General features: G+C 38.3%; 2 protein-coding genes across 2 annotated transcripts; one reads left to right on the plus strand and one right to left on the minus strand.

The window, feature by feature from the left end:
* Positions 1–1319: 1319 nt before the first annotated feature.
* On the plus strand, positions 1320–69977 carry LOC128657184 (sialidase-4-like). The gene is made up of 4 exons (XM_053711433.1): positions 1320–1520; positions 50156–50411; positions 68887–69307; positions 69521–69977. The coding sequence occupies exons 1-4, from the start codon at positions 1320–1322 to the stop codon at positions 69975–69977; spliced, it is 1335 nt and encodes a 444-aa protein (XP_053567408.1).
* Positions 68646–113099, minus strand: TM4SF19 (transmembrane 4 L six family member 19). Its single transcript, XM_053708969.1, has 6 exons — positions 112923–113099; positions 111002–111079; positions 99685–99869; positions 93648–93837; positions 79835–79884; positions 68646–69395 (listed from the first exon to the last, which is right to left on the minus strand). Exons 1-5 carry the CDS (start codon positions 113097–113099, stop codon positions 79864–79866), a joined length of 651 nt encoding a protein of 216 aa, XP_053564944.1. The 3' UTR covers positions 68646–69395; positions 79835–79863.
* Positions 113100–144179: the final 31080 nt, after the last annotated feature.

The raw sequence follows: 144179 nt of genomic DNA on the forward strand, positions 1-144179 counted from the left end.
AGAGCTTTATAAACCGGCGTTAGCCCAGAAAGCTCTTAACTACTGACTTTTTTCTGCGGCTGGAGTTTTGTCGTTAGATTTCTAATGCTCACTTCAGCCACGACTCTAAATACCGGCGTTAGAAAGATCCCATTGAAAAGATAGGATACGCAATTGACGTAAGGGGATCTGCGGTATGGAAAAGTCGCGGCTGGAAAGTGAGCGTTAGACCCTTTCCTGACTGACTCCAAATACCAGAGGGCGGTAAAAACCAGCGTTAGGAGCCTCTAACGCTGGTTTTCACGGCTACCGCCCAACTCTAAATCTAGGGGATAGCTTTTATGTTGACCTTTGGGATATAGCAATATCCTAGATAAATATAAGTTTTTAATAAATTCTAACATAATGATCAATCAACTGGCAAGCACATTGCTGGATCACATTGAATAGTGTAAAAAAACTGTATATTTAAAGCCTTTCCCACCTGTAGAAAAGTATTTCCAGCATTTGAGTAAAAGTTTTAACCACATGAATGAATTAAAGGGACAGTCTAAGCTTCAAATATCCTCCTGCACCCTCTCTATATCATGCAGCAGTAGCAGTAAAAAAGCTATTTTAAAATGACTATTGTTTCTGGTCACTGAAATGGCTGCCAAGCTCTGCCCACTGATGACATCATGATCTCCTGAATAACATTGACAGTCTGTTGAATACAATTAGAGAGTCTTTAGTAATAAGTGAAGCCTTTAATGCAGTCCAGACCGTGATGTCATCAGTGGGCAGAGCTTGGCAGCCATTTCAAAGTGACCAGAAACAATATTTATTTTAAAATAACTTTTACTGTTACTGCTGCATGATATAGAGAGGGTGCAGGAGCATATTTGCTTAATATAAAGAAATACTTTTAGATGACTAAGTTGTAAAGTTTCCCTTTATGTTTTTTCTCCCGCATTTGTTTGTTTTTTCATTAAAGGGGTAGCTTGTTTAGCAATTTTGGATGAATTGCAGCGAATATGGACAAATTTGTCTTTTGTTTTTGTTTTTTTTAACATTCGTCTTAATCCAAATGCATGTCTGATACACAAAAACAGACAACCATGCGCCAACAAGAAAAAAGACTCAACGCATGAGAAAATAAAGCTTATAATGCTCCTGCCGTAGACTAAAAATTAGTAAATCAAGAAAAATGTTTTTTTTTTAATAGCTTCCCATCCAGTGTACATAAATACATGTGATTGATTTAGGAGACATTACAGTGAAGGTTGGATTTATTGTAGGGGCATAGTTATTCAGGAATTTACATATCATTTACATATCACCTCTTCAATATTCAGGTTGTTATGGGGTCCCGCCATGTTCCTGCTCGCACAGTGTTGTTTGAGAGAGAGAAGAATGGAGTTACATACCGAGTGCCTGCTCTACTTTACATTCCACGCTGGTCCATCATGTTGGCGTTTGCTGAGGAGAGGCTAAGCGCAGATGACGCTCATGCTAACCTGCTTGTGTTACGCCGTGGAACATTCTACCGCAACTATGTGGAGGTCAGAATAAGAAACATAAGAGATAAATCACTAGGGATGGGCGAATGTGTAAATTTTTGAATTTCGAATGTAGAACGAATGTTATTACCGAAATTCGAATTCTAAATCCGAATGTCGATAAGAACAAATATTCTTAAAAATTCGAAAATCGAATGTTATTTACAGTTTTCGAATGTCACTTTCGAATTCGAATGTTTATAATTATATCGAATGTCCACATTTGAAATTTCGAATTTAACATTCTATTTAACAAATACTATTTAGAAGTTCAATGGTTCATGTGGTAGGGCGGGAATCTAGTAAATTGATACATAATAGATACAAATATATCATTTCGAATGTTTCCATATAGAATATTGCATAATTTGAATATTACATTTAAAGAAAGCATTAGAAATACTATTACAAACATAGAAATTCGAATTTTTCGAAATCGAATATAAATTCGAATTTTTCTAATTCGAATATTACATTTAAAGAAAAAGCATTAGAAATACTATTACAATCTAAATTAAAAAAAATTTGAATTCGAATACACGTATTGCATAATTTGAATATTACATTTAAAGAAAAAGCATTAGAAATACTATTACAATCTAAATTCGAATTTTTCGAATTCGAATATTGCATAATTCGAATATTACATTTAAAGATAAAGCATTAGAAATACTATTACAATCTAAATTCGAATTTTTCAAAAAGAATGTTTTCGAATGTAATCGTAAAATTCGAAACCGAACATTCGAAAATCGAATGTTAGAATGTTATGTAAACATTCGAAATTCGATTCGAACGAACGAATGTGTTAAAATTCGTGCCGTTTTTCGAATGTTGCGAAACATTTGCCCATCCCTATAAATCACTGAAATTATGTGACTATTTAAAGAATGTGGAGATATGTTATAATCAATGCTACACTACAGAAAGTGTAAAGATTGGCATTTAGCAGCTTCATTCAATGTACAGATGTACAAGCTCACAAAATGATCTCAAAATACAATTAATTCATCAGTCCTATATAGAAATATTGGGCCAGATTACAAGTGGAGCACAAAATTGCGCTTTCACAATATTTGTGCTCTACTCGTAATGCCAGCACACACAAATGTGCACTGGTATTTGAAGTTAAGCACGATGTGAATACGACCTCGCTTTCACATTACATGGAAGCTTTGCACTCACAAGAGTGCGCTTCCATAGGCTCCAATGGGAGCCTCGTTCTTATGACGATAGTCATGGCAGAGAACCTAGTGCAGCGAAGGGGGTAAGTCGTGCCGAAAAGTTTAAATAGATGGGACTATACAGGAAGTGCAGAATTATTAGGCAAGTTGTATTTTTGAGGATTAATTTTATTATTGAACAACAACCATGTTCTCAATGAACCCAAAAAACTCATTAATATCAAAGCTGAATAGTTTTGGAAGTAGTTTTTAGTTTGTTTTTAGTTATAGCTATTTTAGGGGGATATCTGTGTGTGCAGGTGACTATTACTGTGCATAATTATTAGGCAACTTAACAAAAAACAAATATATACCCATTTCAATTATTTATTTTTACCAGTGAAACCAATATAACATCTCAACATTCACAAATATACATTTCTGACATTCAAAAACAAAACAAAAACAAATCAGTGACCAATATAGCCACCTTTCTTTGCAAGGACACTCAAAAGCCTGCCATCCATGGATTCTGTCAGTATTTTGATCTGTTCACCATCAACATTGCGTGCAGCAGCAACCACAGCCTCCCAGACACTGTTCAGAGAGGTGTACTGTTTTCCCTCCTTGTAAATCTCACATTTGATGATGGACCACAGGTTCTCAATGGGGTTCAGATCAGGTGAACAAGGAGGCCATGTCATTAGATTTTCTTCTTTTATACCGTTTCTTGCCAGCCACGCTGTGGAGTACTTGGACGCGTGTGATGGAGCATTGTCCTGCATGAAAATCATGTTTTTCTTGAAGGATGCAGACTTCTTCCTGTACCACTGCTTGAAGAAGGTGTCTTCCAGAAACTGGCAGTAGGACTGGGAGTTGAGCTTGACTCCATCCTCAACCCGAAAAGGCCCCACAAGCTCATCTTTGATGATACCAGCCCAAACCAGTACTCCACCTCCACCTTGCTGGCGTCTGAGTCGGACTGGAGCTCTCTGCCCTTTACCAATCCAGCCACGGGCCCATCCATCTGGCCCATCAAGACTCACTCTCATTTCATCAGTCCATAAAACCTTAGAAAAATCAGTCTTGAGATATTTCTTGGCCCAGTCTTGACGTTTCAGCTTGTGTGTCTTGTTCAGTGGTGGTCGTCTTTCAGCCTTTCTTACCTTGGCCATGTCTCTGAGTATTGCACACCTTGTGCTTTTGGGCACTCCAGTGATGTTGCAGCTCTGAAATATGGCCAAACTGGTGGCAAGTGGCATCTTGGCAGCTGCACGCTTGACTTTTCTCAGTTCATGGGCAGTTATTTTGCGCCTTGGTTTTTCCACACGCTTCTTGCGACCCTGTTGACTATTTTGAATGAAACGCTTGATTGTTCGATGATCACGCTTCAGAAGCTTTGCAATTTTAAGAGTGCTGCATCCCTCTGCAAGATATCTCACTATTTTTGACTTTTCTGAGCCTGTCAAGTCCTTCTTTTGACCCATTTTGCCAAAGGAAAGGAAGTTGCCTAATAATTATGCACACCTGATATAGGGTGTTGATGTCATTAGACCACACCCCTTCTCATTACAGAGATGCACATCACCTAATATGCTTAATTGGTAGTAGGCTTTCGAGCCTATACAGCTTGGAGTAAGACAACATGCATAAAGAGGATGATGTGGTCAAAATACTCATTTGCCTAATAATTCTGCACTCCCTGTATACATAAATATTTATGTGTTTATATGAGTATATACTCCAAAAAAACAAAATCTAGCTAGCGCTCCAACCAGGGAGCAAAGGATAAATATATAGAAGAACACAAATAGTTTATAGGAATGTTGATACACACATATATACCAAAAGATTCTTTAGAAATACATAAAATTTAATGAGCAAAAATAAAAATAAAAAGCGCTGCAAGAACAAAATAGGGACGTCTCCCTAGGTGTTAAGAATAAAATGCCTATTAAAAAGGAACCTTGAAAGTAATCCACTTGAAATCAGATGACAATTTGTTACCATAAGATGAAAGGAGGTGTTATCACGTGATCAGAGTTCTCTGATGCCTCATAGGCTAAAAAACTCAAATGCTATGGTGTTCCAATCCTGTCAGCCGTTACAAAGTATCCACAAAGCTTTCAGTGGACTTGTACTGTAACAAACTTAGTTATCATGGAAACAATGCGGTAGACTTTTGAGCAAATATACCTCATTTGAGCAAATATACCGCATTGTTTCCATGAGAACTAAGTTTGCTACAGTACAAGTCTGCTGAAAACTTTGCGGCTGACAGGATTGGAACACCATAGCACGTGAGTTTATTAGCCTATGAGGCATTGGAGAACTCCGATCACGGGATAACACCTCCTTTCATCTTATGGTAACAAATTGTCATCTGATTTCAAGTGGATTACTTTCAAGGTTCCTTTTTAATAGACATTTTATTTCTAGCACCTTGGGAGACGTCCCTATTTTGTTCTTACATCAGCGCTTTTTATTTTTATATTTTTATTTTTGTTCATTTAATTATATGTATTTCTAAAGAATCTTTTGGTATATACTTGTGTTTTAATATATTTGTGTATCAACATTCCCTTTAAACTATTTGTGTTCTTCCATATATTTATCCTTTGCTCTCTAGTTGGAGCGCTAGCTGGATTTGTTTTTTTGTAGTATATGATATTTTATATCTGCCTTAGAGGGGCAGATTTATAGCTTGGCTTTAAGGGATAATACATTTTTAGCACTCACTTACTCTTACCACATTATATGAGTATATACACATATTGAAAAAGTAAAACGCAGTCCAGGAGTAAAATGCAAAAAATTTATTTATTCCATAAAATGAATCTTGATCAAGTGTAGCAGTCGGTCTGACATGTTTCGGCTCACAATGTTATGCCATACTCATAGACCATATTTGATTGCTACCGGGTCAAAGGATTATATACACTCTTGTAGTCATGGAAATAATCAACAAAGCCAAAACATGTCAGACCGACTGCTACACTTGATCAAGATTCATTTTATGGAATAAATACGTTTTTTGAATTTTACTCCTGGACTGCGTTTTACTTTTTCAATATTTATCACAAGCATGAAGGAGCTTGCTTTCCTGCACACCGGGAGTATACTGTGACGATATCAGGAACCGGAAGTGAGGCTAACACAGACACAGTTCAGCACGGAAGAGCACAGGATTCCTAAGTGCTCTAACAAGGCTGCGGTCTAGGCGTTTCAATACAGGATCACAGGCACAGGGGATTTAGCAGTGAAGAACCACTGCGACACCAAGGATTCCGCTGGAGCAGAACAGACAAACGGAGCTGGTCTCTGCTATGCTACATAGTGAGTTAAAGTGGTAGATACACCACGACCTCTACTATTACACTATATGTGGCATATAGCCTGTAAGTGAGACTGTTGATCAATGTTTTTCCGTTATCTGTTTAAAATTGTGGCATAATTAGTCTGCTTTATCCCTATGCTTCCTTCCTGTACCATTTGCCAGACACGCTTCTTATATTTAATTGCCTTTGGACTAGGGTTGCACCGATACTGATACTAGTATCGGTATCGGTGCCGATACCAAGTATTTGCATGAGTACTTGAACTCATGCAAAAGGCACCGATACTTAAACCGATACCTCCAATTCCTACACATACGCAATCTTGTGGCATTTTTCACACTGGATGTTCCCATTTCATTTTAAGCTGGAGTGGAGACTTAACTAAAAAATTGTTCACTTCTGTTCTGCTAATGCAAATTGCTGTTATTTTTATTATTGTACGTTTGAGAGCAGTGCCCCAAAAGCTGCTACTATACAGCTGGAAGCCTACCTGGGAGAGATCTCTGTACCTCATTCAGACAAACCCCTGACGTACCGGGCAGTTAATAAACTGAGATTTAATGGCCCAAAAATATCTTTATGACCCATGCAGTAGTGTGAAAGTGAAAGACTGTTCAGCTTGGCGTCAAACGTCCTTACTGATAAAAGAAACAGACCTATAGCTTAACATGCAGAGATGCTTCTGTTCCTTAAAAAGAACTTGCCACTAACTTTTGAAAAATTACTCTAATTGCTAGATTGCCTGTTATACTGCTAGTTCTCATCTTGCACAACTATGCTCAAAACATACTGTACTCTGAGGAACATCCTTAGCCAGGGCTGGACTGGGAATAAAAAGCAGCCCTGGAAAAATATGAAGAACAGCCCTATTTTCTGTTGAGTCAGTAGAATGCAAATGCCCCATTTTTCTCAAAGGGGATTACTGGGATACTCCTTCCCCAATATTATTTTCAGAATTAAATTATATTACTTTGTATTAGGTACAGATGTCAGATTGATGAGTTATATAGGCACCCTACAACCCAATTGCATCCAGTAATCACCCCTTTAAATTGTAGCTTTCCAGCCCCAGCTGCTGCAGCTATTATTTATTGTAGTTATTAATATATGTTATTGTAATATTTTTATTTATAAACATGTTCTGTGAACTTTGTGACAACAAGCACATAAAACTGTTTTATTATTAAAACATGTCTTTTGAGATACAGTTCATAATTATAAAGAAGCGATCTTAAATCATTAGTCTGTATTGTGCTTGGTAAACTGTCATGCCATAAAAAAAAAGTATCGGTAATTGGTATCGGTGAGTATTTGAAAACAAGTATCGGTACTTGTACTCGGTCTTAGAAAAATGGTATCGGTGCAACCCTACTTTGGACTGTTACTAGTTCCTACTAACCTACTATCCGCGACCAACTCTTTTCAGCTACCTATTCAGCATATATGAGAAAATTTGCTTTATTTGTTATATACACATATTAACACATAAATATACAGTTATATGTATATAAGCATATACATATATATTCATAGTAATAACACAGACCCAATAGACCACAATGTAAAGGCACTTTTCAGTGCTGTCTTTTTTCTAACACTCCAGACCCTCTCACTTTAACCCTTTATTATTTTAAAAATTAAAGATGCTCATATTTATTATGTTAATAAAGAAACAATACACTGTATTTTGGGGGCAATTGGGGGACATATTTTAAATTTACCAGAGGTTTGACCATTATTTTAAAAAACTCAGGTCAAATTCTAGATTGTTTATTGTAACAATAGAAAGCTCATAATAGTATTACATTAAATTTTACTGTCATTTCTAAAAGAGACAAGTCAAGAGAGAAAGTGTTTATAGAGAATCTGAGCTATATGCTACAGAATCATTTATAGTAAAATCGTATCATTAAACCCCAAGATGGGAACAATTATAAAATACATTCCAAAGAAGAATCATTTGTAGACTGTGATATGGTAATATGATATGAACCGTTTAATAAAAAATGTTATCTAATTCTATTTAAAATAAAAAAAAAATTGAAGAATGGAAGCGTCTGTGCTGAATACAAATCTATTCTTGCTGTTACGTTTGAAATAATGTCCATCAATAGAGCTGTGGAGGATTTCTTTATCTTAAAGGTATTTTTTTTGCTCCTGGTTTAATTGGGGTAGGTCCGTGTCTTCTAAATACGAGGTTAAGTCAGTCGAGGGTCTCAGGCATTGTTCTGTATTTTTAATATCGTATAAGTCCTTATAATAGGCTTCAAATTGGTGCAGAATGCCTGATGTAGAGTGTACAGGTGTGTTGACCTTCGTTTTAATTGCGTGTATAAAGGTTTTAAGCTTTTTTAGTTTTAGGGACCTAGCCAAAAGTTTTCCTGCTCTGTGGCTTTCAAAGTGGAATTTTTGTTTAGTTCGGAATGCTAACAAATTATATTCTTGGAGTAGTAGGTCCTGCATTTCTTTCCTAGTATTGTGTAATTGGAGGTACAGTTGTTGATCTTTGGGATTTTGTTTATGTTTAAATTCTATGGTTGCTAAAGATTGGGATAGGGCTTAAAATTGTTTTCTGGCTGCTTTTTTAACTTGTGATTTCGTCTTGAAAAACTCCACCCTCATGAAGCACTTGTGTGCTTCCCATACCATGTATGGATCACTCTCTTCCAAAGAGATAAAAAGAAAGTACTCTGTTAGTGCCTTTTTAGCTTGTTCTATTGTAATAGGGAAGCCCAACAGGGCATCGTCTAGTTTCCATATATATGGGTGTAGTGGTGTGTTGGGCTATTTAAACTGTGCAATTATTGCTGAATGGTCAGACCAGCTCGTGTGTGAGATCCTTGACATTTGTATGAGTGCAAGACCATCTGCATTCATAAGTAAATAATCAAGTCTACTGTATGTATGATGTGGATTTGAAAAGAAGCTGTAATCTTTTTCTGCTTGGGTATATGAATCTCCATATACAGTGAGTGCAGAATTATTAGGCAAATGAGTATTTTGACCACATCATCCTCTTTATGCATCTTGTCTTACTCCAAGCTGTATAGGCTCGAAAGCCTACTACCAATTAAGCATATTAGGTGATGTGCATCTCTGTAATGAGAAGGGGTGTGGTCTAATGACATCAACACCCTATATCAGGTGTGCATAATTATTAGGCAACTTCCTTTCCTTTGGCAAAATGGGTCAAAAGAAGGACTTGACAGGCTCAGAAAAGTCAAAAATAGTGAGATATCTTGCAGAGGGATGCAGCACTCTTAAAATTGCAAAGCTTCTGAAGCGTGATCATCGAACAATCAAGCGTTTCATTCAAAATAGTCAACAGGGTCGCAAGAAGCGTGTAGAAAAACCAAGGCGCAAAATAACTGCCCATGAACTGAGAAAAGTCAAGCGTGCAGCTGCCAAGATGCCACTTGCCACCAGTTTGGCCATATTTCAGAGCTGCAACATCACTGGAGTGCCCAAAAGCACAAGGTGTGCAATACTCAGAGACATGGCCAAGGTAAGAAAGGCTGAAAGACGACCACCACTGAACAAGACACACAAGCTGAAACGTCAAGACTGGGCCAAGAAATATCTCAAGACTGATTTTTCTAAGGTTTTATGGACTGATGAAATGAGAGTGAGTCTTGATGGGCCAGATGGATGGGCCTGTGGCTGGATTGGTAAAGGGCAGAGAGCTCCAGTCCGACTCAGATGCCAGCAAGGTGGAGGTGGAGTACTGGTTTGGGCTACTATCATCAAAGATGAGCTTGTGGGGCCTTTTCGGGTTGAGGATGGAGTCAAGCTCAACTCCCATTCCTACTGCCAGTTTCTGGAAGACACCTTCTTCAAGCAGTGGTACAGGAAGAAGTCTGCATCCTTCAAGAAAAACATGATTTTCATGCAGGACAATGCTCCATCACACGCGTCCAAGTACTCCACAGCGTGGCTGGCAAGAAAGGGTATAAAAGAAGAAAATCTAATGACATGGCCTCCTTGTTCACCTGATCTGAACCCCATTGAGAACCTGTGGTCCATCATCAAATGTGAGATTTACAAGGAGGGAAAACAGTACACCTCTCTGAACAGTGTCTGGGAGGCTGTGGTTGCTGCTGCACGCAATGTTGATGGTGAACAGATCAAAACACTGACAGAATCCATGGATGGCAGGCTTTTGAGTGTCCTTGCAAAGAAAGGTGGCTATATTGGTCACTGATTTGTTTTTGTTTTGTTTTTGAATGTCAGAAATGTATATTTGTGAATGTTGAGATGTTATATTGGTTTCACTGGTAAAAATAAATAATTGAAATGGGTATATATTTGTTTTTTGTTAAGTTGCCTATTAATTATGCACAGTAATAGTCACCTGCACACACAGATATCCCCCTAAAATAGCTATAACTAAAAACAAACTAAAAACTACTTCCAAAACTATTCAGCTTTGATATTAATGAGTGTTTTGGGTTCATTGAGAACATGGTTGTTGTTCAATAATAAAATTAATCCTCAAAAATACAACTTGCCTAATAATTCTGCACTCCCTGTATTGTGTAGATTGCAATCCCTCATCATCTTCCTTAGGTATCTAATAGTTTTTTGGGGATGCTTGAGCTTGGATTAGATGAATCCATAAGAGGGTTCAATGGTAAGTTAAAATCACCCCTACTAGTAATATCCCCTTTGAGATATCCAGAATTCATTTAAATGTTTTTCTAAAAAACAGTAGTTGCTTATTATTTGGTGCATATATGTTAACTAATGTTGCCGGGATGCCATATAATAAACCAAACACTCCCAGATATCTTCCCTACTGGTCTCTGTTTGTTTGTATATGTTTGAATGGTACGTCTTTATGTAACAGAATGCTAACTCCGCATTTTTTCGATGCGGCCGAAGTATGTAAGTGCTGTGTATAGTTACTCTCCAGATATTTTGGTTCTTTTGACGTTAGGAAATGTGTTTCTTGCAAGAATAACATACCCCCTTTCCTTTTGAAGAGATCTAGCAGTGCCATGGCTCTTTTCTGAGGGGAGTTAAGGCCCTTTGCTTTTTGGGACATTAGGACAATGTTTCTACCTGTGCCATTTATGTGTTCTATAGGCCTATATAATGGTGTGAGAGTTCCTTGAGTGCCCATCCTGGATACATAATACATAAGCAGATTACAATAAAAAGAAGATAAACAACATCATGACATGCTTTTCGTAACATTCAGTAAAGATAGTAAAAAAATCTTGCTAAACCCAGTCTGAAAATACAAACTTTTTAACCTATCTAAACACAGTGGTATAAATTTTAAAGGTCTTAGTTTCATCTGTTATTAGCTGAAAAGAGAGGGTGAAAACCAGCTCCTAAACTAATCTTGGATGTGTGACGAATCGCCATTCCACCTTGAGTAGATCCACCCTACAGAGCATAGTCCAGATTTGGTGGAAATCTTACTGTTCATTGTTGCTTGCTGGTGAGGTAGATTGCCTGGAGGGTAATATTTTCCCCAGTCTGGATTTCACTTGCTGCCATCTATTAGATTCCATTTGAGTAGGTTTTTTTTTAGGTGGTTGTTGGGAGTCTTCTGAATCGGGCATCTTCGGAATCTCAATATCCAATGCTGAACAAAAGTTTCCAAATTCAGTTGTAGATCTGCATGATAGTTTCCTGTTCCCATGGAGAACTTATAAATGGAAAGGAAATCCCCACCTGTATAAAATTATTTTTTGGTGTAAGAGGGTTAATTCCCTTCTCCTTTGCAGTGTTCGTTGAGATAAATCCTGAAAGAATTGGAGCACCACACCCCTAAACTTCACAAGTTGATTTTTCCTTGAAAGGTTCAGAATTTATTCTCTCTCAGTAAATTCCTTAAACTTCATTATGATGTCCCTTGGAGGCGCTGTATCTGGGGGTCTTGGCCTCAATGCCCCATGGGATCTGACCCAAGGGATGTCTGTGGACGCTGTGGTGTTCCTTAAATGGGCAAACAGGGCTGGTAAGTATAAATAAAAACAGAGAAGCGCTCAACCTGGGAATGAACAATAGCATAATAGTTTGTTCTATGGCTAATTAACACCCAAGAAGCAGCCTCTTTTTGCTCAACATGTGCCTTTCACAGAGAAGAACTTTCCTGAAGCATATCAGTCTGATCCTGACTTAACAGTATAGTCCAGCCCCAAAATACCAGGAAATCCATCTCTGAACGAGAGAAACAGCAAAACCCCAGATGTACGTTTCGGCCTATTGTTGGCCTCATCAGTGAGGTGCAGCCATATCCACACTGAGCAACGGGTCCCCATCTGGATTCCCGCATCACACTTAGGGAGACTTCCCTAAGTGTCATAATTTGCATAAATAAAATAAATATTCTTTTTTGGCATAAGAGGGATGTCAAATGGGTTAATTCCCTTCTCCTTAGCAGTGTTCGTTGAGATAAATCCTGAAAGAATTGGAGCACCACACCCCTAAACTTCACAGGTTGTTTTTTCCGTGAAAGGTTCAGAATTTCTTCTCTCTCAGTAAATTTATTAAACTTCATTATGATGTCCCTTGGAGGCACTGTATCTGGGGGTCTTGGCCTCAATGCCCTATGGGCTCTGACCCAAAGGATGTCTGTGGATGCTGTGGTGTTCCTTAAATGGGCAAACAGGGCTGGTAAGTATGTTGGGATCTTGGGGAGCACAAATTCCGGTATACCTTGAATCTTGAGATTTTTCCTGTGACTCCTATTCTCGAGGTCTTCAATTTTGTCATATAATTCAGCCATCATGGTCGTGTGGTGCATTGTTGTATCTTGTATAGTGTCAATTTCCTCTTGCATGTTATCTTTATACTCCTCTAAAGATTCCACCGTATTGCTGATAGAATGGAGATCTTGTTTGATTTTAGGAATTTCCTCTCTTATGCAGGAGCGTATGATGTCGACTATGTCCATCTTGGACGCCAGTGAAGAGAGGAGCGTGTTAGGTACTGATGTGTTCGCAGTTTCATGGGAACTTTGATATGAAGTATCCCTTTGTCCTGGTGAATTATCATTTTCCCTTTCCACTCTGGCTTTTGAGCCTGATGGTGAAAAAAATTGTTCCACCGTGTTATCTTTTATGCCTGTTGCTTTAGTTGTTCTAGTGGATTTGGGCAGTCTTTTATTATTCATTTTATGTGTATATAGAAGGCTGTTGCTGCTGCTAGACTTTTCAATGAGTAATAAAGTCTCACTTAAACTTTTGCAGGGGCTTCTCTTTTTGATTTTTTTTATAACCAGATGTTTTTCCTTTCAGGAATTTCCTTGCGCCCTTTATTTACTGTATATCAGTGGTATCCTTGAGGAGTGAGGTATTGATCCACACAGGAATGTTGCGCTTGGTGTGCTAAGGCTTACGTGCGTTCCCTAGGGCAGGGTCCCACTTTTGAGGTGTAGGGGTAAATAATGTCTCTTCTGTAGTATATAACTCCCTGTTACAGTCCTCTTTAGTGTCTATAGTATTTATAAAATTCAGCGTGATGCGCTAATTATATAATATGGCGTTCAATTCGCCTTTCAGTTGATGGTATTCAGGCCTTGTGTATTGTGTGCTAAGTTTCATTACTTGAGCGCCTTATAAAAAGTTATCTAGTAGGAGAGATACAAAAATCGATTAACTCTGATATGTTGCTCTAAGTTATAATCACCGCTCCTTCATGGATCCTCTGCTCTCCCCCTCTGCTCCATGCGGTGCTTTGGCGTGCTGTGAATTTCGTGGTGCATCACACTCTATGCAATATACTTTAGCGTGTCTCTGCTATGGTTATAGTGGCCCTGGCCCCCGAAATTTGGGCTTGTTAGATGCCTACTGACTTTATCCTCCTTCCGGTCTGATCAGACTGTCTTGTGACAACAGTTTTGCGACTTTCTCAGGTAGAATAGTGGAGCTGGTGTTCAGAGCTCCGGTGTTATGCAGCCATCTTAGCTGCGGCCTGCTCCACCCCTCCTAATTACATCTTTTAAAACTTTTGGTACTTACTAACATTTGTTACAAGAATTATGATTTTGCCTAGTGAACAATATTATATACTGAGACAGAAATATATATGTCTAGGCAAAATATATATATATATATATATATATATATATATATATATATATATAAATAAGCTGGACCTTCACACTGAGAACAGGAAGGAGCTACATAGCAGCGATGCACTAATGAACCTAGTAGAAAACACCTGGTGAGCCAATTACAAATGGCATATGTGCATAACAACCAATCACCAGCAAGCTGCCATTAGTGCGTTGTGGCTCTTGAGTTTACCTAGGTGTGCTTTTCAACAATAGATATCAAAAAGCAAAGTAAATTTGGTAATAGAGTAAATTGAAAAGTCTCTTAAAATACCATGATATATCTGAAACATGAAAGTTTTGTTTTGACTTTTGTGCCCTTTTAATCCAAAAATAATAAAAGAAAGCTAAATCCAAGAAGAACAGGAGGAGATATAGTAAGGTAAGGTTTCCCAAAAAAAATGTGTTAGTTTCTACTGTACCAAGAAAGCAGGATGCAATATACTTAAACCTTTGGGCCTCGATCCGATATGCAGCGTTGCCTGCAAAAGCCAGCGACGCCAAATTTTGCGCTGGTTTGGTATCACATATACGGCGTAACATAGAAGTTACGCTCGTATATTTCTGCCTTCGGCTGTAGTTTTTTGGCCCATAGACAGGTATACCAAACCAGCGCAGTTTGGTATCCAATATACAGCGTAAGGACTTACGTGGTGAAAATTGAGAAATCCTACTCCATTTTCACCTCGCCACAAATTGCAGGCGTAGTAAGCCTTACGCTGTCTATTGGAGCCCCGTAACTCCCTAAACTAGCTGCAAAATAAAACCTAACACCTAACGCATGCGCAATGTCTATCTACCTGTCAACCGCGAACTGCTAAATAAAACCTAACACCTAACGCATGCGCAATGTCTATCTACCTGTCAACCGTGATCCCTCGTCGCATCCCTAATAAAGTGTTTAACCCCTAAACCACCGCTCCTGGACCCCGCCGCCACCTACATTATCTATATCACCCCCTAATCTGAGCCCCCTACACCGCCGCTAGCTACATTAAATGTTTTACCCCCTAATGTCAGCCCCCTACCCCGCCGCCATCTACATTAACTATGTTACCCCCTAATATGATCCCCCTACACCGCCGCCACCTATTTAAACCATATTAACCCCTAATGTGAGCCCCCTACACCGCCGCCACCTATATTAAATTATTAACCCCTAATCTAATCCCCCTATACAGCCACCACCTATATTAAATTATTAACCCCTAATCTAATCCCCCTATACCGCCACCACCTATATTAAATTAATTAACCCATAAAATACTAAAATATCCCTACCACTAAACCTAAGTCTAACCCTACAAATAGCAATGAAAAGGGCTTTTTGCATGGCATTACCCCAAAGTAAATAGCTCTATTGCCAGCCCTTAAAAGGGCTTTTTGCGGGGCTTTGCCCCAAAGTAATCAGCTCTTTTACCAGCCCTTAAAAGGGCTTTTTGTGGGGCATTGTCACAAAGTAATCAGCTCTTTTGCCTCTAATCTAAATCCCCCTACACCGCCGCCACCTATAATAAATGTATTACCCCCTAATCTAATCCCCCTACACCGCTGCCACCTATATTAACTATATTAACCCTAATTATATTAGGGTTAATATAGTTAATATAGTTATTATATTATATATATATTAACTATATTAACCCTAATTATTTTAGGGTTAATATAGTTAATATAGTTATTATATTATATATATATTAAGTATAATAACCCTATCTAACTCTAACACCCCTAACTAAATTCTTATTAAAATAAATCTAATTAATATTAATATTATTAATTAAAATATTTCTATTTAAATCTAAATACTTAGCTATAAAATAAACCCTAAGATAGCTACAATATAATTAATCATTAGTGATGTCGCAAACCTAAAAATTTGGGTTCGCGAACAGCGAACGCAAACTTCCCCAAAAGTTCGCGAACCCCCATTGACTTCAATGGGCAGGCAAATTTTTAAACCCACAGGGACTCTTTCTGGCAACAATAGTGATGGAAAAGTTGTTTCAAGGGGACTAACACCTGGACTGTGGCATGCCGGAGGGGGATCCATGGCAAAACTCCCATGGAAAATTACATAGTTGATGCAGAGTCTGGTTTTAAGCCATAAAGGGCATAAATCACCTAACATTCCTAAATTGTTTAGAATAACGTGCTTTAAAACATCAGGTATGATGTTGTATTGATCAGGTAGTGTCACTGGGGTGAGACTGTGCCCTGGCAGGCAGGCCCTGAAACGCACACTTGTGAAGGAAACTGACTGCTATTATTTAACACAGTCAAAAAAGTGTTGTTTTTTTTAAATCTACACTACTGTTACACCAGATATGAGTTGCACTGGGGTGACACTGTGCCCTAGCAGGCAGGCCCTGAAACGCACATGTGTGAAGGAAACTGACTGCTATTATTTAACACAGTCAAAAAAGTGTTTTTTTTTTAAATCTACACTACTGTTACACCAGATATGAGTTGCACTGGGGTGACACTGTGCCCTGGCAGGCAGGCCCTGAAACGCACACGTGTGAAGGAAAATGACTGCTATTATTTCACACAGTCAAAAAAGTGTTGTTGTTTTTTTAAATCTACACTACTGTTACACCAGATATGAGTTGCACTGGGGTGACACTGTGCCCTGGCAGGCAGGCTCTGAAATGCACATGTGTGAAGGAAACTGACTGCTATTATTTAACACAGTCAAAAAAGTTTTTTTTTTTTAAATCTACACTACTGTTACACCAGATATGAGTGGTGGCACTGGGCAAGTGGGCACAGTATACTCTGTGATCCTGACACAAAAAAGCAGACTGATGTTTCACAGTCCAAAAAGTTTTTTTTTTTTAAATGTACACTTACACTACTATTAACCCCTTAATGACCACAGCACTTTTCCATTTTCTGTCCGTTTGGGACCAAGGCTATTTTTACATTTTTGCGGTGTTTGTGTTTAGCTGTAATTTTCCTCTTACTCATTTACTGTACCCACATATATTATATACCGTTTTTCTCGCCATTAAATGGACTTTCCAAAGATACCATTATTTTCATCATATCTTATAATTTACTTTAAAAAAAATTATAAAATATGAGAATAAAATGGAAAAAAACACACTTTTTCTAACTTTGACCCCCAAAATCTGTTATACATCTGCAACCACCAAAAAACACCCATGCTAAATAGTTTCTAAATTTTGTCCTGAGTTTAGAAATACCCAATGTTTACACGTTCTTTGCTTTTTTTGTAAGTTATAGGGCCATAAATACAAGTAGCACTTTGCTATTTCCAAACCATTTTTTTTTCAAGATTAGCGCTAGTTACATTAGAACACTAATATCTTTCAGGAATCCCTGAATATCTATTGACATGTATATATTTTTTTTTAGTAAACATCCCAAAGTATTGATCTAGGCCAATTTTGGTATATTTCATGCCACCATTTCACCGCCAAATGCGATCAAATACAAAAAATCGTTCACTTTTTCACAAACTTTTGGTTTCTCACTGAAATTATTTACAAACAGCTTGTGCAATTATGGCATAAATGATTGTAAATTTTTCTTTGGGATCCCCTTTGTTCAGAAATAGCAGACATATATGGCTTTGGTGTTGCTTTTTGGTAATTAGAAGGATGCTAAATGCCACTGTGCACCACACGGGTATTATGCCCAGCAGTAAAGGGGTTAATTAGGGAGCATGTAGGGAGCTTTTTGGGGTAATTTTAGCTTTAGTGTAGTGTAGTAGACAACCCCAAGTAATGATCTAGGCCCATTTTGGTATATTTCATGCCACCATTTCACCGCTAATTGCGATCAAATTAAAAAAAAAGTTAAATTTTTCACAATTTTAGGTTTCTCACTGAAATCATTTACAAACAGCTTGTGCAATTATGGCACAAATTGTTGTAAATGCTTCTCTGGGATGCCCTTTGTTCAGAAATAGCAGACATATATGGCTTTGGCGTTGCTTTTTGGTACTTAGAAGGCCGCTAAATGCCGCTGCGCATCACACGTGTATTATAGCTAGCAGTGAAGGGGTTAATTAGGAAGTTTGTAGGGAGCTTGCAGGGTTAATTTTAGCTTTAGTGTAGAGATCAGCCTCCCACCTGACACATCAGACCCCCTGATCCCTCCCAAACAGCTCCCTTCCCTCCCCCACCCCACAATTGTCCCCGCCATCTTAAGTACTGGCAGCAACTCTGCCAGTACTAAAATAAAATATATATTTAGGCTTTTTGGGGGTTTTTTTAAGCATATTTACATATGCTGCTGTGTAGGAGCCCCCCTTAGCCCCCAACCTGGCTGATCCCCCACCAAACAGCTGTCTAACCCTCCCCCTCTGCCTTAATGGCCGCCATCTTGGGTACTGGCAGCTGTCTGCCAGTACCCAGTTTATAAAAAAAAAATAGTTGCTTTATTATTTATTATTATTATTATTATCCCCCATTTTCTGTAGTGTAGCTCCCCTACCCACCAAAGAACAAACCCCCACCCCCTCCTAGATACCTTTGACTGGGTTTGTTTTAAAAATAAAAAGCTTTACACAAACTTTTACCACAGTCTTTTCTGTAGTGTAGCGGTTCCCACCCGCTCCCGCCCCGTGCACGCGCCCGCCCGCCGCCCGACGTGTGCGCGCGCGCCTGTGCGCGCCCCCATTGCCCCCGCCCCCGATCCCGCCCCCCTCTACATTACCCGGCCCATCGATGGCCGCCCACCCGCCTCCCAAGTCAGCTCCCACCCACCAACGTTACCGGCCACCGATGTCCGTTGCAGAGAGGGCCACAGAGTGGCTCTCTCTGCACCGGATGGCCATTTAAGGTTATTGCAGGATGCCTCCATATCGAGGCATCACTGCAATAACCGGAAAGCAGCTGGAAGCGAGCAGGATCGCTTCCAGCTGCTTTCCACACCGAGGACGTGCAGGGTACGTTCTCAGGCATTAACTGCCTTTTTTCTGAGGACGTACCCTGCACGTCCTCGGTCGTTAAGGGGTTAAACAAGATATGAGTGATGGCACTGGGCAAGTGGGCACAGCATACGCTGTGAGCCTGGCACACACGCTGGCAGGCAGGCAACTGCAATTAGATTACACAAGCAGACTGATGTTTCACAGTCAAAAAAGTTTTTTTTTTTTTAAATTTACACTACTGTTACACCAGATGAGTGGTGGCACTGGGCAAGTGGGCACAGTATACGCTTTGAGCCTGGCACACACGCTGGCAGGCAGGCAACTGCAATTAGATTACACTAGCAGACTGATGTTTCACAGTCAAAAAAGTTTAGTTTTTTTTAAATTTACACTACTGTTACACCAGATATGAGTGGTGGCACTGGGCAAGTGGGCCTGGCACACACACTGGCAGGCAGGCAACTGTAATTAGATTACACTAGCAGACTGATGTTTCACAGTCAAAAAAGTTTTTTTTTTTAAATTTACACTACTGTTACACCAGATATGAGTGGTGGCACTGGGCAAGTGGGCACAGTATACGCTGTGAGCCTGGCACACACGCTGGCAGGCAGGCAACTGCAATTAGATTACACTAGCAGACTGATGTTTCACAGTCAAAAAAGTTTTTTTTTTTTTAAATTTACACTACTGTTACACCAGATATGAGTGGTGGCACTGGGCAAGTGGGCTTGGCACACACGCTGGCAGGCAGGCAACTGCAATTAGATTACACAAGCAGACTGATGTTTCACAGTCAAAAAGTTTTTTTTTTTTAAATTTACACTACTGTTACACCAGATATGAGTGGTGGCACTGGGCAAGTGGGCCTGGCACACACGCTGGCAGGCAGGCAACTTCAATTAGATTACACTAGCAGACTGATGTTTCACAGTCAAAAAAGTTTTTTTTTTTTTTATTTACACTACTGTTACACCAGATATGAGTGGTGGCACTGGGCAAGTGGGCCTGGCACACACACTGGCAGGCAGGCAACTGCAATTAGATTACACTAGCAGACTGATGTTTCACAGTCAAAAAAGTTTTTTTTTTATAATTTACACTACTGTTACACCAGATATGAGTGGTGGCACTGGGCAAGTGGCTTGGCAGGCAGGCAGGCAACTGCAATTAGATTACACAGGGGAAAAAAAAAGACTGATGTTCTGGCCCTAAAAAGGGCTTTTTGGGGTGCAGTCCTTACAGCAGAGATCAGATGAGTCCTTCAGGACTGTAGTGGACACTGAATACACTAGCCTAGCTATCAATTTCCCTATTAAATCAGCAGCAGCTACACTGTCCCTCCTCTCACTAAGAATGCAGCTTCCAAATGAATCTAAAATGGATGTTGTCCAGGAGGTGGGAGGGTCTGGGAGGGAGTGTCTGCTGCTGATTGGCTGTAATGTGTCAGTGTTAATTTCGTTGACTAAAACTAGACTAAAATGACTATAAAACTAAAGAAATTCTAATGACTAAAATACGACTAAAACTAAAATGACATTTTAGTCAAAAGACTATGACTAAAACTAAATCAAAATGACATTTTAGTCAAAAGACTATGACTAAAACTAAATCGAAATTCGCTGACAAAAACATTTTATGCAAGTTGTTATAATCAATCCATATCTAATTACTGCTCTTTTGTAAAATTTACGAAACTTCATTTTATTAAATTTTAAGATAAAGACATATTATATACCACAACAGTTAAATCTGTTAAATCTGTATTGCATGTTCAAACCTTAATACCATAAAAGAAAACAGGTTAATAAACCTTTACTCCAGGAGTTTATAATGAGTTTGGAAGTTCTAGAGCAGTGCTAATATTGTTGCCGAAACGTTTTTGAATCTGTGAACAATCAATTGATTCTTCCTATAGAAATAAGCATAACCCACAAGTATGGGTTTAAGTTATGCTGTGCCTGTGCTAGCTGCAGAAACTTTTTGTTGTGTGGAGTTTCTTGATACTTGTTTTAATTATTAACAGAGAACTGTTAAAGTTTTTATATTGGGTAATATGTTCAATACAGCCAATACAGTTTTTTTTTATATTTTAAAGTTGCACTTCTGTTTGTTTATGAAACTTGGTTTTATTTAATTTTAGGTTTAATAAAGATGTTATATATCACAACGGCTAAATCTGTGTCTGTATTGCATGTTTAAACCTTAATACCATAAATATTAACAGGTGTTATGTTTACTCCTGGAGTATGTAATCAGTTTGCAAATGATAGAGACATGCATTACACTTTAACTAAACCCCTTAGATTTTAGTTGACTAAAATCTACTGGAGATTTAGTCGACTAAAATGTATTGGAGATTCAGTCGACTAAAACTAGACTAAAACCAAAACAATTCAGATGACTAAAATATGACTAAAACTAAAATGGCATTTTAGTCAAAAGACTAAAACTAAGACTAAATTGAAAATTGCCGTCAAAATTAACACTGTAATGTGTCTTCTGACTGTGAGGTAAAGGGTCAAAGTTTACTCAATGATGAAGAATAAGGGGCGGTTCGAACATCGCATATGTTCGCCCGCTGCGGCAAACGCGAACATGCTATGTTCGCCGGGAACTATTCGCCGGTGAACTATTCATGACATCACTATTAATAATTACATTGTAGCTATTTTAGGGTTTATATTTATTTTACAGGTAACTTGGTATTTATTTTAACTAAACTAAAATACAATTAAATACACTAAACTAAATTACAAAAAAAAAAACACTAAATTACAAAAGATTACAAGAATTTTAAGCTAATTACACCTATTCTAAGCCCCCTAATAAAATAACAAAGCCTCCCAAAATAAAAAAAATTCCCTACCCTAATCTAAATTACAAAAGTTAACAGCTCTATTACCAGCCCTTAAAAGGGCTTTTTGCGGGGCATGCCCCAAAGTAATCAGCTCTTTTGCCTGTAAAAAAAAAAACACAATACCACCCCCCAACATTACAACCCACCACCCACATACCCCTACTCTAAACCAGCCCAAACCCCCTTAAAAAAACCTAACACTAAGCCCCAGAAGATCTCCCTACCTTGAGTCGTCTTCACCCAGCCGGGCCGAACTCTTCATCCAATCCGGGCGATGTCTTCATCCAAGTGGCAAAGAAGAAGTCTTCCATCTGGGCGATGTCTTCATCCAAGCGGCAAAGAAGAAGTCTTCCATCCCGGCGATGTCTTCATCCAAGCGGCAAAGAAGAGGTCCTCCATCGGGGAGAAGTTTTCCTCCAAGCGGCATCTTCAATCTTCTTTCTTCCGACCTCCGACGCGGAACATCCAGCTGGCCCAACGACTGAAAGAAGAATGAAGTTTCCTTTAAATGACTTCATCCAAGATGGCGTCCCTCGAATTCCGATTGGCTGATAGCATTCTATCAGCCAATCGGAATTAAGGTAAGAAAATCTGATTGGCTGATTCAATCAGCCAATCAGATTCAAGTTCAATCCGATTGGCTGATTCAATAAAAGAGCTGATTACTTTGGGGCAATGGCCTGCAAAAAGCCCTTTTAAGAGCAGGCAATAGAGTTGTTACTTTTGGGCAATGCCACGCAAAAGGCCCTTTTAAGGGCTGGTAATAGAGCTGATTACTTTAGGGGGATTAGACTAGGGGTTAATGTATTTAATATAGCTGGCGGCGGTGTAGGGGAATTAAATTAGGGGTTAATAATTTTAATATAGCTGGCGGCGGGGTAGGGGGATTAGATTAGGGGTTAATAATTTTAATATTGCTGGTGGCGGGGTAGGAGCTCACATTAGGGGGTAGGTAATGTAGGTGGTGGTGGTGTAAGGGGCTCCCATTAGGGGGTAGTTAATGTAGGTAGCGGCGGTGTAAGGGGCTCACATTAGGGGGTAGTTAATGTAGGTGGCGGCGGTGTAAGGGGCTCACATTAGGGGGTAGTTAATGTAGGTGGCGGTGGTGTAAGGGGCTCACATTAGGGGGTAGTTAATGTAGAGCGGCGGTTTAGGGGTTAATAACTTTATTAGGTGTGGCGGGGTCTGGGTGCGGCGGTTTAGGGGTTAATACATTTATTATTAGGAGAGTGAGGGGTATAGCGGATAGAGGGGTATATGTGTCGGGCTATGTTTGGGAGGCGTGTTAGACAGTACGGGAGATTTAATAACTTAGTCGTAAGTCACTGGCGTCTCCACAAATTTGTACTTACGCAGTTTCCTGGACATCGCTAGTTTATCCGACTTACGGCACTTTAGCAATTGCCGGCGGGGTATATTGGATAGCTCGAGTTGCGAGCTGAAACTACGGGTGGCGGGGGTTCCCTCGCTTGCGCCGCAAACTACGATGTATATCGGATCGCGCCCTTGGCTGCTAAGCCATTTCACACCTGGGTGCTAACTAAGCTGGTTTTGAGCTTTTTGTTGCAGTTCATGTTTAAACACTTTTAGAAGTAAAGTGTGTGTGAAAAAACTATATAAACTATATATTGTTTTTTTTTTATTCAGCAGACCTAGCATATTCCAAATATACATTATTATATGTGTATGTCTCAACAGGTTTTAAAAATAAAGCATAAACTATGAAAACATTTTATTTTTTTACTCCACACTCAATAAAAATTAGTTTGTAATTTTATTTTTCTAAACTCTATCATCAAAACCTGTGTTGCTAAATATTTGTAGTAGGTAACCTGTCTAAAATAAGCAGAAATTGAGAATATTTCACTGTGTTTTTCTACTGTTTTATTGCAGATGTGTCAATTTGATAGACCTTAACAAAAAGCATATTTAAATTGAATGTATTGTTGCCAGCAATTAAACAGCTTTAGCTGCCTGGGAAGTTAAGATATGACAACAACAGGGCCGGTGCAAGGATTTTTGTCTACACATGCGAATGTGTATTTTGACGCCCCCCCCCACCACTTTACCATAAAAAACCCAGACAATACCACCTACCTCCCTGCCCTCCTTCAGACCACCTCTGTGTGTGACAGTTCTACTAGCTATTTTTCCTTATACAAGGTAAAACCATGACAGATATTGCCACACAGATATTACAACTGCAGGAAGATGCACAATAGTTGGAAAGTGCAAAGCTGCGCCTGCCATGGTGTTTTACACTGTTGTGTGTGGGTTTTAATGGTATTCTGATCAGGTATTCATGCAGACTTGATCACAGACAGTACCATTTTAAATGAAAGGATACATTTGATTTCAGTTTCACTGCAACTAAACTGACATCAACAGCAATCTCGGATAATAAACCACAACAAACTCAGAAATTATGTATTATATGATCTATCAAAACCTGTAAAGAATCAATCTTTATAAAGAAAAGTCAGGGCAATTTAAGAGAATAAGCTGTATAGAGCAGCCAGGCTGTATATACCTTTTTACTATTTTTCCCCCCAGACATTTGAGTTAGAATGCCATAATGCCTTTAGGCACACTCTTTTCTTGATTATATAAGGTATCAACCTACTGACTGCAAAATAGAAGAGCAGCATTGTTACATTATAGGCTATAATACTCTCTAGCACCCAATGGGGTTAAAAAGTTGAATTTTCCAAGCAAGAAATGTAGTAATCTACAGGTGTTCAATAAATCTTCTAAACTTCATGTTACCTTATGCACTGATCTCCAGAGTCAGCGCTGAACTTTATCACAGATCACTTGTCTAGTTAGTTGAATGCAATACTGTATTTGAATTATAATTTATAGTACCCACTGTATTCTGCATATAAAACAGGATGGCACATCCTGTTGGTGCACTGGAGTGAAAAATAAATTTCTAACCTTCTAGTGCGACATTGTGTCTATTAGTTATTGTCATATTGTGTTCTGTACTGTAGTATTAAATATGAAATCCAAGCGTGACATTTCAACAACTTCATTACCTTAAAACACCATTTGTAAACAAGCTGATTACATTTGTTCAATCACAGGTGCTACCTGTGAAAGCGCACACAGGACCACCTGTACTGTCTAAAGCTACAAACCCTGCATTGCATAAGCATTAGGTAGTACTTCTGCAGAATCCAAGAGGTTAATAATACATGCATACACGTTATGGCAGCCTGAATCAATTTCACAGCTTTATCTGCAAGTCTGCAACTATCACCACACCAAGCAAAGCTCAAAAGTCTTAAGATTAATAACAAAGAGGAAAGAGCAGACATGCTGGGGATAGTAGAACTGGGCTTCCTCTAGTAATAACACACTCACTCGCATAGATTGTCTGCACTAGTTACAAACTTTATCAAGTCAAGTGCAGCCAGCAAATGATCTTCTATACAAATCACTCACTGATATGCATTGCCCGAAGCCCACTCCGGCCTCCTCAGAGACCCCCAGTCCCCACCATCCCTACCTCACTCGTCTCTAGTCTCACTCAGTCTGCAGGCTGGGCTGGGCCTGGCTGTCTCCGTTTTGGGCAGGCAGCAGCAATCACTCTTCACGTGGCTCTTATGGTGCAGAGGTGTGAGCCTCAGTCACTTTGAGTCAAGCAGCTCATCGTTTCCCTTCCCGCGCAATTTCTCCCTCCAGTCTCAGTCAAGTGAGTCATAGTGTCTGACTCTGAATCTGCTTAGGCAGCGTCAAGTGAGCTCCGCCTCCTCCACTCTCTGACATCACGCACGCGTGCTGTGGCCCTCCAATAGGCTATAAGCAATAATAGCCGGGCCAGCCCAGGGATAGGAAGTATACACTGTGTACTATTGCGCAGGGAGCCAGCCAGAGCCCCGGGCACGGGAATCGTTGATAAAAATTTAATTAAATTATTAACAAGTTAGTGTTACAACAGCAACATCAATCATTATTACATATCAATACATCCCTGTGTCTGCCCCCCCCCCCCCCACACTGTTATGATCTATGATCACGATTCAGGGCGGCAGATTTTCCTCGGCAGTCGGTACCACTCTCAGCGCCCCCCTGCTGGTGCGTATAAGGTGGCTGTCTATATTGCCTTATATAAAATGCCGGCCCTGGACAACAAAACTATGTATTTTTAGAAAATACACCCCAGCTGCATCAAATGAGGTCTTATTTGTATTTGTATCACATATCTGAAGTTTGCAACAAATAAGCGAATATCACACTTGTAAAAAAAAAACAAAGCAACATGTTCATTTATATCTTACACACTCCAAATATGTGCTAGTAATACATGTAGCCCCTCATTTGATGCACCAAGGGGTATACTTTCCAAAATTGTGTACCTTGTATGTACTGTATATTAAATTCCCAGGTGGCTACTGCTGTCTAATTGTAGACATCACCCCTTAATGTTTAAAGACAATTTTTAAATAAGATTTTCAAGGTAGCCATATCTGCTTTTAAACAGCTCTATCCATTTGTAGAAAGTACACCCCCTGATGCATCAAATGAGGAGCAATATGTACTTCTAGCATAAAGGTGGAGTGTGCAAATATTCATGGAATATGGTGCTTTGCTTAGAAAATATTTTTTTCTAAGCAAAGGTAAATAAGATTTTCAAGGTTGCCATATCTGCAGTTAAACAGCTCTAGCCACCTGGGAAGTTAAATTATGGTACATAAAGTACACATTTGTTGAAAGTACACCCCCTGACGCATTAAAATGAGGGGCTATATGTACTTCTAGCACAAACATGGAGTGCGCAAATATTCATGGAATATGGTGCTTTGCTTAGAAAATATTTTTTTCTAAGCAAAGTGACATGTTCATTTATGTCTTACGCACTCCAAATTTGTGCTAGCAATACATGCAGCCCCTGATTTGATGCGTCTAGGGATGTACTTTCCAAAAATGTGTACCTTGTATACTGTATCTTAAATTCACAGGTGGCTGCAGCTGTCTAATTATAGACATCACCTCTAAATGTTTAAAGACAATTTTTAAATAAGATTTTCAAGGTTGCCATATCTGCAATTAAATAGCTCTAGCCACCTGGGAAGTTAAATTATGGTACATAAAGTACCCATTTGTAGATAGAACACCCCCTGACACATCAAATGAGGGGCTATATGTACTTCTAGCACAAACATGGAGTGCGCAAATATTCATGGAAAATGGTGTTTTTTTAGATAATATTTTTGCTAAGCAAAGTGACATGATCATTTATGTCTTACGCACTCCAAATGTGTGCTAGCAATACATGCAGCCCCTCATTTGATGCGTTAAGGGGTGTACTTTCCCAAACTGTGTACCTTGTATACTGTATCTATAATTCCCAGGTGGTTACAGCTGTTAAACTGCAGACATGGCTACCTTGAAACACTTTAAACGTATAGGGGTTATAGCTGCAATTAAACAGTTTTATCTACCTCATTAATTGACTAACCTTATTCTAAATGATTTTATTTTATGTTTAAAAATATAACACTCTTTTACATTACCCACACAAGCATACTTACTGACCATACACACACCTTTGGTATCTTCATTCACTCACAGAAACACAACCCCTACCACTGGCCAGTCACACACCTTTCATATCTCCGTTAATACATACCTTTTGCTAGGGGCAACTCAATCACTGGGCTGGTCAGGCATAAGCCTCAATCAGGGCACTGGACTGGTCAGGCATAATCCTCAACCAGGGCACTGGGCTGGTCAGGCGTAAGTCTCTAACAGGGCACTGGGCTGGTCAGGCGTAAGCCTCAATCAGGGCAATGGGCTGGTCAGACGTAAGCCTCAACTAGGGCACTGGGCTGATCAGGCAAAAGTCTCAACCAGGTCACTGGGCTGGTCAAGCGAAAGCCTCAACCAGGGCCATGTATCTGCATTTCAGAATCTTGAGCCTCCTGGGGTTGTGAGGGTATGCAGCTAATATGTTTCCATAGTATGATAGATATGGAAGCATTCTGGCATGCATAGCCCTGATTTAGAGGGGCAGTCTGGACAGTAGTAATTGGTGTCTTTATGACTTCCATGCTGACTGCACACTCTATACCTTCTACTAGGGAAAGTTTTTTCTCAGTAGCTGGTATACACACAGGCCAAAAGACTGATCATAAAAATATTATTAGTTTTTCCTAAAAAGCATCCCTCTACCATTGGTAATTTGTAACCACATGATCTAAGTGATCATGGCATTACAAATATAATATCAGGAGCCATATTGGAAAAGGGAATTTTTTTTAAAATCAGAAATTTTTATTAAGGTATTTAGCATAACAATATGATTACTGTAATGATATACATAACATCTTTGATATGTAATAACCTATATATATACAACATAAGAGAAATCAATGTCACAAAATACAGACATCCTCATAGGTGATATATCTTGATCACATATAAATATCTAAAATATAACCATAGCCAAAACATTGGAAAACAAATTGTTAAGCTTATACATACAGGTCTTAATGTGCACAAACATCTTTGAAGAACCATTTTTTAACATATCCTAATTCTAGTACATCGTTCATATGTGCATTTCAATTCTTACATTGATACCTTAAGATTTTTAATTGTATTTATTATTGCTATAATACCTCTTTATTAGGGTTCTCTGGCTACTAGAATGATACTTTACACTATATATTTTAGAACACAAACCGATATTATGAGAGGTATGATTCTCAAGTATCTAGTCATCATTCTCACTTATTAATATGGTAAATTGTAGTCTAGCAACAATGTTAATCTGGGAGTAGAGTGTAAAGATGGTGGAGATAATTTTAAACTAAAGAGTACAAGAATGTGTTCATGGCATTCTGATGCAAAAGTGAGAATAGTGGATTGTTAACCAGCAAATGGTAATAGTAAAACACCAATGTGAGTAAGGCACCCTTATGAACTCGTCCTAGGAGGCCCATATAGTAAATTAGTGCTAAGAAGGATCTGTCTTAGTTTTATCATTGTGTCTATGTTACCCAGGACTCAACTACAGAAATATACCATAGCAGATCTGCTGATCCCCCCATCTAATATATGGTCCTAAAAGTATCAACAATAATATATTCCCCATTCTTCTCTCATATATATAAAACTGGTAAGGTGTATGTACCACTTATATAGCTCTTCAACCTGTACCCATCATAAGTTATTAAAGCCAGTTTACAAAAAAATTAAATTATAAGGGAGAGATGAGCTGTCTAATCTTATAGAGAGGTATGTATTGGGGCTAAATTCTTAAGAATAAGAATACATATATATTAGGTCACTATTCAATAATCCTCTAGGACTCTATGCTAGGGATTCTAGAGTATAGCTTTGTAGACCCCCAGTCTTGGCCGCAGGCAGATGGGCCCACATCCAGTGAAGTGGTCTCAATAATCACCACTTATTTTCTGAATACATTACAATTTAGGGATAGACCCTAAACTTAGTTGATGTAGGTTTTATTCCAATAGTTAACCCTAGAATAAACTCAATTCCCTGAGACTGTCGTCAATGAGTGGGAAAACCAGCTATATTAACGCTGACCTCTAGCTTAGGTGTAATACTCAGCCTTTCAAGAACTTTCTATGTTTGAGCTAACAATTGTCTGGAAGCTATACACAAAGCTTAGCATTATAAGTACCCCCCACCCGGTTCAGAGCTATACTTAACCATAGGAGTCATAAGCAAAATGATTCCTCTTAATTTGCCCTGTAAGTAGTATAGTAGGTGTAAACTATGGCCAAGCACAGCCATACTATGAACCTATCCGCTTGTATATAAAAACATTGGGTTAATATACTCAATTGTTAAACAAAAATATTCCAGGTCTATTAGAATATCTCACTAGGGTTTTGTGATATGTTAGACCACCTATTATGAGTCTGTAATGAGTCCAGATGATTGTGCGTACTGGAATGGTGAGATAGATCAAAAATATAACATCATCAGCCAACTAATGTACTGTGGGGGATTTATTCCATCTATCGAGTAATATTCACCTCTCCCAACCTAAAGATTTATAGATGTCTTCCACCCGGATCCCATGATAGAACTGTAGCAGTCAGTAAATTTTGCAGCCTCTGCCCACTGCCACCATCCCCCTTCATAAATGCAGGAGTGTGACCATTGTGCTGCGTCGTGCAATTAGGCCGTGTTGAAAGTCTAAATAGGAGTGGGTCAAGAGGGCTCTGCTTGCGTAGGTAATCTTGTTGTCTATTGGGGTTAAATTTTACTTGTACAACCTTGGCCGTAACTTGTAGGGACACTTCACTAGTGATGTGCAGTTCGGTTCTTTTGGGTGAACCGGTTCATTTCGGACGGTTCGATTAACTGAACCGGTTCATGAACCGATTCACCAGTTCACCTACTGAACAGGAGGTAGAGGCTCTACCTCATGTTCAGTAGGTGAACTGTAGAGCCGCAGATTCGTTTCCTGCAGTGCTAAGTGCTGTATGTAAATGACTCAGTGTACTGTAACTCTAATGAATCATTTAGATAACAGTACACTGATTCAAATATCAGGTCACACTCGCAGCGGTTCTCAACAGATCCCTGCAATTACATTAACCCATTCAGCATCCCATGTTTGTGTGTATATATATATATATATATATATATATATATATATATATATATATAATTTGTAGCTGTTGCTAAGTAAAAGTTAGCTTAGATATAGAGGAAGAACAACAAATTATATATATATATATATATATATATATATATTATATATATATATATACACAAACATGGGATGCTGAATGGGTTAATGTAAATGCAGGGGTCTGTTGAGAACCGCTGTGAGTGTGACCTTATATTTGAATCAGTGTACTGTTAGTTAACTCGTATGCAATGAATCTGTCTGTTAACAGTACACTGAGTCGTTTGCTAACAGTTCACTTCTTTTGAATCAGTGAACTGTTAACAGACTGATTCATTGCAGACGAGTTAGCTAACAGTACACTGATTCAACAACACTGGTAATATGATCCTAGAGTGAGATTCTGCTGTGTGATTCATTAAAGGAGGAGTTAGCAGAGCAGAACTCACTCTAGGATCGTATTACCAGAGTGCTGCTGATGACTCAGGAACTGAACTGTTTCAAACGAATCAGTTCAGTCTGATGTACTGATTCATTCAGTTCAGTGAAAAGATCCAGTTCAAATGAACGATTCGTTCATGAACCGGACATCACTACACTTCACCATTTTCCTGTTTGGGAGTATGAGGGATCCGTGGCTGCTGCAATAGAGACTTTCTTGCCTCCAATGTTGAGGTATGAGCTCCTCTCCTGGTCTCCAGTATGCCAAATTTCTCCTTGCCAATCCGGAGAGTTAGCGAGGTATCCTCTGTGTTATCGGTACGAGTAGCGTTTCTGATCTCTAATGTCAGGAGGGCCATGTGGGAGTCCACCCGTCTCCCAAGCTCAGCAATTAGTCCTCTAGATTAGTCGTCATGACAGTTATATGGAAATTGACTAGGTCACCTTACAGATACTTGAGTGCTGGTATTAGTAGACAAAAGTTGAGTGCTGATTATATTGGCAAGTTAATACTGCCTACCTCGATTACAAAAGTAACCGAGGGGGGTCAAAATGCGAGTAATGAAGTTGCGGCCTTCCTCCACAGCTAACTCAGTCAGAGTTTAATAAATGCAATCTTAGTAATAGAGGTATCTTACAGCCCTCTCCTCATGTAGTCATCCCCTCTCCCTCACACACAGTCCCCTCCTCACCCTCTCAGCTCCTTCATGCACACACAGCCCCCCTCCTCACCCTCTCAGCTCCTTCATGCACACACAGCCCCCCTCCTCACCCTCTCAGCTCCTTCAGACACACACAGTCCCCCTCCTCACCCTCTCCTTCACACATAGCCCTCTCCTCACCCAGTCATCCCCTCTCCCTCACACACAGCCCCCTCACTCTCTAAGCTCTCCCTCACACACACAGCCCCCTCACTCTCTTAGCTCTCCCTCACTCTCTAAGCACTCCCTCACACTCACAGCCCCCTCACTCTCTAAGCTTTCCATCACACACAGCCCCCTCACTCTCTAAGCTCTCCCTCACACACAGCCCCCTCACTCTCTAAGCTCTCCCTCACACACAGCCCCCTCACTCTCTAAGCTCTCCCTCACACACAGCCCCCTCACTCTCTTAGCGCTCCCTCACACACAGCCCCCTCACTCTCTTAGCTCTCCATCACACACAGCCCCCTCACTCTTAGCTCTTCTTCACACACATCCCTCTCACTCTCTTAGCTCTTCGTCACACACAGCCCCCTCACTCTCTAAGCTCTCCCTCACACACAGCCCCCTCACTTTTAGCTCTCCTTCACACACAGCCCCCTCACTCTCCAAGCTCTCCTTCACACACAGCCCCTTCACTTTTAGCTCTCCCTCACACACAGCCCCCTCACTCTCCAAGCTCTCCTTCACACACAGCCCCCTCACTCTCTTAGCTCTCCCTCACACACAGCCCCCTCACTCTTAGCTCTCCCTCACACACAGCCCCCTCACTCTCTTAGCTCTCCCTCAAACACAGCCCCCTCACTCTCTTAGCTCTCCCTCACTCTATAAGCACTCCCTCACACTCACAGCCCCCTCACTCTCTAAGTTTTCCGTCACACACAGCCCCTTCACTCTCTAAGCTCTCCCTCACACACAGCCCCCTCACTCTCTAAGCTCTCCCTCACACACAGCCCCCTCACTCTCTTAGCGCTCCCTCACACACAGCCCCCTCACTCTCTTAGCTCTCCATCACACACAGCCCCCTCACTCTTAGCTCTTCTTCACACACATCCCTCTCACTCTCTTAGCTCTTCGTCACACACAGCCCCCTCACTCTCTAAGCTCTCCCTCACACACAGCCCCCTCACTTTTAGCTCTCCTTCACACACAGCCCCCTCACTCTCCAAGCTCTCCTTCACACACAGCCCCCTCACTCTCTTAGCTCTCCCTCACACACAGCCCCCTCACTCTTAGCTCTCCCTCACACACAGCCCCCTCACTCTCTTAGCTCTCCCTCAAACACAGCCCCCTCACTCACTTAGCTCTCCCTCACACACTTAGCTCTCCCTCACACACAGCCCCCTCACTCTCTAAGCTCTCCCTCACACACACAGCCCCCTCACTCTCTAAGCTCTCCCTCACACACAGCCCTCTCACTCTCTTAGCTCTCCCTCACTCACAGCCCTCTCACTCTCTTAGCTCTCCCTCACATACAGCCCCCTCTCCACAACCTCTCAGCTCCTTCATGCACACACAGCCCCCTCCACACCCTTTCAGCTCCCCTCACCCTCAGCGCTGCCTGTATTCCTCCTTCTATTACAATTTATACAGCTTGATGCCCCTTCTGTATCTCGGGTCACACTTATTAGACAAGTTATAGAACTAGACAAGTGATTTCCACTCGGTGTGCCAGATGCTGCCTGTATGTGTCTGTAGTAGTCACAGCAGTAACAGTTACAGACCTCTAGTGTTACTTCCCCATACACTGTCAGTCAGATATGCGCTGTCACTACAGACACATACAGGCAGCATCTGGCACACTGATTGGAACAGCCAATAGAATACGAGCTCAAACCTATTGGCTGATTGGATCAGCCAATAGGATTGAACTTCAATCCTATTGGATGATTGCATTAGCCAATTGGATTTTTTCTACCTTAATTCCGATTGGCTGATAGAATTCTATCAGCCAATCGGAATCTAAGGGACGCCATCTTGGAGGACATCACTTAAAAGTACCTTCATTCAGTAAGAAGATGAAGAGGATGCTCCGCGTTGGATGTCTTGAAGATGGACCCGCTCCGCGCCGGATGGATGAAGATAGAAGATGCCGCTTGGATGAAGACTTCTCCCGGCTTCGTTGAGGACTTTGGCCCAGCTTGGATGAAAACTTCTCCCAGTAAGTCGATCTTCAGGGGGTTAGTGTTAGGTTTTTTTAAGGGTATATTGGGGGAGTTTTATTTTTAGGTTAGGGTTTGGGCTTGCGAAAGAGCTAACTGCCCTTTTAAGGGCAATGCCCATCCAAATGCAGGGCAATGGGGAACTTAGGTTTTTTTAGATAGTATTTTATTTGGGGGGTTGGTTGTGTGAGTGGTGGGTTTTACTGTTAGGGGGGTTGTTTGTATTTTTTTTCAGGTAAAAAAGCTGATTACTTTGGGGCAATGCCCCGCAAAAGGCTCTTTTAAGGGCTATTGGTAGTTTAGTTTAGGCTAGGTTTTTTATTTTATTTTGGGGGGGCTTTTTTATTTTGATAGGGCTATTAGATTAGGTGTAATTAGTTTAAAGATCTGTAATTTGTTTATTATTTTCTGTAATTTAGTGTTTGTTTGTTTTTCTACTTTAGCTAATTTAATTTAATTGATTTAATTGTTGTTAATCTTGTTAATTTACTTTAATTATAGTGTAGTGTTAAGTATTAGTGTAACTTAGGTTAGGTTTTATTTTACAGGTACTTTTGTATTTATTTTAGCTAGGTAGTTATTAAATAGTTAATAACTATTTAATAACTATTGCACCTAGTTAAAATAAATACAAACTTGCCTGTAAAATAAAAATAAACCCTAAGATAGCTACAATGTAACTATTGGTTATATTGTAGCTATCTTAGGGTTTATTTTATAGGTAAGTATTTAGTTTTAAATAGGAATAATGTAGTTAATGATAGTAATTTTCTTTATATTTATTTAAATTATATCTAAGTTAGGGGGTGTTAGGGTTAGGGTTAGACTAAGGTTTAGGGGTTAATACATTTAGTATAGTGGCGGCGACGTTGGGGGCGGCAGATTAGGGGTTAATAAATGTAGGTAGGTGGCGTCGATTTTAGGGATGGCAGATTAGGGGTTAATAATATCTAACTAATGTTTGCGAGGTGGGTGTGCAGCGGTTTAGGGGTTAATATGTTTATTATAGTGGCAGCGATGTTGGGGTGGCAGATTAGGGGTTCATAAGTGTAGGTAGGTTGCAGCGACATTGGGGGCGGCAGATTAGGGGTTAATAAATATAATGTAGGTGTCAGCGATGTTGGGGGCAGCAGATTAGGGGTTCATAAATATAATGTAGGTGGCGGCGTTGTCCGGAGCGGCAGATTAGGGGTTAAAAAATTTATTATAGTGTTTGCAAAGTGGGAGGGCCTCGGTTTAGGGGTTAATAGGTAGTTTATGGGTGTTAGTGTACTTTTTAGCACTTTAGTTATGAGTTTTATGTTACGGCGTTGTACCATAAAACTCTTAACTACTGACTTTAGAATGCTTTAGGGATCTTGATAGGGTAGGGTGTATCGCTCCCTTTTTGGCCTCCCAGGACAGACTCGTAATACCGGCGCTATGGAAGTCCCATAGAAAAAAGACTTTTCGAAGTTTACGTAAGTTATTTTGCGGTAAGGCCAAAGAAGTCTGCGGTGACCCTAAACCTTCAAGACTCGTAATAGCAGCGGGCGTAAAAAAGCAGCGTTAGGACCTCTTAACGCTGCTTTTTTACCATAATGCACAACTCGTAATCTAGCCGTTAGTACTGTGATATAAACGATACCCTGGACCACAAGTTGGAGCCAGGAATAATATAGTTGTTGTTGAATGAGCCAAGGAGAATACAAATAATGTGAATAGGAATTATGTGTAAAGTAGCCAAAGCTACTTGTAAAAGAGTGTTTGGGTTAACCCCATGTGATACAGTGAGACTGGAGTGTGTGTATTCCTAAATAACAAATAAATAAGTGTGTGAAATAGTGTGACTCAAATCAATATAGTATTCGATCAGTTATAAATAAAATGAACCAGATAAACAAGGCACCTGGCCTAGATAGCGATGTGTGCCGGAACACTAAATGTCCCTATGACTAAATTTCAAATAAGTGAGAGTCCCAATAAAAATCCAAATAGAAATCCAAATAAAAGGAAAGTCTAAATGATGGTTAATGATAATCCTGTTGAAATCACAAGCGCTTGGGATCCAGAAAAAAGGTACCTAAAATGGAAAAGGAAAAAACAATATACCAAATGCATATACAAAGTGGGTTCTATCAGTAATAGACTCATCCAAAACAAATATCCTAGATTGATATATAGCCTCACAAATTCTGCTATGGTATCGTCTACGCGTTTCAGCCCTATCAGAGGGCCTTTCTCAAGACATAGTGAGGCTAGTGTGATTAGTGTTTTTAAAGATAGAAGGTCAAATCAGCTTCTAAGCTACCTACCTCTATTGGCACCAAAAAAAATTCAAACTCTGCCGACCTCGCGGCTGCGTGTGACATCACTTCCGGTTACGTCAATATTGACGTCATATCCAGTTTTGTATCATTCAGGGTAGAGACTTCTCTATTACGGAGGAAGCCATTTTGTTTAAGGTCAAATATGATAATAGATGACAATACAGTAACCAATAGTTGGTGAAGGAAAATATTAAATATACGTGTATAAATTCTATCATAATTTATGGTAATAAATAATAGCCTTAGAGTTACTAATCTAGAGGCAGTATTATTAAAAAATGAAGAAAATGTAAAAAATAATAATAAAAAATATTTTATTATTAATAATAGATTAAAAAAAAATCACTTGTTAGTTGATTAAAAATCCGTCCAAATTAATTAAAAGAATTTTTTTTTTTTTTTTATTAAATATTTTTATTGAGGTTAAAGGCATAATTAGTTACAATTATCATACGTCAACAGTGACATTGATGAGGTTATATAGCGCATTCTACAGTACAACAGTCACATAAATTGTTCCCAAACCTCACATTTTCAATATACAAAGTAATTAAATATCCCATAATAATGTAACTAAACAGTAAACAGACAATTTCCCTTAGCAATTAGTAGTGTCCTCTCTTGGACCACCTATGAGGCATATGAAAATAATGGGAAAATTTAGGGATAACTCAAAGAGAAAGAGACCTCTCTTGGATCTCAAAAGGTGATCTTCTATAAATGTTTTCTAGTAACACCCTGTAGGATATGTTAGGTAACCAAGCAGGCATGGATAGTAATATAAGTAAATAAGTATACAGACGCTTCCAGGCTTGGTCACTGAATATGTAGGATAAGCAGCACTGTCATCACTATCTTGACAAATAGAAAAAGCAGTAGTGTTTCAACTAAGTAGGATAGGGTAGCTAGAGCTTCCTTATATATCAATTGCATGTGTACAATAAACAATAGTGTACTAAGTAGTTAAATAGATAGGCATTTTCATGACCACTGATTACATAGAGAAAATACGTAGTAATACTATAACTAAATTCAGTACACCCAGATTTTCATGTCTATGTAGCTGTACTCATGCAGCGAGTAGCTATTTCTTAGCTGGTTTAATCCATAATAGGTTTATTTGTTGTACGCAAGAGGCAAGCAGCTGTTATATATGTATAAATAAGTAAACCGGAATCAATATGTCTAATAGCTACATATGCAAAGCAGATATCTAGAGATCCCTGAAGATACACAGTTTATATAAAGAGTTAAGTAAAAAAGTATAAGAAACATTCATATTGCTCTAACGATCTATAAAGGGGGCAAACAACAATGATAAACCCTGCTATGACAATCTGAGTTAACAGTTCTGCAGAGATGAATACCTGATGCAAAATACTTTGGATAAGACTTTAACTGAAATCTCTAGTGCTGAATAGTGAAAGTGCTGTATACACTTAACATGGCTGTGTTCTGAAAAAATCCCGGAAGAAATCTGCAGACATTGTGTGTTACTAGGAGGAATGTGGGACTCCCCTATAACATATGACACATTACCGGTGACAAAGGCATCCATAAACTGTCCAAACTATGATAGTCCCCAAAGGCGCATAAACCCCTCTAGGTAAAACATTCACCCCCAGAAACGATTATAATATAGCGCAGCAAGTATTAACAACATATTTGGGGGATGTATTTACAGGGATAGCCTGGTATATAAGCTGTGTGCTATGCGGGGCCCAAAGTATATTGAAAGTTCATTGTCCTCAGCAAAATAGTTCTCCAAAGAGTGGCGGATAAAATGTCACTAAGCAGATTTATGGATCCATACCTGAATTGTCCACACATAATCTGCCACACGACTACAGCTTAAGGGTAAATTTAACCCACTCCGGTTTTACTCCGCTGGAAACAGCCTCTGCCCCTAAGATGCGGCTCCTCCCCAGGCAAATCTATCTCCTCTGATGAGGATCCATAGGCCCCAGCTGGATCCTCTGGAGGGGCAACAAAGGGCTGGAGGATAGTATCCGCAGGACTCAGATCCCAAGCGCTATGAGCAGGTACCTTTTTAGGCGAGTTCTGCAGGCTCATCTTTATGTCTTGGTTATTGCTGGCTTTCTGCTTCTGCGTTGGAATCAAGCTTGCAGCAGTCACCTCCTTGTGTCCGGAGCAATCTAACAAGATGGTTTTTCGCTTCGGGCTGGCCATATTCTCCCTTAGCCCGCCTAGCTGCGTGACCGTAGTGATTGGGACACTAGTTGAGAGGCCCTCACAAGAGCGCAAAGGCGGTAAGCTTTTGTCAGTCATCGTCACCAACGGAGTTTGAAGTTGGCTCTCAATACACTCGGCTTGTAGTTTCTGTGAAGCCCGCGGCTCTCCCATAGCCCTTACACAGGTATCTCTTAGAGAAGCATATTCCTCGGTGATGATTGCGCACAGCTCCTTGTAATGAGAATTGAGCATGGCTGCAACTTCCCGTATGATCCGCTTAGAGTCCAGCGCCATATTGGGAGGGTAATGTTTTAGAAATATATAGAGAATTCCCTTGTCTCTGAGGGCAGATGCAGTTTTGCTATCCGGAGTGATAACATAGGGTGCACTACCTTTATATGCAAGAAATGTCAGTGTCTTTGCACTGCGTACCCGGCTTACAAGATACCGGGGGGGGGTGTTGAGAGCCTTTACTGAGGTAACTGCCTTAGGCCCCAACGCTCCAGATCGATTTCCAAAGGTTATAATACCAAGAGTTTAGGATCATCCAGCTCAGGATGGACTGTAGAGTAATAATATCAAGGTGTAAACGTTAGATGATCTTCCTGGCCACTGATAAAAGGCAGATTATCTGTGAATCCCTTGGAGCAACCGATATTGCAACCATTCAAGGTGCTGCCCAGAGACACGCCCCCAATTAAAAGAATTTTAGGCTAAATATCATCTAGGATTTACAGTGGTACTAATTGATACATACTATTGTTAAAACGGGAATAATGAAATAAGAGTTCTCTTAGGCATTTCTACATATATATGTAAAGAGCACCAAAATTAACAAAAAGGACATCTTTGACAATAATTTAAAAATATATGATCATAAGAGATAAAAAATCAAAAAATCAATAAAAATACTCCTAAAATAAAATATATATCTAGATTTATAAATATCACAAGTGTCAAAAAATAAGTATCAAAAAGTAAATATCAAGGAATAAGAATATGATAAAATTACACTGGACCAATGAGATGAAGGTGTGGGACTGGACCTATAAAAGGATAGATATGATTGGGCGAGGTTTAAGATGAGATTTTAGTGTAAAACAGTAGGGATAGTATGATAATATATGCTCAACAATTAAAACTCTCTCAATAAACTGTTAGATTAAAATAGATATACTATCTCAAAATTAGCATTTAATCCTTTAGGATGAATGCAATCCAAGTTAAAAATCCATTTCGATTCGGTCCTAAGTAATATTTATTCCATGTATCCCCCTCTCCAGTCTTTAAATAATTTACTTATCCCCATATATTTAAAAATCTCAGCACTACCTCCATGTTTTTTTTAAAATATTTGTATATAGGCAGATCAGTTTTGTTCCCCTTAATATGCACAGGGAAAATGAGCTGGCACAAGATCCAAGAACAGATCAAAATTGGGTTGTCCAGTAATTTAATCCATGGGTACGGAACCCAGCACCAACACTGAAACTATTTGAAGTAATAGAGATGAAACCAAAGGAATTTACAATCTGAGTAATGTTACCCTCTGACCGGAAGAGAATAAAGTGCTAGGTTTAGGTCTGTCCTATGCACCATCTCGAGGGTTAGACAAATTCAAAACATACCTCAACACCAAAGAATTTGTGAGGAAGCTCACTTTAAAAAGGTATTTTTTTAAAAATCTCCAATAGAGAGAATTGGTACCTACACTATTGCCAACAGTGATAATTATGTACATACTGATTTGAAGCCCAAGTCTTGTTTCTATCCCACTAATTGCAAAGGACCAGCTATCGAAACTATGGTTTGTAATTATATCAAGAAATTGAATTAATTGAATCCCCAGAAAAAGGATCTCAGTAAAAAACAATTGGACACCATTACTAAATTACAACATAATAAGGAGATTGTCATCAAACCAACCGACAAAGGCGGTGAGATAGTGATTCTCAATAAAGACGACTACTCCCAGGAGTCCATGAGAATCCTAGGGGATAAAGAGACATATGAGCTGTTAAGAAAGAATCCCACAGATGAATATAAGAGATCACTTGACAGTATACTCACAGAGGCAAACAATATGGGTATCATTAACAATAAAGAATATAATTATTTTCCGAATAAACACCCTAAAATACCGGTGTTTTATTATTTACCAAAAATCCACAAGAGATTGGATAACCCTTTGGGGAGACCGATAATATTGGGTATAGGTTTTCTGACGAGTAACTTATCTGAATACATCGATAAGAACCTACAAACTCATGTAAGATCCCTACCGTCCTTTCTTAGGGATTCCACAGAAGTTTTAAATATTCTAAGGAATATGGAATGGAATGACAGGTATATTTTGATAACTAGTGATGTAACATTACTGTATACCTGTATTCCACATAAAGAAGGTCTCGATTCCGTAGAATATTATCTTAATAAAGACACAAACATGCCACAGGCACAGAAATTTTTCATACTGGATGGAATAGACTATATATTGAGACATAATTATTTTAAATGTGAGCACAAATTTTATCGTCAAATATGTGGAACAGCTATGGGGACCAGGTTTGCACCTAGCTATGCCAAACTATATATGGGTAGATGCGAATCCCTATTTTGGGACTCATGCCCAGCTAGCGTGGACCTGGTCCTCTATAAGAGGTATATTGATGATCTGCTTATGGTGTGGAAAGGCAGTCTTGAGGATCTGACACATACATTAGATGTTATGAACTTAAATGAATTTGAAGTTCACTCACCAGATCAGTAAGGATCATATTACCTTTTTGGATTTGGATATAAGGGGGATAAATTGGAAGATTGAGACGTCCACTTTTTTCAAGGAGGTAGACTGCAATAATTACATTCACCAGACCAGCTGTCATCATAATAAATGGATCTCAAATATCCCTAAGGGACAATTTATGAGGATAAAAAAAAACTGCTCAAGTAGTGATAAGTGGCAAGAACAATCTCAGATATTGAAGGAAAGATTCCTAGAGAGAGGTTACAATAGAACCCTCATAGATCGAACTATTAGTGAAATAAATGACATACAGAGAGACACTCTTTTGGCCTACAAATCCAAAAAACCTGTGGATAATGAAGTCAGCCTGAAAGTACCATTTATCACTCAATATAGTGAAAAGAGAAGGACTGTTGAAAATATAAAACGACATTGGCATCTCCTAAAAGATGATGATATTATAGGAGAACATTTGACTGAACTACCACAGTTCATTTATAAAAAAAGCCAGTAATTTAAAGTCTATTTTAGCTCCTAATGTCCCTAACAAAAATAAACCTACTAGCAGCCTGGGTGTGATGGGAAAGAAACTAGAGGGCTTCTTTCCATGCCATCAGTGTAAAGCAAATGAACATGGTAATAAGACAGGGACATTCAAGTCCAAAATCTCCAATGAGGTATTTAAGGTCAAGCAGACTATTAGATGTACTGATATATCTTTAGTCTATCTCATCGAATGCGGATGTGGTCTGCAGTATGTAGGACAGACCACAAGACAGCACAAAGAGAGAATTAGAGAGCACTTACTGCAGATTAAGGGGAACAAAACTGATCTGCATATATATAAACATTTTAAAGAAAAACATAGAGGTAGTGCTGAGAGTTTTGAATATATGGGGATAAGTAAATTATTTAAAGACTGGAGAGGGGGTGACATGGAACAAAGATTACTTAGGACCGAATCAAAATTGATTTTTAACTTGGATTGCATTCATCCTAAAGGATTAAATGCTAATTTTGAGATAGTACATCTATTTTAATCTATCTTACAGTTTATTGAGAGAGTTTTAATTGTTGAGCATGCATTATCATCCTACTGTTTTACACTAAAATCTTGTCTTAAACCTCACCCAATCATATATATGCTTTTATAGGTCCAGTCCCAGACCTTCATCTCATTGATCCAGTGTAATTTTACCATATTCTAATTCCTTGATATTTACTTTTTGATACTTATTTTTTGACACTTTTTTCTGATATTTATAAATCTAGATATTTCTTCTATTTTAGGAGTGTTTTTACTGATTTTGAATCTCTTATGATCATATATTTTTAAATTTTTGTCAAAGATGTCCTTTTTGTTTATTTTGGTGTTCTTTACATATATATGTAGAAATGCCTAAGAGAACTCTTATCTCATTATTCCCATTTTTACATTAGTATGTATCAATTAGTACCACTGTAAATCCTAGATGATATTTAGCCTAAAATTATTTTAATTAATTTGGACAGATTTTTAATCAACTAACAAGAGATTTTTTTTATCTATTATTAATAATAAAAGATTTTTTATTATTATTTTTTTACATTTTCTTCATTTTTTTAATAATACTGCCTCTAGATTAGTAACTATAAGGCTATTATTTATTACCATAAATTATGATGGAATTTATACACGTATATTTAATATTTTCCTTCACCAATTATTGGTTATTGTATTGTCATCTATTATCATATTTGACCTTAAACAATATGGCTTCCTCCATAATAGAGAAGTCTCTACCCTGAATGATACGAAATCGGATATGTAGTCAATATTGACGTAACCGGAAGTTATGTCACACGCAGCCGCAAGGTCGGACGAGTTTGAAAAAATGTTGGCACCAATAGAAGTAGGTAGCTTAGAAGCTGATTTGACCTATCTTTAAAAACACTAATCACACTAGCCTCACTATGTCTTGAGAAAGGCCCTCTGATAGGGCTGAAATACGTAGACGATACCGTAGCAATATTTGTGAGGCTATATATCAATCTAGGATATTTGTTTTGGGTGAGTCTATTACTGGTAGAACCCACTTTGTATATACATTTGGTATATTGTTTTTTTTCAATTCCATTTTAGGTATCTTTTTTTCCGGATCCCAAGAGCTTGTGATTTCAACAGGATTATCATTAACCATCATTTGGACTTTTCTTTTATTTGGATTTCTATTTGGATTTTTATTGGGACTCTCACTCATTTGAAATATAGTCATAGGGACATTTAGGCCTAGATTTGGAGTTTGGCGGTAGCCGTGAAAACCAGCGTTAGAGGCTCCTAACGCTGGTTTTAGGCTACCTCCGGTATTTGGAGTCACTCAAAAAAGGGTCTAACGCTCACTTTTCAGCCGCGACTTTTCCATACCACAGATCCCCTTACGTCAATTGCGTATCCTATCTTTTCAATGGGATTTTTCTAACTCCGGTATTTAGAGTCGTGTCTGAAGTGAGCATTAGAATTCTAACAACAAAACTCCAGCCGCAGAAAAAAGTCAGTAGTTAAGAGCTTTCTGGGCTAACGCCGGTTCATAAAGCTCTTAACTACTGTACTCTAAAGTACACTAACACCCATAAACTACCTATGTACCCCTAAACCGAGGTCCCCCCACATCGCCGCCACTCAATTACATTTTTTTAACCCCTAATCTGCCGACCGCCACCTACGTTATCCTTATGTACCCCTAATCTGCTGCCCCTAACACCGCCGACCCCTATATTATATTTATTAACCCCTAACCTACCCCCCACAATGTCGCCGCCACCTACCTACAATAATTAACCCCTAATCTGCCGACCGCAAAGAGCCGCCACCTACATTATAGCTATGTACCCCTAATCTGCTGCCCCTAACACCGCCGACCCCTATATTATATTTATTAACCCCTAATCTGCCCCCCTCAACGTCGCCTCCACCTGCCTACACTTATTAACCCCGAATCTGCTGAGCGGACCTGAGCGCTACTATAATAAAGTTATTAACCCCTAATCCGCCTCACTAACCCTATAATAAATAGTATTAACCCCTAATCTGCCCTCCCTAACTTCAATTATTAACCCCTAATCTGCCGACTGGAGCTCACCGCTATTCTAAGAAATGTATTAACCCCTAAAGCTAAGTCTAACCCTAACACTAACACCCCCCTAAGTTAAATATAATTTTTATCTAACAAAATTAATTAACTCTTATTAAATAAATTATTCCTATTTAAAGATAAATACTTACCTGTAAAATAAACCCTAATATAGCTACAATATAAATTATAATTATATTATAGCTATTTTAGGATTAATATTTATTTTACAGGTAACTTTGTAATTATTTTAACCAGGTACAATAGCTGTTAAATAGTTAAGAACTATTTAATGGCTAAAATAGTTAAAATAATTACAAATATACCTGTAAAATAAATCCTAACCTAAGTTACAATTAAACCTAACACTACACTATCAATAAATTAATTAAATAAAATACCTATAATTATCTACAATTAAACCTAACACTACACTATCAATAAATAAATTAAATACAATTCCTACAAATAAATACAATGAAATAAACTAACTAAAGTACAAAAAATAAAAAAGAACTAAGTTACAAAAAATAAAAAAATATTTACAAACATTAGAAATATATTACAACAATTTTAAACTAATTACACCTACTCTAAGCCCCCTAATAAAATAACAAAGCCCCCCAAAATAAAAAAATGCCCTACCCTATTCTAAATTACTAAAGTTCAAAGCTCTTTAACCTTACCAGCCCTGAACAGGGCCCTTTGCGGGGCATGCCCCAAGAAGTTCAGCTCTTTTGCCTGTAAAAAAAAAAATACAATACCCCCCCCAACATTACAACCCACCACCCACATACCCCTAATCTAACCCAAACCCCCCTTAAATAAACCTAACACTAAGCCTCTGAAGATCTCCCTACCTTGAGTCGTCTTCACCCAGCCGAGCCAAATTCTTCATCCAAGCGGAGCAAGAAGAGGTCCTCCATCCGGTAGAAGTCTTCATCCAAGCGGGGCAGAAGAGGTCTTCCATCCGATTGAAGTCTTCATCCAAGAGGCATCTTCTATCGTCATCCATCCGGAGTGGAGCGGCAGCATCCTAAAGACCTCCGACGCGGAACATCCATCCTGGCCGACGACTGAACGACGAATGACGGTTCCTTTAAATGACGTCATTCAAGATGGCGTCCCTCGAATTCCGATTGGCTGATAGGATTCTATCAGCCAATCGGAATTAAGGTAGGAATATTCTGATTGGCTGATGGAATCAGCCAATCAGAATCAAGTTTAATCCGATTGGCTGATCCAATCAGCCAATCAGATTGAGCTCGCATTCTATTGGCTGTTCCGATCAGCCAATAGAATGCAAGGTCAATCTGATTGGCGGATTCAATCAGCCAATCAGATTTTTCCTACCTTAATTCCGATTGGCTGATAGAATCCTATCAACCAATCGGAATTCGAGGGACGTCATCTTGGATGACGTCATTTAAAGGAACTGTTATTCGTCGTTCAGTCGTCGGCCAGGATGGATGTTCCGCTTTGGAGGTCTTCAGGATGCTGCCGCTCCGCTCCGGATGGATGACGATAGAAGATGCCTCTTGGATGAAGACTTCAATCGAATGGAAGACCTCTTCTGCCCCGCTTGGATGAAGACTTCTACCGGATGGAGGACCTCTTCTTGCTCCGCTTGGATGAAGAATTTGGCTCGGCTGGGTGAAGACGACTCAAGGTAGGGAGATCTTCAGGGGCTTAGTGTTAGGTTTATTTAAGGGGGGTTTGGGTTAGATTAGGGGTATGTGGGTGGTGGGCTGGTAAGGTAAAAGAGCTTTGAACTTTAGTAATTTAGAATAGGGTAGGGCATTTTTTTATTTTGGGGGGCTTTGTTATTTTATTAGGGGGCTTAGAGTAGGTGTAATTAGTTTAAAATTGTTGTAATATATTTCTAATGTTTGTAAATATTTTTTTATTTTTTGTAACTTAGTTCTTTTTTATTTTTTGTACTTTAGTTAGTTTATTTCATTGTATTTATTTGTAGGAATTGTATTTAATTTATTTATTGATAGTGTAGTGTTAGGTTTAATTGTAGATAATTATAGGTATTTTATTTAATTAATTTATTGATAGTGTAGTGTTAGGTTTAATTGTAACTTAGGTTAGGATTTATTTTACAGGTATATTTGTAATTATTTTAACTATTTTAGCTATTAAATAGTTCTTAACTATTTAATAGCTATTGTACCTGGTTAAAATAAATACAGTTACCTGTAAAATAAATATTAATCCTAAAATAGCTATAATATAAATATAATTTATATTGTAGCTATATTAGGATTTATTTTACAGGTAAGTATTTATCTTTAAATAGGAATAATTTATTTAATAAGAGTTAATTAATTTCGTTAGATTAAAATTATATTTAATTTAGGGGGGTGTTAGTGTTAGGGTTAGACTTAGCTTTAGGGGTTAATACATTTATTAGAATAGCGGTGAGCTCCAGTCGGCAGATTAGGGGTTAATAATTGAAGTTAGGTGTCGGCGATGTTAGGGAGGGCAGATTAGGGGTTAATACTATTTATTATAGGGTTAGTGAGGCGGATTAGGGGTTAATAACTTTATTATAGTAGCGCTCAGGTCCGGTCGGCAGATTAGGGGTAAATAAGTGTAGGCAGGTGGAGGCGATGTTGTGGGGGGCAGATTAGGGGTTAATAAATATAATATAGGGGTCAGCGGTGTTAGGGGCAGCAGATTAGGGGTACATAGGGATAATGTAAGTAGCGGCGGTTTACGGAGCGGCAGATTAGGGGTTAAAAATAATATACAGGGGTCAGCGATATCGGGGGCGGCAGAATAGGGGTTAATAAGTGTAAGGTTAGGGGTGTTTAGACTCGGGGTACATGTTAGAGTGTTAGGTGCAGACGTAGGAAGTGTTTCCCCATAGCAAACAATGGGGCTGCGTTAGGAGCTGAACGCAGTGTTAGGTTTTTTTTTCAGCTCAAACAGCCCCATTGTTTCCTATGGGGGAATCGTGCACGAGCACGTTTTGAGGCTGGCCGCGTCCGTAAGCAACTCTGGTATCGAGAGTTGCAGTTGCGTTAAATATGCTCTACGCTAATTTTTTGGAGCCTAACGCTGACATTATATGGACTCTCAATACCAGAGTTATTTTAAAGGTGCGGCCAGAAAAAAGCCAGCGTTAGCTACGCGGGTCCTTACCGACAAAACTCTAAATCTAGCCGTTAGTGTTCCGGCACACATCGCTATCTAGGCCAGGTGCCTTGTTTATCTGGTTCATTTTATTTATAACTGATCTAATACTATATTGATTTGAGTCACACTACAGGGAGTGCAGAATTATTAGGCAAGTTGTATTTTTGAGGATTAATTTTATTATTGAACAACAACCATGTTCTCAATGAACCCAAAAAACTCATTAATATCAAAGCTGAATAGTTTTGGAAGTAGTTTTTAGTTTGTTTTTAGTTATAGCTGTTTTAGGGGGATATCTGTGTGTGCAGGTGACTATTACTGTGCATAATTATTAGGCAACTTAACAAAAAACAAATATATACCCATTTCAATTATTTATTTTTACCAGTGAAACCAATATAACATCTCAACATTCACAAATATACATTTCTGACATTCAAAAACAAAACAAAAACAAATCAGTGACCAATATAGCCACCTTTCTTTGCAAGGACACTCAAAAGCCTGCCATCCATGGATTCTGTCAGTGTTTTGATCTGTTCACCATCAACATTGCGTGCAGCAGCAGCAACCACAGCCTCCCAGACACTGTTCAGAGAGGTGTACTGTTTTCCCTCCTTGTAAATCTCACATTTGATGATGGACCACAGGTTCTCAATGGGGCTCAGATCAGGTGAACAAGGAGGCCATGTCATTAGATTTTCTTCTTTTATACCCTTTCTTGCCAGCCACGCTGTGGAGTACTTGGACGCGTGTGATGGAGCATTGTCCTGCATGAAAATCATGTTTTTCTTGAAGGATGCAGACTTCTTCCTGTACCACTGCTTGAAGAAGGTGTCTTCCAGAAACTGGCAGTAGGACTGGGAGTTGAGCTTGACTCCATCCTCAACCCGAAAAGGCCCCACAAGCTCATCTTTGATGATACCAGCCCAAACCAGTACTCCACCTCCACCTTGCTGGCGTCTGAGTCGGACTGGAGCTCTCTGCCCTTTACCAATCCAGCCACGGGCCCATCCATCTGGCCCATCAAGACTCACTCTCATTTCATCAGTCCATAAAACCTTAGAAAAATCAGTCTTGAGATATTTCTTGGCCCAGTCTTGACGTTTCAGCTTGTGTGTCTTGTTCAGTGGTGGTCGTCTTTCAGCCTTTCTTACCTTGGCCATGTCTCTGAGTATTGCACACCTTGTGCTTTTGGGCACTCCAGTGATGTTGCAGCTCTGAAATATGGCCAAACTGGTGGCAAGTGGCATCTTGGCAGCTGCACGCTTGACTTTTCTCAGTTCATGGGCAGTTATTTTGTGCCTTGGTTTTTCCACACGCTTCTTGCGACCCTGTTGACTATTTTGAATGAAACGCTTGATTGTTCGATGATCACGCTTCAGAAGCTTTGCAATTTTAAGAGTGCTGCATCCCTCTGCAAGACATCTCACTATTTTTGACTTTTCTGAGCCTGTCAAGTCCTTCTTTTGACCCATTTTGCCAAAGGAAAGGAAGTTGCCTAATAATTATGCACACCTGATATAGGGTGTTGATGTCATTAGACCACACCCCTTCTCATTACAGAGATGCACATCACCTAATATGCTTAATTGGTAGTAGGCTTTCGAGCCTATACAGCTTGGAGTAAGACAACATGCATAAAGAGGATGATGTGGTCAAAATACTCATTTGCCTAATAATTCTGCACTCCCTGTATTTCACACACTGTATTTATTTGTTATTTAGGAATACACACACTCCAGTCTCACTGTATCACATGGGATTAACCCAAACACTCTTTTACAAGTAGCTTTGGCTACTTTACACCATTCCTATTCACATTATTTGTATTCTCCTTGGCTCATTTAACAACAACTATATTATCCCTGGCTCCAACTTGTGGTCCCGGGTATCGTTTATATCACAGTACTTTTTTAGTAAGTTTTTTGTGTTTTTTATATTATTATTCCACTTATAATTATTTGTGGTCTTATTCTAATTTTGTTTAATGGTAATATCCAAAATTGTGGTGTTCCTTTGTGTCCTTTTTATCTAAGCCTATCATCCTATCGGATTATGGTTTTTAATATTCTATGATTCCACTTGGACTATTTATCTATATATCCCTAGTCCACATTGTAACCTCCTATATTGATTGTATACATATACTAGAGTAGGCTTCATATATTGTTACTACCTTTATCGATTGTATGGATCTATGACATTTTAAATAAATATATTTTTGTATATTTCTGTATATCTGTCTTCTGGATAACATATTATTATTATTATTATACATAGATGTTAGGCTAGAGTTGGATTTCTTCTTTTTAGCTGACCTGTGCAACACTTTAGCCTCTTGGCGCTCCTATATTTCTAATATAATGAAAGCTAAACCTAGGTAGGCTCATATACTAATTTCTAAGCCCATGAAGACCACCTCTTATATAAATGCATTTGACAGTTTTTCACAGCTAGAGGGCATTAGTGCATGTGTTTCATATAGATAACATTGTGCTCACACACATGGAGATATTTAAGAGTCAACACTAATTGCCTGAAATGCAAGTATGTCAACAGATCTGAGATAAGGAGGCAGTCTACAAAAGCTTAGATACAAGGTATTTACAGAGTTATAAGTATATTTATATAACAGTGTGGGTTATGCAAAACTGGGGAATGGTAAATAATGGGATTATCTATCTTTTTGCACAAAATGAAATTGTTGGTGTTTACTATCCTTTTAACATGCTAAATGCATGACATCACAAGGCTATGTTTCTTTATATATATGTTCATGTTTTGAATCTTCCTTCTTTTTTGCTAAATATTGTTATTGCACAGGTTATTTTTAATATCTTAAAGCTATACACAATTAAGAGGCTTTATTCCTGCTAGTGGGAAGATATGCATGCTGTGGAGAAGGCCTGTCTACCTGATCACCGTTCCATGAACCCATGCCCAGTCTATGATGACTTCACAGGACAGCTGTTTCTTTTCTTTATTTGTGTTCTGGGAAGGACAACAGAATCTTACCAAATTGTCACTGGAAATAATTTAGCAAGGCTGTGCTATGTGACAAGCACAGACCAAGGCAGGAACTGGAGTGATCTTACTGACTTAACTGATGAAGTGATTGGAGAGTCACTGAAAGGTAAACAAATGCAATAAAATGTAACATTTTACAGCAAGGCATGTTATAATAGGAAATAGAAACACCACAACCTAATTTAAAATTTATACTTACAATAAATCCGTTCTATCAGAGTATAAGGTAAATAGGAGATGTGTTGCAGGCTCAGAACCGACTTGAATCAGCTTCCAAAATATAGCATCGAACACCTGGAGTCAGGAGATGAGCAGAAGAGTAGTCAGAAATCAGACCAAGGTTCAGCAACGGGTAAGAAGGCAGGTACTGGATATCACAGCAAAAGGGATAAGCAAAAGTATAATCCAAAGTACAGTTCCTTAGGTCAGCAGCCAGGTAATTAGTCCACAGTTCAAAGTACAGACATGTTTGAGGTAGAGTATAAAGCAGCAATAAACACATAAGCAAGCATTGGTTTGAGGGTTTACAAGACAAATAAAAAGCATCTAAATGGGATAATTTTTACGAAGTTCTGCCTTCCTCTTTTGCATGTTCCACCATCTAAAAAGGTAGTCTGAAAAAGTGACCTTAGTTCCACACAGTGTTGCTGTGAGTCCTATCTTGAGTCTGTCCAAAACTTACCTCATTAACGAGGCACAAAGGAGGCCAAAACGATCATCTGGGTTGCCATTTCCCTTGTTCAGAGGAGAATTGCCAGGTATTTTGGGGCTGGACTGACTTTGCTAGGTTGGATCAGACTGAAAATCTTCAGGAAAATTCTCCTCTGTAAAAAGCACATTTGGACTAAAATAAGCTACTCCCAGGTTGTAACTGAGCCATAGAACAAGCCAGTGAGCTGTTAGTTCCTGGCAGACTGCTTCTCTTTCTGTATGCATTTGTATTATGACCTTGGGGGAAGTCTCCCTAAGGGTGATGGAGGAAACTAGACATGGACTCCTTGCCCAATATGGCTGCACCTCACCCATGATGCCCAAAGGAGGCCAAAAAGATTGTATGGGTTGCTATTTTCCTTGTTCAGGGAAGAATTGCCTGGTATTTCGAGGCTGGACTGACTTTGCTAGGCGGGATCAGACTGATATACTTCAGGAAATTTCTCCTCTGTAAAAAGCACAATTGGGCTAAAATAAGTTGCTCCCAGGTGGCAACCAGGCCATAGAACAAGCCACTGAGCTGTTGTTCAAAACCTGCCTTTGTCATGCTCAATCCTGCCGACAGGATGTCCAATTAAATAAACAAACAGACATGACATCCCTTATTTAAATGCAACAATTCTCTTCTTTCAAATAAGTGATTCTGTGTCTGTCCAGCTACCAGGTGATTCTGATAATAAAAAGAAAATTTATGCTTACCTGATAAATCTATTTCTATTTTGACACGATGATTCCACGGATCATCTAATTACTAATGGGATATTCACCTCCAGGTCAGCAGGAGGAGGCAAAGAGCACCACAGCAGAGCTGTTAAATAGCTAATCCCTTCCCTCCCACTCCAGTCATTCGACCGAAGTTAGGAAGAGAAAGGAAAAGCCAAGGTGCAGAGGTGTCTGAAGTTTACAAAAACCCACAACCTGTCTAAAAACACAGGTCGGGCCGTGGACTCACGTCAACCGCAAATACGCTGGAATTCTGCAGCGTAATTGTGGTGAGCCTGATTCCCCTTATTTATCAAACCCTACAGACCTGCAAAAGTAGAATTTTGTGAAGTAACATACGATCCGCCGGTCAAAGTCCAACACAGATCGATGCTTACGTCATTACAGATGTTCCGAATGCGGCACTATCTGATTACTTTTGCAAGTTAACAAATTTCTACCAGGTACGCTCGGCACTATTCTGGCCCTGCGTATCTGGAGGCGGCGGATGCCATAGGAATCAATGGGAGTCTGAAAGCAGCAAAAGCTTATGTTCGCTACTGCCCAATATCCCATTGATTCCTATTAGAGAATAAAGTTACGTTTACACCTAACACCCTAACATATACCCCGAGTCTAAACACCCCTAATCTGCTGCCCTGACACCGCCGCAACCTACATTATACTTATTAATCCCTAATCTGCCCCCCCCTACACCGCCGCCACCTACATTATGTTATTAACCCCTAATCTGCCCCCCCTACACCGCCGACACCTACATTATACTTATTAACCCCTAATCTGCCCCCTACACCACTGCCACCTACATAACACTTATTAACCCCTAATCTGCCCCCCCTACACCGCCGACACCTACATTATACTTATTAACCCCTAATCTGCCCCCCTACACCGCCGCCACCTACATAACACTTATTAACCCCTAATCTGCCATCCCCAACGTTGCCGCCACTATATTAAATGTATTAACCCCTAAACCTAAGTCTAACCCTAAAACCCCCTAACTTAAATCTATTTTAAATAAATATAAATAAAATTACTATCATTAACTACATTATTCCTATTTAAAACTAAATACTTAGCTATAAAATAAACCCTAAGATAGCTACAATATAACTAATAGTTACATTGTAGCTAGCTTAGGGTTTATTTTTATTTTACAGGCAAGTTTGTATTTATTTTAACTAGGTAGAATAGTTATTAAATAGTTATTAACTATTTAATAACTACCTATCTAAAATAAATACAAAAGTACCTGTAAAATAAAACCTAACCTAAGTTACAATAACACCTAACACTACACTATAATTAAATAAATTAACTAAATTATATACAATTAACTAAATTAAATACAATAACCTAAATTAAATTATCTAAAGTACAAAAAAATACATTTTTAAATGTAAATTACAGAAAATGAACAAATTACAGAAATTTAAACTAATTACACCTAATCTAATAGCCCTATCAAAATAAAAAAAAAAATTAAAAAAAAAACCCTAGCCTAAACTAAACTGCCAATAGCCCTTAAAAGGGCCTTTTGCAGGGCATTGCCCCAAAGTAATGTAAAAAAAAATACAAACAACCCCCCCAACAGTAAAACCCACCACCCACACAACCAACCCCCCAAAAAATACTATCTAAAAAAAACTAAGCTCCCCATTGCCCTGAAAAGGGCATTTGGATGGTCATTGACCTTAAAAACCAGTTAGCTCTTTTGCAGCTCAAAGCCCTAACATATAAATAAAAGCCACCAAATACACCCTTAAAAAAAACCTAACACTAACCCCCTGAAGATCGACTTACTGGGAGACATCTTCATCCAAGCCGGGCAGAAGTGGTCCTCCAGACGGGCAGAAGTCTTCATCCAAGCCGGGCAGAAGTGGTCCTCCAGACGGCAGAAGTCTTCATCCAGACCGCATCTTCTATCTTCATCCATCAGGCGCAAAGCGGGTCCATCTTCAAAACATCCAACGTGGAGCATCCTCTTCGGCCGACAACTACCCGACGTATGAAGGTTCCTTTAAGTGACGTCATCCAAGATGTCGTCTCTTAGATTCCGATTGGCTGATAGAATTCTATCAGCCAATCAGAATTAAGGTAGAAAAAATCCTATTTGCTGATGCAATCAGCCAATAGGATTGAACTTCATTCCTATTGGCTGATTTGAACAGCCAATATAATTGAGCTCGCATTCTATTGGCTGTTCCTATCAGCCAATAGGAGTGAAGTTCAATCCTATTGGCGGATTGCATCAGCCAATAGGATTTTTTCTACCTTAATTCCGATTGGCTGATAGAATTCTATCTGCCAATTGGAATCTAAGGGACGCCATCTTGGATGACGTCACTTAAAGGAACCTTCATTCATTGGGTAGTCATCGGCTGAAGAGGATGCTCCATGTCGGATGTCTTGAAGATGGACCCGCTCCGTGCCGTCTGGATGAAGACTTCTGCCGTCTGGAGGACCACTTCTGCCCGTCTTGGATGAAGACTTCTGCCCATCTGGAGGACCACTTCTGCCCGGCTTGGATGAAGACGTCTCCCGGTAAGTCGATCTTCAGGGGGTTAGTGTTAGGTTTTTTTAAGGGTGTATTGGGTGGGTTTTATTTTTAGGTTAGTTCTTTGGGCTGCAAAAGAGCTAACTGCCCTTTTAAGGACAATGCCCATCCAAATGCCCTTTTCAGGGCAATGGGGAGCTTAGTTTTTTTAGATAGTATTTTTTGGGGGGTTGCCCCGCAAAAGGCCCTTTTAAGGGCTATAGTTTAGTTTAGGCTAGGGTTTTTTTTTATTTTGGGGGGGCTTTTTTATTTTGATAGGGCTATTACATTAGCTGTAATTAGTTTAAATTTCTGTAATTTGTTTATTATTTTCTGTAATTTAGTGGGGGGTTTTTTTGTACTTTAGATAATTTAATTTAGGTTATTGTATTTAATTTAGTTAATTTTATGTAATTTAGTTAATTGTATTTAATTGTAGTGTAGTGTAAGGTGTTATTGTAACTTAGGTTAGGTTTTATTTTACAGGTACTTTTGTATTTATTTTAGCTAGGTAGTTATTAAATAGTCAATAACTATTTAATAACTAGTCTACCTAGTTAAAATAAATACAAACTTGCCTGTAAAATAAAAATAAACCCTATGATGGCTAAATGTAACTATTAGTTATATTGTAGCTAACCTTAGTGTTTATTTTATAGGTAGGTATTTAGTTTTAAATAGGAATAATGTAGTTAATGATAGTAATTTTATTTACATTTATTTAAATTAGATTTGTTAGGGGGTGTTAGGGTTAGACTTAGGTTTAGGGGTTAATAAATTTAATATAGTGGCGGCGACATTGGGGACGGCAGATTAGGGGTTAATAAGTGTTATGTAGGTGGCGGTGGTATGGGGGGCAGATTAGGGGTTAATAACATAATGTAGGGGGCAGCAGATTAGGGGTTAATAAATATAATGTAGGTGGCGGCGGTGTAGGGGGGGGAGATTAGGGGTCAATAACATAATGTATGTGGCGGCAGTGTAGGGGGCGGCAGATAAGGGGTTAATGAGTATAATGTAGATGGCGGCATGTAGGGGGGCAGATTAGGGGTTAATAACATAATGTAGGTGGCGGCGGTGTAGGGGGCGGCAGATTAGGGGTTAATAAGTATAATGTAGGTGGCGCTGGGCTCCAGGAGCGGAGGTTTAGGATTTAATAACTTTATTTAGTTTGGCGGAGTCCGGGAGCGGCAGTATAGGGGTAAAAGAGTATAGTATAGTATAGTGGCGGTGTTTAGTAACAGTATACCAATAAAGCTGGTGCGTGGCTTTTTGACAGCTTTTTTGGTAACTTTGGAGAACGTATTCAGGTCCGCGGCAGCGATGTTAGGCAAGCGTATTGGTGCCGGCGAATGCAAGTAAGTTGAAGGGTTGATAAATAGGGGCCATCGTGTCAAAAAAGAAATACATTTATCAGGTAAGCATAAATTTTCTTTTCTTTTTTAAGACACGATGAGTCCACGGATCATCTGATTACTAATGGGATTCAATACCCAAGCTAGAGTACACAGATGATACAGGAGGGACAAGACAGGGAACCTAAACGGAAGGCACCACTGCTTGACTTTTCTCCCAAAAGCAGCCTCAGCCAAGGCAAAAGTGTCAAATTTGTAGAACTTTGAAAAAGTGTAAACAGAGGACCAAGTTGCAGACTTGCAAATCTGTTCCACAGGAGCCTCATTTTTGAACGCCCATGAGGAAGCAACAACCCTCATGAAATGAGCTGTAATTCTCTCTGGCGGCTGCTGTCCAGCAGTCTCATATGCAAACAGTATGATACTCTTCAGCCAAAAAGAAAGAGAAGTAGCCATAGCTTTCTGTCCCTTACGTTTTCCTGAAAAAAACACAAACAAAGAATACTGATGAAAGTCCTTAGTCTCCTGCAGATAAAACTTCAAAGCATGGACCAAGTCCAAATTGTGAAGGAGACGTTCCTTCTAAGAAGAAGGATTAGGACACAAGGACGGAATAACAATCTCCTGATTAATGTTCCGATCAGAAACAACCTTAGGAAGAAATCCTATTTCAGTACGTAAAACTACCTTATCTGAATGGAAAATAAGGTAAGGAGATTCATACTGCAATGCCGAGAGCTCTGACACTCTTCAAGCAGAAGAAATAGAGACCAGAAATAAAACTTTCCAAGATAACAACTTAATATCTAAGGAATGCATAGGCTCAAACGGAGCCCCTTAAAGAACTTTAAGAACTAAATTAAGACTCCATGGAGGAGTAACTGGTTTGAACACAGGCCTGATCCTGACCAAGGCCTGACAAAATGATTGAACATCTGGGACATCTGCCAGACGTTTATGCAACAAAATAGATACAAGCAGAGATTTGACCCTTCAGAGAACTCGTCGATTAACCCTTCTCCAAACCCTCTTGGAGAAAAGACAAAATTCTAGGAATCCTAAATCTACTCCATGAGTAGCACTTGGATTCACACCAATAGAGATATTTATGCCATATCTCATGGTTAATCTTCCTAGTCACAGAAACTAGATTTGGGTGAAGGATGAGCCCTTGAATTAGCAGGTCCTTCCTCAACGGAAGTCTCCAAGGTGGCAGAGATGACATGTCCACCAGATCTGCATACAAAATCCTGCAAGGCCAAGCCGGTGCAATGAGGATCACCGATGCCCTCTCCTGCTTGATTCAAGCAATGACCCGAGGAAGAAGCGCAAACGGAGGAAAAGGGTATGCTAGACTGAAGGTCCAAGGTACTGCCAGAGCATCTATCAGCTCCGCTTGGGGGTCCCTGGACCTCGACCCGTATCTCTGGAGCTTGGCATTCTGTCAAGATGCCATAAGATCTAATTCTGACTGACCCCACTTGAGAATCAGTCTGGAGAACACTTCCGGATAGAGTTCCCACTCCCCCGGATCAAAGGTCTGCCTGCTCAAGAAGTCCGCCTCCCAGTTGTCCATCCCTGGGATGTGGATCGCCGACAGGCAACAAGAATAGGCCTCCGCCCACTGAATTATCCTGGTTACCTCTGTCATCTCTAAGGAACTCCTTGTTCCTCCCTGATGATTGATGTAAGCCATGGAAGTTATGTTGTCCGACTGGAACCTGATAAACTGGGCCGAGGCTAGTTGAGGCCAGGACAGAAGAGCATTGAAGATCGCTCTCAGCTCCAGAATGTTTATAGGAAGAACAGACTCTGACTGAGTCCAGACTCCCTGAGCCTTTAGGGAGCCCCAGACTGCTCCCCATCCCAGAAGAATGGTGTCTGTCACGATCACCCAGGATGGTCTGCGGAAGCAGGTTCCTTGGGAGAGATGATCCAGAGACAACCTCCACTGAAGAGAATCCCTTGTCTCTAGCTCCAGTAGTACTTGAGGTGACAAATTGGTGTAATCTCCGTTTCATTGCCTGAGCATGCTTAACTGCAAAGGTCTTAGATGGAACTGAGCAAATGGGATGATGTCCATTGCCGCCACCATCAGCCCGATTACCTCCATGCACTGAGCCACTGACGGCCGAGGAGTAGACTGAAGGACTCGACAAGTATCGATAGTCTTTGATTTCCTGACTTCTGTCAGAAAAATCTTCATTGATAGGGAATCTATTACAGTTCCCAAGAATGTTACCCTTGTGTTTGGTACTAAGGAACTCTTTCCCAAGTTTACCTTCCACACGTGAGATCGTAGGAAAGATAACACCATGTCCATGTGGGAACTTGCTTGTTGTAAAGATGCCGCCTGGACTAGAATGTCGTCCTGATAGGGCGGCACTGCAATGCCTCGTAACCGAAGCACCGCCAACAGCGATCCCAGAACCTTTGTGAAAATTCTGGGAGCTGTGGCAAGACCGAAAGGAAGAGCCACAAACTGAAAGTGTTTGTCCAAAAAGGCAAACCTTAGGAACTTGTGATGATCCCTGTGAATGGGAACATGCAGGTACGCGTCCTTTAAATCCACTGTTGTCATGAATTGACCCTCTTGGATCAAAGGAAGAATGGAACGGATAGTTTCCATCTTGAAGGACAGCACTCTGAGGAATTTGTTTAGACTCTTGAGATCTAAAATTGGCCTGAAAGTTTCCTCTTTTTTGGGGACCATGAACAGATTGGAATAAAATCCCAGGCCCTGTTCTTGTACTGGAACAGGAACAATCACTCCCAGGTTGGAAAGGTCTTTTACACAGCGTAAAAAAAAACTCTCTTTTTGTCTGGTCTGCAGATAATCTTGAAAGTAGAAATCTGCCTCTGGGAGGAAAAGTTTTGAACTCCAACTGGTATCCCTGAGACACTATTTCTATTGCCCAGGGATCCTGAACATCTCGAACCCAGGCCTGAGCGAAGAAGGAAAGTCTGCCCCCTACCAGATCCGGTCCCGGATTGGGGGCATGCCCATCATGCTAACTTGGATTAAATAGCAGGCTTCTTGGCCTGCCTTCCCTTCCCAAGACTGGTTTGGCTTCCATGCAGGTTTAGATGGTTCCTGCTTAGAGGAGGAAGAGGAAGAATTTCCTTTGAAATTTCAAAAGGAACGAAAATTACTGTCGTCCCTTCTGTTTGTTTCTCTTACCCTGAGGGAGAAAATTACCCTTACCTCCCGTGATATCAGAAATAATTTCCATTAAGCCGGGTCCAAACAAGTTCTTCCCCTTGTAAGGAATAGCCAGAAGTTTAGACTTAGAGGTAACGTCCGCAGACCAAGGTTTTAACCATAAGGCTCTGCGAGCTAGAATAGAAAATCCCGAGATCTTAGCTCCTAGCTTAATAACCTGAAGGGACGCGTCTGTAATAAAGGCATTGGCAAGTTTAAGAGCCTTTATTCTATCCTGGATTTCATCGAAAGAAGTTACAGTCCTGAGAGCCTCAGACAGAGCATCAAACCAATACGCCGCTGCACTGGTGATGGTAGCAATGCATACAGCTGGCTGCCATTGTAGTCCCTGGTGTACATATATCTTTTTGAGCAAACCCTCCAACTTTGTATCCATAGGATCTTTGAAAGGTACAACTATCCTCTATGGGAATAGTAGTTCACTTAGCCAAGGTGTAAAAAGCTCCTTCCACCTTAGGAACAGTTTGTCAAGCCTGTTTGAAAGAGTCCTCTATGGGAAACATCTTCTTAATAATAGGAGAGGGAGAAAAAGGAAAACCCGGTCTCTCCCACTCCTTTGGGATGATTTCCGAAGCCCAATCTGGGACAGGAAATACGTCTGAGGAGGAAGGAACCTCAAAATACTTGTTCAGCTTACTAGACTTTTTAGGGACAACCACCACCGTGGAGTCACCGTCGTCCAGAGTAACTAAAACCTCCCTAAGTAACAGGTGGAGGTGTTCTAGTTTAAATCTAAAAGATAAAACCTCAGAATCAGAGGCATTACAGTTTCAGAATCTGAAATTTCCCCTTCAGATGCCACTGCTGTATCCTCCTCTTCGGGCCTTTGGGAGGGTACCTCCAAAATCGCAACCATAGCGGCAAAAACCTCACTTACTGACTGTCTGATTTTTCTCTTACGACTGCCCTGCAGTATTGGAAAGGCAGACAATGCATCAGAAATTGTAGAAGACATGAGAAAAGCTATGTCTTTTAGGGTAACCCCAGCAGGGGCTAAGGCAGAATTGCAGGGCAATGCTTGTGCGGGCGTTAAAATTTGGGACACTTGGGGAGAAAGCAACAGCATATCTTGAACCTTGTCATTAGACTCTTGGGCAACATCCACCTTTGAAAAATTTTGCTCAGAAAAAATCTTTTCCCTGTATTTTAAAGTCCACTCAATACAGGAGGGACAGAAAGGGATAGGTGGTTCCACATTTGCATCAAAACATAAGGAGCAAGTAACACTTTGCAAGTTTCCATACTGAGTCACAATAGTACAATTATGTAATAAAAAAAACTTTGATTTTATCTAAAAACGTTACTGTCCCTTTAAATTTAAGCGTGCAACTTTTTTACTGCACGGTAACAGAATGTACCCAGCAACGAGTTAAAGAAAAATAATTAGAAACTATGACACCCCTACACCTCAGCAACTCTGCTGAGGTGCCTACCTGCCAACCGGACTTCACTATCCTCCTGAGGAACCGGTTCGATCCGGAACCACTGCCACAACAAACCGGAGCTCAAGTACTAGAACCGCTTGCTTAAAGATATGAAAAACCATGCGGTTCTAGTGAAACGCTCTCCAGCTAGAGGTACAGAGTACTGCGCAGAGACAGGAAGCACGCAAAACATAAGCCCTGCCCATCGTGGGCGTTACTGTTTAACTCTCAACGGGTTTATCTACTAGTGTAAACCTTATAGAAAAATAAACCACCACAGCAAAAAAATAAAAAGCAGCTTAACTCCCAGCCCTAGTGCCTGCAGTGATTGATGTCCAAATACCCTCCAATAAAGAGAGCTTTATGTCCCAAACATGCAAAGCCCCTATCAAATGAGCCTTATATGTTTAATTGAATAAAATGAAGTGCCCATTTGTCTATGAGTTAATGTCCTACACCCCAGAAAACACAAAGTCAGCACTTACCTCTACAATCTGCCCGACAGCAGGGCAGCTCAGCAGGTTTATGAGGGCCTCTACCTCACATAGCCCTGTAGAAAAGGATGCAGCATGAGTAATCTTACTTAAGCCATCTGTGTTAGGGCAGCATCAATGTATGGGAGACACAGTGAGAATTATGTCCCACAAGTTCCCATTGCTTTAAAGCCACCAAAGTCCTCCTGAAGAGACTGATATGGACTACGGCTTACACTCTAGTACAAAGCAGAACACTCTGGCACCACTTTAAAAATAATAAACTCTTGATTGAAGAATCTATTCTAACACCTCACTTTACCTCTTCCTATCACTAAGGTAGGCAAAGAGAATGACTGGGGTGGGAGGGAAGGAATGAGCTATTTAACACCCCCTGTGGTGCTCTTTGCCTCCTCCTGCTGACCAGGAGGTGAGTATCCCATTAGTAATTAGATGATCCGTGGACTCATTGTGTCTTAAAAAAGAAAATCAAATAATGGCAACTCTAAAGAAGCCTTTATCAACCCCTCACCCTAGAAATAGTTCATAATACTGCTCACCCACCTTTACTACAAGCAAACCATGTCAGACGTTCTACTTCACTTCTGCATGCAATACAGATACTCACCTTCCTGCAAGCAACTCCTGTCGGACATTATACTTCACTACTACATGCAATACAGATACTCACCTTCCTGCAAGCAAAACCTGTCAGACATTATACTTCACTACTACAAGCAATACAGATACTCACCTTTCCTGCAAGCAAACCCTGTCAGACATTATACTTCACTACTATAACCAATACAGACACCCAACTTTCCTTCAAGCAAACCCTGTCAGACATTATACTTCACTACTACATGCATTACAGACACCCAACTTTCCTGCAAGCAAACCCTGTCAGACATTATACTTCACTACTACAACCAATACAGACACCTACCTTTCCTGAAAGCAAACTATATATATAATATCAATATAATTTCCAGCCTCCAAAATGATAAAATACCTTTATTTCCTAAATGTTGGGTCCATAGGCATAGTCACGTTTCAGGCCTGCAATATGCCCTTAGTCATGTATCTCTAATCGCATACAGTTTTGTGTCTTTTATACCCTCACCTGTTGCATGTACAATAAAATCAGTCTATGTTATACTGCCATCATGTGGTCAAAAAACAGTATTACATTCACATCCTTTTCTTATTTATTTCACAGACTGTTAACTTAAAATTACAAATAAAAATCCAAATTAAAAATGAAAACCTATATGTATTTAATTAAGAAAGGAGAAAATTGTACAATAGAATAAAATCAGGTTTATTATAGAAATAACGATCAATCAAAGCCTCTATTTAAACCCTTAGGTATTAAAGATTCAACATTTTTTGTATCCAGAATATCTCCCTCATTTGCAACAGATTTTCCCTATCACTTCATCTTCTAGGTCTAATTACTTATTCAAAAACTTGAAACCTCAATTGGCTGATATTGTGACCCATAGAGAGAAAATGAGAGGAAACAGGTGCTTCTTTGACTTTTCTTTTAATATTGTTTCCTGAAAGCAAAGCAACCCCTACCAGACATTATACTTCACTACTACACGCATACAGACACCCAACTTTCCTGCAAGCATACCCTGTCAGGCAGTATACCTCCCTACTTCACGCAATACAGACACCCACCTTTCCTACAAGCAAACTCTGTCAGACGTTATACTTCACTACTACACACAATACAGGCACGCACCTTTCCTGCAAGCAAACTGTCAGATATTATACTTAACTACTACAAGCAATACAGAAACTTACCTTTCCTGCAAGCAAACTTTATCAGACTTTATACTTCACTACTACACACAATACAGGCATTCACCTTTCCTACAAGCAAACAGTCAGATATTATACTTCACTTCTATAAGCAATACAGACATCCACCTTTCCTGCAAGCTAACCCTGTCAGACATTATACTTCACTAGTACATGCAATACAGACACCCACCTTTCCTACAAGCAAACCCTGTCAAACATTATACTTCACTAGTACATGCAATACAGACACCCACCTTTACTACAAGCAAACCCTGTCAGACATTATACTTCAATACTACATGCATTACAGACACCCACCTTTCCTGCAAGCAAACCCTGTCAGATATATACTTCACTACTATAAGCAATACAAACACCCACCTTTCCTGCAAGCAAACCCTTTCAGACATTATACTTCACTACTATATGCAATACAGACACCCACCTTTCCTGCAAGCAAACCTGTATACTTCACTACTATACGCAATACAGATACTCACCTTTCTGCAAGCAAACCCTGTCAGACGTTATACTTCACTACTACATGCAATACAGACACCCACCTTTCCTGCAAGCAAACCCTGTCAGACATTATACTTCACTACTACATGCAATACAGACACCCACCTTTCCTGCAAGGTAATGTCACTTTCCTGCAAGGTAATGTCTATTGCCTGTCTGCTGTCAAGAAATGTGTGAATATGCTTTCCACATTTGTTTGGGCCATTTTACAAACTCTCTTTTTCGTACTCTGTTTCCCTTTCAGATTCCCCTGCTCCCTCCTCTGTCTCCAGCTACTCCTCCCCTTAATAACCTACACATCTTAACATATTTTTTTGGCTGCAAATCTCTGTAAACACTTCCCCCACCCTACTGCTTACTCATTTATATAACCTTGTAATTGAGATCAGGTGCAAGTGTCACTTCACCTGATTGCAAGGCAACTTACACCATAACGTATCACATACCTGCTTTGAATTGCTCCAGTTATCACACATCCTCAAATAAAACAAAACAATTGTTATAGTATGTAATTCTCTCCCCCCTCCTGCTGTAGCTCACTTTGTATACAAGTGCATCTAAACTTCTCAAGGGCAGGGCGCTCCTCTCCTTTTGTTTGCATCTGTCAATGTAAGTGTAGTAATGTACATTGTATAGTCTTACATAATGTCTTTTTGTACGTTTTTTATTATATTGTAGCCTTATGTTGTTATGTAGATCACTTTGTAAAATGTTAGTGCTTTATAAATAAACTATAATAATAATAATCTTCATGTATCGAAATCTATAAAATATTTCTCCTCCTCCTCCTTCTTTTATCTGCATTGATACTTCTGAACACTCTTTGCTTACATACCATTTCTACTCTATTAGTCTTTATGATAATGTTCTGTTCTGCATCATATATAAAGTCCCCTTTTGTGCCATCCCTGCTCATCTTCCTTTATCAGTTGGTCTTACCCAAGACTCCTTGTGCCCCTTCTTTTTTATGTACCCCTCATAAGAGAATCCATTTCAATCATTCGGTTTTCAGTATCACCATGAGGCCAATGAATCATTATCCAATATTTTTTACCCTTGTGACAAACCCAGGCTTCTATCTACTGTCGTCACTAACTGACTTATTGCCATCTCGTTCTAATGTCATACCATTACCTAAAATACATTATTCCCAAAATATATTTAAATATACTCCTCTCCAATAATATCCCCAGCTACACCCATTATCTACCTAAAATATAAATACTATATTTACATGTACTATTGGGCCTGTGATTTGACTTACATCAACACACCTATTTTGTTAGCTTATCTGAACTTAAATTAGTTAGATCCTAAGCACTTTGTGATAATGTATTTTAAAAACTTACGGCTAGATTTAGAGTTTTGTCGGTAAGGACCCGCGTAGCTAACGCCGGCTTTTTTCTGGCCGCACCATAAAAATAGGAGCGTAGAGCATATTTAACGCAGCTTCAACTCTCGATGCCAGCCTCAAAAACGTGCTCGTGCACGATTCCCCCATAGGAAACAATGGAGCTGTTTGAGCTGAAAAAAAAACCTAACACCTGCAAAAAAGCCGCGTTCAGCTCCGAGTCCTAACGCAGCCCCATTGTTTGCTATGTGGAAACACTTCCTACGTCTGCACCTAACACTCTAACATGTACCCCGAGTCTAAACACCCCTAACCTTACACTTATTAACCCCTATTCTGCCGCCCCCGCTATCGCTGACCCCTGCATATTATTATTAACCCCTAATCTGCCGCTCCGTAAACCGCCGCTACTTACATTATCCCTATGTACCCCTAATCTGCTGCCCTAACATCGCCGACCCCTATATTATATTTATTAACCCCTAATTTGCCCCCACGTCGCCTCCACCTGCCTACACTTATTAACCCCTAATCTGCCGACCGGACCGCACCGCTATTATTATAAAGTTATTAACCCCTAATCCGCCTCACTAACCCTATAATAAATATTGTTCCGATCAGCCAATAGAATGCGAGTTCAATCTGATTGGCTGATCGGATCAGCCAATCGGATTGAACTTGATTCTGATTGGCTGACTCCATCAGCCAATCAGAATATTCCTACCTTAATTCCGATTGGCTGATAGAATCCTATCAGCCAATCGGAATTCGAGGGACGCCATCTTGGATGACGTCATTTAAAGGAACCGTCATTCGTCGTTCAGTCGTCGGCCAGGATGGATGTTCCGCGTCGGAGATCTTCAGGATGCTGCCGCTCCGCTCCGGATGGATGCCGCTTGGATGAAGACTTCAATCGGATGGAAAACCTCTTCTGCCCTGCTTGGATGAAGACTTCAGCCGGATCATGGACCTCTTCAGCCCCCCGCTTGGGCTTGGATCAGGACATCGGAGGAGCTCTTCTGGACAGATCGGTGAACCCGGTGAGGTGAAGACAAGGTAGGAAGATCTTCAGGGGCTTAGTGTTAGGTTTATTTAAGGGGGGTTTGGGTTAGATTAGGGGTATGTGGGTGGTGGGTTGTAATGTTGGGGGGTTCTTGGGTATTGTATGTTTTTTTTTACAGGCAAAAGAGCTGAACTTCTTGGGGCATGCCCCGCAAAGGGCCCTGTTCAGGGCTGGTAAGGTAAAAGAGCTTTGAACTTTAGTAAGTTAGAATAGGGTAGGGCATTTTTTTATTTGGGGGGGCTTTGTTATTTTATTAGGGGGCTTAGAGTAGGTGTAATTAGTTTAAAATTGTTGTAATATTTTTCTTATGTTTGTAAATATTTTTTTATTTTTTGTAACTTAGTTCTTTTTTATTTTTTGTACTTTAGCTAGTTTATTTAATTGTATTTATTTGTAGGAATTGTATTTAATTAATTTATTGATAGTGTAGTGTTAGGTTAATTGTAGGTAGTTTATTTAATTAATTTATTGATAGTGTAGTGTTAGGTTTAATTGTAACTTAGGTTAGGATTTATTTTACAGGTAATTTTGTAATTATTTTAACTATTTTAGCTATTAAATAGTTCTTAACTATTTAATAGCTATTGTACCTGGTTAAAATAAATACAAAGTTACCTGTAAAATAAATATAAATCCTAAAATAGCTATAATATAATTATAATTTATATTGTAGCTATATTAGGATTTATTTTACAGGTAAGTATTTAGCTTTAAATAGGAATAATTTATTTAATAAGAGTTAATTAATTTCGTTATATTTAAATTATATTTAACTTAGGGGGGTGTTAGTGTTAGGGTTAGACTTAGCTTTAGGGGTTAATACATTTATTAGAATAGCGGTGAGCTCCAGTCGGCAGATTAGGGGTTAATGTTTGAAGTTAGGTGTCGGGGATGTTAGGGAGGGCAGATTAGGGGTTAATACTATTTATTATAGGGTTAGTGAGGCGGATTAGGGGTTAATAACGTTATAATAATAGCGGTGCGGTCCGGTCGGCAGATTAGGGGTTAATAGGTGTAGGTAGCTGGCGGCGACGTTGTGGGGGGCAGGTTAGGGGTTAATAAATATAATACAGGGGTCGGCGGTGTAAGGGGCAGCAGATTAAGGGTACATAAGTATAACGTAGGTGGCGGCGCTTTGCGGTCGGCAGATTAGGGGTTAATAGGTGTAGGCAGCTGGCGGCGACGTTGTGGGGGGCAGGTTAGGGGTTAATAAATATAATACAGGGGTCGGCGGTGTTAGGGGCAGCAGATTAGGGGTACATAAGGATAACGTAGGTGGCGGTCGGCAGATTAGGGGTTAAAAAAATTTAATCGAGTGGCGGCGATGTGGGGGGACCTCGGTTTAGGGGTACATAGGTAGTTTATGGGTGTTAGTGTACTTTAGAGTACAGTAGTTAAGAGCTTTATAAACCGGCGTTAGCACAGAAAGCTCTTAACTACTGACTTTTTTCCTGCGGCTGGAGTTTTGTCGTTAGATGTCTAACGCTCACTTCAGCCACGACTCTAAATACCGGAGTTAGAAAGATCCCATTGAAAAGATAGGATACGCAATTGACGTAAGGGGATCTGCGGTATGGAAAAGTCGCGGCTGAAAAGTGAGCGTTAGACCCTTTTTTGAGTGACTCCAAATACCGGAGGTAGCCTAAAACCAGCGTTAGGAGCCTCTAACGCTGGTTTTCACGGCTAACGCCAAACTCTAAATCTAGGCCTTAATATTTTATTTTTTAACAAAGAGATGGTCATGTATAAAACACACCCAGGGGCTAATCAAAGAGTGCACTTAAAGGGACACTGAACCCAAATGTATTATTTTGTGATTCAGATAGAGCATGCAATTTTAAGCAACTTTCTAATTTACTCCTTTTATCACATTTTCTTCATTCTCTTGGTATGTTTATTTGAAAAGCAAGAATGTCAGTTTAGATGCTGGCCCATTTTTGGTGAACAACCTGGGTTGTCCTTTCTGATTGGGCAGCACCAATAAACAAGTGGTATCTATGGTTCTGAACCCAAAAATTGCTGGCTCCATAGCTTAGATGCCTTCTTTTTCAAATAAAGATAGAAAGAGAACGAAGAAAACTTGATAATAGGAGTAAATTAGAAAGTTGCTTAAAATTGCATGCTCTATGTGAATCAGGAAAGAAAAATCGGTAAGTCGTTGTGCATGAGCTAAACTGACACTCAAGCAAGTATATGGTGCACCCAGCCCTACTGGTGTGCTGATCCCTGAGTTAAAGGGACACTGAACCCAATTTTTTTCTTTTGTGATTCAGATAGAGCATGTCATGTTAAGCAACTTTCTAATTTACTCGTATTATCAATCTTTCTTTGTTCTCTTGCTATCTTTATTTTAAAAGCAAAGGCTTAGGAATGTATACAATTGTCCTTTTGTCTGACAGGGTTTCTAAAATACCTACTGACTTACCCTTTCTCATCTCCCTTTTTCCTCTTTATAATTTTATTTCTATTCTTTTTGATTTTTACTGTCTTTCTTTCACTTTCCCCTCAAGTAAGTAAACTGAAATATCACCCCCATATGGCCTGATTACAAGTGGAGCAAAAAATGTTAGCACTATGGTGTACTAATATTGCTATAGTGCAATACATAGCACTTCAATTTTTATTCTAGTCACACCAGAGTTGGAGTGAGCTACATTCCATTTAATGGTGCGATCGGGCCGGCTGTGACTAGATAGCGTGCCCGTGATGCGCTTATGAAAATTAAGACCCACTCAGTAGAGCCAGGAGCGGCGGTCAGGATAATTGCATTTTTGAATATAATATCTCTGCAATAGTTTGATTTATAAACTTTGGCGCTAAGCTAATGTTATATAATTCTGCACATAGTGTAACATTAGTGTAACATTATTTCATAGGTTTGCTGTCCCTTTAACCTGTCCACCACCTAAAAGGTGGCATATTGAAATTATCCCTATCTGAGCGAGAAAGTGACGGCATTACTTGTGAAATGCTTATTCAATGATAAATGAAGACAGCATATGCTGTGCACTCACAGTAATGTCCAGTTGACATAATTTGCATAATTTGCTACTGCAAAAAATGTCCGCTTGGCCCTTATTAAATGGAGCCAATTGTCTTTACAATGCAAAACACACATTTTCAAAAAAGAAAACCAACACAAAATATGTAATGATTTTTTATTATTTTTCTAGATTTAATATCTAATTCTATAAAAAAAATATCATATAAATATGTTCTTTATGACTAATGTCAATATTATTTACACATTGTTGTGTTTCAGATTGGGGGCAGTAGCTGAACACAGTTATCATGCAATTCAGAATTTTCAATGTTAGAGAATGGAATTAACAATATATAGATAATTAATAAATTATTATTGTATGCATATCTCTATTTCTTTCAGACTGGGCCACTTTTGCCCTGGGACCAGGTCATGGTATTCAGTTAAAAACTGGGCGTCTCCTTGTTCCGGCATATACATACCACATCAGCTGTAGAAATTGTTTTGGGAAGTTGTGCCAGACCACACCTCGAGCTTTTGCATTCCGAAGTGATAATCATGGTCAAAGCTGGATGTTTGGAGAACTAATTCCAAATTTGCAGACAGTAGAGTGCCAGCTGGTATCAGTCGATGAAGAAGATGGCTCCAACCTCCTGTACTGCAATGCCAGAAGCTCCCTAGGATATAGGGTACAAGCTTTGAGTTATGATGATGGTGCAGTATTTCAACCAGGACAGCTTGTTGAGAAGTTAATGGAGACGGCCAATGGTTGCCATGGAAGTGTCATTGGTTTTCCAGCCCCACTGGGCTTTCTTTCTAGATTGTATCCAAGAAATATGGTTACCAGTGAATCAGATGAAAGTAAGCTCTTCTCTAAGCAGCCAGGAATATCACACCAGCACAAAACAATGCTGAAAGTCCAAGAGAAATACAATCAGCATGGAAACCAATTCAAACAATATGCAACAAAAATGAGCAAAAGATGTAGTTTGATGCCAATGCTTGGTGTGGATGGCTATTGTGACAATACCTGCAGTATGTTTAGTCATTCTGAAAAAATTTTAAAGTTGGAAAATATACAGATGTGGACAGAGATTCTTTCCAGGACAAAGCTAGACTTTCAGGTTCCAACCTGGGTTCTATATTCCCATCCTACCAATGCTAGGTCACGTGTCAATCTAGGAGTCTTTCTCAGTCCATATCCTAAGGATGCAGATAGCTGGACTGGCCCATGGGTCATTTATGAGGGGCCAAGTGCATATTCAGACCTGGCATACCTAGAGTTGCCACCTGGTGAAGCTGATCTACCTGAATCCCCACCAGTCATTGCCTTTGCTTGTTTATATGAGAATGGCCTTATATCCCCCTATGAGCAGATATCATTTAGCATCTTCACCCTTTATGAAGTCATCCAGAGCCTACCTCCTAATCCTAGCAACTTTAAAAAGATAAAAAACGAGAGTAGGATGAGAGAGCGGTGTACAACTTTTTAATGTTCAAGATATTGTTGGAGCACACATTGGGTACTAACGTATTATTAGAATTCCATTTAGAACATAAACCATATTGTATTGAGTTAAACTTAAAAAAATATAATGAAGCCTGTATCAAGGTAAGCAATCCCCGACACATTTTACACTCCTATTGGCGTTTTATTAAAGGGATATGAAACCCACATTTTTTCTTTCATGATTCAGATAGAGCATACAGTTTTAAACAACTTTCCAATTTACTTCTATTATTTAATTTACTTCATTCTCTTGGTATATTTTGTTTAAAAGCATATCTTGATAGGCTCTGGAGCATGGAGCTAGCTGCTGATTGGTGGCTGAACGTGTATGCCGATTTTTATTGGCTTACAAATGTTTTCAGTCAGCTGCCGGGAGTGCATTGTTGAATCTTCAATACAATATACCAAGAGCATGAAGCAAAATTGATAAGTTGGTTAAAAATGTATAATCTATCTGAATCATGAAAGAAACATTTGGGTTTAATGTCCCTTTAAACCAGAGCTTTCCAAACTTTTTATGTTGGTGACACACTTTTTAGACCTACATCATTTCGCGACACAGTAATTCAGTTGTACTAGCAAACAGGAGGTTAAACTAACTTGTTTTAAGAGATACGGACACATACATTAATTATATAATAATGAAATGTATTTACAAGTAACCGTATGTATGTGCAAGAATTAAAAAAAAGTTTAATAACATCAATAGCTACTTGCTAGTTTAATGGGATGTATGAGGTTGATGGGATGAACACAATTTCTAAATATTTGGTGGAATATTAGATAAAGACACTCGCATTTCATCATCAAGCATTTCTTAAGCTTCCCCTTCCTATCCATATATCAAGAGCAGGAGCAGCAATGCACTACTGGGAGCTAGTTGCACAAAAACCCCACTGACTTCAGCTCAGCATTTAAGCTGTAGCCCTCAGAGCTCGGTGAGTCCGATTGACTACTGCCCGCGCTGCAAACACACTGCTCTCCCACTCCCTGACTACACATGCAGTCACGAGCCAATTAAGGAGACTACACGTGCAGTCAGGAGCCAATGTGCCACCAATGGGAATAGTTTCAGTTTCCACTGAGCTGAGCCAATAGGTTAAGATGATCTGTATCCCTCTAGGTATCAATGACGTGTCAACCATGTGATATGCGTAGCAGGCAGGCGGAAAGTCAGAAACCAAAAAAAAAAAATTTGTGCTGAAGCAGGGACACACCTACACACTGCTGCCGACACACAGTTTGGAAAGCACTGCTTTAAACAATAGGATAAGCTGATTTGAGGTAAATGTCAAGCCCACAATTGGTATTCAGAGACCAAGTAAGGTAGAACAGGGTAAATAAATAAGTAAAATTACTTAGAAACAGTTCACATTTTCTCAGCAAACAGAGAAACAAGCTGCCTTTTTAGGGGAATGTCCTTGCAGAGGCAAAGAGGAGAGAGTCAAAAGAGCAAATATACACAGAAGGTTCTACTCTTATGGCCTAAAGGTTATGTGATAAAAACATTCAATAGCTGTGAGAAAAACTGAGAGATCTATCATATTTAATTAAATCAACCAAACATCCTTGTAATAGCAAAAAATTAAAAACATTCATGATTTCTCACTTTATGCATTTCCAAAGTTGTTATAAATTCTAAAAAAATTAAATGTATGAATGAATGTTTGAAGATCAAATAAATCATCAATTAAAGTGACAGTTTACTCAAAAATGTTCTCCCCTTTAATTTGTTCCCAATGATCCACTTTACCTGCTGGAGTGTTATAAATTGTTTACAAGTCTTTCCTTTACCCTTATATTGGCATCTGAAATAGTTGATTTAGCCTGTGGTATCCCCACCTATTCTGAAAGTTTATGGCCTTAGGTCCAAGCTATAGATGTAAACACAGCCAGCAGAAGAAATTACACTCCCAGTGGGGTATAGAGGAGATAAGGTAATATTATGTTAATTTTCCATTGTTCTCTCCTAGTATTGGTCTTTGGTATATAGACAGATATAAGATAAAGAAACATTTATATGTACAAAAAATAATGTATTTCTTGTGGAAACCATGTTATGGGTGCAAGGAATTTTATAACCATAAATGGATATTCCTTTCTTGAATAAAACTACTTTTTCTTTTCATGCTGTTGAGTTATATCCCTGATCAATATCACAGATGTGGAAGTGCACAAATCAGTTATGCACAAACCTGCATTTCCTGTTATTTCCTATATTAATTTAAAAAGTTTTTTCAAATGCTAACATTTTTTAATGTGTAAAGGATAATTCCTGCACATTTTTATGCATAATAGAACATTTGAGGTTTAACACCCCTTTAAGGGAAACCTACGGCTAGATTACAAGTTATATCGGTAAAAACTTGCGGGGCTAACGCTCCTTTTTTTTCCAGTGCTTACTTTAAACAACGCTGGTATTACAAGTTTTCTGAATGGCTGCGTTAGCCTCAGAAAAGTGAGCGTTGAGCAAAATGTAGCTCCACTTCTACCTGTAATACCAGCGTTGCTTACAGCAGCGGTAAGCTGTAAAAACGTGCTTGTGCACAATTTCCCCATAGGATACAATGGGGCTGAGCTGGCTGAAAAAAAACCTAACACCTGCAAAAAAGCAGCGTTCAGCTCTTAACGCAGCCCCATTGTTTCCTATGGGGAAACACTTTCTAAGTCTACACCTAACACCCTAACATGAACCCCGAGTCTAAACACCCCTAACCTTACACTTATTAACCTCTAATCTGCCGCCCCCAACTTCGTTGCCACCTGCATTATACTATTAACGCCTAATCTGCTGCTCCAGACACCGCCGCCCCTTACATTATCTCTATGAACCCCTAATCTGCTGCACCTAACATCGCCGACACCTACATTATAGTTAGTAACCCCCAATCTGCCGCCCCCAACGTCGCCCCCACCTACCTACACTTATTAACCCCTAATCTGGTGACCGGACATCGCCGCCACTATAATAAACGTATTAACCCCTAAACCGCCGCCCCCCCAAACGTCAGCGCCACCTACCTACAATTATTAACCCCTAATCTCCCGCCCCCAACGTCGCCGCTACTATAATAAATAATAAATTAACCCCTAAACCTAAGTCTAACCCTAACCCTAACACCCCCCAAAAAGTTAAATCTATTTTTAATAAAGCTAAATAAAATTTCTAAAATTAAATACATTAATCCTATTTAAAACTAAATACTTACCTATAAAATAAACCCTAATATAGCTACAATATAACTAATAGTTACATGGTAGCTATTTTAGGATTTATATTTATTTTACAGGTAACTTTGTATTTATTTTAACTAGGTACAATAGCTATTATATAGTTAATAACTATTTAATAGCTACCTAGTTAAAATAATTACAAAATTACCTGTAAAATAAATCCTAACCTAAGTTACAAATACACCTAACACTGCACTATCAATAAATTAATTAAATAAATTAACTGCAATTATCTGGATGGATCGGATGACCACTTGTGCCCGGCTGCGTGAACACGGCTCAAGGTAGGGTGATCTTCAATGTGGTAGTGTTAGAATTTTTTAAGGGGTAATTGGGTGGGTTTTAGAGTAGGGGTGTGTGGGTGGTGGGTTGTAATGTTGGGGGGGGGTTGTATTTGTTTTTTTACAGGTAAAAGAGCTGATTACTTTGGGGCAATGCCCCGCAAAAAGCCCTTTTAAGGACTGGTAAAAGAGCCGATTACTTCGTAATTTAGTTTAGGATAGGGATTTTTATTATTTTGGGGGGCTTTTTTATTTTATTAGGGGGCTTAGATTAGGTGTAATTAGTTTAAAATTCTTGTAATATTTTTTTATTTTTTGTAATTTAGTGTTTGTTTTTTTGTAATATAGTTTAGTTTATTTAATTGTATTTTATGTTAGATAATTGTAGTTAATTTATTTAATTAATTTATTGATAGTGTAGTGTTAGGTGTATTTGTAACTTAGGTTAGGATTTATTTTACAGGTAATTTTGTAATTATTTTAACTAGGTAGCTATTAAATATTTATTAACTGTTTAATAGCTATTGTACCTAGTTAAAATAAATACAAAGTTGCCTGTAAAATAAATATAAATCCTAAAATAGCTACCATGTAACTATTAGTTATATTGTAGCTATATTAGGATTTATTTTATAGGTAAGTATTTAGTTTTAAATAGGATTAAAGGGACAGTCTACACCAGAATTTTTATTGTTTTAAAAGATAGATAATCCTTTTATTACCCATTTCCCAGTTTTGCATAACCAACACAGTTATAATAATATACTTTTAACCTCTGTGATTATCTTGTATCTAAGCCTCTGCAAACTGCCCCTTTTTTCAGTTCTTTTGACATACTTGCAGTCTAGCCAATCAGTGCCTGCTCCCAGATTACTTAACGTGCACGAGCACAGTGTTATCTATATGAAATATGTGAACTAACACCCTCTAGTGGTGAAAAACTGTTAAAATGCAATCTGAAAGAGGTGGGCTTCAAGGTATAAGAATTTAGCATATGAACCTCCTAGGTTAAGCTTTCAACTAAGAATACCAAGAGAACAAAGCAAAATTGGTGATAAAAGTAAATTGGAAAATTGTTTAAAATTACATGCTCTATCTGAATCATGAAAGTTTATTTTGGCCTAGACTGTCCCTTTAATTTATTTAATTTTAGAAATTTTATTTAGATTTATTAAAAATAGATTTAACTTTGGGGGGTGTTAGGGTTAGACTTAGGTTTAGGGGTTAATAACTTTATTATAGTAGCGGCGACGTTGGGGGCGGGAGATTAGGGGTTAATAATTGTAGGTAGGTGGCGGCGACGTTGGGGGGGGGCAGATTAGGGGTTAATAAAATTTATTATGTTTGCGAGGCGGGAGTGCAGCGGTTTAGGGGTTAATACATTTATTATAGTGGCGGCGATGTCCAGTCGGCAGATTAGGGGTTAATATGTGTAGGTAGGTGGCGGCGGCGTTGGGGGGGGGCAGATTAGGGGTTAATAAATATAATGTATGTTTCGGCGATGTTAGGGGCAGCAGATTAGGGGTTCATAGGTATAATGTAGGTGGAGGCGATGTCCGGTCGGCAGATTAGGGGTTAAATATTTTTATTATAGTGTTTGCGATTTGGGGGGGCCTCGGTTTAGGGGTTCATAGTTAGTTTATTGGTGTTAGTGTACTTTGTAGCACTTTAGTTAAGAGCTTTATGTTCCGGTGTTAGCCCATAAAACTCTTAACTACTGACTTTTATATGCGGTAGGAGTCTTGGAGGTAGAGGCTGTACCGCTCACTTTCTCCAAGACTTGTAATACCAACGTTAGGCAAATCCCATTAAAAAGATAGGATGCGCAATTGACGTAAGGGGATTTGCGGTAACCAAAAGTTGCGGAAGAAAAGTGAGCGGTACACCTGTACCTGCCATACTCTTAATACCAGCAGGCGTTAAAAAGCAGCGTTAGGACCCCTTAAAGCTGCTTTTTAAAGCTAACGCAGAACTCGTAATCTAGGCGCTAGACTTTTCACTAGTTTGTTGTCTTGTCTATTAACCCATTGGCTTGCTATATTGTGTGTCTTGGCCCTCTCTACCTTACATTTAATGTGATACATGTGGTACTTATTCATGCAGGAACATGGTTTACGTTTTTTACAAATATGAAGGCATGTGTCATTTTTCATTTTACAACTAATACATATACTCTATAAAATGCCTTGTTGCTGCATAATTTGTTCAAATAGTAAACTTTGTTCCTTATTTAGTTGTTAAAATAATATTAGCCATCTCATTCAGGCACCCGACATGCAAATATTAATATTTTACATTTCAATGTTCTTCACATAGCAGAATGTGTTCTATTTATTCATAAATACAGAAATATATTTATTTATTAATAAATAGAACATATTCTGTTTTGCACAAATATATATATATATATATATATATATATATATATATAATATATATACAGTATATATTGATGTGATGGAAGAAGCGCATTCCCACTCGCTGAAAAGACAAATACCAGGGTGCAAAATATTTTAAATACATTCAGTCCAGCAATTGCACTCTCTGGATTTAAAGCACAGCAAATTTTATTGTTGTCAACGTTTTCGGAGCATTCACTCCTTCCTCAGTCTATATTTATATATATATAAAGATAGATAGATGATTATATATAAGTATATATATATATATATATATATATATATATATATATATATATATATATATATATGAATATCAATTTATAAATACATTCTAGATTGTAAGCTCCCACGGGAATAGGGCCCTCAATTCCTCCTGTATGTGTTTGTAACATTTTGTCTTGTCTCTTACAAGTTTGATATCATTGTTTTATTTACATGAATTGTACCCATGGAGAGCGCTGCGGAATATGTTGGCGCTTCATAAATAAAGTATAATAATAATAATAATAACATATATACAGAATATTGGAATGTCAAATATTTACTGTAAATACACAAACACTTTATTAAAAATGTTTATTGCATAAATATGATTTTACATGTTTTCATCTACTCCCTTTTTTTCCAATACCTGAGACCTTATATCTTTGAGCCCTTATAACTTTTTTGTGCAATATTTTTTTTTTAACTTTTTTAGATGGTGTTATTATGTAACTGTATATTATAATGTATTTTTGATGTGATTTGTGACACTTTATAGTTTCGCAAAACAAGTAACCACAGCACTAAGGTCAACCCGACACGCGTTAACTTCAATTGTGCTCAATTTACGTGCAAAAAAACCTGACGCTGCAAACACCCTCAATAAACCCCTTTTCCCTTGTGCGTAACTATTAGCGCTCCACTCGTAATCTACCCCTTAGTGTGTTCCTATAATGCTATAACATTGTCTATGCAGGCTTTTTAACAAGAGTATATAGTGTTATATAAACATAAAATGCCCTTTGTACATATGGGGTTAAATGTTTGTAAAGTACATAGTTTACTGTCCCTCCTTAGAACCAGCAGTGAGCATGAACTAACCTTAGGAGCAGCAAATCCCAGGAATGCACAGGCTGACAGTTCTGCCCTCTTAAAGACACTGGCTACTTGTAGAAGTTTGAGAAAAGCACAGCCAGCAGCCAAAATAGAAAGAAAACTGCTGTTTCACTGCACAGTCTGCTCCATCAGTCCTCTACATGGGACCTATAGTTAGCAGTGAATACAAGCCCCGCCCCCACGCAGGAAGTGTGCAGCAGTGCAGAGAGGCAGAAACTTCTGGGGCACTAAGAGATTGCCTTCTGCCTCTTCTACTGCTGAAGTTACTTTCATGCTTAAAAGGCCATGATACCCAAATGTTGAAACACTTGAAAGTGATGCAGCATATCTGTAAAAAGCTGACTAGAAAATATCACCTGAACATCTCTATGTAAAAAAGAAAGATATTTTACCTCAAAATGTCCTAAGTATTCAAACCCCATTGCAAAGGACTTTAAGCAGCAAATCAGTATGCCTGTCCCGGGACAGTGAAGGGAGTAAGCTTTGTGAAAACTCATGTTATTTCCCTATTCAGTTTAAGGAAGTTTACTATGAAATCTCATGAGAGTTAAGTGAAATCTCAAGAGATCACAGTAAAAGAGGTCATGACCTAAGCACTGCTGTTGCTGATTGGCTGCTGTTCATTTCTTCATTATTATTTTTTTACCTGTAGCTGGACAACAGCTGAGTATAACTTTTTACACAGAACTTTGCTGAGCTGAGGAAATTGTGAGGTAAAATATCTTCCTTTTTTACATAGAGATGCTCAGCTGATATTTTCCTGTCAGCTTTTTTACAGTTATACTGCATCAGTTTCAAGTGATTTAGCATATGAGAATTATGTCCCTTTAAAATTGTGCCTGGCTGGCATGGGAACTATAATAGCCATCATGCCATGCACAAATTAAAGTTAGAAGGAAGTTGCAGCAATTCAATTTATTTTGCATAATATAGGTCTGCTGCAGGCCCCCTAAGTCCATTGGACCCCTGACTAGAGTGACCCCTGTCATCCCTGATGTGCAGCAAAAATACCCCCTTGTAAGTAACAACTGATCTGAAGTTTGTGTCAATTTTGCAGCGGAATTCTGGTGTTTATGTCCAGCATTTAGATTAATATTTGGACTCTTTGCAGTTATAACACAAAATGTATTGACTTTCAAATCTTTTTCTAATTATTGTCCTCTTGTGTTCATGTATTGTTAATTATAGGAGTTTATGTATTCTGACATTTAATGAACATCACATAAATTGAAGTGTGCATAATTTTCCACTGTCTAATGTGCCTAATATAAGCACATTTCTTTCTCTTTATTATGTTACTTATTTTTTTATTTTTGCTATCTCTTATCTTTTTTTCCTCAATAAAGGAATATTCGGCAAATGGGTTAAACACATAGGTAAAATCACACTCAGGAGGCGCAAGCATTGCATTTCCATAGCCAAACACAGCTGGTCATTGAAGGCGTTGTGTGACTGCTGACATTCTCTTGGTGTTATGTGTACTTTCACAAGAAAAGTGACAACACACACAGGAGGAATCCTTATGAAGTCTATTTAATGATATTGGTTTTTTTCAGTGTCGGATACTAAAATGTCTTATTAAAAAGGTTTTTGTGCATGTGAGTATAGTGGTCCTGTTGAAATAAACATTGAATGGATTTTTTAGTAGCTATGTAGAAGTAAAGTAGAAAGGTGATGCTTAAAGGGACATGAAACCCAACATTTTTCTTTCATTATTCAGATAGAGAATACAATTTTTCAAAAGTTTTCAATTTACTTCTATTATCAAATTTGCTTTGTTTTCATGTTATTCTTTGTTGAAGAGATACCTAGGTAGGTAACGTGCACATGCCTGAAGCACTACATGACAGCAATCTATAACATTATTGGAAAAAACGCTTCTATATAGTGCTGCAGACACGTGCACACTCTTGAGCTTACATCCCAGCTTTTCAACAAAGGATAACAAGAAAACATAGAAAATCTGATAATATAAGTAAATTGGAAAGATTTTTCAAATTGTATGCTCTATCTGAATCATGAAAGAAAATGTTTTGGGTTTTATGTCCCTTTAATTGGAAATGTTTTACTTTATTGTTCCTTTAAAGGGACATGAAACTCCACATTGTTTTTTTATGATATAGCATGTGATTGAAAACAACTTTTTAAGTTTCCTCTATAAATTATGTAATTTGCTTCAGTCTCTTGGTATTCTTAGTTGAAAAGCATACCTAGGTAAGCTCAGGAGCAGTGGTGACCACTGGCAGCTAGCTGCTGATTGCTGGCTTTACATATATGCCTCTTGTCATTGATTCACCACATGAGAAAGAAGCTTTTTTGATAATACTAGTAAATAGGCAAAGTTGTTTAAAATCAAATGCTCTATCTGAATCATGAAAGAAAAACTATGTGTTTCATGTCCCTTTAAAGGGACAGTAAACCTTAAAAATAATGTTATATAATTCTGCACATAGTGCAGAATTATATAACATTATTTAGGTGCTATAGCCATAAAAGCATTTTTTACCGTTTAATTTGCTAAAATACGGCGCTTTTACAGACCCGCTCTCTGCTCTCTGCTGAGCGGGTCTGTAATTTTTAGTCAGCGCATCGGGCCAGCTGTATAGTCGCAGCCCGGCCCGACCGCGCCATAAGACTAAGTGCAGCTCGCTCCTGTCACTTTCTTTAGATCACAATTCAGCTGTATTGGCTTGTGTATGTGTCAACTGCAGTTTCAGTTTAACAAATCCGTGATAGCTCCTCATTATTGTCTTTTCTTTTTTTTATGCCCTTGTTTAGATTATAAAAAAAAATCAATAATAAAAAATGATTGGAAACAATATTACCTGCATTGTAACTTCCATAATGTAATTGCTTATACATCAGATGGTCCAGTCTGTAAAATAAAGAAATAGATTTGTATTACAACAGGTGCCCATGATAAAACAGATTCTGTAACATACTTAGGGAATTACAGACCACTGAATTTTTACTCCAGTCTTATTTCACCAGAACAGATTCTATAGCAATATTTATTTAGCTTTAGTATACAAAAATGAATTTCAAGTTCAACAATGGTCTGACTGCTTTGACTTTATTTCAATGTATTTAGAATTTACTTTGAGTTCTTACTCTAGCACATTGTTATAAAAATCTAAACAGATTGTTAGAGATGCTGAACCCAATTTTTTTCTTTAATGATTCAGATAGAGCATGCAATTTTAAGCAATTTTCTAATTTACTCCTATCAGCAATTTTTCTTCATTCTATTAGTATCTTTATTTAAAAAAGCAGGAATTTAAGTTTATGAGCCGGCACATCTTTGGTTCAGTACCTGGGTTCCACTTGCTGATTGGTGGCTAAAAAATGTGGGTTCAGTATCCTTTTAACTAATTATCCAGTGATTATTGTTGTCAACACCAGGTGTAGAAATTCTTCTAATTTTTCAACTAGCATCATAATTAGGTCTAGTTTCCATCTATGTGATAAAGTTTGCAAACTGGTGATTAAAACATTTATCTCCATTAAAGTCTATGGAGAATTTTTATGTTACCATCAGTTTCCAAACTTTACCACCTCAATGGAAATTAGGCCATAATAGGTGAGGTTGAAAAAATGCAAAACATAAATTGAGTTTAACCTTTTCATATCCTCTTTTATCCATGTTTTTATAATACAAATCATGCCAAGTGAATTAAATGTAATACATTTAAAAAGACTACCCATTTAACACAAGCGATCATAAATCAGAATTGTGTTTTTGTCCAAAAATATATCTAAGCACTTTTATAGTTTTGTTTTTTTAATAACATTTTTATCATTTACTTATACCGCTCAGAAAAAAGAAAATTCCATTAAAGATATATCCATTCATTTATCTTAATAGTTCACTTTAATTGCTCCCTGTGTAAAAAAATGATTGATTGAACTAGTAAAAGTGTATTTATAACAACAATTGTATTATGTGCTTGTGTGCTTTCAAAAAGTACAATTCTGGAAAACTTGAAAATGAATTGTTATAAATTTGCTCTTTTTTTACTGGATAGAATTTTAATTATAAATTATGTTTACAAAAAAAAAAAAGTCTGCTGTAAACTCTGGAATCTTGGTGTCAGATTGATTGACAGGTTAGTGGCTGAACTGTGTAAACACACAAATAAGCAAGGGTTCTGCAAGCTGTACTGGGTGTGTTCACAATCTTGAAAAGACTAAAGCAGTATTTTCTTAAAGGGACTCTGTTAGAAATGGGGTCTCTAGTTGGCAGTCGGTTTGCACCCTGTCCAAGTAGGGACCCTCACTCTAGTTAGGATAAGGGAGATACCCGCTCAGATAACCCCTGCTCACCCCCTTGGTAGCTTGGCACGAGCAGCAGGCTTATCTCAGAAGCAATGTGTAAAGAATTTGCACATAACACGCAGTAACACAGTGAAAACACTACAAAAGGGCACCACACCAGTTTTAGAAAAAGATAGCCAATATTTAACTATTTAAAACAAGACCAAATACGATAAAAATCCAGCATACAGTAATAAAAATATGAATGCTGCAAGATGTATTCAAAAACACAGTTCCGTGCAGTCGATAGCTCCACCTGGGGCTATCACGGCGTCGTGATACACAAAACCAACAGTTCAGGCCGGCCGCGGCGGCGCGGGCCAGCTACGGTGTCGGAAAGACCCGCAAAGAGTACCTTGGATTTGCAGGGCGTCGTGATCCTTGCGGTGAGCTCCGGAGAGCGGCGTCGCCTCCAGAGTTGGTGCAGGAGTCATCGGGCCCTTGGTGTTCACACGCGTTGCGGATCGAACTCCGGGGCTGATGAAGTCAGATGCGCCGGCGTCGGGGCTGTGGTGCGAAGTGGGGCGATGCGACGTATGGTGCCCACAGGTTACGGTGCAGGCAGCGGCTCGGTGATGGCGTCCAGCGGCATCGGTGAGACCAGGGCTGCGGTTTAGGGAGGTGCAAAGTGCGGTGTCCACAGGTCACGGTGCAGGCAGGGATGCCTGGTGACGACACTGGAGTCAATGGTGCTGGCGTCGGGGGGCCCGGGCTGCGGGACGGGACGGTGCTCTGTGCACCTCACGAGCGGTGTCCACAGGCCACGGTGCAGGCAGCGGCGCCGGTGTCAGCAGGAGTGGTGTCGTCGGGGATGCCCAGGCTGCGGTGTGAGCAGGCGATGCCAGAGTGCGGGGCCCAAAGGTCACGGTGTAAGCAGGGGCTCGGTGAAGTCGTCAACTGACGGCGTCTGTGAGACCAGGGTCGCGGTGCGAAGCGGGGCAATGCAGCTCCGTGCAGCGTCGACAAGTCACGGTGCAGGCCAGCGGCATCGCAGTGATTTCTCCTCTTGAACAGCACAAAACACACAGTTCCCAGTGCTGCAGGTCGAGGAAACTGAAGTCTTTGGTGTCCCTGAGACTTCCAACAGGAGGCAAGCTCTACTCCAAGCCCTTGGAGAACTTTCTCAAGCAGGACACACAGCAAAGTTTATCCTTTGCACTCTTTTCAGGCAGAAGCAGCAACTGCAGGCCAGTCCAGCAAAGCAACACAGCAAAGGGTCAGTACTCCTCCTCCAGCTCTTCAGCTCTTCTCCTTCTCCTTGCAGAGGTTCCTCGTGAGTCCAGCAAGATCCTAGGAAGATTCCAGAAAGATTCTAAAGTCTGTAGTTTTGGGTGCTCTTCTTATACCCGTTTTGGCCTTTGAAGTAGGTTTACTTCAAAGAAGATTCTCACTTGCTTGTGAAATCCTGCCTTGCCCAGGCAAGGCCTCAGGCACACACCAGGGGGTTGGAGTCTGCAGTGTGTGAGGGCAGGCACAGTCCTTTCAGGTGTGAATGACCACTCCTCCCCTCCCTCCTAGCAGAGATGGCTCATCAGGAAATGCGGGCTACACCCCAGCTCCCTTTGTGTCACTGTCTAGTGAGAGGTGCAAACAGCCCAACTGTCAAACTGACCCAGACAGGGAATCCACAAACAAGGCAGAGTCACAGAATGGTTTAAGCAAGAAAATGCTCACTTTCTAAAAGTGGCATTTTCGAACACACAATCTCAAAACCAACTTTACTAAAAGATGTATTTTTAAATTGTGAGCTCAGGGACCCCAAACTCCACCTGTCCATCTGCTCTCAAAGGGAATCTACGCTTTAATCATTTATAAAGGTAGCCCCCATGTTAACCTATGAGAGAGATAGGTCTTGCAACAGTGAAAACCGAATTTGGCAGTATTTCACTGTTAGGACATATAAACCATATTACTATATGTCCTACCTTAACCATACACTGCACCCTGCCCATGGGGCTACCTAGGGGTGTCTTACATGTAAGAAAAGGGAAGGTTTAGGCCTGGCAAGTGGGTACACTTGCCAAGTCGAATTGGCAGTTGAAAACTGCACACACAGACACTGCGGTGGCAGGTCTGAGACATGATTACAGGGCTACTTATGTGGGTGGCACAACCAGTGCTGCAGGCCCACTAGTAGCATTTGATTTACAGGCCATGGACACCTCTAGTGCACTTTACTAGGGACTTACCAGTAAATCAAATATGCCAATCATGGATAAACCAATCAACAGTACAATTTACCTAGGGGGCACTTGCACTTTAGCACTGATTAGCAGTGGTAAAGTGCACAGAGACAATAAACCAGCAAAAACAGAGTCCAAAACCAGGAGGTCAGAAGGTAAAAAGACAGGGGAGACACGCAAAAAAGCTGCCAGGTCTAACACACTCTGAACCCAAATTTTTTTCTTTTGTGATTTAGATAGAGCATGCAATTTTAAGCAACTTTCTAATTTACTCCTATTATCAATTTTTCTTCGTTCTTTTGCTATCTTTATTTGAAAAAGAAGGCATCTAAGCTTTTTTTGGTTAAAAACTCTGGACAACACTTTTTTATTGGTGGATTAATTTATCCACCAATCAACAAGGACAACCCAGGTTGTTCACCAAATATGGGCCGGCATCTAAACTTACATTCTTGCATTTCAAATAAAGATACAAAGAGTATGAAGAAAATGTGATAATAGGAGTAAATTATAAACTTTTATGATTCAGATAGACCATGCAAGTTTAAACAACTTTCCAATTTACTTCCATTAACAAAAAGTTCACAGTTTTTTTATATTAACACTATTTGAGTCACCAGCTCCTACTGAGCATGTGCAAGAATTAACAGAATACATGTATATGCAAGCCTGAGCACACCTAGGGTTACTCTTTAACAAAGGATACCAAGAGAACTAAGCAAAATTGATCATTGAAGCCAAACTAACTAAACCTATTAACCCCTAAAACGCTGGTCCTCACATCGCAACAACCTAAATTAAACTATATTAAAAATAGACCTAAATTAAAGTTACAAGTATTAAGTAACTACCTATTTAAAATAAATACAAACTTACCTGTGGAATAAAAATAAAACCTAAGCTAGCTACAATATAACTATTTACTAACTACCTAGTTAAAATAAATACAAACTTTCCTGTGAAATAAAAATAAAACCTAAGCTTACACTAATAAAACCTAACATTACAAAAATAAAAAACCTAACATTACAAAAAAAATTAAACTACAATTACAAAAAAATAAAAAAAAACTACCATTACAAAAAATAACAAATGAAATTATCCAAAATAATAAAAATTATTCCTATTCTAATATCCGGTTTAAAAAAAAAAAAAAAAAAAAAAAAAAAAAAAAAAACATAATTTATGTAAGAACTTACCTGATAAATTCATTTCTTTCATATTAACAAGAGTCCATGAGCTAGTGACGTATGGGATATACATTCCTACCAGGAGGGGCAAAGTTTCCCAAACCTTAAAATGCCTATAAATACACCCCTCACCACACCCACAAATCAGTTTAACGAATAGCCAAGAAGTGGGGTGATAAGAAAAAAAGTGCGAAGCATAAAAAATAAGGAATTGGAATAATTGTGCTTTATACAAAAAAATCATAACCACCACAAAAAAGGGTGGGCCTCATGGACTCTTGTTAATATGAAAGAAATGAATTTATCAGGTAAGTTCTTACATAAATTATGTTTTCTTTCATGTAATTAACAAGAGTCCATGAGCTAGTGACGTATGGGATAATGAATACCCAAGATGTGGATCTTTCCACACAAGAGTCACTAGAGAGGGAGGGATAAAATAAAGACAGCCAATTCCTGCTGAAAATAATCCACACCCAAAATAAAGTTTAATGAAAAACATAAGCAGAAGATTCAAACCGAAACCACTGCCTGAAGTACCTTTCTACCAAAAACTGCTTCAGAAGAAGAGAATACATCAAAATGGTAGAATTTAGTAAAAGTATGCAAAGAGGACCAAGTCGCTGCTTTGCAAATCTGATCAACTGAAGCTTCATTCCTAAACGCCCAGGAAGTAGAAACTGACCTAGTAGAATGAGCTGTAATCCTCTGAGGCGGAGTCTTACCTGATTTAACATAGGCAAGATGAATTAAAGATTTCAACCAGGATGCCAAAGAAATGGCAGAAGCTTTCTGGCCTTTTCTAGAACCAGAAAAGATGACAAATAGACTAGAAGTCTTTCGGAAAGATTTAGTAGCTTCAACATAATATTTCAAAGCTCTAACAACATCCAAAGAATGTAACGATTTTTCCTTAGAATTCTTAGGATTAGGACATAATGAAGGAACCACGATTTCTCTACTAATGTTGTTGGAATTCACAACCTTAGGTAAAAATTCAAAAGAAGTTCGCAACACCGCCTTATCCTGATGAAAAATCAGAAAAGGAGACTCACAAGAAAGAGCAGATAATTCAGAAACTCTTCTGGCAGAAGAGATGGCCAAAAGGAACAAAACTTTCCAAGAAAGCAATTTAATGTCCAATGAATGCATAGGTTCAAACGGAGGAGCTTGAAGAGCTCCCAGAACCAAATTCAAACTCCATGGAGGAGAAATTGACTTAATGACAGGTTTTATACGAACCAAAGCTTGTACAAAACAATGAATATCAGGAAGAATAGCAATCTTTCTGTGAAAAAGAACAGAAAGAGCAGAGATTTGTCCTTTCAAGGAACTTGCGGACAAACCCTTATCTAAACCATCCTGAAGAAATTGTAATATTCTCGGAATTCTAAAAGAATACCAAGAAAAATGATGAGTAAGACACCAAGAAATATAAGTCTTCCAGACTCTATAATATATCTCTCTAGATACAGATTTACGAGCCTGTAACATAGTATCAATCACAGAGTCAGAGAAACCTCTTTGACTAAGAATCAAGCGTTCAATCTCCATACCTTTAAATTTAAGGATTTCAGATCCGGATGGAAAAAAGGACCTTGCGACAGAAGGTCTGGTCTTAACGGAAGAGTCCATGGTTGGCAAGATGCCATCCGGACAAGATCTGCATACCAAAACCTGTGAGGCCATGCCGGAGCTATTAGCAGAACAAACGAGCATTCCCTCAGAATCTTGGAGATTACTCTTGGAAGAAGAACTAGAGGCGGAAAGATATAGGCAGGATGATACTTCCAAGGAAGTGATAATGCATCCACTGCCTCCGCCTGAGGATCCCGGGATCTGGACAGATACCTGGGAAGTTTCTTGTTTAGATGAGAGGCCATCAGATCTATCTCTGGAAGCCCCCACATTTGAACAATCTGAAGAAATACCTCTGGGTGAAGAGACCATTCGCCCGGATGCAACGTTTGGCGACTGAGATAATCCGCTTCCCAATTGTCTACACCTGGGATATGAACCGCAGAGATTAGACAGGAGCTGGATTCCGCCCAAACCGAAATTCGAGATACTTCTTTCATAGCCAGAGGACTGTGAGTCCCTCCTTGATGATTGATGTATGCCACAGTTGTGACATTGTCTGTCTGAAAACAAATGAACGATTCTCTCTTCAGAAGAGGCCAAAACTGAAGAGCTCTGAAAATTGCACGGAGTTCCAAAATATTGATCGGTAATCTCACCTCCTGAGATTCCCAAACTCCCTGTGCCGTCAGAGATCCCCACACAGCTCCCCAACCTGTGAGACTTGCATCTGTTGAAATTACAGTCCAGGTCGGAAGAACAAAAGAAGCCCCCTGAATTAAACGATGGTGATCTGTCCACCACGTTAGAGAGTGTCGAACAATCGGTTTTAAAGATATTAATTGATATATCTTCGTGTAATCCCTGCACCATTGGTTCAGCATACAGAGCTGAAGAGGTCGCATGTGAAAACGAGCAAAGGGGATCGCGTCCGATGCAGCAGTCATAAGACCTAGAATTTCCATGCATAAGGCTACCGAAGGGAATGATTGAGACTGAAGGTTTCGACAAGCTGTAATCAATTTTAGACGTCTCTTGTCTGTTAAAGACAGAGTCATGGACACTGAATCTATCTGGAAACCCAGAAAGGTTACCCTTGTTTGAGGAATCAAAGAACTTTTTGGTAAATTGATCCTCCAACCATGATCTTGAAGAAACAACACAAGTCGATTCGTATGAGACTCTGCTAAATGTAAAGACTGAGCAAGTACCAAGATATCGTCCAAATAAGGAAATACCACAATACCCTGTTCTCTGATTACAGACAGAAGGGCACCGAGAATCTTTGTGAAAATTCTTGGAGCTGTAGCAAGGCCAAACGGTAGAGCCACAAATTGGTAATGCTTGTCTAGAAAAGAGAATCTCAGGAACTGAAAATGATCTGGATGAATCGGAATATGCAGATATGCATCCTGTAAATCTATTGTGGACATATAATTCCCTTGCTGAACAAAAGGCAATATAGTCCTTACAGTTACCATCTTGAACGTTGGTATCCTTACATAACGATTCAATAATTTTAGATCCAGAACTGGTCTGAAGGAATTCTCCTTCTTTGGTACAATGAAGAGATTTGAATAAAACCCCATCCCCTGTTCCGGAACTGGAACTGGCATAATTACTCCAGCCAACTCTAGATCTGAAACACAATTCAGAAATGCTTGAGCTTTCACTGGATTTACTGGGACACGGGAAAGAAAAAATCTCTTTGCAGGAGGTCTCATCTTGAAACCAATTCTGTACCCTTCTGAAACAATGTTCTGAATCCAAAGATTGTGAACAGAATTGATCCAAATTTCTTTGAAAAAAACGTAACCTGCCCCCTACCAGCTGAACTGGAATGAGGGCCGTACCTTCATGTGAACTTAGAAGCAGGCTTTGCCTTTCTAGCAGGCTTGGATTTATTCCAGACTGGAGATGGTTTCCAAACTGAAACTGCTCCTGAGGACGAAGGATCAGGCTTTTGTTCTTTGTTGAAACGAAAGGAACGAAAACGATTGTTAGCCCTGTTTTTACCTTTAGATTTTTTATCCTGTGGTAAAAAAGTTCCTTTCCCACCAGTAACAGTTGAAATAATAGAATCCAACTGAGAACCAAATAATTTGTTTCCCTGGAAAGAAATGGAAAGTAGAGTTGATTTAGAAGCCATATCAGCATTCCAAGTCTTAAGCCATAAAGCTCTTCTGGCTAAGATAGCCAGAGACATAAACCTAACATCAACTCTAATAATATCAAAAATGGCATCACAGATAAAATTATTAGCATGCTGGAGAAGAATAATAATATCATGAGAATCACGATCTGCTACTTGTTGCGCTAGGGTTTCCAACCAAAAAGTTGAAGCTGCAGCAACATCAGCCAATGATATAGCAGGTCTAAGAAGATTACCTGAACACAGATAAGCTTTTCTTAGAAAAGATTCAATTTTTCTATCTAAAGGATCCTTAAACGAGGTACCATCTGACGTAGGAATGGTAGTACTTTTAGCAAGGGTAGAAATAGCCCCATCAACTTTAGGGATTTTGTCCCAAAATTCTAACCTGTCAGGCGGAACAGGATATAATTGCTTAAAACGTTTAGAAGGAGTAAATGAATTACCCAATTTATCCCATTCTTTGGAAATCACTGCAGAAATAGCATTAGGAACAGGAAAAACTTCTGGAATAACCGCAGGAGCTTTAAAAACCTTATCCAAACGTATAGAATTAGTATCAAGAGGACTAGAATCCTCTATTTCTAAAGCAATTAGTACTTCTTTAAGTAAAGAGCGAATAAATTCCATCTTAAATAAATATGAAGATTTATCAGCATCAATCTCTGAGATAGAATCCTCTGAACCAGAAGAGTCCAAAGAATCAGAATGATGGTGTTCATTTAAAAATTCATCTGTAGAGAGAGAAGATTTAAAAGACTTTTTACGTTTACTAGAAGGAGAAATAACAGACAAAGCCTTCTTTATGGATTCAGAAACAAAATCTCTTATGTTATCAGGAACATTCTGCACCTTAGATGTTGAGGGAACTGCAACAGGCAATGGTACATTACTAAAGGAAATATTATCTGCTTTAACAAGTTTGTCATGACAATTATTACAAACAACAGCTGGAGGAATAGCTACCAAAAATTTACAGCAGATACACTTAGCTTTGGTAGATCCAGCAGGCAGTGATTTTCCTGTAGTATCTTCTGGCTCAGATGCAACGTGAGACATCTTGCAATATGTAAGAGAAAAAACAACATATAAAGCAAAATAGATCAAATTCCTTATAAGACAGTTTCAGGAATGGGAAAGAATGCCAAATATCAAGCTTCTAGCAACCAGAAGCAAATGAAAAATGAGACTGAAATAATGTGGAGACAAAAGCGACGCCCATATTTTTTAGCGCCAAATAAGACGCCCACATTATTTGGCGCCTAAATGCTTTTGGCGCCAAAAATGACGCCACATCCGGAACGCCGACATTTTTGGCGCAAAATAACGTCAAAAAAATGACGTAACTTCCGGCGACACGTATGACGCCGGAAACGGAAAAGAATTTTTGCGCCAAAAAAGTCCGCGCCAAGAATGACGCAATAAAATGAAGCATTTTCAGCCCCCGCGAGCCTAACAGCCCACAGGGAAAAAAGTCAAATTTTTGAGGTAAGAAAAATATGATAAATCAATGCATAATCCCAAATATGAAACTGACTGTCTGAAAATAAGGAAAGTTGAACATTCTGAGTCAAGGCAAATAAATGTTTGAATACATATATTTAGAACTTTATAAATAAAGTGCCCAACCATAGCTTAGAGTGTCACAGAAAATAAGACTTACTTACCCCAGGACACTCATCTACATGTTTGTAGAAAGCCAAACCAGTACTGAAACGAGAATCAGTAGAGGTAATGGTAAATATAAGAGTATATCGTCGATCTGAAAAGGGAGGTAAGAGATGAATCTCTACGACCGATAACAGAGAACCTTATGAAATAGACCCCGTAGAAGGAGATCACTGCATTCAATAGGCAATACTCTCTTCACATCCCTCTGACATTCACTGCACGCTGAGAGGAAAACCGGGCTCCAACTTGCTGCGGAGCGCATATCAACGTAGAATCTAGCACAAACTTACTTCACCACCTCCCTTGGAGGCAAAGTTTGTAAAACTGATTTGTGGGTGTGGTGAGGGGTGTATTTATAGGCATTTTAAGGTTTGGGAAACTTTGCCCCTCCTGGTAGGAATGTATATCCCATACGTCACTAGCTCATGGACTCTTGTTAATTACATGAAAGAAAAGGGCATTTGTATAGGCATTGCCCTTAAAAGGGCATTCAGCTCTTTTTCAGCCCAAAGCCCTAATCTAAAAAAAAAATGACCCCAAAATTGGTACTCACAGTTTAAGTCCGGCGAAAGATCTTCATCCCAGCAGCGAAGCATCTTCATCCAGGCGGCTCTATCTTCATCCATTGCGGGACCGGCATCTTCTTAATCCCTGCGGAGGCAGAGCAGTCGATGTGCGGAGGACCAGGCGGAGGTCCATCGGTCCTCTTCATGCGATCGTCCGCAGCACACTGAGGATTCAATGCAAGGTACCCCGTTTATATTGGGGTACCGTTGCATTCCTATTTGCTGAAAATTTCAAATCAGCCAATAGGAATTAGAGCTGCTTTAATCCTATTGGCTGATTTGAACAGCCAATAGAATTTAAGCAGCTCTCATTCCTATTGGCTGATTCAAATTAGTTATTTTAAATTATCATATGCATTATTCTATTCTAAACTTCAGAATAGAATAATGCATATTAATAAAGAATGGATCCGAAAAACAAACGGATCCGAAAAAACGATTAACTTAACTAAACTAATTTGCCGAAACTAAATGATTTATTTAACTAATGAAAACGAAACTAAACAAATTTTTTAGCGATGCACATGTCTACAGTTAATATTAGATTCTTTTAAAATCAGTTGTACCGTGCATAAATATCTTTATAGAGCTTAAAAAGACATCAAATTAAGTGGTGATATCTTTATATATTTATATATTGCACCTAATTAACCCTGTTAGGAATGTAGTGGAAACATATATATTTGAGAAGGAGACATTAATTTTAACAACTACAGAATGAAACAAAAATCAGTACTAAACATGTTGCCTTTTTTCTTTTTAATTAAAAATTCTTTTGTCAGAACTGATAAAGTTGTCGATCGTAATGCAGCCCTAGATCATGCAAAAACATAAAGTTCAATAAACTAAAAATGGACTATATATAAGATTCTAGGTTTTTTATCGATATTATTTAATGGGCTGCATAGAACAGCAAATATTGGGCTAGATTACAAGTGACAAGCTATTAATCTCTCCTGATCGAACATTAACACTGCTAGAAGTAACCTTTTTGCGCGCACGAAACCCAACAATCATTAATTTCAGGACTTCAGATATCGCAACCGCATTAACTTTTTCTCCCCATAGACTTTAATAGAGAGTGCAGAAGAAAATAACCTAACATAAGAATGTAAAATATGCGTAATGCGCTTCAGGTTTCACGCTTTAGGCCTAACTCATGTCAGGTTAGTGCACATGAAGAATTAGTTGTCTTACGGCGCATTATTGAAATATTAAATCTAAAATATTAAAAAATATTTATAATAATTATTAAATATTATTATAGATGTACTATAAATTCAAAATAATCTGTAGAATATATATATATATTAAAGTATCTATAATAATTGTTGAACAATATTGTGCTATTGGCATAAATGCGATCACAAGATTGCAGTGTTCATTATGCTGAAATCCATATTACAAGTGGCGCACTGTTAAAATTACTTCAAATTAGTTTGAGTGAACTGGCAGTAATTTACGCACCCTTTATTTTCTATGGGTAGCGTTGAATGTTAATGTGCACTCATATTACAAGTTGAAAGCAAATGCGATCGCTCAAACGCAATCACATTTATCACTTCTGTAAAGAGTTTGTCCGGAGGAAACAGTTGCACTCAACTATACTCTTAACCCCTAAACAGCCAGAAACCTAACCGTAAAGTAAACTACTACACTATTAACCCCAAAACCGCCACACACCCCACCGCAAAGTAAACCACTACACAACCCCTAAACCGCCACACCCCCACTGCAAAGTAAACCATCAACATCTAAACCCCCTAACCTAACACCCCCTAAGTTACCCCACAACAGACTAACCCTACCTTTACAAAAAAAACTAACGTTACACTACTTAAAATAAAACAAACCAACTATTACTTAAAAAAAAAACAACCTAACAGTACTACCATTACAAAAAATAACAAACAAATTTTTGTCTATTCTAAAACCCCACTTTAAAAAAAAACACCCCAAAATAAAAATACTTTTTCTAACACTAAACTACAAATATAGCTCTTAAAATTGCCTTTTGTAGGCCATTGCCCTAAAGTGTGTAAGCTTGTTTAATGAAAAAAAAACATACTACAGCCTTCTAAAATTAACCCTCCCCAAAAAAATCTATCTAAAAAAGTGTACTCTAAAAAGTGCTCTGAAAGGGGCATTTGGCTGGGCATCCTGGCAGCAATCTTCTTATCTTCATTGCGGCAGCAAAGGTCTTCATCAATTTTCTTATCTTCAGCAACGATCTGCTTCATGCGGTCACCAGCTGCACACAATTTTGAATGTGAGGTACCCCTTTGATATTAAGGGTACCCTTGCATTCCTATTGGCTGATTTTCAAATTCAAATCAGCCAATAGAATGAAAGCTTTTTCTATTGGCTGATTTGAATTTGAAAATGATAATGAGCCAATAGGAATGCAAGGGTATCCCTATATAAAAGGAATACAGTGCATTCAAAATTCAGTGTGAAGAGGATCATTGTTAAAGATCAGAAGATGGATGAAGACCGCCACAATAAAGATAAGAAGATGGAGCGCTGCTGCTGTTGTTTGCCGTCAAATCCATGGCCTTTGATCCCTTAAAACAAGCATTAACATTTCTATGAATAATTTTTATCAGATAGTGTATATATGAGTGTAACAGTATATTTTAATGTATTTATGTTGTGCTTAGTGAAACTTTTATTTTATCCCTAAATCCTTAGTCTTGCTAATCCGACACACGTTAAATTTGGTGTGCTCGAGCAAAAGCTTTTACTTTCAACTTGTAATATGCACCCAAATGCGCTTGCAATATTCTTATTTTGTGTGCGCTAACACTTATAATACAGCCCATTATGTTTCATAAGTGGATAAAGCAAAGAACAGTCTAGAACAAGTGTACTTATCATTATTTTCTGTTCTTCTTTAAAAGCATTGTGTAACTAGCAAGGTAGAATAACAAATTAAAACATATATCCATGTGATTTTAAAAAAGCAACAAACTTCAGCAACCAACCTTTTTGGGGTCGCAATGTCCTCCAATTACTCCAAAAAAGGCATTTATCAACTGACTGATGGATAGCAATATCTGTAGGAGGTTAATGAGACACAGAGAAAGGCCAAGAGAGGAGTTCCATGTCACAATATGTGGTGGTTCAATGCAGACGGTGCTCCAGAGGACAATGTCAAATAACTGGATGTGCGCACTGTGTAGAAAATATAAATAATAAAAGCGTGACCTTCTCAGTTTAGTGAATCTAAAATGTGCATGAGAAGTAAGCTTGTTTTTTTTAAATGTTTAATAGAAGCTTATTTGTGGAAAAATGAAAATGTGGAATGCGACCATGACATTAATAAATATAGTTATAGCTCTTCATAAATATTTAACCAGGACCTATTTAATGGGCACACCACCCAACTGATTTTACTGATCACCTGCCTGAAATTTAAGCCAATATTAAGCTAAAATTAGCTATTATTTTTTCAATGTCTGTTGGTCAAATTTATGTTAAATTATGCAATTAATCTGTGCTTTGGATGGCTAAAGTAACATTTATGAATAACAGGATTTCACTGCCTCTTCCCAGCTGGCAAAATTTTCTGTGGAGGTTACTGCTTGTGGCTGCTACGAAATTATTGATCTATTACTTGATATCATTTTTACCATTTCTCACAGATGAATGAAACTAATTTCTAAAACCTATAAAAAATTTACCTAATGTTAAAACCACTGGGTCTAAATATGTTATAGTTTGCTATGTGAAACTCAATCCATTTCAATTCATCAGAACTATATATTTTCACAATAGCTGGTTTTGCTCACTGAATACACCATACATTTTAAAACTATAGTACCTAAGTAGTGGCCTTTGTATATGGAGAGACTGAGAGATAAGATAAGCAGGTCTGCTCTTCTGGCAGGCTCAGCCCATTTTGAATGGACATTTTCTTGTGAAGAATTCATGGTTTCAATTTACAAATCCTGCTATTTCAAATTCAAAATCTAAAGGAATTGTTTCCTATACATATATATGCTGCAGCTGGTATAATAAGTAAATTTGGAACACATTAAGTGGGAAAAACATTACAGTAAAGCGTTCCTTTAAATCACCCAGATTATTTATGTGATTAATCTGGAATATAAACCTATGATTAAAGGTTTACATGGAAGTAAAATATAAACTGACAATGTAAAAAGAAAGTGTGGCCACAAATCAATGCAGTGTTGAAGTGTTCAAATTTGAATTGAGCATCACCTGATTAATATGGTAAAAGAAAAAGCCAAGGTATGTTGAACAAAAACAGGCTAAAATTATGTCTTAGATTGTTGAAATGGATATTTAAAAAAAAAAAAAATGTAAACACCGGTAGCAACATTTTCATTTGTAAGGGAAATCAATGCAAAGCATATGTTGAGTTAACACAGTGCAAAAGAATCAGAAACTATTCCAAAACCATTAGATAATTGTGTGATCTGTATGACTTAGGATGTACTTCTTGAATTCAAAAATTCCTGTAAAAATGTATTTGAATAACTAATGTAACAGATTGGATTGGACGAGAGCTGTTTACTACATAAGCATGAACATGTTTTCGTTACCATTGTAATGTCTTTAGAAACACCTATCTGCCAAGGATCTTAACAAAGTATTTGATAAGAAAACTTAACTGTATATTATGAGAATAAGAACATTTCTATATTCTAGTAAAACAGTTAATATATTTTAAGCATTATATTATTCTCCCAAGGAAAAAAAGATTCTCCTGCTTGGAAAGAAATTGTAGTGCAGACTTTACAGGGGCTGAACTCACTGAATGCTAAAAGAAAAAGGGTGTAACCCTCCAGCACTGCAAGATTTCTTACAAGATTCTAGACAGGCAAATGTTACTATACTTGTCTAAGGGGTAATCTCTGCCTTTCTGTATGTGACAGAGAGACAAGCCCAGTGAAATATAGCACTGCATGATATGAGAGTTTTGTTACACTCACTCTTAATTTACTTTATAAATACATTTAGATTCAGCTGTGATTTTACAAATTCTGATTATGTTTTGAATCTCTAATATCTGATATCTAAATAGGCTCAGACGCTGCTGATTGGTGGATACACAGAGGCCTCATTTTATTAAAGAATTAAGCAAATTAGATAATAGAAGTAAGTTGTTTAAATTGTATTCTCTATCTGAATCATGAAAGAAAAAAAATTGTGTTTCATGTTCCTTTAACTGACAGAAAAGCAATATATACTAAATTAGTGACAAAAACAAGTTAAACTGTAGTAAAAACATTTCAGTTTAATTTGTATTCACTGCAAACTGAGACTTTACAGGGAGTGCAGAATTATTAGGCAAATGAGTATTTTGACCACATCATCCTCTTTATGCATGTTGTCTTACTCCAAGCTGTATAGGCTCGAAAGCCTACTACCAATTAAGCATATTAGGTGATGTGCATCTCTGTAATGAGAAGGGGTGTGGTCTAATGACATCAACACCCTATATCAGGTGTGCATAATTATTAGGCAACTTCCTTTCCTTTGGCAAAATGGGTCAAAAGAAGGACTTGACAGGCTCAGAAAAGTCAAAAATAGTGAGATATCTTGCAGAGGGATGCAGCACTCTTAAAATTGCAAAGCTTCTGAAGCGTGATCATTGAACAATCAAGTGTTTCATTCAAAATAGTCAACAGGGTCACAAGAAGCGTGTGGAAAAACCAAGGCGCAAAATAACTGCCCATGAACTGAGAAAAGTCAAGCGTGCAGCTGCCAAGATGCCACTTGCCACCAGTTTGGCCATATTTCAGAGCTGCAACATCACTGGAGTGCCCAAAAGCACAAGGTGTGCAATACTCAGAGACATGGCCAAGGTAAGAAAGGCTGAAAGACGACTACCACTGAACAAGACACACAAGCTGAAACGTCAAGACTGGGCCAAGAAATATCTCAAGACTGATTTTTCTAAGGTTTTATGGACTGATGAAATGAGAGTGAGTCTTGATGGGCCAGATGGATGGGCCCGTGGCTGGATTGGTAAAGGGCAGAGAGCTCCAGTCCGACTCAGACGCCAGCAAGGTGGAGGTGGAGTACTGGTTTGGGCTGGTATCATCAAAGATGAGCTTGTGGGGCCTTTTCGGGTTGAGGATGGAGTCAAGCTCAACTCCCAGTCCTACTGCCAGTTTCTGGAAGACACCTTCTTCAAGCAGTGGTACAGGAAGAAGTCTGCATCCTTCAAGAAAAACATGATTTTCATGCAGGACAATGCTCCATCACACGCGTCCAAGTACTCCACAGCGTGCTGGCAAGAAAGGGTATAAAAGAAGAAAATCTAATGACATGGCCTCCTTGTTCACCTGATCTGAACCCCATTGAGAACCTGTGGTCCATCATCAAATGTGAGATTTACAAGGAGGGAAAACAGTACAACTCTCTGAACAGTGTCTGGGATGCTGTGGTTGCTGCTGCACGCAATGTTGATGGTGAACAGATCAAAACACTGACAGAATCCATGGATGGCAGGCTTTTGAGTGTCCTTGCAAAGAAAGGTGGCTATATTGGTCACTGATTTGTTTTTGTTTTGTTTTTGAATGTCAGAAATGTATATTTGTGAATGTTGAGATGTTATATTGGTTTCACTGGTAAAAATAAATAATTGAAATGGGTATATATTTGTTTTTTGTTAAGTTGCCTAATAATTATGCACAGTAATAGTCACCTGCACACACAGATATCCCCCTAAAATAGCTATAACTAAAAACAAGCTAAAAACTACTTCCAAAACTATTCAGCTTTGATATTAATGAGTTTTTTGGGTTCATAGAGAACATGGTTGTTGTTCAATAATAAAATTAATCCTCAAAAATACAACTTGCCTAATAATTCTGCACTCCCTGTATATTATCCCTTGGTGTTCTCCAGTTAACTTCTTTCTCCCCTGTGAAATTCTGTATTCCAGACAGTCTAATTACTATTTATGGAAAGCATCTTTCATCTCTCTGGGACTTCCAAATTCCACCTTTATATTATAGAATTTTTTGAGTTCAGCCCCTGTGAAATCTGCACTACAATTTCTCTCCAAACTGGAGAATCTTTGCTTATTGGGCCTATAAAAAGTAATGAAGCTCTCTGGGAAAATGAAACTGTCAGTTTTCAGTTTTAATTTTTAATAGAAGAAATACGAAGTTCAATGTTATTTGTAAAAGATACACAGAAGTATACAAAGTATGATCCTAATTTGTTTAAGTTACACAGAAACTGTCAAAGCATAATCAGAATTTGTAAAATCACAATCCTAAATACAATGCTGTATACAAATTAAAATACAAAAAAGAAAGTGTGAAGTTTAAATGTAATGAAAAAAAATCTGAATTCTAAAGTAATATTAAATACAAAGTGTATATGTAGCAGCACTCCCATGCCATACAGTGTTATATTGCACTGGGCTTGTCTCGTCTTCACATTAAAAAATGCAGGGAACAACCAGGACCGGTGCTAAGATTTTGGCTACACAGACAAAGCCACATGTTGTCGCCCCTCCCCCCCAAAATAAATTAAATACCCTGCTATTAACGCTTCTTAACAAGATTTTGAATTGTGTGTCAAGCAGCTATTGATAAAATAGATTTCCATTATCACATTAAATTCTTGACGGTTAATCGAATTTATTATAACTATAATAGCTATAATGATTAATTTCTGCATGACATAGTGTACTAAAGCGGTGTCATAAAACACACAAACCTGGAGGCACAATGACCTATTTTCTTATATCTAGGCTGATACTAGCATGTCTATAAGGAACATTTATGAAGCTGCAGAGAACCTGTCCATCTGCAACTGCCACTTGGTAAAATTAAGACTGCAGAAGAGCTCTGGTGTTCAGTCCTGCCCCCTGCTCTTGGGCAAACAATTGTGTGAGAGCAGGGCCTGTCAATTACCCCAATCAAGCGAGATTAAAGTGATTTATCTTTGCCATCAAGGATAATAAACAGATACTGCTTCTTAAATTAGTGGTTGCAAACTCACTCTTGGGGGCCCATTTATCAATTTCCGGATGGAGCTTGAGGGCCCGTGTTTCTGGCTAGCCTGCAGGCTCGCCAGAAACGCCAGTTATGAAGCAGTGGTCTAAAGACTGCTGCTCCATAACCTATCCACCTGCTCTGAGCAGGCGACAGACATCCTCGCAATTCAACCCGATCAAATACGATCGGGTTGATTGACACCCCCCTGCTGGCGGCTGGCCGCGAATCTGCAGAGGGCGGCATTGCACCAGCAGCTCACAATGCTTCAATGCTGAATACGGAAAGCGTATTGCTCTCCGCATTCAGCGAGATCTGTCGGACCTGATCTGCACTGTCGGATCAGGTCCGACAGACCTTTGTTAAATAGGCCCCTTGAAGTTCAGCTTCAAGTTCTCAGAAGCTGCTAATGCATCTTGATACATTTTACCACAAGTATACATTTTTGAAGCACTACAATAGAACACATTACCTTGCAATCAAGTAGTGACAGATGTTGGCTAGAGGACCAGTACAACTCACACTTATTGTGGACAAGTGTCACTGATGATAATGACATTTATACACAAATAAAAACAATACTCTGCACTATATGATAATGCATGGCATCTATACACTAATAAACATGCTGCAGCTGTATAATTAATGTACAATGACAACATATATGCTGTACTGTATAAGGATGTTGAGAGTTCATACACTAAAAAAACAAAACAGGCTGCCCTGTATAATAATGATGGGCTCCTAAACATCTTGCAGGATATGACAAATTGGAGGATTGTCAGGACTCTTATAAGCACCTATCATTAGTGGCAAACATAATATACAAACTCACCCTCTAATGCACAAAGAGAACATTAGTCAACACTACAGTTTAATTAAAAGCAACAAAAAATAAACACATTCTCTTACAGATTAGCAATCATCATAGTGGTAGCTATAATAAAATATTGACTATAACAAAACACATCTATAGCCACCAACCAGGGAAATTTATAAAAAAATAAAATAAAAGATATATACTTTGTGTAAAATGTACCTATTGTTGAATATTTGTGGGTCAGCAGTCATAAAAGGATAATCCCATTTTTCCTTCATAGCTCCCTCTATCATATTCACTTCATACAAACAGAAGGGTCCTTTGGCCAGTCCAGCTGTGATGACTATAAGGCAAACTGAAGCTCCCATAAGGGCCAACGAAGATAAGACAATAGAAACCAGCATCTGGAGTAACAGATATTTTTGAGTTAAATGAATATATATTTTTTTAAGTAACTTTTCCCTGTGAAATGAGCATGGTATACATTGCACAACAATATAGTATACTCTTCTTGTAGCCATATGTCTATTTTTAACTTCTAATATTTCCATTATTGCATGCATATACCAAAGTATTTAACTTCCACAAAGGGGTTAAATATATTGTTAAAGTCAGAAATGCAATACTTAGAGTTTAACAGATCTGGTGAGCCAATTACATATGTTTGTAGCTATTACTCACCAGCTAGCTTCCAGTAGTGCATTGATGTTTCTGAGCCTACCTAGCTATGCTTTTAAACAAAGGATTTTAAAAGAACAAAACAAACTGAAAACATTTATTTATGTTGTATGCTCTTTCTGAATCATAATTTTTTTTTTTACTTCCATGTCTGTGAAAAAAACACACAAAAAAAACCTGCCAAACACCCATCATATTCTGCATCTGACTCCAGAATATAGCATTATATGTACAACATTGCCATTAACATTGTTACACACACTTCTGCAAGATAGCTAAAGACATGTGCACCCCCCTGAGCTCACCTATGATTACTATTTAACAAAGGATACCAAGAGAACTAAAAACAATCGGTAATAGAACTGAAAATGTGCTTTTACCCGCATTCTGTCCGAGAACCTGCAAAAGCACTGTAGTGGGGGATGGGACCCATGGTTAGGTTCCCTAAGGTGGTTGCGGCACCCGAGGCTCTGATTAGAACTGAGCGCTCTGGAGCGTATCTGCCCTCGGCCATTATTGCATTATCTGATTGGTCCGTGTGTCCGGGAGGGACAGAAAGCAGAACCAATCAAATAATGTTGCAATTGTGTCGCTAGCGCCTTGTCTCAGAGATGTTTCATCAGGCAGTTTTACTGCAGGGGAACAAACAAAAAGAGACATGGTCCAGACAAGCTGCCAGATGCTTAAATGAGCTAAGCTACAGTAAGAGCCCAGCCTGCCTCTATCAGCAAAAAAGGGTACTGCACCTTTTGTGAGTTGGCATTTTCCTTTTTGGACACTGTTTATGGTTTATACCACAATACTCTGCACAATGTGGCACCTTCTGTCTTCTGCTATTTTTTAGAAACATTTGGATTTTGTTGTTTGGAAGAAGTGCTGATTAAATATAATACCAATAAGGTTTTTATTGTCTTTAGGTATCCTCTAGTGCCCCCTTTCTCTTTTTTTTGTTTTGTTTGAGAGATTTTTTTATCTATTGTTGCACATGTATAACTACAATGACTTTTTTGATTTTGTAGGGTTTTTTAAGTGTTCCTTTCAAGGGACCTAAATCCTTTTATAATATAAGCATTTAAACAGTGCACTGCAAATGATCTGCAATAAAATAAATGTTTAAGAATGTGATATTGTACGAATAATGTTCAGAGAAGTTTATTGAGATAAGCAATACTCAAAAATACGTTTCATGGCTTATCTCATCTCTTTTGCTGTAGTAAACTAGGGCCATAAAAAATGTGAATTACAGAATACTTTCCATATCTTGGCTCAAAGTATATGTTCCAGGGGCCAAACAGAAAACCTAAAGCCTGAGTTTGTCCTCTTTCTGCTGCCATATTTTGTGCTTAAAGGAACGTGCCACTGTAAAAGTTTCAGGCTTGGAGAAAACAGATCAATGAAGCTTTGGGATTGGACAACTTCCGGTGGGCGGAGCGCTGGGGGTAGGAGAGTGCGCTCGTAAGGGCTCCTGAGACACGGAGCTAAAGGAAAAGCAGACGCCCAAATAAGTTACCTCTTTGGCGGGAGACCACAAGATCCCGCTCTGGGAGGACAAGTGAGAAGCCGGAAGCTGACTGACAGCCACAGCCTAGGTCGGATGGCGCTGGCCCAGACACACACGGCTCTACCCGGCAACTGTTTATGCCGCAGCACAGTGGGGATCCCCCGCTGGGAATGACCGCATGGTGGCAAGTGGCAGAAATCGTTGGCCTTAAAGGAAAATAGAGGCGCAGTGAAGACCGGCAGCATTCTACAATCCCGCAATCACTGGATATCCAAACAGAGCCCCACGACAGTTGTGAGGTATCACGCCTGGAAGGGAGCACTGGGACCAGATGGGGAAGGAGACCGGTAACACACTGAGTGCCGCAGCAGTCACTTCACATGCTCAAAGCCGCAAGTATAAACTTTAATGTTATAACTGTCTGATTTTTGCCATGTGTGTCTGTGGCGAAGAAACTCTCTTTCTCTCTTTCTCTCCAGAGGCCGGTTCAGTTTTAAAGCAGAGCGGAATTTTTCTATTTTTTTTTTGCGGGGCCGCCGTGCCTAAAAATTGTTTTTCACATTTCTCTTCGCAGTTTGAATGGGCATTGGATAGGCCCCCTGAGGAAGGCTGGCTTATTTGCAATAGGTTCCTATCGATGGGACACTATAACTATGTAAAGAGCAAATAAGGTGCTGAAAATTTAAAAAAGGTATAAGTAAGAAAAGAGAGCAAAAGAGGTCCTAAAAGGGAATTTGGGTCAGAATCACTACACGGTGTTTGTGAAATTAGATAAAGGAAAAGGTGAAGGCAAAAAGGGAAAATATAAAGGAAGGAAAAAAAAAAAAAAGAAAAAATCATTTCAGACTGGTCCTTAACATCAATATCTGTTTTATATAGACTGGGCACTGGTGACTGTATTCTTGAATGGTGTACTTGATATCCATCCGCAAGTTGGCCCTGGAAAGCGCTCTTGTTAATTTTCAGAAGCAAGCTTTTTTAAGTTTTTCAACGGGCATTATGGTATAAAATCCCAAAATACAGCGTTGATTCTCTTGCTCAGTATCCGGCAAGTGGTAAACAAAGAGGACTGTTTGAATGCTTACTTGGACTGTAGTGCACTGCATAAAATTTACGCAGCTATAGTTTGTAGAAGTTATAAATACTATGTTTGTGTTTGATAAACGTCCCTATGCTAAAGTGTTGCAAATTCACTGTTTATCAGATAGTATCGATTTGACTACAAAAAAAGGTGTCATAGATTGTATAGTAGTGTGAAGACACATTGTGAAATTCTGAGAAAGCTTAAATATGAACATGTGATAAACCGCATAAAACTTTGTTGGTAGAGTCTGTAGAGCTCATTAGGCATCTGTGTGCCAAACGTTCTAGGAGACAACTCATCGTCAAATAGATAGTATAGATTTGACGACAACATAAATGGTCTAAGATTGTATTGAAGGGTGATGATTTACTGTGAAATTCTGAGAATCCTTTAATAGGGTCATGTGTCAGACCCTTTAAAAGAGCATCCAAGCTTGTCTCGTCAGCTGAGGCTTGCTGAGTTAAAGAAAGTATATTTCTGTTTACCGTGTATGTTGGCTTCTAAGAAGCTATCTTAAAATTTATTGTAGCTTAATTACATAGGAAGTGCTGCTAGGTACATATAAAGCCTGTTAAGCACATTGTTTTTAAGATCAAAGCACTTTCTGTATATAAAGCTGTAATGAGTTTGTTGAGTTGGATTCAAATAGGGTTTACCTGAGGGCAGACTTCAGTATATCTATATAGGTCTACTGTGTGAGCGATCTAAATTGTACTAAAACCCGTAAAAGGCTGACTTTTAATATCTGGTGGTAGTAAGGTGGGGGGTGTCCTACATGAACAGATCAGTAACTAAAGTGTCTTTAAAAGTATAAACACACGAGAGGCTTATACCAACTCTTTAAGTATAGAACAGATAGTGTGTCTTGCTATACATCATAAGGAGATTTATTTAGAACTAGACACTGTGCATACACTCCAGAACTTATGGAGAAATATATTACAAATGTTAAAAATAAATCCCCAGCCATGCCTTTAAAAAGGGATAAAAGACAAAAAACTCCACAAGAGAACACACAAGAGGCCAATCCTAGAAGCCCAGATAGTAATGTAGAAAAACAGCTTACAACAAACCAATTGGCAGAGTTGATCTTGCCACAATTCGAAGTAATAAAACACGAGATCTTTGAGCTGTCAAATCAAATAAGACAATTTTCAATTAGAATCACTGAGGTAGAGTCAAGAATATCTAATATTGAGGACAGAAATTCTAAGCAGGAAGTAACCTTAGAGAGTCACACAGACGAAATCAAGATACTAAAAGCAAAAATAGAAGATCTGGAAGACAGATCCAGACGCAGTAATGTGCGGGTAATTGGATTACCAGAATCTAAAGATTATGAGGACCTTATTACATTTAGTTCATATACATTACCAAAGATATTGGGCATTCAAATAGAGAATGGCAGCATGCAGGTAGAACGTGCACACAGGGTTGGCACCGTTAGACAGCAAAAGGATGGTAGTGTGCTGCCTAGAATGGTCCTCATAAAATACCTAAATTTTCAGGACAAAGTGAAAGTCATGCAGCACTATAGAAAAGCCCAGACTATTATGATAAATACAAAACAGATTCTCCTTTTTCAAGATTTCTCAATGGAGACATCTGCAAAGAGAAGGGCAATGTCGCCATTCTGCACGGGACTGATTAGGGCCGGGTTAAAGGCAACTATGAGGTACCCTGCCAAAATAACGGTCTTGGGCATGAATGGCGCCATTGCACTAAACTCAGTTGAGGAAGCCAAAGAGTTTTGTCTCAAGAATAATATCGAAGTTTGAGTTAATGTGGTTAAGATGGGTTAAAGTACGTAAAGGGCATGATGGCAGTAACTGTCTTAGTTCTGGGGGGACGGGGGGGAGGACGGGTGGAGAGAGATATATTTTTTTATCTTATATATTTTTTTTTTTCTCTCTCCTTTTGTTGTTGTGTATATAGAGATAATGAGTCAATTGTTTAAATGATTAGTTCATTAAAATTAATTTCATGGAATGTGGGTGGAATAACCTCCCCTATTAAACGAAAAAATATTCTTAAAGCGGCAAAAAAACACAAGCCTGATATTATTTTCTTTCAAGAACTACATTTAAAAAAGGGAGAAATTGAGAAATTAAAAGTTAATTGGATTTCTAAAATAATCGCAACCCCCTGCGAAAAACGTAAACAAGGTGTAGCGATCTTGTTGGGTAGAGAGTTCACATATACTATAGTTAAACAAGAATTAGATGCTGAAGGAAGATATATCTTGCTTCAAATAAAAATAGAGGATACTATATGGACTCTTTGTAACATATATGCGCCAAATAAGCTGGAAGTTAAATTCTGGGAGAAACTGAGTAAGATATTACTACCATATCTAGGCCAGAATCTTATATTGGCTGATGATATGAATAACACACTGTGCCCTGACATAGATCGATTTAAACTCCGCAGGAAGGCGGCAAATTATAGAGAGGCAAAAAATTTTCGTAATTTCACCAGCACCATAAAGGTGCGGGATGTTTGGCGGATACAACACCCGGATACACGCACATACACCTGCGAGTCTATAACCCACAAAAACTTTTCTCGCATAGATATGTTTTTGCTGGAAGAACAAATCATGAAACATAAAATAGAAACGCAGATTGCAGACATAATCACATCGAATCATGCGATTGTTAGCATAAACATAATTTTGAGCAGCCCCCCTAAAAAATCAGTCAATAGTTTTCGGTTCCCAGGGTATATGTCTAACAATGTACATTTTTGTAATTGGTTGAAGCAAAGATGGAAAGAGTATTTAATCCAAAATGCGGAATATGTAGATAAATCGGAGATACTTTGGGAGGCGGGAAAAGCGGTAATCCGTGGCGAGATTAAAGCTTATATGGTCAAGAGGGACAGGAAGATTAGGGCTAGGGAGACTCAACTGTCGAACCAAGTAAGAAATAAGTATACAAATTATCTAAGGGAACCTAGTAATGAAACTTGGGTTAAATATACAGAAGCACGTGCAGAAAGGGAACATTATCTTAAAAAAAACTGGGCACATGATGAGTTAAAAATAAGGGCATTATTTCAGGGATATCAGGGTGTTTCTGCCAAGCATCTTGCTAAGCTGGTGAAGTTCAGGAAAAAATCAAATCAAATTTTGGCCATTAAAAGAGGAGAGAAAGTCCATACCGATGCAGCGGAAATCAGGGCGACATTTTATGATTATTATCGCAAATTATATGCCAGGGAGGAAGTGAATGCTAGACTTAAAGAACAATTTTGGCTGGGGTTGAATACTCCAAAAATTCCACAGGAAGCTCTGCAGACGATTAATGCTCCTATTACTGAAACTGAGGTATTAAATATAATAAAAAGGTCCAAATCTGGAAAGGCCCCTGGGCCGGATGGCTTATCAGCAGAATTCTACAAAATCGCAGCTGAGGAGATTATTGCCACACTAACAAAATTATATAATCACTATTTTCTAAAGAATGGCAGGATTTCAACTTATTTCGACGATTCGGTTGTCACACTAATACATAAAAAAGGGAAAGACCCGGAAAATGTATCTTCATATCGCCCTATCTCTCTCTTAAATCAAGACTACAAAATCTTAATGTCATTGATTGCAGAAAGGTTAAAAAAATCAATCACTGAAATTATACATCCGGATCAGGCCGGATTTATCCCGGGCAGAAATTCTGTTCGCAATATGCGTAGAGTACTTACCACAGTGGATTATCTATATCAGGTTGCTCAGGACGTCGAGAGCTATCGGGGGTCGCATAAGGGAACTGATGTTGCAGTAGTCACTGTAGATGCTGAAAAAGCATTTGATTCAATAATCTGGGACCATTTATTTACTTCTCTGGAAAGATTTGGTTTCTCCGGTGCCCTGACTGACCTGATTAGATCGATTTATAATAAGCCAAGATCCCAATTACTCATAAATGGGGAACTATCCCAAAGCATTATTTTAGAAAGAGGCACTCGCCAGGGTTGTCCTTTATCGCCTTTACTTTTTGACATTGCACTAGAACCATTAGCTATCTATATCAGGAACACACTTCCTCTGGTTAGGCTCGGCAAGCAAAAAGTCTCAATTTCTCTGTACGCTGATGATCTTTTAATTTTTCTAGGTCATACAAAAAGTAGTATTCCCCGCTTTATGGAGATTATAAATTTATTTAGTTCATTTTCAGGTTACAAAATTAATCCCAGCAAATCTGAAATACTCTGGCTTATTAAAGATAGGACTAGCTATTCAGAGGTTTTTAAGGAGGTACAGAGTATCAGCTATTTTGGGATCAAAATCAGTAGAAATCCTAAGGATTGGTATCAGCTTAACTATAAAGATCTATTTGAGAACATACAACATGACATAGGAAAATGGAACATTTATTATTTATCTTTATCAGCCAGAATAATGGTGATTAAAACTATTATATTTCCAAAGCTTCTCTTTTTATTACAGAATCTGCCTCTTTTTATTCAGAATAAAGATATACTTAGGTATAATAGAGCATGCTCTACCTTTATATGGGGGAAAAAAAGACCACAAATATCTCTCAGAAAGTTGACCCAAGAAAAACAATTTGGGGGGCTTTCGTTCCCCAATATAAGGTATTACAATCTTGCTTCTCTTGTCAAATTTGGTATTGACTGGCTGAGTAAGGTGGACTATGTCACCTATTACGAGCAGGAAGCGGAGCTAGTTAAACCATTTGATCTTCAAGCTATTCTTCATCTTCCTTATAGGCAATTACCTAGTAATGTAAGTAGAATGGTTACAATGGCAAATATTGTTCTAGGTTGGCAAAAATATTGTAAGTTGTTGGGGCAGGAGTTTCAGATTTCCAATTTCCTCCCGATTATGGGCAACCCAGGTTTTTCACCAGGTTATAATAACAAAGTGTTCCATGAATGGAAAGCACAGGGACTGTCATATCTATCACAATTGAGAGAACCACAATCGGGCATAATAAAATCTTATGGAAACCTGACCAGGGAATATAAACTGTCTCCCAAACATTTTTATGCCTTCTTGCAAGTTCGCCATCTAATAGATGACTACATAAAACGGTTTGGCCAGGATTGGTCTCATCCAATCACCGACCCTGGATTAGTATTATATAAGCCGGAATTAGATCCATAACAATCTGGTATCGATATATCATGAAATGCGAGGGAGCTGAGCATTTAAATCAGATTAAAAGGAAATATACATTATATTTTCCGGACATACAAAATAAAGATATATCAGATAGTCTTGTAAGGACTATGGAAGCATCAGACAGAGTTAATTTACGAGAGACACAATATAAGCTCTTAAACAATTTTTATTTAACCCCAGCCAGAATTGCTAGGTGGTCTACACAACAGAGTATATGTCCAAAATGCCATAATCCAAATGCAGATTTGATACATTGTTTTTGGAACTGTCCGAAAATTGCACAATATTGGAGGAAAATACAGCATTGGACAAATAGAAATGTGTCGACCAAGATTGAATTAAATGCTACACATATTTTTTTTTTACACCCTGCCCAGACTCCGAGTGATAGACAGTTTATTAACTTAACGATTTTGCTAGCTAGGAATTTAATATGTAAAGGCTGGAAACAGAAAAATTCCCCTTCTATAAAAGAATTTCAGAATCAAATGAGATCGCAGATTATTTTAGAGCAAATAGGACTGAAAAAAGAGGCAGAGAAACAGATAGGGTTATTCTTTAAGAAATGGAAAAAATACATATGCAGGTTACCGCTACCATTACAACAGCAGATTATAGCCCCATTCCAAGACATTCTCCCCTTTTTGAATATGATAGTATCGGGGGCTCTCCCTTTGAACTGGGCGAGTTCCAGATAAAAACTCAAAGTTAGTGAGAAGGGGGAGGGGAATAGTAGGTAGAAGAATTTAATTTCTCTGGTTTTTTTTTTTTTTTTTTCTCCCGCTCTCTCTCCCTTCCCTCCTGGGTTGGATGGGCTGTGTTCATGATTAGGAGTTAGGAATTAAACTTTGCCGGAATATAATCTCCAGTATATAATTCTTTTTTTTTTCTCCTTTTAGTAGGATAAGCAATGTAGGATATGGAGTTTTCATTGTTTGTATATTTTGTAACATTTCTTCGATGAAAGATGTACTGGGTAGGATATTTCAATGTAGATGATTCTGTATATATTGTTTCAAGAAAATGTCTAGACTGTATGGATTTCCTTATTTTTTTGAAATGTATATTATGTTTGAAATTATTATGTGTATGACTCTGTTCCATATTCTCTTAAAAAAATAATAAAATAAACAGATATTTAAAAAAAAAAAAAAAGTTTCAGGCTTGCCTCCTGTCTGCTTCGTGATATACAGCTGCTATTGAAGAAGCAGTAATGCACTATTGAGAGCAAACTGAACACATCAGGTGAGCCAATAACATAAGGCATATACTGTATGTGCATCCACCAATCCACAGATCCTGAGCCTAGCTAGATATTCTTTCAAGAAAGGATACCAACTGAACAAAACAAATTAAATAAAAGAAGTAAATTGGAAAGTTGTTTAACCCTTAGAGTGTTAAGTCATTTCCCACCTTTGTGCTAAGCTGAATTTGAGCTTTTTTTTTTTTTTTAAATATATATATTTTTTTACTTTTTAAAAAAAAATCCAGATCCCCAAGACTTATACCGTTGGAAAGTTTAGGTAATTACCTTTCCAACGGTGGGTCTTGGGGGTCTGTAGCTGCTTAGATGCCTGAGATACAGTCTTCTAAGCAGCATGCCCCCATTTCCTTATATTGTACATTGTAAATTTTAAATAAAGTTGCACAGTGACGTCATCACGTCATTGCACGTGACGTCACTGCATGAAACATGAAGCCCCAGTGATGATCGCCAGGGTGGGACTCAGTGGAAGCCCCCAGATTGCCCTCAAGGTGGGTGAGTGCTAGCGATGGCTCTGAGCCATCGTCAGCACCTGACTGTGACAATTTGCAACGGTGTTAAAATTGTATTCTCTTTTTGAATCATGAAAGAAAAAAAATGGGGTTTATGTCCCGTTAATCAAATGGTGGGAGAATTAATACTAATAAATAAAACACAACAGGATTTTGATTACAACAAATAGTTTGGCTAACTACTCATAAAAACTTTAACATAAAAAAAATCCAGTTACACCATGTGGAAAAGGACAAAATGTGGTCATGGTTTATTTTATTATTTTTTTTAACTTTTGTATTTTTTTTTTTAGGTGATTACCTTTCCAACGGTGGGTCTTGGGGGTCTGTAGCTGCTTTGATGCCTGAGATACAGTCTTCTAAGCAGCATGCCCCCTTTCCCACTTGTAAATTTTTAATAAAGTTGAGCGCTGATGTCATCACGCAAAACGTGAAGCCCCGGTGATGCCTGTTACTATGCAGGCCCGATCGCCGGGGTAGGAGCGGGTGGGAGCCCCCAGATCTGCCTCAAGGTGAGAGAGTGCTAGCGACGGCTCTGAGCCGTCGTTAGCACCAGAGTGGGAAACTCTGCGATGGCTCAGAGCCGTCATTAGCACTCAAGGGGTTAAAGTGACTATTTTCTGCATTTTAGGGTTTGTGTGTATTTGTTTAAAATTATAACATTTACAAAATCTCTAACAATTCCCAGCGCCAACCAAAATATGAACAAACACGTTATATCAAAAAAGTATAAATTTAAAGTGCAAATTAAATCTAAAACATATATCAACTCCCCAAACCCTCACATAGCCTGTTAGCAAAAATCACTCCATTCAACACATTAAAAAAAACAGGGGGTGGGGACTACCCCTTAAAAAAAAAAAAATAGTAACAAAAAAAGGACAAAGGAAAAGAATAAAAACTTTTTTTTTAGAAAACAAACCCCAGAGGTTCCTAAAATAACTCAACAACATTATTCAAAGAACTATAGGGGGAAACTAAAATAACAATAAAATAACTTGCACACTCTCAGATAATCTTTTCCAGGTTGTCCGAATTAAGCACAGTTTTTTGCCAGTAGTAATAATTTACAGTAAAAATTGACTGGTTCTGAGAATTGTTATAGATTTGTGTGACAGCATCAGATCCCAGCACTGGAAATATATTCCTTGATTGTTTTTTTTCCTCGATTTGTATTTAATTATGTGTCGTCACAGTACTGCTGTTTAGATATATAGCTTTTTAGTTTAGATTTACAAAATGTTCTTGCTGCTGAATTTATTGATGTCCAAATTTCATAGATGCGTAATAAAAACATAGAATCACATACAATAACTGTATAATGGTATTATACGTTTGATATCATACTTACATCACAACGAGGGCCACAGCAAGAACAGATTTTCACTTTAAATCCAGCTAATGAAGTCTGTATCCCAGAAAGCAGAACCTAAGAGAGGTACACAATGCTGTGTCACTGAGCAATGACTAATCAATGTCCTTATATGTGGTAGGAACAAAGAACAAGGCAGGCATGAATGACTAAAAGACTGGAGTCATCTGCTAACGTATCAATATGGTATAAATGTAAAGAATTCATGGGAAACAAAAAATGCTCCTAAAATATGTCATAAAATGAACTTTACGCACAAAACACTCAAATCAAAGTGCATGTACCAAACAATCATTTGTAGAAATAACTACTCAAAGTCTACAGAAGCTACACAAAAAATGGATACACCTATTAAACAACATATCTGCTACATACAGCATAGTTAAAGGGACAGTAAAGTCAAAATTAAAGTTTCATGATTCAGATAGAGCATGCAATTTTAAACAACTTTCCAATTTACTTCTATTATCAAAATTGTTTTTCTTGGCATTCTTTATTGAAGAGTAAATCTGGGTAGGCACACAAGAGCTCAGGAGTGTGCACGTATCTTTGGTTCTCTATGGAAGCAGTGTTTTGCAACATTATTTGTAGCATTGTTAAACAATGTTGCAAAACACTGCTGCCATAGAGTACTAAAGACACGTGCACACTCCTGAGCTCTTATGAGCCTACCTAGATTTACTCTTCAATAAAAATTTGATAATAGAAGTAAATTGGAAAGTTGTTTATAATTTTGCTCTGAATCATGAAAGTTTAATTTTGACTTAACTGTCCATTTAACAAGAAAACTAGAGTTCACCTGACATGTTCCTGCTTGCAATTATCTTTCCAATGAATGTAGTTTGGAAAAACAAAGCTAGCTCATGAAAACTAAATGAATGGTCCAAAGGCACAGACTGATAGACAGGTTTGTAAACTGAAGGGTCTTTTTAGAGATGTCTCAGTCTGGTTGTCTGCTTATCTATAGAATATTTGAAGGAGACACGATCTGTCATAAATGAAATATGATAAACTATGAAGTTAGTACATTTAAACTTAAAACATCTTCCCAATTCTACAAAGCAATGGAAGATACATACAAGCTCTAAACAAGCAAAAGCCATTAATAGAGCAAACAGCAGGCACTGCACAGAGGGATCCATAAAAATAGAAAATACTTTATTGAAAAAAGTTTTAAAACAAGTGAACAGCAACAAACACTGTAAAACACACAAAAAAAGAGGTCTATGAATAAGCGTCCTAAAGGGACGCGAAACTAGTCAGACTGCTTGTTTGTGTCACCTACACTCTTACCATTGTCTTTTTGTGTGTGTTTTACTGCGTTTGTTGCTGTTCACTTGTTTTAAAACTTTTTTCAATAAAGTATTTTCTATTTTTATGGATCCCTCTGTGCAGTGCCTGCTGTTTGCTCTATTCTTGGACTGTATTTAGTGGCTTGGTTTCGCCACTGCTACGGCACTTCGTTTGCATTAGTGGGCTGAACTTTCCACAATTTGACCGGTATCACTTCCGGTTCACTTGCCGGGTCCCCGGATGTTGCCAAGAGCGTCACATCATGTCTGAAAGCAAAAGCCATTCTTTAAAAATAATAACTAACCACAGAAAATGTTTTTTTAGTTGTAGAGCTAATTTACAGAGATAAAAAAAATTACAATTTTGGCATTACAGAGAACCCAAATTACCAAAAGAGGACAGAAAACCCCTCTATACGTATACACTATAAACTCAAGCACATGCTCAGTAGGAGTGGGTGCCTCAGAAAGTGTGAATATAAAAATAATTTGCACAATTTGATAATGGAAGTTAATTGGAAAGTTGTTTAGACTTGCTGCTCTATCTGAAAGTTTAATTTTGACATTAGTGTTCCTTTAAAGTGGTATGAAAACAATTTTCTACTTACCATGACACCCCCTGCCCAAATTCCAGGCATCCTTATTGCATAATGACTGATGAGGTTCTTTTTTAGGTAGGAGCCATCAAAGTTTGGGAATAGCAGAAATAGACTCAAAGTAATGGCCATTACAGACAGAACAACTAGGCAGAGACCTATGAAACGGGAACATTTTCCCACACACATAGCTGCAGAGAAAAATTGGGCATTTTAATGACTAATTTACAGAGATACATTTGCTCAGAACATCACATTAATAAGTTACTAGATTGTAAGAAGATCTTTAGGCCATAGAAAATGAACACGGCAATTACAATTAACATGCATTTATTTACTCACAATGACTTGCAAGTTATTGCCCAGATTACAAGTGGCGCATTAATGATAGCACGGGCCGCGGTATCTGTACAAGTAAAAATACAGAATTTCAAAACCCAAAGTTTTTGGGGGGTTTTTGAATCAAAGATTTTTATTGAGGTTTTAATACAATACAATATAACAAGATATATGTTCAGTCACATATACAATAATTACAGGAATATACACCAGAATAATACTGGTTTGAACATGTGCATCCTCCTTTCCAACTAATCATATAACCATGAATCCTCATTTTTTAGGTTTTATACACCTCCTGACTTGTTTGTAGGCCGCTCTTGAACCTATTCCAAATAACTTGCATCACTGGAGAAAACTAGAGTGATATAGAGCCACTCTTGGGCATGATGAATAATCATATATATATATATATATATATATATATATATATATATATATATATATATATATATATATATATATATACAAACAAATCCTACAATATAATTTAGTCAATTATTATTAGATTCTCATATTATGGTTTTATTACATTAATATTCTCTTATGTACCCTGAACAAGTTTACTTTCCTGGCAACTATCTCTCTAAATGAATTCACAATAAAAATACATAATCATATAACTATAAGTATATCTTACGTTTACTTGATTGCTAACAAACATTGGATCTATAGTAGGTTAAAAGATATACATACTGATGAAAACTTGTGAATTTATCCATAAGAGCAATACTATTAAATTGGAAGCCTTAGTTATACCAGTAGAAATGTTTTCCAGTGTAAACTTGGTACATTTAAATATTGTGAAGTTTAAATAGCAATACAAGTGGGTGGGAGGAGTACTTATATAGAATCTCACCCAATACTGCTAGCCTGAATAAGGTAAGGGGGTCAAACTCTATCAGCTAAAAGTGGGCATAACCTCCATCAACCTCTGAGTAAGAGTAAATGAGAACTGTCCCTGCACCTGTAATATCTGAGGCATATTCAACAGGATGGCGTGTCTTCTAAAGAAGCATAAAGGGTAAGCTCCGGTAATAGCATATGGAGGATAAGTATTCCAGAGTATTAACTGAATAACAGATGTAGTTCAGGTCACCTATCATATTTCTAAGATATCCCAGGAGATTATGTGAATTCCTTCAGCATACAATAAAGATTATATAGTAAAATGCCTATCTGGTCTTGTAAGGAATCACCAAGTATAGCGTCTGAAATAGCACCAGTAGACTATGGGAGTCCAAACAACTAATAACTAGGTAATATACTATATAGGTTCCACACTTTCTAAGAAATTATATAGATGTACTCTGTGAATACTATAATAACCGTTACCAATACAAAACTTTACAACACATGTAATTGTTTTTTCAAATGAGATTTGTGATATGGACTCTAACAAAAATTGCACCAGTACTATACCGGTCTGTCCTCTGCACAAGATAACATCCTGGTTACTGTCCGCACATTTATTATGTTAAAAGTTTAATGTAAATTATGGGATCCAATTGGGGAGATAGGCACACATAGCAAAATATGGCAGAAACAGTTCTATAAATCTTGGGGGTTTTTTAAAACAATTTTTTTACTTAAATTTAAGAACTCCCTCTGAATTAAGTCTGGAGAGCCCTGCTACTATGGGCTTACTTCGTGCAGCAATATAGTTCCCAGAGTTATCCTACTCCAGACCGGGTCCCATTCTGCATACTATGGTACACGTTTGGCTCCTTACATGCTGACAATGGTAATCTCCACATCAGCAGAAGAGGCAAGGACTCCAACATATCCCAGAGTAGAACCCTTGACAGCCCCCTCTTCTGCTCTACCTGTGCGAATCTTCCAAGTATGAGAGACAAGCTGAAGTACTCCGGGCCCCAGCCATAGGAGTCGGCCGTATTTCCCCAGCCCGGGGCCAGAGGCAATAAGGTATCCCTTGAGATCACGCTGGAGATCGCCAGCTCAGTGAGAGTAGATACATAATCAATGGGATGTTCATCTGCAACTGGATTGCCTGCAGGTAGCCGTATGACACGAGCCCAAGATTTTCTGGTCGCCTCAGTCTGAGGCGCAGAGATCTGGTTTCCACCATGGTGGTCCTCAGGAAACGTAGATGCGTCTGATTTATAATGCCCTGATTGTTCGGCGCCATCTCCTGTGTGGCCTCCTTTAGTGGTAGCAATAAGATCACTAAAACTCCTTTCCACCTTAGAATCCAGAGCTGCTAGTAAATCAAATATCATTGCTTGGTACTCCTCCATTTTGAGTTAGGTAAAACGCACAAGTTAATATCGTGCTGATAACCACGGGGGTGGGGTGAAGGCCTTCACACTTATGTGCCACCGGAGGTCTCAGCGGCCCAGATTGCGTAGCAGAGAGGTCCCACTTCAAGTATCATTGGCTGGCATATAGGATGCTCTTAGTGGATTTTGCTGGGTTATTTTTATAGGATTAGCTGTAAAATGACGATTTTACTAGCTCTGCTTACTCCGCTTACAATTTTGCTGCCATTCATGACAACTGCCCGGACACGCCCCCCCCCCCCAAAGTTTTTAATAAAAAAAATTTAATATTTAAAACAAAGTTTTCAAAAATTACTATTTTTCCCTGCCTGTAAGTCACAATCTTCTCTGACTGGGTATTTGGTTTGCTTGCTTTTTTGTTTTTGCTTTTTGTTCTAAAATGCAAATAATAGTCAAGGGCTTTTAAGTCCAACTCAAGTCCTTATCTTTTTGTCCTTATGCATTTTGAAGGATAATACAAACTTACAACCTTCATCAGAGAAGTATTATCCTTTGAAACGCGTAAGGACTAAAAAAGACAGGCTATATTACGCCACTCTTCAAATTGCAGATTGGTAAAGCTTACATTTTTAATCAAAACATAACACTTGCTGTAAGGAATAACATACACACGTATAAAATCCCTCTTTTTTAATAATTAAATAACGTATTAAACTATCAGCATTTTTTTGTGCTCTTCCTTTAAACTGCTCCTAAGGGAAAGTGAATATAGCAAGCTAAAATAGAGACTCACAGAAAGGAAGTTTCCTACCCTGCCCCAGGAAGAAATCTACTTTATACCAATCCAGTAATATAGTAATATATGTGCAAGGAGTACACAGAATACGCTATACTTACCTCATCCATGTTTACACTCCTCTCTTTCCACAGCCTCACAGCTAACCTCAGACTCCAGATTTGCAAAGACATTTTACAAGCCTCACACCTAACCTCAGACTCCAGATTTGCAAAGACATTTTACAAGCCTCACACCTAACCTCAGACTCTAGATTTGCAAGCACAAGCCCACCAATCCTTCCCAACCACCACCCACCCTATTGTTTTATATCAGACATATTTTTTTCTCTCCCTTACCTTCTGTGTCCATTCCCTCTCCTTTAGATTGTAAGCTTGAGAACCTTTCTACCTGCAGGCCACTTTGTATTTAAAGTGAACTACTACTGATTGTGCTCAAGGGCAAGGCATGTCTCTCCTTTTGCATAACTGAATTATCACACCTACAACTGTTATTTACCCCTACTGTACTTGTTTGTGTATTACTGTATCCCTGTAATGTTTTTTATTCTTTGTATAGCGCTGCGTAATCTGTTGGCGCTTTATAAATAAATGATAATAATAAAATAATAATATGTATTGAGGTATAAAAATGTAAGTGGACATCCAAAAGAGCTAGAAGAACAAAAGGGATATTTGTCTAAAGCATGTACTGCTGCATCCTGAAATCTATCAGTGCAATCTACATCTTGCATTCTCATTTTTTATTTAGAGCGGGTATTGAGGATACACTCCGCATGGTATGGACCGCTGCAGACTGTTAACAGGACCCTGTGCTTTATATTTCTATTTTCTCATACTTTTATTTAATCATATCTATATTTATGTATTGCTAGATTTGCTTATTGTCACTTGCCTCTATAGTGACTTGTCTGACCTGGTGCGCTTATACTTGTTCCATATATAGACGTATGTATATACTTTTGTGTCCTTCCCAGTAAAATACCTTGAAATATGCAATATAATTTTTAAACAATTGTATTTTTTTTATGTGTTGTTTTATAGAGATTCTTTGAATTCCTATGTTCTTCACTTAGAAGATATATATATATATATATATATATATATATATATACAGTATATATTTATTTCTGTATATATTCATATAGATATATAGGTATACAACACACATAAAGTCCAGTGCTCACTCACAAGCTCTCAGCTAGGATTAAAAGCAAAACTGGAAGAGTTACCACATTTGGCCAAATGGGACAAGCCCAGGTACCACGTCAAGGTCTCTTCCACATACCTGAGTCCCTAATACAGCCACACAACTGCAGCCATGCACACAAATGCAAGCTAATAATCAAACAAACTGGGAACAGGTAAGGGTTCACAGACTTATGTAATCACCCTGGGCATAAGCAAAATAAGGAGAAAGGACAGCACTTCCAGACTGGACCGAGTCCACATCCTATGACTCATAAACAGGCTCAGCTTTGGTTGCTATCGCACTCACATAAAGCTCCACTATTTACAGAGTCACAGGCAGTTAACCCCGGGCCTGCCAGGGTGCAAGTCCCAAGATATATATATATATATATATATATATATATATATCAATTTAAAAATAAAAAGAACATTTTCTGCTGTTCCTGATACCTTTCACTGGGTGTCTCAGCCTAAGCTCATCAACAATGCTAAACTGGGAGCTTCTAAGTAATTTTTTTAATAGGTTTTATAATGGATTTTTAGATCAGTATCTGTGCATATTCTTTATAGTAGTGTCTATTACATGCAGTTATATGAACATTGGTGTATACTGTCCCTTTAAAATGCAGTAAAAAAAAAAAACTCACAAAGATTATTAATTAAAAAAGGAAATAAATATGAAATTGCTTCTAAACCATTAACTGCTAAGCCAGGTCACTATGTATAAATTTTCAATAAAACATGTTTGCATAAATATAAATATAGAAATTTCCTATTCATACCTTTATAACTCATTCGATTCTCAGATGCTGCATATTTTATATAAAGAGAAAGTATGCAATGCCTAAAATTGCCCACATCCAGAAAAAATACCCGCAGATGTCTTGTTAGTGAATAAGCCACTAGGAGCTGAAGTGCCCTCCTGTATATGCCCGTGGTATTTATACATTATCAGTGAATATGAATGTATCTGTTTAAAGGGGCAGTAAAAGTTGATGTGTTTTTTTTTACATTAGCAGAATTCAGCAAATTACTACAAAACTGTACAAGCACTATATTATTACCACTGAAGTTTTGTTTTTTGTGTTATATATATATATATATATATATATATATATATATATATACACACACACTGTGTAACAGAAAACACAGCATATGAATGCAACTCTATAAACATAATAATACTGACAAATGCCACAAAACATGCCAGTATTGTAACACTTTGGGCCAGATTACAAGTTGAGTGCATAGTTACGCTTTCGCGAACCCATAATCTCTGCTCAATTTTGTTATTTCCATGCTTGCTACTGAGAGTAAGATTACGGGTTGGGAGTACAAATATTGTTTCCTAGCGCTCCACACCACATCATGCATGATTGGATAATTTTCCCCCCCATAGACTTGAATGGAAACTTGTTTTCATTCCGACAGCCTCACAGCCACAGCTTGTGTAATCCTGATCACAATAACACAGCAATATATATGTATACAAATGTATTCATAAATATTTATGCATTTATATGTGTATATATGTATGAATGTACACATATAAATATATATAAAAAAAGAACACTGAACTATATCCCAAACAAATGACTTGTATCTATGTCAAACACAAGCATGAGGGAATAAATGATGTGTTTTTAATTCTTTCAAGTCAGGACAGCTGTATTCATTCAGAGGTTGAACAGGTATAGTAAATGTATACGAAAAAATATAAAGTTCCAATGAATCCTGTAACCCCTATTTCTTCACAGCCCCTGTAGTTATCAAACAGTATAGAAAAATCCCACTATGTATATATGTGGTGGTGATTTTAATATTGGAAGTCCAAACAAACACATCAATAACAAGTCACTCACTCACCCTTCTTCTTGAATATGAGAGCCGGGTTGCTTAACTTTCACTGGTGTGTAGCGATGCTGAAAATCACAGCGAAGTAAGAAATGCCTCCTGTAGTATACACGCTATGTGGTGCGTCCAGTGAGAGAGAGTGCTTGTGAGGCTGCTGGGAGCAGTTTGAAGCCAGGACAAACCGCCAAAAAATAATGCAATTCAGGTACTTCCACACAGGTGGAAAGGTTCCAGCAGTAAATGGATCGAGAATGAAAGTTTAAAAGTTTCTTTATTAATATCCGTAGAAAGTATACTGTGAGAAATCACAGAAAAGAGTTACAATATCACAGCCAGTAAGCTTGTCAGCCCAATAGCTCTATATCAAACAGACCAACATGTTTCGTGCTGGTACAGCACTTCGTCAGGGATAGTAAAGGGTTAACTGTTCACCTGTTAAATACATACCTGGTCCAATCAAAACTAAGCAGCTTGACTCTGTCCAATAAGGAACAGATTTTCTAAATTTGTGTTGTGTGTCATACATTTACAACGCTTCATTTGCATGTTTAGCCTGGACCAATGTTGCAACAACAGGTGTTCAGCATAAGAATAGATGATTAATTGTATATACATTAAAATACAGCGATAGATATTGAGCTAGCTGTTGTTAATAAGATCTCAATGTGGATGAAATAAAAAACAACACAGTTAAATATCCATATAGTACTGAAAGCACCTCTGTTCACAACCGATAAATGCTGTGTTCTGACAGCAAATAATTTTGTTTATACAAATGTATACCGAAATGTAGAACTGACCATTTTATATTATGTATCCAGCTAAGTAGCTAAAAAAGTAATATCGATTGAATATGGTGGTAGATCTACAGTTTGATGTACAAAGGTATACAGAGTATGACATTAATGTCATTATTTGTGATATTTACGGAAGAGTAAAACATGCATAACAAATTATATAGAATACATGCTTATAATGACAACTTAATATACATTGCGGAATCTCAAAAGTTGTAACAAAATACATATATATGCGTTAGTCTCTTCAAAAAGTGTCCTAGATATTATTCGACTTCTAACTATCCTTGTTAGTCTGACCTGTAGAGGGATATAATCCGTAATGTGCAGGACTAACTAGGTGCAGCTAAAGCGTTTGGAATAAATCCCTTATGGATAAATATATTTATTTAACAGATTGATTTGTTCTATTTTATAATACTGGTTTACAGTGTAGCTACCAAAAGGGGCCAGAAGTAATATTTTCAAATCTCTAACAGTAAACAACTAATTAGGCGAGAAGAAAAAGTGATTTTTTTTTATTATTATTTATATTAATATCTCCTTTGCTGTGTATCTTAGCTAAAATGTGTATTCGTGGTGAGTAAAGAGAAAAAGTAGAAAAGTGTATTTCCATAATGAAATGAGGATTTTAGTGAAAATAATAACGAATCTATGTGTTTTTATCGGATCATTACTATGTAGATCCTGAGTTAAAAGACCATATTGAAACATTTTTGGCAAGTGAATACAAACTAAAATAACTAAACTTGTGAATAAACTACTGTGAAATAAACCTTAAAATAAATAAGTGAAAATTGTGATAATTATTTATCCTATAAATAATTTTAGATCTGATTTTTCATTTATACCTATTGGAGCTCCTGTTTGTAATCTGAATATCCAGAAGGTTTCACATTTATTTAATTTGTCGTGTCTATTTCCTCCAATGTTTAATTTAGGAACATAATCAATGGCCTTGAATGAGAAATATTTGTGTGGTTTGTCACAATGTGACCTGAAGTGCTTAGCTACCGGTGTCTTGGGCTCCTTATCTGATAAAGATAAAAGGTGCTCCCTTATTCGATCTTTGAGCATGCGAGAAGTACGACCTGTATATTGTTTCTTACATAATTTACAGGTAATTAGATATACCACAAAAATCGAATTGCATGTCAAGTTGTATTTGAATTTAAATGTTTCACCAGTGTGATTGGATGAAAATGAAGATTCAACTTCAGCGTATTCACATGATTTACATGGATTGGTGCCACATTTAAAAAAAAACAATTTTGGTTCTAACAGGCTGAAGATCTTAGGAAAAGATTATCAGCCAGAGGTTATAAAAAGAACACACTAACAAATATATCAAATTAAGTCCTATCCATGGACAGAAATGGATTACTAACAGATAAGATAATAAATAAAACTGATCTTTCAGGATCAACAGTAGTTTTTTCAACTAAATACAGTAGCCAATACCAACAAATTTGCTCAGTGATAAGAAAAAACTTAGTTATATTAGAAAAAGACAAACTTCTTGACAGTAGCACTTTAAACAACATAAATTTTGTATCTAGGAAAGCAAGAAATATTGGCAACAGCTTAAAGAGACATTTTGATAAAAAAATTGACCATGCACAGAGAACCTGGTTAGAACCAAAATTGTTTTTTTTTTAAATGTGGCACCAATCCATGTAAATCATGTGAATACGCTGAAGTTGAATCTTCGTTTTCATCCAATCACACTGGTGAAACATTTAAATTCAAATACAACTTGACATGCAATTCGATTTTTGTGGTATATCTAATTACCTGTAAATTATGTAAGAAACAATATACAGGTCGTACTTCTCGCATGCTCAAAGATCGAATAAGGGAGCACCTTTTATCTTTATCAGATAAGGAGCCCAAGACAACGGTAGCTAAGCACTTCAGGTCACATTGTGACAAACCACACAAATATTTCTCATTCAAGGCCATTGATTATGTTCCTAAATTAAACATTGGAGGAAATAGACACGACAAATTAAATAAATGTGAAACCTTCTGGATATTCAGATTACAAACAGGAGCTCCAATAGGTATAAATGAAAAATCAGATCTAAAATTATTTATAGGATAAATAATTATCACAATTTTCACTTATTTATTTTAAGGTTTATTTCACAGTAGTTTATTCACAAGTTTAGTTATTTTAGTTTGTATTCACTTGCCAAAAATGTTTCAATATGGTCTTTTAACTCAGGATCTACATAGTAATGATCCGATAAAAACACATAGATTCGTTATTATTTTCACTAAAATCCTCATTTCATTATGGAAATACACTTTTCTACTTTTTCTCTTTACTCACCAAGAATACACATTTTAGCTAAGATACACAGCAAAGGAGATATTAATATAAATAATAATAAAAAAAATCACTTTTTCTTCTCGCCTAATTAGTTGTTTACTGTTAGAGATTTGAAAATATTACTTCTGGCCCCTTTTGGTAGCTACACTGTAAACCAGTATTATAAAATAGAACAAATCAATCTGTTAAATAAATATATTTATCCATAAGGGATTTATTCCAAACACTTTAGCTGCACCTAGTTAGTCCTGCACATTACGGATTATATCCCTCTACAGGTCAGACTAACAAGGATAGTTAGAAGTCGAATAATATCTAGGACACTTTTTGAAGAGACTAACGCATATATATGTATTTTGTTACAACTTTTGAGATTCCGCAATGTATATTAAGTTGTCATTATAAGCATGTATTCTATATAATTTTTTATGCATGTTTTACTCTTCCGTAAATATCACAAATAATGACATTAATGTCATACTCTGTATACCTTTGTACATCAAACTGTAGATCTACCACCATATTCAATCGATATTACTTTTTTAGCTACTTAGCTGGATACATAATATAAAATGGTCAGTTCTACATTTCGGTATACATTTGTATAAACAAAATTATTTGCTGTCAGAACACAGCATTTATCGGTTGTGAACAGAGGTGCTTTCAGTACTATATGGATATTTAACTGTGTTGTTTTTTATTTCATCCACATTGAGATCTTATTAACAACAGCTAGCTCAATATCTATCGCTGTATTTTAATGTATATACAATTAATCATCTATTCTTATGCTGAACACCTGTTGTTGCAACATTGGTCCAGGCTAAACATGCAAATGAAGCGTTGTAAATGTGTGACACACAACACAAATTTAGAAAATCTGTTCCTTATTGGACAGAGTCAAGCTGCTTAGTTTTGATTGGACCAGGTATGTATTTAACAGGTGAACAGTTAACCCTTTACTATCCCTGACGAAGTGCTGTACCAGCACGAAACATGTTGGTCTGTTTGATATAGAGCTATTGGCTGACAAGCTTACTGGCTGTGATATTGTAACTCTTTTCTGTGATTTCTCACAGTATACTTTCTACGGATATTAATAAAGAAACTTTTAAACTTTCATTCTCGATCCATTTACTGCTGGAACCTTTCCACCTGTGTGGAAGTACCTGAATTGTATAAATATATATATATATATATATACACACACACATTTGTATACATATATATTTATGCATTTATATGTGTATATATGTATGAATGTACACATATACATACATAAATATATATATATATATATATATATATTACACACACATTTGTATACATATATATTTATGCATTTATATGTGTATATATGTATGAATGTATACATATAAATACATAAATATATTATATACACACATTTGTATACATACAGTATATATTTATGCATTTATATGTGTATATATGTATGAATGTACACATATACATACATACATATATATATATATATATATATATATATACACACATTTGTATACATATATATTTATGCATTTATATGTGTATATATGTATGAATGTACACATATAAATACATAAATATATATGTATATATACTAGGGTTGCACCGATACCGATACTAGTATCGGTATCGGTACCGATACCAAGTATTTGCATGAGTACTTGTACTCGTGCAAATGTACCGATACTTAAACCGATACCTCCACTTCCTACCCATATGCTATCTTGTGGCGTTTTTTTCAAACTGCATGTTCCCATTTCATTTTAAACTGGAGTGCACACTGAACTAAAAATTGTTTACTACTGTTCTGCCAATGCAAATTGCTGTTATTTGTATCATTGTAGGAGAGATCATTGTACCTGATTCAGACAAACCCCTGAAGTACTGGGCAGTTAATAAACAGATTTCCAGCTCTGGCTAAAATGGCCCAAAAATATCTTTCTGCCCCATGCAGTAGTGTGGAAAGTGAAAGACTGTTCAACTTAGAGTCGAACCTCCATACAAATGTCAGATTGATGTTATATAACAGCCCTACAACCCAATTGCATCACCCCTTTAAATTTAATATTTTATTGTAATATTTTTTATTTATAAACGTGTTCAGTGAACTTTGTGACAAATAAAACTTTTATTATTTCATAATGTCTTTTGAATTACAGTCCTTTATAATTATAAAGAAGGAATCTTAAATAATTATTATTATTACTGTATTGTGCTTGGTAAAATGTCACATGACATTAAAAAAAAAAGTATCGGTAATTGGTATCAGAGAGTATTTGAAAACAAGTATCGGTACTTGTACTCGGTCATAAAAAAATGGTATCGGTGCAACCCTAATATATACACACACATTTGTATACATACAGTATATATTTATGCGTTTATATGTGTATATATGTATGAATGTACACATATAAATATATAAATATATATATATATATATATACACACATTTGTATACATATATATTTAAATAGATACATATGTTAAAAAAGTTGTTATAATGAAACCCTATGTAAAGCACTTTCAGCCCAGTTTCACACCTGACCTGACATCTCCTAACTTTGACCCCTTATAACTACTCTGTGCAATATTATTATTAAATCATTTTTATTAGACATTGTTAATATGAGTGTTACTGTACATTGTATTTTTGATGTGTTTTGTGACACTTGTTAAGTTCATGCTTTGGCTTTTCAGAAGCGGTGTTAGCCAAAGTGCAAATCATGATCACATTTACTTCCCACTTGTAAAATGAGTAGAAATACGGGTGCACCCGTTAAGGCCCATTTTTGCCTCAACGCAAGCACACGGAGCGTTGCACTCCAACTGTAATCAAGCCCTTTGTCTTTAAAGTAAGAGTCCCAAACAAATATAAAAAATGACATTCAGAACAAGATGCTATAGTCAAAATATATGAGAGTAATTGGCCTATAATATTTTGTTTCTTATGTTTTAAATTAAAAAACAAACAAACATGGCAATAACTGTAAATTTATATAGATTTTCACTCACCGTTCTTGAAGATTAACAGGAAGGCAATCTAATTGTTGTTGGGTTTTGGTAGAACTAGAACGTTTTTGGTAGCTCACATCTGTCTCATTAGTGAACTTATATATACATAAAACAGAACTCCTTATTTCCTCATTTGGTGTTAAATTTAGAAATACTATGGAGGAGTAGGAACAAGGTTGTAGGAAAGTAATTCTGTTGCTTCTCATTTTTAAAAAGAAGAACTTAAGCCTGAAATTATTCACATCTCACAAAATATCTTATGGAAAAAGCAGTTGGATAACATTTGGATCAGGGCTTATGTAACTGACACAAAATATACAACTTCAGAATGATAGTGAGGAATTGAATAAGTATATGTATCCTATGCTTTTTTATTTAAGAATACAAGAATAAAAAATGATTACAAATTATGCATATCTTAATAAAAAACTGTATATTTACATAATTTTGTAAATTATTGAAAAGTTGCTGTATGTTTAAATGAAACAATGAAAAGCCAATGCAATAGAAATTAAAGGAATATGAATTGTTATTTTTTGGGGATTCAGAAAGAGCTTACAATTTAAAACAAATGTTACCAATTTACTTCTATTATCAAATTTGCTGCCATATACTGCTCCTGATACGTAAACACTTTTGAGCTTCAACCCATGCTTTTTAACAAAAGATACCAAGAGATTGAAGAAAATTTTATAATAGAAGTAAATTAGAAAGTTGTTTCAAATTCCATACTCTATCTGAATCATGAAAGAAAAATTTGGGCTTTATGTGACTTAAAGGGACAGTTTACCCCAAAATGTACTCCCCTTTAATTTGTTCCCAGTGATCCATTTTATCTGCTGGAGTTTATTAAATTGTTTACAAGTAGCTCGTTTACCCTTACTTCGGCATTTGGAATAGCTGATTTAGCCTGTGGTATCCTCACCTATACTGAAAGTTTCTGGTCTTAAATCCAAGCTATTGACAGATTATGTGAACAGAGACAGCAGAAGAAATTATAATCCCGGTGGGGTGCAGAAGAGATAACTAATAAAATGATAATTTTCCATTGTTGTCTCTTGGTGCTACGAGGGGGCAAAATATTGAAAGGATCCACCGCTATGTCGAGCAAGCCTGTCGGAATGTTCCAAGCTCTTGACATAGAGGCATCGCCAAGAGGTGTTTACTATACATGCCATTGTCGGAGATGCTGGCTTAGACTACGCCCAGCACCGCCGACCATATTGGTGATGTATAGTAAGCAATCCCTTGAATATTACTGCCATCTGCCTAACCACTATTAACTAATACCCCTAAACCGAAGTACCCAAAATCGCAAACTTAAACTAAATTATAAACATCTAAACCACCACATACCTACCGCAAGACACTAACTATTGACCTCTAAACCACCACATACACACCGCAAGTACTATTCTATTAACTCCTATGCCGCCACATACCCACTGCTATTATCTAACTATTAACCCCTATCCAGCCAAATACCCACTGCTATTATCTAAATATTAACCCCTATGCTGCCACATACCAACTGATAGTATCTAACTATTAACCCCTTTGCGCCCCCATACCCCAAATGCAAACTAATCTAACACCTAACCCCCCTCTAAACTATACCCCCTAAGTAAGAAATAAAAATCTAGGTAAAAAAATTAAAATAAATAAATCTAAACCTCTAAACCCCAAACGCAATCTAACCCTACTCTACCTAACACCTAACCCCCCCTTTAAACTTAACTATTTATTTATCTTCTTTTGTAACTTCACGTGTGCAGGGTCCATTACTTCCTGTCACAAACCCACAACTGGGCTGGGGTCTCTACATGAAGGTATATATCGCTTAAAGTCATAATTCTTCTAGAGCAACATGAGCTGCCTAAAAGAAGTCAGTTTCTTGCCCATGCTCAATAGAAGACAAAATGCAACTTGAGAAGTTAAGTTACCCACACCTCAGCTCCCTTATTTCAGTGTAGACAGTGACTACACTGAGAATTTCTAAGAGCTCATTTTCCAAGAAAACAAGTCATTTCTATGCTATTTTTTTTAATGCAATGTGTTTCTTTTTTATGTCCACTTTGATAAACCTTTTTTTTTTGGTAAAGGAGCAATGTTGACTATTTAATTTCCTTTATAGATCTCATAGCACCATTTAAACCAGACAATAGGTGGTTAAAAGGAAAATGGGGACTCTGCAAGTAAACCATTAACATTAATTACACATACAAGGTATGGTATATTGTACTGGGGCTGGGAAGAGGCTATAACCGGGAATTATGTCAGCCACAAGTTAAAGCAAAAAAAAGTTATACATGTGATATGCACCGCCTGTTGTAATGGTGTGCATGGCAGCCTAAAATGATTTCAAACTGGTGTTTTTCTTTTGTGATCAATATGCTCTCTTATTGTTCCTCTGACCTTGGTTCGGAAAATTAGGCTGGCCAGATTTCCACAAGCAAAATTTAATTTTACTTCTGTTCACATATTTTATGTAGTATTAAATGGATGGTGTCTGCTAAGCAGAACATTATGGGGACATTAAACAATTATCAAACAATCTAAAAGCCTCACTTGAATAATTTCAAAACAGATATTAGTCATAAACAAGAGTGCACACCCCAGAACTATCCTAGAGGAAATGAGAGAGAGTTAAAGGGGCAGTCTACTTGAAAAATTGTATTGTTCAAAAAGATAGATAATATCTTTATTACCCATTCCCCAGTTTTGCATAGCGAACACTGTTATATTTTAGGGACACTGAACCCAAATTTTTTTCTTCTGTGTTTCGGATAGAGCATGCAATTTTAAGCAATTTTCTAATTTACTCCTATTATCAATTTTTTTTTTTTCCATCAAACAATTTTTATTATTTTCAAAGCGAAATCAAACTGAAAATCACACATAACAAGTGTACAAGAGTGTAACGCCAAGTGTACAGACAGTAATCACATATACAATAGCATATACATTAGGGTCATATAACATAGTATAATATCAATTTAAAGTATTCTACTCCAAGATTTGCTAGGTCAAGCTGAGAAAAATAAAACATATTATGTCAAGACACATAGTCCCGTCACAGTTGCCAGTATCTGCAGTTTTTAGGTTTATCCTTGTTTGTTTTCAGGGTTCAGGTGGTCTGCTGTTCCCATATAAAAATTATATCTACAATAGCATCCTGTTTTCTTTTATACGCATAATATATTTTTTCCAATTCAAGCACATGACTCACTTCCTTTACCCACATGGTGTATGAGGGGACAGCAGTTTTCTTCCAAAACCTAGGGATCAAGCGCTTGGCGCAGCTGAGCATACATTGCAGTAATTTCTTTCTATACAAACATGGAATTTTAGGGATATCACTCAGCAGTACCAAACTTGGTGTGAGCACAACAGGTCTACCCAACACCCTATCAATATGTTGACTTATGTTGTCCCAATAGGGGCAGAGGTAGGGACAGGACCACCAAATGTGCGAGAGAGTGCCCACCTCCCCACAGTGTCTCCAACATAGTGAGGAGGAGTTAGGAAAAATGCTACGTAAGCGGTGGGGGGTCAGATACCACCTCGAAAGAAGTTTGTAGTTTGTTTCAACCATTGCCATTGATAGGGAGGATTTTTTGGTCTCTAAAAAAATCTGCTGCCACTGAGTGTCTGTGATTACTATGTTTAACTCTTTTTCCCATTTTGTGATGTACGTGGGTTTTTTACTAGGGAAAGTTCCTCTAAGAAGTTTGTATACAATGGACACATGGGATTTAGTGACTGAGGTAGTTGTACACAGTGTTTCAAAGGAGGTAAGAGGTCTGACAAGATTAGCCTTATGGGCACTATTGTGAATAGCATGTCTAATTTGAAGGTATGGGAACCAAAGGTGGAAAGGAGCACCTAGAAGTTGATGGATATCAGCTTGGGATCTAATAAGTCCATTTTGGAGTATCATGTGTGCTGGTATGTTAGTAGGTTTACCCTCTAGTCGTTGTAAGGGAAAGGTGTGTGCTTGTAGCAGTAAGGGGTTATTGAGCACAGGGGATAGAGGGGAAATGGGAGTCGAAATCTGATTTTCTTCAGCTAGAGTTTTATCCCATATTTTAAGGGTGGAAGCTATATAGTAGTTTCCCCAAATTTCTGTTGGTCTATTTCTGTGTGGGATCCAGCACTGGTCGCCCAAGTTCAGGCCACCCGCCAGAAATGTTTCTATCTGTATCCAGGGTTTCGCTAAGGGGGAATGTTTCCTAGCAACTATGCGAGCCATATGCGCAGCTTTATAATAATACATCAGGTTTGGGGATCCCAAACCTCCATCTTCTCTCTTTAAAAACAGGGTGTTCCTGGCCACCCTGGCCCTCTTATGATCCCAAATAAATAAGTCGAACATTTTTTGTTGTTTTATTAAGTACTGAGTGGGGAGATCTAGTGGGAGGACCTGGAACAAATATAGATATTTAGGAAGGAGGTTCATTTTTATTGCATTAATGCGTTCAGCCCAAGAAAGGTGGCCCTGCTTACTCCAAAGCTCTAGGGATTTATTAGTTTCTGTTTGGAGAGGTATATAATTAAGATTAAACAATTCCGTGTGATTAGGAGATATGTCTATCCCTAGGTATCTTATTTTGCTAGTTATCTGGAATGAGGTATTATTTGTTATATACTGTACCTCGTCCTCTGCAAGATGTAAGGGTAATATCATTGACTTTTCCATATTGACAGAGAAGTTGGAAACCAATTTATAACTCTCTAGTTCTCTGAGTATGGTGGGGATGGAAGAAAGTGGAGAGCTTATTGTAAATATAATGTCATCAGCATATAAAAGACACTTTTGACAAATCTCTCCGAAAGTGACTCCGTGAACAAGGGGATTGCTTCTTATTCGCGCCGCTAATGCCTCCACCGCCTGAGCGAATAGGAGAGGGGATAGGGGGCATCCCTGACGTGTGCCATTGTTTATGTGGATCTTTTGTGAGAGTGTATTGTTTGCATTGACGCGCGCTGAAGGGCCAGAATAGAGTACTTTAATGCGAGCAATTAATTTTTGCGAGAATCCAAACCTTGACAGGATGGACCAGAGAAAATCCCAGTCCACCCTGTCGAAGGCCTTCTCCGCATCTGTGGATAGCAAGATCAGGGGCAATTTGGTAGATGAAGCGGTAAGCAAAGTGTGCAGAACCCGAATGGTGTTATCTTTGGCCTCCCTGCGTGGAATAAATCCCACTTGGTCGGAGTGCACCAAAGAGGGTAAGTATTTGTTAATTCTCGTGGCAATTAGTTTAGCATATAATTTAATATCAATATTTATTAAGGAGATAGGGCGGTAATTGGCTACCTTATCAGTGGGTTTATTTGGCTTAGGGATAACAGAAATAGTGGCTTCTAGGAGGTTTGGGGTTAGCTGACCTTCTTCATCTAATGATTGGTACATGCTCAACAAGTGGGGGCCTAGTAGGGTTTTAAACAGGTGATAGAATTTAGGCGTAAAACCGTCAGGTCCCGGGGCTTTGCCCTGGGGGAGGCTTTTAATTGCCAACATAATTTCCTGAATAGTGAATCTATCATCCAGCGCCTCGCAATCTGCTTTAAGTAATGTTGGAAGCTGGATATTGGATAAGTAACTATTTATCTTAGTTAGTTTAGTTTCCAAGTCAAGGGAGGGGAGGTTATATAATGAGGAGTAGTATTGTGCAAATTGGTTGACAATGTCAGTGTTCGTGGTGAATGTGGCACCATCCGGGCCTGTAATTTTATCAATAAAGGTTTTGTAGCGTTTCTTTTTCAGGGATCTAGCAAGAAGGCGCCCAGCTTTATTACTTTCAACAAAGAATTTTGATTCGGAGGCTATGGCTCTCATATGTGCATTTTTAATTAAATATTGGTGAAGTTCCTCTCTGGCCTGTTGGGATTTCTGTAGGAGGAGTTGAGATTGAGGGTTCTGTTTCAGGTCATTTTCACACTTGTTAAAGTTGGAGGTTAATGAATTAAGTTGGCCCTCCCTCTGTTTACGTTGTCTATGTGTGTGCCCCATTATCACCCCCCTTATATAGCATTTATATGCTTCCCAGTTATTGGTTGCTGAGGTGGCTGAGGGGGTATTAAAAGTAAAGAACTCAGTCGTCTTTTCTTCTATGTCAGTTGTGATCAGTGGATCTAAGAAAATCTGGTCACTTAGTCTCCAATATTGCTGAAATTGTGGCTTAGCTGACCATAAAAAATTGGTGCACACCATACTATGATCAGACCAGGCAGTGTGAAAAAGTCTAGAGTCGCATAGTGAGGGTAGTGTTCGTTGTTCGCATAATATATAGTCTAGGCGTGTGTATGAGCGTTGTGGATTAGAGAAGAATGTAAAATCTTTTGTAGTTGGGTGTGTCACTCTCCAGGTATCAAACATGGGTATATTACGTATGGCCTGCCAGTTAGCTTTTATCTGCGAGTTTTGCATATAGGAGCGGCCTGTGGAGGTGTCTAGTGTGGGGCTGATTGGGAAGTTAAAGTCTCCACCTAGGAAAACTGGGCCTTTCGAGATATCCAAAATATGATTGATGACCTTGCGGAAAAATGAAGATCTGGGACGGATAGGTGCATATATGTTTGCCAGTGTAATGGGTCTGCCAAAGTAAAGACCTGTCAGTACTAAAATCCGCCCATCTGCGTCAGTGTATTTGTCTAGCAGAGTGAATGAGGTACCCTTCCTAAAAGAGATGCCTACGCCGTTATGTTTTGTCGGTCCAGAACTTAGAAAATGCTGATCATAATATAACTGCGAAAGTCTGGGCTCATTGGTCTTTTTGAAGTGAGTCTCTTGTGTCATAATAATGTCCACTTTTTTCCTGTAGAAATCATGAAATGCTATGGAGCGTTTTTGAGGGGACAGGAAACCCTTAACATTTTGTGTGGCTAACCGAAATTGACTAGGCTGGCTTTGTTCAGGCATTTGACCCTTAGCGTTGATGTCTAAACTTGTGGAGGTGTGCTTTTTTCAACAATAAATATGTGGTATACCAACCCTGCTATAATATGCACTCTGATAAATACTTCACTATCTAGTACACTGGAATACTATAACTGTTTAAACAAAATGAAAACTTGTAACAGATACTCCTTGAACTGTAAAGGGAAAAGGGAAAAGAAAGGAGGGAGGAAAAAAAAAAAAGAAAGGAAAGAAGGGGGATAGGTAAGTGGGAAAGAAACAGGTAATAGAAACAGTTGGGGAATAAAGTAGAAGGACTGAGTAGAGGGATGAGTACAGTATGACGGAACTCCCCCGACAGGCCGAGGGTGAAAGACATAAAACCAATAACATAAACATAAACCAATGCCCTGTTAGAGGGCTCATCCAAGTATATTACACACATCTTAACATGTTACTAACGATGTCACATAGGTATAGAAGAACAATTTTAGTGTAAAAGTCTGAGGTGATTGAGCTCATAGACAGACAAGATGAGAAATAGCTCATTATATAGTCATTCAACAGTGTCCCGTTTTAGTATCTAACTACTTATACTCACGACCTCAAGGTATTCGTGGTTAGTCCAGGTCAAGACTGGTTGTGTCCGCCGTGAGGAGGACACAATCAGACAGTTCTTCTTTATGCAATCCTCCAAGCAAACAAAGAAAGGAGTGAGGGATAGCACAAACATAACTTTCATAACTGGTGCATGATTGCACAACCATTATCCAGTGCAAACCTGAATCATAAGTTCCAGACAAGTCTTTCTCCTATCGAGGCTCTGGCCTCTGGTCAGGTTCAAGATTTTTCCGTTTTGCTGATAGGGCTTCAAAGCAAGGGTAGGTTCGCTCAGGTATTATCCGCTGAGGTGGAGGGATCTGGGCATATCTTCTTCCTGTTTTTCTTGTCAACTACTTCGGACCAGAGACGTCTCTGAGGCTTTGGTTGTGGTAGTTTGCGTGCCTCCGGCTGAGGAGTAGTGGTTTCTGGGATAGGAATGTCCAGCAGCTTACAAAAATCTTCAATTTTTTCTGGGGAGCTGCACTCATGACGCTTTCCATTTTTAATAATTTGCAGTGATACGGGAAATCCCCATCTGTAAGGGATCTGTAGAGTTCTTAGGTGGGAGGTGAGGATGGTAAATCCCTTTCGGAGTTGCAGCGTTCTAGTAGATAAGTCCTGAAAAATTTGGACCTTTGCACCCATATAAGAGAAATGTGGTTGTGTTCTAGCCAGTTGGAGAATTTTCTCTCTGTCTTTATAGCTCAGGAAACAGATTATAATGTCCCTTGGAGGTTGATTATCGTTCGGTTTCGGTCGTAGAGATCTATGTGCTCTCTCCAAAGGTATGGGTTCAATCACACGCTGGTTGGAGATTGCCAGAGACTGAAACAGATGTTGTAAATATTCTGATATATCTTCGCCTTTGATTGATTCAGGAATTCCGCGTATTCGGAGGTTATTTCTGCGCGCCCTATTTTCGACATCATCAAGCTTATTTTCTAGTTCAAGGATTTGTGATTGTTGGGCCTCTATGGAGTGTGACATTTCTGCCATTTCCTTAGTGATTTCTTCCCTATCATCTTCCAATGTCTCCACTCTAAATCCAAGCTCATTAATGTCCCTCTTTAGGTCCGCACACTCAGCTTTAATGCATAACTTCACCTGATCAATTAAGTCCTCCATAGCTTTTAGTGTTACTGGTGCTTCTTTAAGATGTAAATGTGGGTTAGAAGGTGATGTCAAGGGCTCTTGTGCGTGTGGGCTATCACATAAATCCTCATCTTCGCTAGAGGCCTGTGGTATATCAGTTTTCTTTTTTGTGCTATCTGTCTTTTTAAAAAAGGAGTTTACAGCTCCCGATGTAGATGTGGATTTTAAGGCCTTGTCAGGTTTTGTGACCCTGCGCTGCGACATGGTAGAGATAAATTTGCTCTTTAAATAAACTTTTGTCTTCGCTTTTCTTTTTCCCTCTTTCACCTCTGTCTTTTATGTTTATCAGGCAGCGTAACAGTGACTCTGTGCGTCTCTGGCAAAATGGAGTAAGTCAGATCTATACAACCATACAGCTTATTCCCATTATATAATAAAATGAATAGTGCCTTTAGTACATCATTATAAACCTGTCTAGGTCATTGCTTCTTATGGAGAAGTAGGTATTGCTGTCGGTGCTTGGGGTTGTGTGTGGCTCTTTTACTATGCCATAAGGCCTCTGTTGTTATGCCCTGTTAAAAATGGCGACTGCCATGTGGGTGCTGTGAAAGATGCAGCTTACCGGGCCTGTGCGAAAATCCGTAGTGAGCGGGTGCTATGGCATGCCGGTCTCTGAACAGTCCGTGAAGGTTCTGCGCGGTCAGCAGGTAAGTAGGTAAGCTCGGGCTGATGCGTGATATCGGGACTCCGTCCCTGCGTTTACTGGAGTAAGGCTTCAACCGCGGCCCATGCCGTTATCAGATTGCGAGGTCCGGAGTCCTTACCGGGGCTAGTGAGTGACAGCGTTACACTCTCTAGTCCTTCCCAGTGCTCTGGGTATCAGTTTTAGGGCACTGTTGAGGTTATTAGATGACCCACGGGAGAGTCCCGTCCTCACTGTAGCAGGAGCTTTAGGCTGGTGCGGCCATTCAGAACGCCCGCACGCTCCGCCCCCACCTATTATCAATTTTTATTTGTTCACTTGCTATCTTTATTTGAAAAAGAAGGCATCTAAGCTTCATTTTTGGTTCAGAATGCTGGACTGCACTTTTTTTTCCTTTCAAAAACAGCTTTATTAATGGTTATGAAGAGAAATACAAAGACAAAAAGAAAAGCCAGAAAAGGGACATTACCATACAATCCACAATATACATTAAGGGATTTAAATATTTGAGAAAATAGTAATGATGTTTCTTCAAGTGGTCTGGATACAAAGTCTGTTTGATGGATATTGTGCATAGCAATATTCATGTGGGAATCCCACTACATCCATTTACAATGTATCAATAAAAGACTTTTCCATTTTATACTTTCTACCCTCTCTTATATCTCCCTTCTCTTTCATAAAACAACATATATACAGTAGAGTCTAAAACATAAAGGAAAAAAAAACAACAACAGAGATTGATTAATTTATATTGAGGTGAGTTAGGGTACTTAACATTATATTAACCTAGGTGTATTATGTGATCAAGACAGGTCATGAGGTCGGACTCGGAGGGTGTAGGAATGAGATTTGTTTACTTGGTTAGTTAGGCAACAAATGTATAAGGGGGCTATTTTGAGTAAGTGTATTATTCCCAAAAGAAAAGCATTGCGTGATAAAAGTTGAGTCAGCCAGATTTTTGATAGTGATATTTCTCTAATGCTATAAGCCGAGATACGTTTTGCTTCCAACTTTGTATTGTGGGAACCTGGATTTGTTTCCAGAGTCGGGGTATTAATTGTTTGGCTCCACTTAACATTATGTATAACAGCGTCAGCTTATATTTGCATTTAAGGTTTATTAAAGTTTATTAAATAACAAAATTAGGGGATCGAACTGAATCTCTAGTGTTAAGATTTGTTTTATTTCACTGTGTACCTCTTGCCAAAAAAGGCTTAAGAATTGGACAATCCCACCAGATATGGGCTAGAGTTCCAACCTGGTTGCAACCTCTCCAACATTTGGGATCTGTCTGATTATATATTTTAGATAGCCTACTTGGGTGCAGGTACCATCGGCACAGGATTTTCATGTTCATCTCTGTTATGGTCATGGAAGATGGGGACTTACCCATTTGTTTAAATATTATATTCTAGTCCTTTGGCGGGATTGTAATACCAAGATCTTTCTCCCAAGATTTTGTGTAAATCGGGGGATTTGTGGAATGGATATCTAGCAAAAATGTATAGATTCGGGAAAGAGTTCCCCTCATAGGGGCCTGTGTCCAGCACAAGGACTCGAAGGGCATTAGATTCCTGAGTAATTTGTGTTTGTCTTTGTTTTGTGTAACAAAGTGTGAGAGTTGTAGATACTCGAACCATCTTTCGAAAAAGGGAATATTTTTCTCGGTCAAAGCTGACTTAGGTAGTAGTTTCCCATTTTCTTGTACTGTATGGCAGGGTAAGTGTGTATGAATATTGTTGGGTTTTCCTATCGAGGCATCTAAGTATATTGGGAATTTTGGATTATGTAGCAGCGGGATAAGCGGGAAAGGGATTGTCGATACTTCGTTTTGTGTCAAGCTTAACCTATCCCAGGTTAAAAGAGTGTCTCGAATTAATGCAGGGGCAGAGGAGGTCAGTTGCCTAAGCTGTTTGGGAAGCCAACAGACACTCCCTAGGCTTCTAGTATTTACAAGATCGTGTTCTAGGGTTACCCATTCTTTGTTCTTTTCATTTTTACACCAGTCTACCACTCTGATTAGTTGCGCAGCATGCTTATAATAATTAAGATTAGGGATGCCCAGGCCGTCGTTATTCCGGTGTCGATATAAGGTATTTTTTTTAGATACGGGGCATTTTATGCGCCCAGATGAATGTATTAGCTATGTTTTGTATTGTATTTAAATAGCTAAGAGGCAGCTGTATTGGTATTGTCTGAAACAGATATAAAAAGCGTGGCAACATTCTCATTTTATAAGCGTGGATTCTGCCTAACCAAGATAGATGTTTGTGTTGCCAATTATTTAAATCAGCTTGCGTGGATCTAAGCAGTGTATGGTAGTTGAGCGTAAAAAGGGCGCCCAGATTTTTTGCAAGTTGTATTCCTAGGTATTTTAGTGAAAAGTGTTGCGGTGTAAACTGGTAGGATGTATGTATCCTGTGGGTCATTTGATCTGATATTGCTATTCCCAGGAATTCTGATTTGGAGGTGTTTATTTTTAAATTCGACAGCATACTATAGCATACATTTGCCTCCATGAGGGCTGGTATTGATATTTCGGGATTAGTTAATGAGAAAAGAACATCATCTGCATAAAGGGATATTTTATATTGGATATGTCCTATGTCCAACCCACAGATATTCTTGTTTCTTCTAATGTTAGCAGCTAGAACCTCCATGGGCAAGATGAACAGGAGAGGTGAAAGGGGGCACCCCTGTCTTGTACCATTTTGAATAGAGAGAGGGTTAGACAGTGAGTCATTTAGCCTTATGTAGGCTCTGGGTGCGTTATATAGTGCAAAAATTTATCTGAGAATGCCCGGCTCAAAAACAAATTGAAGTAGGGTATCTCTTAGAAATTGCCAATATAGCCTATCAAAGGCCTTCTCAGCGTCAATGGCCAAAAACATTGTAGGGATCTCGTGGGTTTGGGAGTATTCTAATAAATTAAAAACTTTGATGGTATTGTCACGTGCTTCTCTGAGAGGAACAAAGCCAACTTGATTAGGGTGAATTCATTGGGTAAGTATCTTATTAATTCTATTTGCTAATATTTTTGTGTATATTTTGATATCTACATTCAGGAGTGATTTGGGCCTAAAGTTGGCAGGGGTATCGGCGGTTTTGCCAGGCTTTGGCTTCAAGCATATAGGGTGGGAATGGGCTCTTTTGACTGGTACTGTTAAAAATAGAGCATAAGTGAGGTATCAATATTGGTAGGAATTTTTTGTAGTATTGAACTGTAAGGTTGTCAGGGCCCGGGCTCTTCCCTACTGGCATTTGTTTGAGGGCTGCTGCAATTTCAGTTGGAGTGATTGGGATATCTAATTCCTGTACCTGGTAGTTTTGGTAGTGGAGAGTTTTGTAGGGATGCATTATGTTCCGAGTCAATGCCTTGAGTTGAGGGGTTGGCCTTTAAGTTATAAAGCGTGGAATAGTATGAGTGGAACTGGGAGAGGATATCTGTGGTGGAATATACTTTCTTGTTGGCGGGAGTTTTTAATTCATGTACAAAACTCTTGAGTTTTTTTAGCTTTAAAGCTCTGGCTAGCAGTTTTCCTGATCTATGGTTCTCAAAGTAGAATTTTTGTCTGGTTTTTAATGCCATTTGGTTGCATTCTTTGGTTAAAAGGTCCTGAACAGCTTGTCTTGCCTCTTCTAGTTTAGATTGTAATTGTTGATCTATAGGGTTAATTTTATGTTCATACTCAATCTTAGAAAGGGTATCTGTTAATTCTTGGTAATGGTGTCTAGCGAGTTTTGTGATATAGCATTTGTGGTTTTCCCAGACTAGAAAAGGGTCAGTGTCTGGACGTAGATTAAACTTAAAGTATTCTGGTAATAATTTTTCTACCTTGGTTATGAAATCAGGGGCAGTTAATAAGGTATCATCTAACTTCCAAAGGAAGGTACCGTTTGGCACAGAGGGCCATTTAATTCGTAGTATAACTGCAGAGTGGTCTGACCAGACCGTGTGTGTGATTTTAGAGGAGCTTCTCTGATTTGTCAGGAAATAATCTATCCTACTATAGGATCTGTGTGGGGGGGAGAAGAATGTGTAATCCAGTTTAGTGGGGTTTAAAAGTCTCCATATATCATTTAAGTTCTGATCTTGCATGATTTTCCATAGTTGTCTGATGGTGCTTTTTGAAGTTGTGGGGTGTGGATTTGTGCTATCAAGGTTAGGCTGGAAAGGTATATTGAAGTCACCTCCAAAAAATATTGCTCCCTTTGAGAAATTTAATATTTGTTTGAAGCTTTTTTTAAAGAACGGTAGCTGTTTAGTGTTAGGTGCATATATGTTTATCAGGGTAGTTGGAGTTCCATAAAGCAAGCCAAAGACACATAGGAGTCTGCCCTCCAAATCTGTGTGGGTTTGTAAATGCGTGAAGGGAATATACTTACTTATCAGGATGCTCACTCCGTTTTTCTTCAGTTCGGAGGAGCTGTGGAAGTGCTGTGTGTATAAGGGACCAAAGTATTTGGGTTCTTTTAATTTTTGGAAATGGGTTTCTTGCAGGAAGAGAATGTCTCCTTTTTTTCTTGCAGAGATCTGATAGAGCTAGGGATCTTTTCTGTGGTGAATTGAAACCCTTAACATTTTGAGTTATTAGGGAAATGTGTTTGTCTTTCAGAGCCATTTATTACTTGTTGTGTAAAATGTGAGAATTGACTAGGACCCTCTCTGACCTTAGGATATCGGGTAAATGTACCTCAGGTAACACTTAAACAAAAAACAACATATCAACAGTAATAAAAAAAAAACAATGTAAAACAAACCATCGGGCCGATCACACTCCCCAAAAAACATCTGGAGGCACCAGTTAAATGCATTGTGACTAAGTAGCCAGCAGAAGTCACAATCAGCTTGATCAGGCAGATGGCTGGATATGGTAACCAGCTCCTTTAGCAGTATTAATTGGTAAGAACATAATTTCAGTCATCAATAACCATGCAACTTTTTTTTTTTTTTTTAAAACAGTAACACGTAAGGTTGTTTCAAATGAGCTTATGTAACATTAGGATGGGGAGGGAGAACAAGGGGAGAACAAGACATAAGGGGAAATAACATTGCCATAGTCTCACCATCTTTTGTTTAGTGTCAGGGCAGACTGAGAGGTAGTAAGTCCCATTATCTAATTAGAAATGTCCATAGGTAGTCTTCAAAGTAGGTGGCTGGATTGAAGAATACGCTTATTTCTCTACAGTTGCCCGCTGCTTTGAGTGGGGTTCCAGATGAGACATGGAGGCCTTTTTCCTTGGAGGAGATGAGTGTGAGGCTTGGGACTTATCTTTCGCAGAAGGGTGGACTCGTTGCCATTTTTCTTGAGGTTGTGAGGACGACCTGTTGCTTGCTCGGTTAGGGGTTGAAGTCGACTCTATGCAGCTGGGGGGTCTAGATCCAAAGCCTTGAAGAAGTTAGGAACATCTTTAATGGTTCTACAGGACAGTTTCTGGTTTTCATGTAGGACGTATAGATGGAATGGGAATCCCTATCTATACAGAATTCTTTTTTGTCTCAGAAGAGATGTCAAGGGATTAAGTTCACACCATCTTTGGAGCGTGCGTGTGGAGAGGCCGGTGTAAAACTGCAGAACATTACCTCTGAAACTGGCTGTTTTTTCCGAGAGCAATTAAGCAAGTCTTCTTTCTCTCTAAATATGCAAAATTTGATTATGATGTCCCGTGGTGGAGCTGCTTCTGGCGGTCTAGGTCTTCGCATCGCAACACACTAAATTAAAATATTAACCCCTAAACCTAACACCCCCAACTTTAAATTAAACTTACAATATAACTATCTTTAAATAAATAAAGACTTACCTGTGAAATAAAAAAAAACTAAGTTTAAACTATAAATTAAACTTACATGACTATTTTAAATAAATAAACGCCTAGATTTAGAGTTTTGTAGGTAAAGACCCGCGTAGCTAACGCTGCTTTTTTTCCAGTGCACCCTTAAGACAACGCTGGTATTTAGAGTTGTCTGAGTGGCTGAGTTAGGCTCAGAAAAGGGAGCGTTGAGCATAATTTAGCTCCACTTCAACCCTCAATACTAGCGTTGCCTACGGTAGCGGTAAGCTGGAAAAACGTGCTCGTGCACAATATCCCCATAGGAAACAATGGGGATGAGCTGGCTGCAAAAAAACCTAACACCTGCAAAAAAGCAGCGTTCAGCTCCTAACGCAGCCCCATTGTTTCCTATGGGGAAACACTTTCTAAGTCGACACCCTAACATGAACCCCGAGTCTAAACACCCCTAACCTTACACTTATTAACCCCTAATCTGCCGCCCCCGGCATCGTTGCACCTGCATTTTACTATTAACCCCTAATCTGCCGCTCCGGACACCGCCGCAACCTACATTATCCATATGAACCCCTAATCTGCTGCCCCTAACATCGCCGTCACCTATATTATATTTATTGCCCCCTAATCTGCCCCCACCAACATCGCCGCCACCTACCTACACTTATTAACCCCTAATCTGCCGACCGGACATCGCCGACACTATAATAAATGTATTAACCCTTAAACCGCCACACTCCCGCCTCGCAAACACTATAATAAATTGTATTGACCCCTAATCTGCCCTCCCTAACATCGCCGCCACCTACCTACAATTATTAACCCCAAATCTCCCACCCGCAACGTCGCCACTACTATAATAAAGTTATTAACCCCTAAAACTAAGTCTAACCCTAACACCCCCTAACTTAAATATAATTTAAATTAAACTAAATAATATTCCTATAATTAAATAAATTATTCCTATTTAAAACTAAATACTTACCTATAAAATAAACCCTAATATAGCTATAATATAACTAATAGTTACATTGTAGCTATTTTAGGATTTATATTTATTTTACAGGCAACTTTGTATTTATTTTAACTAGGTACAATAGCTATTAAATAGTTATTAACAATTTAATAGCTACCTAGTTAGAATAATTACAAAATTACCTGTAAAATAAATCCTAACCTAAGTTACAATTAAACCTAACACTACACTATCATTAAATTAATTAAATAAATTAGCTACAATTACCTACAATTACATTTAATTAAATAAACTAAACTATAGTACAAAAAACAAACACTAAATTACAGAAAATAAAAAAAGAATTACAAGAAGTTTAAACTAATTACACCTAATCTAATCCCCCTAATAAAATAATAAAAAAAACCAAAATAAAAAAATGCCCTACCCTATTCTAAATTACAAAGTAATCAGCTCTTTTACCAGCCCTTAAAAGGGCTTTTTGCGGGGCATTTCCCCAAAGTAATCAGCTCTTTTACCTGTAAAAAAAAATACAACCCCCCAACATTAAAACCCACCACCCACATACCCCTACTCTAACCCACCCAATGCCCCCTTAAAAAAACCAATTAGCCAATTGGATTGAGCTCGCATTCTATTGGCTGTTCCAATCAGCCAATAGAATGTGAGCTCAATCCGATTGGCTGATTGAATCAGCCAATCAGATTTTTCCTACCTTAATTCCGATTGGCTGATAGAATCCTATCAGCCAATCGGAAATTCGAGGGATGCCATCCTGGATGACATTCCTTAAAGGAACTGTCATTCGTCGTTAGTCCGTCGGGGAAGGTGGATGTTCCGCGTCGGCGGTCTGAAGATGGAGCCGGAAGAAAGAAGATAGAAGATGCCGCTTGGAGGAAGACATCGCCCGGATGAAGGACCTCTTCTTTGCTGCTTGGATCAAGACTTCGCCCGGATGGAGGACCTCTTCTTTGCTGCTTGGATCAAGACTTCGCCCGGATGGAGGACCACATCGCCCGGATTGGATGAAGAATTCGGCTTGTCTGGGTGAAGACGGCTTAAGGTAGGGAGATCTTCAGGGGGTTAGTGTTAGGTTTTTTTAAGGGGGGATTGGGTGGGTTAGAGTAGGGGTATGTGGGTGGTGGGTTTTAATGTTGGGGGGGTTGTATTTTTTTTACAGGTAAAAGAGCTGATTACTTTGGGGCAATGCCCCGCAAAAAGCCCTTTTAAGGGCTGGTAAAAGAGCTGATTACTTTGTAATTTAGAATAGGGTAGGGCATTTTTTTATTTTGGGGGGTTTTATTATTTTATTAGGGGGCTTAGATTAGGTGTAATTAGTTTAAACTTTTTGTAATTCTTTTTTTATTTTCTGTAATTTAGTGTTTGGTTTTTTTGTACTATAGTTTAGTTTATTTAATTAAATGTAATTGTAAGTAATTGTGGTTAATTTATTTAATTAATTTAATGATAGTGTAGTGTTAGGTTTAATTGTAACTTAGGTTAGGATTTATTTTACAGGTAATTTTGTAATTATTCTGACTAGGTAGCTATTAAATAGTTAATAACTATTTAATAGCTATTGTACCTAGTTAAAATAAATACAAAGTTACCTGTAAAATAAATATAAATCCTAAAATAGCTACAATGTAACTATTAGTTATATTGTAGCTATATTAGGGTTTATTTTATAGGTAAGTATTTAGTTTTAAATAGGAATAATTTATTTAATTATAGGAATATTATTTCGTTTAATTTAAATTATATTTAAGTTAGGGGGGTGTTAGGGTTAGACTTAGGTTTAGGGGTTAATAACTTTATTATAGTAGCGGCGACGTTGCGGGCGGGAGATTAGGGGTTAATAATTGTAGGTAGGTGGCGGCGATGTTAGGGAAGGCAGATTAGGGGTAAATACAATTTATTATAGTGTTTGCGAGGCGGGAGAGCGGCGGTTTAAGGGTTAATACATTTATTATAGTGACGGCAAGGTCTGGTCGGCAGATTAGGGGTTAATAATTGTAGTTAGGTAGCAGCGACGTTGGGGGGGCAGATTAGGAGTTAATAAATATAATATAGGTGTCGACAATGTTAGGGGCAGCAGATTTGGGGTTCATAGCTATAATGTAGGTGGCGGCGGTGTCCAGTCAGCAGATTAGGGGTTAAAAAAATTTATTATAGGGTTGCGATGTGGGGGGGGGGGCTTGGTTTAGGGGTACATAGGTAGTTTATGGGTGTTAGTGTACTTTTTAGCACTTTAGTTAAGAGCTTTATGTTCCGGCGTTAGCCCAATTATAAAGCCTGACGTCGGGTAAGCCTAAACCACCTGCATTTAAAAATGGAGCATATAGCTTTTTAAGAGCAATTCTTACTTTTTCCCTTTTCCAAAGAAATTTCCCAACTGCAGTATTTTAGTTTTGCAAATCTCTTTTAGTAAGGAGGACTGGAAGCATCAGCAAAGGATATAGTAATTTAGGTAATATTACCATCTTAATAAGATCAACTTTCCCAGCTAACGATAAAGGAAGATGGAGCCAGCTTTCTAATAAGGCTGTTATTTCTATACATTGCTTAGAGATATTTAACTTGTATATCGAGTATGGGTTATTAGATAAATGAATACCCAGATATGTTA

Source organism: Bombina bombina, chromosome 4 (genome assembly GCF_027579735.1).
Source record: "Bombina bombina isolate aBomBom1 chromosome 4, aBomBom1.pri, whole genome shotgun sequence".
Lineage (NCBI taxonomy): Eukaryota > Metazoa > Chordata > Amphibia > Anura > Bombinatoridae > Bombina > Bombina bombina.

Coding starts and splice junctions, on each gene's coding strand:
- LOC128657184 (XM_053711433.1), top strand. CDS start 1,320: ATGGGGTCCCGCCATGTTCCTGCTCGCACAGTGTTGTTTGAGAGAGAG. Junction 50,412..68,886: donor GATTGGAGAGTCACTGAAAG/GTAAACAAATGC, acceptor TATTTCTTTCAG/ACTGGGCCACTTTTGCCCTG. Junction 69,308..69,520: donor CTGGGCTTTCTTTCTAGATT/GTATCCAAGAAA, acceptor CAATACCTGCAG/TATGTTTAGTCATTCTGAAA.
- TM4SF19 (XM_053708969.1), bottom strand. CDS start 113,099: ATGTGTGTGGGAAAATGTTCCCGTTTCATAGGTCTCTGCCTAGTTGTT. Junction 111,080..112,922: donor TTTGGGCAGGGGGTGTCATG/GTAAGTAGAAAA, acceptor TACCTCTCTTAG/GTTCTGCTTTCTGGGATACA. Junction 99,870..111,001: donor GCTGTGGCCCTCGTTGTGAT/GTAAGTATGATA, acceptor CTGTTACTCCAG/ATGCTGGTTTCTATTGTCTT.